Source organism: Gracilinanus agilis, chromosome 3, assembly GCF_016433145.1.
Source record: "Gracilinanus agilis isolate LMUSP501 chromosome 3, AgileGrace, whole genome shotgun sequence".
NCBI lineage: Eukaryota > Metazoa > Chordata > Mammalia > Didelphimorphia > Didelphidae > Gracilinanus > Gracilinanus agilis.
In genome coordinates this window covers 416,043,222-416,176,991 of record NC_058132.1, presented here as the reverse complement: position 1 = coordinate 416,176,991, position 133,770 = coordinate 416,043,222, and the positions used below count along the sequence as shown (strand labels likewise).

Sequence of the window (133,770 nt, the reverse complement as noted above, 5' to 3'; positions counted from 1 at the left end):
GGTGTATTGTCTCATAGGTGGAAGATTGGTAAGGGTGGGCAATGGGGGTCAAGTGACTTGCCCAGGGTCACACAGCTGGGAAGTGGCTGAGGCCGGGTTTGAACCTAGGACCTCCTGTCTCTAGGCCTGACTCTCACTCCACTGAACTACCCAGCTGCCCCCAAAAAACTTTATTCTTGATTTATAGTACGAATCATTCTTTTTAGAAATAAAGACTTAAATAAATGGAGAGGCATTCATTGCTCATTGTTGTGCTGTGCCAATATCACATATATTATGATTTGACCTAAATTGATTTATTTATCCAGTGCTAATCAAACTTCACAGAACTACACAAAATAACTAAATTCATCTGGAAGGAAAAGAGTTAATATTTTCAGAGGACATCATCATCATTATCATCAAACTGGAAGGAAGATATATATATATATATATATATATATATACAGTTTTACACACACAGGGATGTGTATATGATATGTATAAATATATCATGTATAGAGATAATAACCTAAATATATAAAAGATTATATTATAAAATTAACTAAAGATAGGAGAAGAGTTTATGACCAGAGAAGGAACAGACAGGATCATACAAAATAAAATGGGCAATTTTGTGTGAAAATTGGCTTAGGGCTAGGACCTGGTTAACAGAAGTGACTCCATATTTGATGACTGATTGACCCAATATGTACTGGGAAGATCCTTTGTATCCAATAACTGATTTGGCCAGCTACATTTAGGGTTATTAATGCAACATTAGCAAGCTCTCTGTTTATCCAACTTCATATATTCCAGGTATTTATGTGAGCAAACTTTCCTTTGCCCATGTAGGGGTAGGAGTGTAGTGCTGACCACTTGCTGATTGACTGACCCTAAGGAGCCTCTCCCATTCAATCAATCCCTGAGAATCTGCCCAGCAACAATAATTAAATATAAGAGTAGAAACTTAGAGTTCTGGACATCCTATTGTACTCCTGAGCCACCAATTATTTGTATATCATTGGGACTGGAGGGCTAGGAATCTACATGTTTTCATACCTGAGAGTTATAAATTGCCTGACTTGGGATCCTTTGAGCACTTATGTTTCCTTGTCATACCGCATCCACAAATTCTTCTCATTTTATTTATATGGAACTGAGAATTTTTTTAATATACACAAAAATGCAGTTAACATTAAAATAGAAACAATTAACTGTGGGAAAATATTTGCAAGAAATTTCTTTGATAAAAGCCCGATATTCAAGCTAAGGAACTGATTCAAATATAGATGATAGCCATTTTCCAATAGATAAAATGGTTAAAGGATCTGAATTAGCAGTTCCTTAAAGGAAGAAATAGAAGTAAGCTATAGAGAAATTTTTAAAATGGCAGCACATCAAACCTTTGTCAATTAGAGAAAATCAAATTAAAAGAACTTGAGATTCCACCTTCCACAAAGAAAGACAAAAAATGAAAATGAGTTGTTGGATGGGCCAAGGAAAACCAGGGATGTTGATGGAGTTATGGAATTAAAGATCAGCCATTAAAGAAATCTGAACCCTAATCCCCAGTTACAAAACTCTTTATAACCTTTGATCCCAATTTGAAGTCTAATACTGCAAAGACATCAAAGAAATAAGGTAAAGATAACATCATTTTTGGCTATACCAATGAAACATAAACAAAGTGAATGCTTATCAATTGGAGTAAAAATAGAGTAATATAGAGTTATAAGGAATTATGAAAGGTATGATTTTTGGAAGAACTTGAGAAGATTTGTATAAGCTCACATGGAGTGAAGTGAGCAGAACTAGAAAAACAATTTATACAATAACCAAAAATTACAAGGAAAAACAAATTTTGAAGCATTTAAGAACTCTGATCAATGCAAAGCCTGACACTTCTGAAGACCCATTCCTGATAGGGTGATTGAATCGAAAGTACATGATGAAACATACACTTTGGAGGTGTCAAATGTATGGATTTATTTTGCTCGATTATGTTAATTTGCTAAAAGGATTGTGGTTTTTTCCCTTTAAGGGGAGAGGGAGGTGTTGAAAAGAGGAACTAGCTTCAGTGTTGTAAAAAAACAAACAGAAAACAACAGGATGAAATTTGGAGAGAAATATAGACAAGGACAGCTTTGAAAGTAACATGCTAAATATGTTATACACTTTAAAAAAATCGAGGAAATAATAGAGATCCACGGTTTCCTATTTAATCTTTTTTATTATACTTTGTATACAAAAATATTCTCTTTTTTATTTTTGGTAAATTCAGATAAAAAAAATTAAGTCTCAACAAAGCACAGGTGGCATAATTTTAATGGCTCTATTAACTCAATATAGAAATTCAACTATTCCATTCAGCAGACGTTCTTAGGCAATCTTGAAATGAACAGTCTTTAGGGAGAGCCCAGGACAACCATGTAGGCCTAGAGATTATAATTATCCCCAAATACAAAATTATATCAATTTAAAAAAACATTTCATACTGTTTATCGTATATTAACTCTTTACAAGCACTTATATGGATCTGCTCTAAACCAAGCAATTACAAAACACAGAGCTCTTTAAAGATCCATAAGGCATTCCTATCTTATAGTTGCCGAATGCATGTGGACACATTGCTTTTGTTTCTTTGTTCTGGCAACCCAGCTTTTATAAAACTGTTAGCAAGAGTTAGAGAAGAATAATCATGACAATCCCTTTACTTTCCCATCAACCTCCTTAGAGACATGGTAAGCTATCCCCACAAGGTCAAGCGGCTTCCTTCCTCCCTTTGCCTCTGAAAGAATATGTTCGTAGAAACATGAGCAAAATTATTGTGACCACAAGGTTCCATGCTTCCATATTTGGCCATCAGATCAACCTCTTTCCATATTTCTTTTTCTCCATTTCAACCATAAAGTCATCCATGAGATGATTCTAAACCAATTCTGCCTGATATATATGTATATATATATGTATGTATATATATATATGTTATAGGTCAGTTAAATAGATGAGATTTGGAATTAGAATTAAATGAAACACATAGATCATCTAACATTTAACATACCACTCATAATAGTATTCAAAGACTATTCAGCAGAGATACAACATTGGTTAAGGCAAATACAGCTCTCTTCATCATCATGTTTGCTAGAGTGTATTTTGGGTAAGAAGAATGTGGTGACTCAAATGACAGCAGGGTTTATCAAAACTAGGGAGCCCTGATTCCTCATGGTGCTGTGATATTTATGCTTCAGGCAACCAGAAATCTACAACAGTGGTGGCTCTAGTCTCCTGTACCAATTAAGGCTCAAGGTCTGCTTCATTGCCTTTTTAGGGAAAAAATTAGTCTAATCTTTGTAAAGTAGATATTATCCTTATCATTCATGTCAAAATGCATATAACAACAGTATGTGCAAAGTACTTCATATAAGTATATATAATAAAACCGAACTATTATTAGTGAATCACAATACACCACTAGTAACACATTGCATCACAAAACACGTAGGTCTCATAAAAATATATTACAACCAAATACAAAGCACAGATTATATGTGCTTCGTTAAATCTATCTAGAGGAATAACCACTTGCCTCATTTGTCCTGAAACTTTATAAGCAAGCTTTGTTACTAGTTGAAAATGTCTGGCACTTTTCCCATTACTTCCTGACATTATAAATGGCTAAGACAGGCTACAGTCTGCTACAAGAACCCTCTGTTCTCTATAGGATGCCACAGCTGGACAAGTAGGTTGGAAAAGAACTGTCAGACAGAAGACAAGACAGCACTATGAACATTTAGCTTCTGTCTTTACCCTAGGGATTTTTCTAGCCGAGACAAGAGGCATGGCCTTCTTTTATTTCCCATGGAGTTCTCCAGGTGAACTACCTTGGTACAAGACCCCATCACTCACTTCTGAACTCCTGCTTTAGGTCCCAAGGACTTCTCAAGTAGGGTTCAAGAAGTCTGGTGAGGAAGCCTGTTCAGGAGCAATACCCTGTTACCCTCCTCTAGGCTTCTGGACCAGAATGAACCACACACATCCTGACTTCTATTCTAGCCCTTGGGATTTCTCTGCCAGTCTCAGGTGACCCAAAACAGTATAAAACCCTACCAATCTTGGTTTCTGTTAACTCCGGGGATTTCTGTGGACTGATCCTCTAGTGAAGGTCTTGAATAGCCTATCCAATTTCTTCCCTTTATTGGATCTTTCTCTAATTATAGTAGTGTTCCTAGAGGTTTTCCTCAATATGGTAAGACTTTGGCCCTCTTATGCTTTCTCTATCCCAATGATTCTGAAATTTTGCCCTCTAATGCATATATAAACTCTGTTTCTCATCCTCAATTTCCCAATCTCTTACTCCTATCTTCTTCAGCCCTGTTCCCCAGGCCCCTGATATCCTACCCAGATGTGCCTACTTCTTCCCTTATACCTTCTGAAATGCCAGTTGTATAATTAACAAAATTTTTATATAAAGCCTTTATCTTTTTTTTGTGCTTTTCATCTTCTGATACTCTCTGGAACCTGTATCCCTCCAGATTTCACAGATTCTCTTACTATTCTCTCCAGTACTGGCTATATTTTCTCTGATATCTCCTTCTCACTAGACCCAATGGGGGAGATGGAATATTCCTTGTTCCCCAATACCAGACCTCTAGAGAGTGGTCCCATTGTCCCCTACCCCTGAGTCAATTCTAACCCCAAGTACCTCTTTACCTTAAAAGCACTGAAAAAACACTTCCTTCAACTTCCCCATTGAGCTATAGTCAAGAAAAAGATATAAAAAAGCTCTAAAAACAAAAAGAGATAAATTCTAAACTAAAGACACAGATAGACTTTCCAATTATCATTATCATTCATCAACTTGTTCCCTGGAAAGGTTCAGGCTAAACTAATTTTATCATCCAATCCAGGTGGTCATATATAGTCACATCCAGGACAATTTCCTCCTTTACTTCTTCCCTTCTTTCCTCCCTTCCTTTCTTCTTTCCTACCTCATTGAATCCATTGTCTCACTCACAGTATTTCTCTCAACCACAACTCCTGCCCTTCAACATATATATCGATGCTCTCTTAAGTATATTAACATTCCAGTACCTCAATCTACTCAGTTTCTATGGCTTACTTCTCCATTCTACCTTAGCTATACGAAGATATGGTCATATCTTTAGTATTGTCAACTCCCCAAAGTGTTCTACTTTCATGTTCATAAACTTCAAAATTCCTTTATCTGATTTTAAAATTTAATCATTCAATTTTTCTATAGGCATGGTACTACTTCTAGAAGCTTTTTTCTAACCAAGACAAGAGGCATATCCTTCTTTTATTTCCTTAAAAAAATTCCCTTTGTTTTTGTGATTTCAACCCTATTCTTTTTCTTCATTGTAACCTCTATTTCCTCCACTTCTCAGTTCATGTCCAGGCCATCACCACTGCTGCACTGACCAGATTCTCTTCCCTTTACTATTATCCCATGGTGAAATGACAATATTACTCCCTTTTCTGCATAATTCTTTCCTCCTTTCTCTTAATACCAATGACACCTTGCCAGGAGTCATTTAATCCTTCTGGGCCTCAGTACCTCATTAGTTAAGGGAGGAGGTTGGACTAGACATCACCTATATCCCATTTGGATCTATGGTCCTAAGACAAAAGAAAAATAGCCGTTGGCCATAAAGAGCTTTTGTTGTTTGTAACCATATGCAGGATAAAGGTAGAGAGCCATCACTCCTCCCAGTTATCTTAACCTGGTTGCTGAACAAAACTGGGGAAAATTGCAAAACTATGCTGATGACTGTATCTGCTTCAGAATGTATTATCTAATCTCAGCTCAGCTGGCATACTCTTGATTCTAAGCACCTTAACTCTCTATTCTCTCACTTTTTACCCCCATCCTCTTCAATCTAGCTTTTAACATCATCATTCAAATGAAATGACCTCTCTAAAACTACTGTTGAACTCTAAATCATCAAAGCTAATGACTTTTTTCCAACCTGCAAATGTCATGACCTCTTTTTAACCTTTGGTGTTTTTGAGCACCTTTTCTTCCTGGTTATACTCTTTCTTTTCTAGGTTTCTGTGATGTTCCTCTTTTCCCATTTGCTTCCTATCTGTCTGAAAGTAAGGAATCTTTATTTACTTCTTGCATACTAACATTTGCTTTTTCTTCAAGTCTTTGTCCTGGGGCCTCTTCTCTCAGTATTCTCTCACGTGGTGACCTCATCAGCTCTCATAGTCCTCTCTGTTCAGATGACTTGCAGATCTAAATATCTACGCCTCACCTGGATAGTCCTGTATCACCCTCTCAGGAGAGTACCATTACTTGTTTCAATCTAAGGTTTTCTGAGCTGAGATCACTACAGACACATGATGAACCTCCTTGAGTTCTTCTACCAGTAGGAGGTATGTCAGGCAGCCAAGTGGGACATGTTCTCACCTAGTAAAAGTACCAGAACTAAAATGCCATAGTGTGGTTTTGAACCCACTCTTATTTTGGTCAGGGTAGATGCTGGCAGACACATCTTTTGCCATAATACATTAGGAACTATTGGAACTTTTCCAATCTCTGCATGATCCTGTAAATACTGAAGAAATGGTTAGTCACTAATAGGATATGGTGTATGTTGTTACTAACTCTTTTTTTTTAAACCCTTACCTTCTATCTTGGAGTCAATACTGTGTATTGGCTCCAAGGCAGAAGAGTGGTAAGGGTAGGCAATGGAGGTCAAGTGACTTGTCCAGGGTCACACAGCTGGGAAGTGTCTGAGGTCAGATTTGAATCTAGGACACCCCCCCTCCCGTCTCTAGGCTTGGCTCTCAATCCACTGAGCTACCCAGCTGCCCCCAACTCTTTTTAGATAAAAACAAATGTCACATACTTCACAGGCTTCTTGGTACTTTTACTCTCCTAGTATTCAGCATGAATTGGTAGTTTAAATACATGAGGCATAAGTTTCACATTTCTTATAGAGATCATCTACCGCTCTGAACCAAAAAAAATCCATTCAAAGATTTACTCTTGACCCAAATATCTAGTCATCATGTAATGCCTTCATGCCTATACAACAAAATTCCTTTGGAAATACCAAATGTTTACTGGTACATTTGTGGGATTAGTCATAGTCCAATAATATTACCCCATTCATTGCATAATCTCATTGCCATTGTTTCAACAATAAAGTACTCCTCCATGGAACTGTGAGAATTTAGCATTAGTCTGCACTCCTTTTATTTTCTTGGTACCCTAAGATCAGTCTTGAGTTTTAAGGGAGAAAATTTCATATTGAGTTTGAAAATAACCCATTCTCTGAGATTGCAATTCAACCCCACCCTTTGATTGAATTAAGAACAAGATCTGGCACTTATCTGTATTAGGAGGATGCCAGAAGCCTCATTGCTCCCTGGCATTCGGAAGATGTTTGTCTCTTGTTTTGCATAGCTACTGACATCTGGAAGAAAAGCCTCTGATTCTGACTGAGGTGAAGACCACCAAATCAGAGTGACTCAGAAAAGTGATGCCAATGAAAGATATGTCTGGGTCTGAAAAGGAAATAGTCTCTTTTGCCTGAGAATCACATTGGAGGAAATGGCTAGGTGAGCACTGGTATACTTGTAGTGGGACTGGGCAGTGAGCATGTATAAGTGCTGGCTAGGGATGGAGGCTTGTGAAGGGAATAGCTGGCCACATATGGCTGGTACCTTTTTTTTCTCTGACTCATTCTTATAATTTATTTAATAAATAATTATAAATTAAGATATATTCTCCAAAGAATTTTTAATCTTAACAGAACAAAGCTTGAGTCTACAAGGGTTAAACTTGATTCATGTCTTATATCATACTTAAAAAGGTAGGATCTTTGCCATTCATCCAAAGATAGCTGATGTGGTTTAGCTCCCTCAATGTTACCTTTGTCTCTTGGATATCACTATAGTTTTGGTGTTATATACCATCTTCCTCTATGTTACTCTTCCTTGGTTGGTAGAATACAGTGAACTTACAGTTAAAAAGTTCAGCTACTAAACTCTGGTAGATGGCATCCAACTTTGTACTTGCTAAATAAAATATGTGAGTGGATGATTGTCTCTCCTTATTCTCAAGAAACTCACATTATTCATAAATAAATAAAATACAAATTAGATAGTAATTAAAGAGGGTAGAAAGTGCTATGAAAGTTCAAAAGAAGAAGAATTCTGTTTAAAATCAAGAAATGAGATCATTTACAGTGGGAAATCTCTAGAGATATTTCCAATAAGAACAGGGACAAAGCAAAGTTGGTTATTATCAGCACAATTATCTGAGATATCTAGAAATTATAGCAATAATAATAACATAAGGAAAATGAGGGAATAAGACTAGGCAAAGAAGAAACAAAATGATCACTTTTGCAGATGACAACATATTTTACTAAAACAATTCTAGAGATTCAACTAAAATTAATTAGAAAAATTAATACCTTCCATAAAGTGTCAAGATATAAAATATAACCACCAAAAAATCATGAACCCATCAGTATGTGAACAACAAAATCCAATAAGAAAAAATTTAAAAAGAAATTTAATCTTATAGTAATCAAAGTTACTATAGAATATATGGGACACTACATTCAAAACAGAGTCAGGAATTATATGATTACGACTATAAGATATTCTTAAAACAAATAAAGGTAACTTTAAAGTAATTGAAAGGCTACTAATTGTTCACGATTGGGCTTTGCAATACATTATAAATTATATTTTGATCAGTGAAAAATGGTTTCACTGGTATGGCCCCAGACCCTCTTCTCTTACCTTTTACTGTAATATTAGTGGTAGGGTTAACTCTCTCACTTCTCGCTCTTCATTCCTTTATCTTTATTAGGTAACTTAGAAAATAGCTTCATTTTATTTCTCCTATAGATATCAGAGAAGTCACCTATTGGTATCATACTGCTTCTTTTTTCTCAAATGATACATAAGATCAGGGGCAGCTAGGTATGTATTGCGAGCCAGGCCCAGAGATAGGAAGTCCTAGGTTCAAATCAGACTTCAGACAGTTCTAGCTATGTGACCCTGGGAAAGTCATTTAACTTCCATTTCCTACATCAGACTACTCTTCTGACTTGGAATCAATATACAGTATTCCAAGACAGAAGATAACCGTTTTAAAAAATGATACATAAAGTCAAATCCTGAGGGCCTCTTTTTCTTAATTTTATTTTATTTTACCAATTACATGTATTAACAAATTTCCACATAAGTTTTCTGAAGTTATATGATTGTATTTATCTCCCTCCCTTCCTTTACTTCTACATCCGGAGTTGGCAAGAGATTCAATCTGGTAAATACATGTATTATCATGCAAAACATTTTCATATTGTTCATTTTTGTAAGTGAACAATCACATAAAACCAAAACCCCCAAACATATACCCAAATAAACCAGTGAAAAACCATATGCTTTCATCTACTTTCTGACTCCAACAGTTCTTTCTCTAGTTATGAATAGCCTTCTTTGTCTTAAGTTCTGAGGGCTTCTTTTTATTATTATTATTTAAAACCTTTTTTTCAGCCTTGGAATCAATAAGAGTAGTAAAAGCTAGGCAATGGAGATTAAGTGACTTACCCAGGTTCACAAAGCTTGGAAGTGTAAAAAATTGGATATGAACTCAGGATCTCCCATCTCTAAGCATGGCTCACAATCCACTGAGCCACCCATCTGCCCCTCTTAAAAGCTTCTGAGCCTTTGACTAGATGCTTCTCCTGTATGCTGCCCACTATAGACATGGAGGATATAGGATAGCTGCTAGTAGCTATTTTCTTCTCTTGTATACAGCAATAAAGTATATTAGATCTATCTCTTTGTGGGTTGAACTTTTCATCTGGACTCTACCATAATGCATGACAACATTACCCAAATTATTCTACATATATGCCATTCAGACTACTAGGAATTTATTTTCTCAAACTAGTCAAAATAATAAAAAAATTCTTCTGGAGAAATAAAAGGTCAAGAATGCAAAGGGACACAAAAAAAGAATGAAGGATGACTAGAATAGTAGATTCCAAAATATACTATAAAGATCTTCTAAACTATTTGGTACTGGTTAAAAAGCAGAAAAGTTGATCATTGGAAGATATTTATAAGATGCAGGAGCAACTGAATATAGTATTATAGTGCTTATAAATAGGCAGTATTGAAAAGAAGAAATAAAAACTATCAACAACCATATGAAAAAATGTTCCAAATCACCAATAATAATAAAAATGCAAATTCAAACAACTCTAAGGTTTTACCTCACACCCATCAAATTGGCAAAGAAAATGGCAATTATCATTAGGGATATGGAGGACAAGCAAGCTAGCATAAAGCTATTTAGAATTGTACCCTCAAAGTCTCTAAATTCTTATCACCTTTTGCCCAGCTACATCATTAGGAGGCAAATATATTCAAGAACTAAGACATAAGAAAAATATTCATATGCATGAAAATATTCAGAGCAGATTTTTTGTTATGCCTAAGAACTGGAAAGGAGGTATTCATCAGTTGAGGACTATATGATAACTTATAGTATATCAATGTAATGAGATATTATTACACTATGAAAGAATGGAAGAGATAGATTCAGAGAAGTCTGGGAAAGTGTATATAATCTGAGACTGAGAAAGGCGCTAACTCCAGTTGTTAGTGAGTGACCAACTTCAGAAGACCAACGATGAATCATACTTCTCATCTCTTACTAGAAGGTGGAGAATTGTAGGTGGAGAATGAGGTAAATTTTTGGACATGGCTAATATGGGGTTTTTTTTGGTTATTATTAAATCAACTTACTAGTTTCAAGGGAAAGATTTTATTCTGGACAGGATGGGGTTTGTGAGAGGGAATGAATAGATAATGATAGTGAGTTTAAAAAAGAAGGGAAAGAAAAGATTGACAATGTGAAATATTTAAAATAATCACAGAAGACAGAAGAAGGAAATTTAGAAGGGCACAGATACAAAGTAGTTTTGTTTCTATTATGCTAAATTTTATATGAATCAGTTTCTTTTATAATCCTCTTTTTCTCTTATTTGTATACTGAATTATTGGTTGATGTTCCCATTCATAATAAAAATAGAAAAAATTTAAAACCAGAGTCTGAATTCTTGAGGAGTTTATAAACTAAAGGAGATATGCAATAATCTGAATATATGCCCAACCTAAGTATATAATTTATTGTGTAGGAGAGTCTAACTTGGAGTCAATACTAGAGTTCAAGTTCAGACTATTGACACTTAACTAGCCTAACAAGTATGGGGAAGTCATTTAATCACTGAGCTTTAGTTTCTTCATATGTAAAATGGGATCAAAAGGAAACACTCACACTACTTACTTCCCAACAGTGTCATAACAAACAGAGTAATAATATGAATAATATGGACCTTTTAAGAAGGCATGATTTAAAAAAAAAAAAAAGGAAGATTTAAGTACAAATCCAATCTCATACACTTTCTAGCTGTGTGACTCTGGGCTAGTCATTTAACCTCTAACCACTCCCGCCAATATCCTTGCCCAAAAAAATCCCGCATGGAGGTCACAAAGGGCTCTCTCGGGCTCTCTCTCTCTCTCCCCCTTCCATCTTAGAATCAATACTGTTTATTGTTTGCAAGGTAAAGGCTAGGCAATAGGGTTAAGTGACTTGTTCAGGGTCATAAAGCTAGGAAGTGTCTGAGGTCATATTTGAACCCAGGACCTCCCATCTCTTGGTCTGGCTCTCAATTCACTGAGCCACTTAGTTGCTCCCTTACAATCTCTCTTCCACATGATAATCCTTTAAACAACTGAAGATGACTATATTGTTTTCTCCAAGTCTTCTTTTCTCCAAACTAAGTATATTCAGACTCTTCAACCCATTTTGATATAACTGGTACCACAAAGCTTTTCAATCATCCTAGTTACCCTCTTGTGAACCAGAATTGCTACTTTCAGTTAAATCGCAAATAGATTTCTGGAAAGCGAAAATTTGCCAAATTTTACTAATTAGGGTCAATTATAACGGACACCAAGGGCCAAAGCACTTGCATCCCGTGTCCTGTTCATACATCCCCTCCCTTCACTTTTCCAAGCTCCCTCCTCTACAGAGAGGGACCCAGAAGAGGTTGAGGGGTTGGAGGAGAAGAAGATAAGGAAAAATCTCGGCGAAGAATAGCAGGAAGGCAGACTAGTGAATCACACAGATGGGTAGGAGGAAAACAAGAGCACGTTTACCTGCAAGTAATCCCGCCCCCTCTCTTGGTTAGTCCAATCACTGGCGCCTGTTTGGAGACTGAAGCACTGAGCGGTGCATTGGGGGCAGGGAAGAGGGAGCGCTGGTAAACAATAAGCCAGAGCCCGAAAAGGTGCCTCTTTCGTCCCTCATTCCTCCTCCCTTCCTCCCTCCTCTTTCTCCTCCCTCTCTTCTAGTTCCCTCTTCTGGGGCTGCCTCCACCTTCTGCACCACCGCCTGCTGCAGGAGCCTGGCGCTGTTGTCCCTTGGCCACCGCCCCCGGGGCATGGCATATCTGATGGCAGCTTTCTCAGTGGGCACGGCTCTGGTAAGTGAAGAAATCCCCTGCAAATAGTCATTGCCTTTTTTTCTTTTATTTATTGTTTTTCTGGGGCGAGGGGGAAGGGATCAAGATATATTCTCTTCATCCCTTTCCTCTCTTGCCACAAAGTGTGGAAGCCACCGCTTTTAGGGGACAGAGGAAATGTTGGGGGAAGGAGGAGTTGAAGTGGGGGGGGCGAATGATGAAGTCAGGAATTGTGCATCACTGACACAGCCATCCTCTGATGTCCCGTTTCTGGTGTCTCAGGCAATGTCTGAAGATCAGGAAAAAGGGACGATTGTTTCAATGAATCAATGTTTTAGTCTTTGAAAGGGGGCAAGATCCTTTTGAACCTCCCTCTACCTCAACTGAGGCGTTTGTGGGACCTAGTTTAGGAAAGAGGAGTTAGGGGAAGCTGCTAGAGCCAATTTCTCTGTTTATCAATGGGAAACTTTTCCAGCAGGGATTTGGTAACTGTGACTATTGGTAGTGACTTTCCTCTGAATTGTCTTTTTGCTCTGGGAAATGTCGGACCAAAATTGAACAGAATCCTGTCCTCCCCTCTGGCTATCCTGAGAGATCCATCTTCTCCCACAGATCTAATGGAGTTAAAAGCAGTGATGACTACTGGGAAGCCGTGGTAGGGAAGCCAGGGGAAACCTTAATTCTTGCCCTAAGCCTTTTTTGCAGGTAAACTTCGGACATCCTATATTTTAAAAAGAAGGATGCTTATTTTACCTTACAAATTGTATTATCGGATAAAGATTTCGATGGGGATAGGAAGACTTTCATTTTAATGAAGAGCTAGATTATAGAAGGACAAAAAAATGAATTATACTAAATGTTTTCCAATTGCAGTGATCAAAAAGCACCCCTTCAGCTATATTCCCCTGCCCCCATTTCTTTTATATACACATATTAAGAAGAGGTGGGAGTGCATTATACTCGACAAACCTCCATAAGAAAACCTTTCTATAATTAATACATCAATATTTTCCTTTCTTATAGTCTGAATTTCAGCTCTCTAGACTATGTATAGAAATTATCCCATCTCATTAAATTACTTCTCTCTTCCCTTTCCCACCACATATTGACAAAGACTTCATAGATACAGGTTTATTAGCCAATAATGACAACACCCATCCATTTTTCCTTCTCCTCTTTTTTTTTTCATTTATAACATCCTGAATTTGAAGTCAGCTGTACTCTGCAGGATTTGACCTATAGTTACCTCTTGCTCTGAGCTCATGGGGATTTAAAAAAAAAAAGAGCTTATTTTCTGAGCATGCTCTGTTTTGCACAATTACCTCCTGTGATTCCAAACAGGTTCGCTGTGAAGTAATACCTAGTGTTGATAGCTCAGTATAGAATAGATTTGGTGTAGGGCTGTTGAAATGGAGTTCAGAGATAATTTGGTTAGAAAGTAGTAAGGCAATTGGAAGCATTAAAAAGGTGCATCTTTTCATTTTCCATCAGCTTCATTCTTTTATTATTCTCTCATACATTATCAGTACCCTCTGAATAGATGATGAAGAGGAAGAATTCCCCCCAAACTTCCATTTAAAGAGGGCATTCATATCCCACTAAGTTGCACTATTTAGCCTTTTCCTTCTGTCTTAGAATCTTAAGTATAAGTTCCAAGATAGAAGAGCTGTAAGAGCTAGGCAACTGGAGTTGTAATTTGCCTGAGTTGGAAACAACTGAGAACAAATTTGAACCCAGAAGCTCCTGGTTCCAAGTCTCACTCTTATCTACTGAGCCACCTAGCTGCCCCTACTTTGGACTTTTCATCATGTACCCTCTCTGGGTACCTTTTTTCCTCCTGCTTCCTTTTGTGTGCTGCCTTTCCTCATTCTTATAATATAAAGAGTTAATGAGGGACTGAACTAGGTGAACTAAGGTAGTGGCTATATAAGTTGAGAAAAGGGGATGTGTTGTGTGTGTGTGTGTGTGTGTGTGTGTGAGAGAGAGAGAGAGAGAGAGAGAGAGAGAGAGAGAGGAATGTATTTGTGTGTTCCTATTTTTTTTTTTTATCACCATTAGTGTCTGGTTCTTTTTCTTTGCATTATTGCTTAGAGTTTAGGACTATATTTCTATCATTAAAAAGAAAGTCAGCAAAAATACTTTCTTGTGGCCTACTATTAGAAAGTTCTTAAATTAGAGTTTAGAATTCTTTTCTTTTGTCTGTCACCGTGAAGGATTATCTCAGAGTTGAGGACTGATGAATCTGATTTTAGATGGTTCCAAAAATGTTCCAAAAGTGTCTGGAACAAAGTAGGCTTAGCTTTGACACCATTTTTTCATCTCAATTTCATATTCCTGCTATAGGTTTGCTGAATGACATTTTGTCAATTTCTGCAACACCCCCCCCCACACTTTTTTGCTTTAAAAATTAGAAAATTTTATTTGTTAGTCAAAGCTTAATTTCAGAGCAAATGTGGCTAAAAAGTTTGTGATTTCCAATTTTTGTAGCATATTAATGGGTCCTTAAAACCCCTAATTCAACAATAATTGCTAGATTTAACAGTTGCTGGAGGCTAATTATTCAAATTAAGCTGTTTGAGGTTAGATACCCTCAAATCATTCTGATTTTGTTTTTGTTTTTTTTTTCTTCCAAGCCTAAATTAAATTGGTAAATAGGAAGCAGTATGATAGTAAACTGAATTTCTATTGGTAAGTTATATATGTAGTTATCATTGTATAGGAAGAATAATTTCAACAATATGGAAAAGATATAAATGCTCATTTGAAGGTTCTATATTGACCCTAAAGTTTCAAGAAAGGTACCTTGGATAAATTATGTGTACACCTTGGGTTCCCTTTGTATTTTATAACTCCCAGGATATTATTTGTTCCCTTACAGTTGTTAATGCATTACAAAGTTATTTTTTCACTTTGCCCCAAAAATACTTTGGGTCCTTGACACCTCAATTATAATTAAGCCGACTATCAAAATAAGTTTTTAAAGCCAAAACTAGGTTAAAAAAATTAGAAAATTGAAGCACCAAAGTGGTTGTCAAAAGACATTCAATCCCTGGATCTACCAGGAAATTAATTGTGTAATCTCAGGCCTCTGTGCCTGAATTTCCTCATCTGAAAGGAGAAAGGATTGTTGTGAAGATAAAATTGGATAATAGAGGAATGCAAAGTGTAATATGATTGTGATTAAGAAATTGAATGAAAGATTGTGTGAAAGGTAAGAAAAGAACTAATTTAAAATTTCTTTAGGTTATTATTACATTTGCTGCCACTAAATGTATTTCAAAAAAATGGTTTGCTTATCATAATTATTACTTTATTTCATGATCTCTAAAATTTTGGGCAATTTACCTTTTCACATTTCAATTTCAAAAAAATATTTAATCTAAACATTTTAGAAAAAAATCAATTTATGGCCCTTTTAAAAAATAAAACCAGATATACTGTTGTTTATGATAAGGCACCATTGGAATTTTCTTGATTTTGGTAGTTAATGATGATGACTTTGCTTTCATCTGTGTAACTTACAAGACCTTATTGCCTCTTTCTTTTCTTTTTTCCCCCTAGAATGCCAGCAGTTATTCTTCAGGTGAGCCAAAGTCAGTGTGTGTCTCAGTAGATGAGGTGGTTTCAAATAACATGGACAGCACGGAGACTGACCTGCTGAATGGACACATGAACAAGGTGGACAACAATTTGACTGAAGCTCAGCGTTTCTCCTCCTTGCCTAGGAGGGCAGCAGTGAACATTGAATTTAAGGACCTTTCCTATTCTGTCCCAGAAGGACCATGGTGGAGGAAAAAAGGTGAGGCAAGCTTACTGTTAAGATTGAGGGAGAAGCATTGGGGAAGGCAGAGTATAGTGAACTCTTATTGTTCAATAAATCTGTTGACTAAAACTTTTGATATTTCCAATTTTTACTTCTCTAACTGGTAAAACAAGAAGGTGGAACTAGATAATCTCAAAGTTCTAAGAGGCCTGATTCTTTGATACATTGTTGTGAAGTGTTCCAATCTTAGGAAATTAAAGATTAAAGTATTATCAAATTTTGGTCATAGTCAAGTAAAATTAGAAAAATAGATTGAAAACAAATTGTGAATGTCCTTGCATGGCAGGTTAATGATTTTAAAATTGTATCCGATAAGCAATTGTTCTATGAATGGATGAAATGGCCAGATTGTGCATTTCAAAATGTATTTTAGCAGCAATGTGAAAAATAAATTAGAGAGGGGAGAAGAGAGGAAGCAGTTAAGAATCTTTTTCAGTATTTTAAGTGAGAAAGAATGAAGATCTGTATAGTAGAGTGGTGGCTATGTGAGTGGAGAGGAGACACAGGTGAAAGATATTGTGGATATAGAATCAACAAGACTGCAACTGAATGAGTGAAGGATTAAGAAAAGCCAGAGATATCTAAGGTTACAAATCTGGATAACTGGGAAGATGGTAATGCTATCAGAATATTTTATTTTGGTAAATAAATGAGAGGGGAGATTATTATTTCATTTTGAGCATTTTGAATTTTAGGGTTAATGAACATCCAAGTGGAATTATTTTTCAGATCTGCAATTGAGAAGAAGTTATAACTGGATATGCAAATTTAGAAATTTCCTGAGCTAGGTTAAACAATGGGCTCTACCTGTAGAGAGCACTGGACCTGGAGTCAGGAAGACCTGAGTTCAAACCCAGCCTTAGATATTTCTAGCAATGTAACCTAGCCCAGGCACTTAATTTCTATCTGCTTCAGTTTCTCAACTGTAAAATGGGGTACAATAGCATCTACCTTGCTGAGTCGTGAGGATCAAATGGAATAATATTTGTAAAATACTCAAAACAAAGCCTGCCAAGTACTATATAAATTTTCCCTTTTCCCTGCTTTCTTTCCCCTTCAAAATGATAATTAAAATTATTATAATAGGTAATATTTATTTAGTTTTATTTATCATGTTTGTTATACATTTAAGTGATGGGAGTAGATATTAGAAATTAGAGGCAGACATGAAGATAATAAAAAAGAAAATAAATAAAATAGAAAGAAAGAAATTAGAGGCAGAAGAGAAAAGGTCAGTTTCTTTGGGGAAATAGAACAAAGAACAAGCCAGCAAAAGATACTGAGGAGTGTTCATAGATAGAATAAGAACCCAGGAGACAGTAGCCTCAAAGAAATCATGAAAGTGGAATATATCAAGAAGAAAAGTTGGTAGTTTCACATATTGCAGAAAGTTTAAGAATAAACACTGAGGAAAACTCTATTGGATTTGGCAGTTAGCTTTTCTTGCTGCAACAAGTTTTCCTTTTGCATATGGGTTGGACTAGATAACTGCTAAACTCTTCAGCTTTGAAATTCTGTGATCAGGAGAAGGACTATATATTTTGAATGTCCACTACTATCTAACAATTTATACTTGTGATTAAACACACAGCCCTTTATTTTTTAAGAAAAGGATTCTTTTACATGCAAGGCTAAGGTTATGAACATTTGTTTGAATCTGTTGAAACTTTCACAATAAAGTACAGTTTTTTTCTCTTTAATTTGAGGAAAGGGTTTTATTTACTTTTACTTTTATTTTTTAAAATTAATTAAGTAATTAATTTGGAGTATTTTGCCATGGTTACATGATTCATGTTCTTTCCTTCCCCTCTTCCCTCCCCGCTCTCAGAGCTGACAAGCAATTCCACTGGGTTATATGTGTATCATTGTTCAAAACCTATTTCCATATTACTATTTGCAATAGAGCGATCATTTAAAGTCAAAATAAGGGTTTTATTTAAGAGAAAAAAGATTGAAAAGTCCGCTTAAAATGTCAAAAAGCTTTTGTTATGGTTGGGTTTCTATTGTCTTTAAACTGGAACATTAAACCTTTGCCTCAGATAATATTTCTATCAGCCTATTATTTGTATCTATAAAAACTTAGCCAGTAAAGCTGTGTGACCCTAGGCAAGTCACTTGGCTCTGACTGCCTAGCTCTTGCTCCTCTTCTTTCTTGGAACCAACACTTATTGTCTCTAAAACAGAGGTAAGAGTTTTTTAAAAAAACAAAAAACAACTTGGCTTGTTGTTTAAAAATGTTAGATCATCAACACCATATTCAAAAAACATGTATACTTTGTAAGAGAGTTTGAAAGTGTCTGTGATGCCAAAATATATTTTTGAATCAATAAATTAGAAAAAAATTAATAAATTACAGAATTAATTTATTTCCTCTAACTAAAATAAAAATAAATGTGATAGTGATCTACAACCCAGAGTTTTTAAACATTTAGAAACTGTTGGCAGAATCCCATTTTGAATATAATTTCTAACTGGCATGTACATTTTTAAAAATAATTTTAATACCAGTCATTAAAAGCACTTGCATTTTTATCTAATCAGATACTGAATGCAATTGGTGATATTGGAGAAAACAATAAGACTAGTCATTCTACACGATAAGCCTCTTTTGTTTTGACTTTTCAGGTGCCATGTGCTTGTTGTAAGATACCCAGACTACACCCAAAGCTAAAAATGAATCTTTCTTCCTCCAATTTCTTAGTTTATGCTATTAGATTCCTCCTATTCACTTAATCTTGCTCTTACTTCTACTAGAGGAGTTATAGTATAGCTAGACGGAACACTGAATTTGGATCTACCTACAGATTTGAATTTGTTATGTCACCTTATCTCCTTGGGTCTTCGAGGAATCACGGGCCCAAAGGATAAGATCTGGACATTAAAACTCTCCATTTTACAGACAATGACTTAATCAAGGTCCCACAAGGTCAGCTATGAAGAGTGAGTAGAATTTTCAGCTCCTTAATGACCTCCAAAAAGAGGAGGATGATCAAGGAAATTACCTGGCTTTCCTGAGACAGTGACAGGAACAGCTTCTCTAACCCCAAAGCCAGGGCTATTTCTATTATTTTTCTTTGCCTTTCTCCAAGAACCCTTTTGCTTCAAATCCTTTGTTCCTGATGGCTGTGTGTGTGTCACAGAATTCCTTAGTAATTAAAAACCAGAGGTTACATCAACTTGTTCACAACCCTATGTGACATCTTGGCTGAGAAGTCTTAGTAGTTATCAGAGAAGCAACACTCTTACCTTATTTTGTTGTTGTTATTGTTATTGTTGTTGTTGTTTTAGGATCCCTTAAGGTTTCAGCATCCCTTAAAGCTTTGACCTTATGTTTATTTTTTGTTAGTTTTTTTTTTGGGGGGGGTAGAGGGGGCTCTGTTAACTCACTAGGTTCTGAGGCAGGAGCAAGATAAATTTTGAGCTTTTTTCTTACTGAGTGAAAGCTTATGGTATAACGCCTCTTATTAATAGAACTTACACATTTTCATTTTCTCATTGTAGAGCTTTTTGGATTTAGAATTCTCTAAATGCATCTCAAGGTATACTCCCTGAATTAGGGACTATCTCCCCCACCTTTCCTCCATTTACAGCATTTTAAAAAGAATTTTGAGTCTTGAATTTTCCCTCCCCCACTGAAATCAATCTCTTATAGATTTTACATGTACAATTATGTAAAACATTTTTTATATTAATCTGGAAACTAGAACAAAAAAATGAGAAAGGAAGTGAAAAATGATGTTTGCTTTGGTCTGGATTCAGACTCTATCAAGTCTTTCTCTGGAAGCAGATGGCATTTTTTTATCATGAGGCCTTTTGGATTATTTTGGATCATTGTGTTGCTGAGAATAGCCACGTTTTTCACAGTTGATCATCGTACAGTATTCCTGTCCCTGTGTATAGTGTTCTTCTGGTTCTGCTTATTTCACTCTTCAGTTTGTGTAAATATTGCCAGGTTTTTCTGAGCTCTTCCTCCTTGTCATTTCTTAAGATTTATCTTTTCAAACTTTTAGCACATTAGTTATACTGCTGGTGTTCAACACTTTATATTGAAGTTTGACTATAAAATATTTTGATCATAAAGCCATGGAAAAATCATCAAATTTTATTTTGGAAGAGCCCATCAGAACCATTTAGTCACCCTTCCTTACTTTCCATATAAGATCCAAAAGCCCAGAGAAATAAAGTGACCTGCCCAAAATCTTACAGCTGGTTTCTGGCACACCTGGAACCAATATCAAACCCTTATGACTTTTATTGCCTTGGATGCTATTGAAAATATCAGAAAGATATTGCTAAACCATTTTTTTCACCTAGCACATAGATCCATGATAGTAGGCCCAGTATCAGTAAGAGAAACATAATGCCGTACCACTATAAAACTATTCAAAGAACCAAAGACCTTGAAATTTTTTGAAGAAAAAGCTATTTACCAAAGGTATTGTTCTGTGGGCTAGAGAGTCCAATATACATTAACTGTTAAACTTGAGTTCAAATACACAAAAAGCTTAGAGGCATATTGCTTTTTCAATTGCATTTATGCTTTTTTTCACATGATTAATGACCTCTTTAGAGAGAAACCTAGATCATATAATGGATTCCTAGTAGAGAACATAATTCTGAAAGGAATTATGCTCAGGAGAAAAAATAATAATCCCTGAGGACACCTTCACATACTTCTCATGTAGTAATTACTTTCCCACAAGGAATTAACTCATGCGGCAGAAACTGATGGGACAAAATCATTTGGAAGAGTATCAAACTTCGCTTTCACCACATATACTGTTATTTTAGTTCACAAACAAGACTTTATTTTTCAGACTTTGCTTTTTGAACTTTAAACTTTAAGGTTGTTTTGATATTTCCATTTATTTTAAATCATTTCCAGGATTGTAAGGATTTTACTTATTCAAAATTTAAAAGTCATGGACGTGTGGATAAGAGCTATCTTTTTTGGCAAGATTTGGCAGATTTAGGTATGTTGCCCCATAGGATAGACATATTAATAACGTGTAGATATTATGCTATGGAAAGACTCGGCATCAAATAATCAAAGCGTATTTATTAAGTACTTTCTATGTGACATTCTTTCGCCGAGCTTTTAATTATTTTTAAGTTAGCTTTTAGGTTGAGCTGTAAGGCAGCTTTTTTCATCCATTTAGGCAGGTGGACAATGCATGAGGGAGTTTTATTTTACTATGGAGAACACTTGCCCTAAGTGTCCATTCACCAATGAAATGAATCTGGTATGTATGGTTTGATATCCTTTAAGCAAGTGACATTATTCTTAGAAATAGAATATATTTGTTAAGACAACATTGTTGTAAAATTTAGGTGGAGAATCAACCTAATGAAGTAGGACAGTCTAAATAATAGCGCATGTATGTAATATGTAATTCTTCAGTCAGTTCATCATGTTAAAAGGAAAAATAAACAAGCATGCCAACCTCCTGCACTGTATTATTGCCTTCCTAAATGGAGGAATTAAATGCCAGGGCACATTTGTATTATCTTTAATAATCTGTACTTCATTTATAAAAGATGATTTTGTATATCTTTCTCAAGATTTTCACCTCCTTAACAAGACAAAAGGGGGAAAATGACCAGCTTTGTAATAACAAGCTGGTTCAAAAGATTGCAATTATTACTAACAAATATCCTTTGGGAACTCCATAAGAAGTTTGCCTCCTACCCAAATTCACAATGATCCTGTTTAACCCTTTTGAATAGGGATTTTCATTTAAAAATTCAAACTGCAGAGCTTTTGGCAAACCAAAAGAAATTGCGTTTTCACAATCTTATCCATTTCTAGCTCCTTTCTACTGATTCCTCATTTCATTTATCCTGTGCTCTTCCTTTCAAGAGCAGTCTCTAGCAGTGTACTATTTTAATTTTTAATCAATCAAAAAAATTAGGAACAAATTAGGAAGTCCCTATATACTGAGGAATCTTGATTCCAGTCTTTTCTATAGGATTTCTATAGAACTGTAGGCACAACTATCACAAGGTGTGATAGTTGTCTTTATTCATTTGCTTTTCAAATTTGATAACATTACCTGGTAGTGGGATAAAGTAATTTTTCAGAATGAAATTGCTTTTTAAACTTGAAAGGGATCATAGTTGTCTTTAACAAATGAACTATCAGAATTATTGAGAATGTAATGGTCAGATTTAGGAGAGAACAGTATTACTCAAATTACTGGTCTTTGACATTATTGGTTTTACCATTCAATGTCTTCCTGTGGGGCTGTCTCTCATATATTGGTGTAGTAACAATTTTAATGTTGTTCAGTCACTTCTGACTCTTCATGACCCCGTTTGGATTTTTTTTGGCAAAGATACTGGAGTAGTTTGCCATTTCATTCTCCAGCTCATTATACTGATGATGAAGATGAGGCAAATAGGGTTAAATGGCTTGCCCAGGGTCACACAGCTAGAAAGTATCTGAAGACAGATTTGAACCTAGGTCCTCCTGACTCCAGGCCTTGCACTATATCTGCTGTGCTGCCCTGCTGCATCTCTTCTCACTTCACTTTGCATCAGTTCATATAGGTCTCTTGCCATGTTTTTTCAAACACTTCTCCCCATCATTTCCCATAACATAATAATACTCCATCATATTCATAATGCAACTTGTTCTGCCATCCCCCAGCTGATGGGCATCCCCTTAATTCCCAATTCCTTGCCACCACAAAAAGAGCTACTATAAATATTTTTGTACATATAGATCCTTTTCCTTCTTTGCTCTCTTTGGGATACAGAGGTAAAACATAGTTACACAGTCTTTTGGACCTAGTTCCAAATTATTCTCCATAATAGTTGGACCAGTTCACTACTGTACCAGCAATTAATTAGTGTATCTATTTTTTCCTCATCACCTCCAACATTTGTCATTTCTGATAGGTAGGTTGATGGTCCCTTTGGATATTTAAAGACAGCTATCTTCTTTCAAGTAGTATTCATATGACATAGACTATCTTGATTGCCTTCTTATGGACACAATCTGAAGTTCATCTGCGTCCTTCATAAATCATGGAATCCAAAACAGAACATGAAATTCTATGCAAGGTATAATGAAGGCATAGAAAGTGTAACTGCCACCACCTAACTTCTTGAAGCTAGAACATTCAGTCCAAGGTTTCATTAGCTCTTTTTGACTGTGTAATAAGAGGATGGCTAGCTTTTTCTAAGGTCCTACCCCATTTAGGTTAGGCCACTATTTTTCTTCAAGAGGTATTGAAATTCACCTTGAGAGTTAATTGGCTCAGGAGACTAGCTTAGGTTGTTGATGTAGTTTCCTGTTTGCCTGAGTAAAAAAAGGCCACTGGGAGCTCCAAGTCCCTCTCTGAGGCTTCTGACGATGGAACCACTGCATGACTAAAACAAGGAAACTGTGTGCTTCTGCCTTAATCAATGTAGTGTCCTCACCAAATATCCTTGTGGATTATCCTTCCTTTGCTGTAGGCAAATAAACCTCTTTTGTTAACTGTGAATGACTCATTTCTTTATATTATCAGGTCTAAATTGTAAGGAACTGGACTAAGTCAGGTTTAACACATCAAGGACTACTACATTGCCCTGATATTTCATATTGACTTTGAAATCAGGAGATCTTTTTTTCAGAACATGTTCAACCATGTTTCTCCAATTTTATAACTCTGAGGTTGATTTTTTTTGGACCCAAATATTACTTTACATTTATCCCTAATAATTTCATCTTATTAGGTTCAAAACAAAACAAAACAAAAACAAAAACAAAGCCTTACCTTCTGGATTGGAAGGCAGAAGAGCAATAAGGACTAGGTATTCGGGGTCAAGAGACTTGCCCAGGGTCACACAACCAAGATGTATTTGAGACCTGATTTGAATGGAGGACCTCCCATCTCCTGCTTGGCTTTCTAGTCACATCTTATTAGATTCTTTAGATCCTTTGGATGCTAACTGTTATCCAATGTATTAGGTATCCTGTTCTAGGCATTTGCCAGCCATCCTTTTAATGATCCATTCTAAAATTTCACTCAGTAATTGAAGTTAAGCTCACTGACCTATGATTTACAGCCTTTATTCTTTCTTTTATTTTAAACCTTTATCTTTTGCATAAGTATTGATTCCAAGGCAGAAGAGTAGAAAGAGCTAGGCAATGTGGGTTAAGTGACTTGCCCAGGATCACACAGCTAGGAAATATTTGAGGCCAAACTTGAACCAAGGACCTGCCATTTCTGGGCCTGCTCTCAATTCATTGAGCCACCTAGCTGCCCCTTTACCATTTTTTTAATGGAACATTTGTTGTTGTTTTTCTGTCCTTTTAAATATCACTGAGCATACTCAGAAACCAAATCTTCCAGTTCATTCAGAACCAGATGATGATGTGCATCTAGACGAGGTGATTTCAATTCATTTATGATCCATAGATAAGTCTTCTCTTATTATCTCCTCATTTATCTTATAAGGGGTGTGTTCAGAGGAGACTAGCACCTCTAGTATGAAGACTTGCAGAACCATTTTCAGGGCTGCTTATCCACATTTGGTGTCCATTCTAATGGACCTAATTCTCACCCAAATCTCCAAGAAGCAGTAGCATGTACAGTGGCAGTTAATGAAGTTATTTATTAGCTAGCCTGCAATGGGTAGGGGAAGGAAAAAAGGGGAGTGAGGAGGAGATATAGAGATCACATCTCTCCTCTCATCACTACTGTATCATGCCTCTTTACTGGATTAATGATCTATTTTTTTAATTCATCTATTTCTTTTTTCTGTCCAAATGACCTGGAAAGAGAGAATCACTTTTTTTTCTGATTCCTTTAACCTTCACCTAAATATTCTCCATCATGCTTTCCTCCTCTGCTGGATTTTTTTACACGAGCATACCTTATTGATATACAGTTCTACCCTATCCTCCCACTTACCTATCCTATTTCTTTTAAATAAAATATATCCAACCACAACTATGGTTCAGTTACTATCTAGATGTAGATCTTAACTCCTTAACATTAGGACCTCTTATTCCTTGCCTAAACTTTGAACATTTCTATATAGACATTTGTAGCCATGGGTTTAAAAATTTGCCTCCTCTGGATTTCTGTTGCTTTAGTTTCTTTATGACTATTCTATAGTATCAAGTTTGGGAGATGTATGTATGTATGTATGTATGTATGTGTGTGGGTATGTGTGTAAATACACATATATCTGAATATTTAGAAATACATGTGTATATAATAGTAATTCTTATCCCTCCTCCATTCTTTTTCATTTAAAGCTCTTTAGATTCCAAGTCTAGGACCTTATGTTGAATACTCAGCAGTTTCATTTAATATTTTTCCAGAATGGCAGAACCAAAGTCACCAAGTTTAAGCAATAAAGAACAATGATATTTTGTTTAGTATAAATCTTTTTATTTTACTTGTAAACTGGAATAAAATTGTTTACCAAATCCTTTTCCAGGAGTCAGTAACTTCTAGAATAATGAGATTGGATTATTTTAGGAGCCTATCTGTTTTTGGCAAAAATATACTCTACCAACTCAGAGTTTATAGGTGAGTTTATAGGTGAATAGGGTGCTGGAGTTGCAGTCAAGATAAATGGAGTTCAAATTCAGCTTCATACTATTCTGTTTCTCTCATGTAAAATGAGATAATAATAGCATCTACCTCAAATGGTTATTTTGAAGATAAAATGAGATAATATTTGTAAAGAGCTTTGCAATCCTTTAAGCACTATCTAATGCTATTAGTATTATTTCCATCAATATTATTTTACTTAAATTTAAGGAATTGATAGTTTTAATAGTTTGACTGTCTTGACAGAGGATAGTTTGACCTCTAATAAGAAGGTGGTTTGAAAAAATTGAGACTCCTATTTTGACACAACATAGATACACAAGATAGATAGTTTTAGTTCTCAATTCTTACAGGGTGATAATTGGCTACTATGTCCAAGTGAATAAGCAACATGGCTTCAAAATTGTTGTTCAGTCATTTTAGATGTATCTGATACTTCATGACCCTATTTGGGGTTTTCTTGGCAAAGGTATTGGAGTAGTTTGTCATTTCCTTCTCCAACTCCTTTTACACATAAGGAAACTGAGGCAAACAAAATTAAGGGATGTTCTCGGGTTCACACAGCTAATTAGTGTCTGAGGCTGGTTTGAATTCAGGTCTTCCTGATACCAGGGACAGCTAGCTTGTGCAGTGGATAGAGAGCCAGATCTGGAGTCCAGAAGACTGACTCATTTTCTTAAGTTAAAATTTGGGCTCAGACACTTAGTACTATGTATCTCTGGACAAGTAACTTCCCCTTGTTTGACTCAGTGTCCTCATCTGTAAAATGAGCTGGAGAAGAAAGTGCCAAACCACTCCAGTATCTCTGCCAAGAAAACCCCAAATCAGGCTCACAAAGAGTCAGACATGACTGAAACAACTAAACAACAACAACAATTTCCTAACCCCAGGTGCTCTATCCATTGTGCCACCTAGCTGCTGCTTCCAAATTGATACATACCAAATGACTCAGAAGATTGTGACTTTTCAAATGAGATATGACTGCAATCATTGGCTGAGTTGGAAAGTGACTCAAAGATCAATTAGAATAACCTTCCACCCAATTCAGGAATCCCTGCAATACAAGGTTCCTGACAGATGACCCTCTGGGCTTTATTCAAAAATGGCTGAGACCCCACTGGGTCATGCTGCAACCTCTTCTGTTTTGGATCAATTTTAATTGTTAGAAAATTCTTGCTTGTATTGACCTGAAATGTAGCTCCTTGTCCCTTCCATCAACATGGCTCCAACAGGGCTACATTATATCCCTTCCCTTTAATTCATGTTCTTACTTAGGACTGGGGGAAAAAAAGAGGGACTAAATTTACTTCCACATATTAATAAAAATGTATCAGCCTCTATCCTCAAAGACCACTTCAGACTGGAATTCTTACATTAGAATCTCCAACTAAGTGAGGGTGCCCAGAACAGTCATCTTCTCATTTCATTTCATCAGGTTGCCTTTTGGACTTTTCTGTCATGTACCTACCTTTCCTCCTTCCTACCCCTCCTGGGTTTTTCAGCTTTCTTTTATGCAAAGTCTTTCCCCATTTGAAGATATAACTACTTAGAGGGCAGAGCAAGAAGTGTTTCTTTTCCCTTATATTTGTATCCTCAGTCTTTTGCATAGTGACTGACACATAGTAAATGTTTGTTAAAAACATTTTTGAAGGGGCAGCTGGGTAGCTCAGTGGATTGAGAGCCAGGCCTAGAGACGGGAGGTCCTAGGTTCAAATCTAGCCTCAGATACTTCCCAGCTGTGTGACCCTGGGCAAGTCACTTGATCCCTATTGCCTACCCTTACCACTCTTCCACCTAGGAGCCAATACACAGAAGATAAGGGCTTAAAAAAACATTTATGAAACATATAAACAAACTATTAAACAAAAAACATAAATAAAAACATTTATTAAAAACAAACATGCACATTCCTACATAGAAAATTTTCTACTTGGTGAAAGCAAAACCTAAAAAATTTTCTTTTTTACTTAAAGAAACTTCTTGTAAACTGACATATCCTCAATGGCTCCTAGGAGATCTGTATCCTTCTCTTATGTCTTTCTTTTTCTTTTTGTGACCTCTGGAGGGTTATAGCTTCATTTGCTCATATTCCTTTTCTTTTTCTCATGACCTTTTATTATTTTCTTCAAATTACCTTTTTTTCTTTTGTGATAGCTCTGCTTTCCTTTGTTTGAAAAGCCGGAATAAAATTTCTGGGACTCTTTTTTTCTTTTTGATTTGTCAGAATGTCTAAATGGATTTAAGAGATAAATATCTTCTAATTCCCTGCTAGGATATGGTTACAAATGCTTTCAAGCAACTTTCCTTTAAACAAGACGTACATTTGCTTGTGTCTCTGATGTGGACTGCCTGAAAGATTTCATTCTCTGCCAGGTTTGAATTGTGCCTAATCAGAAGCAGGATTTTCTCTTTAATTTTGTAAAGGATTTGGAGGGAGAAATTAGTTAAAAGGTCTGTTCTTTTCTGATCAGGTGCACTGCAGCAGAGAGCCTGCCCGCATGCCCAGACCCAGATATCTCGCTGCTTTAAGTAGGGTGTTACTTTCGGTCAATGCACGCTAGTAACCTCAGTGATGATGCATTACCAAGAGGAAGCTCGTTCCAATTGGCTGTTCTTTACACTGTTGCTAAGTTAGGAAAAGAAGATGCCGAGTAATAAGAATTCTCTTCTCTTCTCTCGGTTTTTTCCCCCTCTGCTCTCTCTCCCCCTCTCCCTCCCCCTCCACCCCTTTGGGCTTTTCTCTTTTCTCTAAAGCAGATGGATTACATTATCCGCAGCTTGGGCGGGAGCACAGTACTTACACATTTCTGGGATCCGTGGAGGGGTGACTGGCTCGTTTATCACAGGACCGAAGTTCAAGTCTGGATTCAGTCACTTACTGTCAATATGACCTTGAATAAGTCCCTTCTCTCCAGGGTTTCAGGTTCCTTAGCTATAAAATGAAAGGATTCGATTAGATAGATGATCTCCAAGACTGTTTCTAATTCTGCATCTGTGATCTATGTTTATGAAGAATGGGAATGTTTAGCCTCATAGAAGAAACAGGTCTGGATGCAGATTGAAAGCTACCATTTTTTTTTAAGCCTTTTCTTCTGTCTTAGAATCAATACTGTGTTGGATCCAAGGCAGAAGAACGGTAAGGATTAGGCAACAGAACCCCAGGGTTGCACTGCTAGGTTCTTCACTTTATTTCCTCCATGATTTTTTTCTCTTGTGTAAATAATAAGTATCTTGTTTCACAACATAATGAAGAGAGAAATACTGCATTATATGCCAGGTGGCAAAGTGGATAGAATGCTGGAAGACATTTTCCTGATTTCAAATCTGGCCTCAGATACTCACTGGCTGTATGATTCTGGACGAGTTGCCTAACCCTGGTTGCCTCTTTCCTCCTCTGTAAAATACGTACATATATATGCAACCTAAATCATACTATTTGCTTTCTTGGGGAGGGGAGGAAGTGAAGAGGGGGAAAATGAGACTGATTTTTGGACATAACTAATGTGAGAATTTGTTTCTCTTGAATTATTACATATAATATTTTATATATTATAATATTCTATATTATCACATAATTACATATTATAATGTATTAGATATAAAAACAGATCATATGCATTATATTGTTGTTACTTAAGTTATATATTTTTAAAATGCTAACAAAAAAAGAATGTTTAGTTTCTTTGTCAATAAAGATAGTTTACCTAGATATCTTAGGGTAACCAGATGGCAAGGTGAATAGATTGCTGGAACTGGAGTCAGGAAGATATCTTCCCAAGTTCAAATCTGGCCTCAGACACTTATTAGCTATGCGATCCTGAGCAAGTCACTTAACCCTGTTTACCTGTTTCTTCATCTATAAAATAAGCTGAGCAGCTTGGTGACACAGTGAATTGAACCCTGATCCTGGAGTCAGGAAGATCTGAGTTCAAATCTAGCCTTAGACACTTACTAGACACTGGGCAAGTCACTTAATCCTATTTGGCTCAGTTTCCTTATTTATAAAATGAGCTGGAGAAAGAAATGTTACGCCAAAATCTCTGCCAAGAAAACCCCAAATGGGTTCATGACTGAAAACAATAATCTTAAAGATAAGATTACTAGACCGAAATTACTATATCTAAGTGTGAACTTTCTTCAGTGATGGTAATCCTGATTCCGTAATAATGACTTAAATTTATGGAGCGTTTTAAGGTTTACATAGGTGTTTCCTTATAAGAACTTTATGAGAAGGTAGTAGAGAGATAGTCTTGTGGACAATGCTACATTTGTGGTCAAGAAGACCTAAGTCCACGTTTAGCTTTTGACACATACTGGTTATATGCTCCTGGGCAAGACTCTTCCCCTTCTTCCCTCTTTCAGTAACCTTTTTCTCCTTTGAGGTCCATACAATCCACATTCTCTACCCAATCAGAACCCTGGTAGCTGTTGTTTATGGACCTCTAGGTCACTTCTTTTCTTTCCATTAAGATGAGGAAACCTGGCTCACAATCTTTCTTTCTAAATTCCTACCCTGAGACTAGGAAATTTCAACATGCATCCAGTTACTCTTCAAATACCCAAATCACTCAGTTCCTCATTTTACTCCACCCCACCTCAGCCCCACACAGCGAATGATTATACCCTTAATCTAGCAATCATCTACAAATACAGTAGCTCTCAATACAAGAACTCTGAAATTCCTTTTTCTAACTAAAACCTATTAACTTTCAACCTCTCCTTCTGTCTTCCCATACCAAAGAAGAACAGTAGAGTACTCTTTATGCATACTGTGACCTATACTTCTTGACCCCTTAGTTCTCTCCCAGGCCATCACTCCTGCACTAGTCACTCTTTTCTTTATCTCCATCTTAACCCCTTGGTGAACCAGTTCAAATGGTATACTGTCCTCTTTGGTCTCTAGCTCTGTATCTTATTGCCCATGGTGCCTTGTCAAGCCTCAGCTTTGGATCACTCCCACTATTTTCTACCTTTGCTCTTACAAACATATTACTGGATGAAGGTGGGAAAAATCATGCAACTATTATAAGTCCACTGCAAATTTATGTTACACAACTGCAACCAGGACATCAGTGCTGCTAGGCAATCCTTCTACACCTCCCTAATCAGCTCATTCTCCCACTCTCCACAGCTGCTCTTCCAGACCTTTATATTCTTCCTCCCCATAGCTCTTCCTTCCTCTACTCTCTCAGCTGAGATCCTCCCCTCATATTTTACAGATAAAATTGTGGCTACTTGCTATGAACTTCCTCATCTATCACTCATGTGCCTTCTTCCCACTGTTTCCTCCTTTAGTCTCACATGAGGTAATGGCCTTTCTCCTTATCATGGCTAAACTTTCTACCTGTTCAAGTGATCTCATTATATCCCATCTCCTTCAACAGATTGCCCTTTCTGTTGTCCTTACTCTCATTTTCCCTCCATCTTATTTTCCCCTGTTTATTCTTCTCCTTCTTTCCTTTCAGTCTTTCTCATTTCATAAATGTTTTTATTTCTGACTATAGTCTCTGAGTGACCCTCTCATTTATCTGTCCCTTCCTTTACTTGTTTCCTTTTACCTTCTTACTTCTCTGTAAGAAGTCTATCTACTGTAGGATAAGATGGGTTTCTATAGCTAACTGCCAGTGGATGTTATTCCTACTTTGCACCATTTCTGATAGGAGTAAGGTTCAAGCATTGCCTGCCTCCTCTACCATCCCCTCCACTGAATTGATTTTTATGTACTTCCTCATGGAAGATAATTTACCTCCAATTTTCTCTTCCTTTTCTCTTTTCCCAGTGTATTCCTCTTTTCTTATCCCTTGATTTTTGTTTTGCATTTCCCCCCCAGAAATTATCAAAGTATATTCAACTTACTCCCTGCTCTGTCACTCTCACTCATTTTCAATTTCCCCCATTAGCCTATTTCTTACAGCCTAAAAAATATCATGTTTCCCTCATCCTCAAAGAGCCCTTACTTGGTTTTTCTATCCCCACAAACATCCTACAACTTTTCTGCCCATCATAGCTAAATTCTTTGAAAATATAATCTATAGTAGGTGTCTCAATTTAACCCTTTACAATCTGCCATCCTGCATCATTCCACTGAAACTGCTCTCTTTGAAATTACTAATGATCTGAGTTGCCAAATCCAGTGGTCTTTTCTGAGTTCATCCTTCTTTTCATCCCTGCAGTTTTTGACACTGACAATCATTCTCCTTGATAATTTCTTCTCTTCAAGTTTTTAAGATACTACTCTCTCTTCATTTTCCTCTTGCCTATCTGATTGCTTGTTCTGTCTCCTTTGCTGGATCTTCCTCCTGAATACATCTTCTAACCTTAGGTATGCCTTAAGACTCTGACCTGGGCCCTCTTATGTTAGCCACCACTTAGTGATCAGCTCCCATGAATCTCAAATTTACTTTTTCTGTCCTAATCTCTTTGCTGATCTCCAACCCTATATATCTCCAGTTGCCTTTCAGATACTTCAAACTGGATGTCCAGTAGATTATATGTCTATATATGTCAAAACAGAAATCATTATCTTTTCCCCCAAAATTTTCCCCATCTACATTCCCTGTTACTGTAGAGGGCAACACCATTTTCCCAGTCCCTCAGGCTCACAACCTAGGAGTCATCCTGTATTCCTTACTATCTCATACCCCACATATCCAAGCTGTCTCTACAGCCTGTTGATTTCATGTGTGCAATATCTTTCAAATTTCTCTTCTGACACTGCCACCACTCTAGTGTTGGCCCTCATTACTGTAATGATTAAAAATTATAAAGGCTGATATTATGAGGAAAAATAATATTTTATTTAGGCCCATGTTGATAGAATAAAATTGGACCATGTGACTGGCTAAGATCTCTTCAAACTGCCTGCTAGTCCATACCTTCTATTTCCTTTGGCTGCTTTGTAGCCCAAGCTCCACCCCTAATTTACGTCATGCTCTACGTTGGTTCCTTTTGGTGGACGTAATCATGTCAGAAACTGGAAACCCATTGGATCACGGAAAATGTAGTCTCAAAGTCCCCCACATGTCCACAGGAAGTTTGTCATATATCTACATATCTTGAGGCTTAATACTTCTAAATAGAACCCCAGAAATTCTAAATAACACATTACCCCCCTGAGATCTGGTGAAAAAGACTGGTCTTTTTCAGTGGATCTTAAACCATAGACAACTTCTAAATTACAGAAAATTGGAGATAAAAGAAAAGACAATAAAAACTAGCCACATTGACAAAAAGCCAATTTGGGGCAGTCCCCTATTGGCATAAGAGTGTACATTCAAAACAAATGCATTCAACTCATTCAACTCCCCATAGTTCAAATCAACTGCACCCCAAAGTCCAAATTTGATCTTCATGGTCCAGTGAAGGCTCTTCAAGCATCTTCATGGTGCCATCACCAAACAGGTTCGTTGTCTGGATTCTGGGAAGATGGCAAATTTCTTATCCTGAAATTATTCTCAAAAGAATTTAAACTTTACATTATAGATTATAAAACATGCATTCCCTTCTGAGAATTAATACATTACCCTCCTGAGATTACTCCTAAAGGAGTTAAAAATTAACTTGCATTATAGATTATAATTCAGACATTATGATTATAAAAACTTAACACACACCCCCTTGAGGTAAATTCTAAATAACACATTACCTTATGCCTCAATTACCACAGTAGCCAAATAGATTCGAGTCTCTTTCTTCTCATTCCATTCCTTCTCCATTCAGGTGCTAAAGTGATTTTCCCAAAACACAAATCTGAAAGAATGCTTCAGAGAAAGAACTGTTGGATTGGGAATGCAGATCAAAGCATTGATTTTTCACTTTAGTTTATTTGGATTTTTATTTTGGGGTTTTGTTTTTATAGGATTATTTTCTTACAAAAATGAACAACATGGAAATATGTTTTGCATGGTAATATGTGTATAACCCAGACTGAACTGCTTGCCAGTTCTGGGAAGAGGGAGACAATTTGGATCATATAACTTCGAAAAACTTATGTGGAAATTTGTTATTACATGTAATTGATAAAAGAAAATCTCTTTACCAAAACACAAGCCTCATTATGACATTCCCCTGCTCAATAAACTTAACTGGCTACCTTTTGCCTCCAGTAGCAATACAAAATACTGTTTGACATTCAAAGCTCTTCATAACCTAGCCCTTCCTGCCATTCCAGGGTTCTTACACTTTACTACTGCCCATCATTTTCTCTTCAATGCACTATTCTCCTGGCTTTTGTGCACATAAGATATTCCATCTCTCAGCTCCAGGCATTCTCCCTCTGCTCCTTTGTTATGATAGCTGCTAACTCCTGTGTAATCTTGACTGAGGATACATAATATTTTCTTTCTTCTGGGATTTCTGGAATTTGCCTGTGATATTCCTGAAAGTTTTCATTTTGGGATCTCTTTCATAAGGTAATTAGTGAATTCTTTTAATTTCTAGTTCACCATTTGGTTTTAAGAAATTTGGGAAATTTTCCTTTATAATTTTTTGAAATATGATATTTAGGCTCTTATTTTGATCATGGCTTTCAGGTAGTCTAATAATTCTTAAATTTCCCCCCCTCAATCTATTTTCCAGGGCAGTGGTTTTCTGAGGAGGTATTTCACATTTTCTTCTATTTTTCATTCTTTTGATTTTGTTTTATTGTTTCTTCATGTTTCATGGAGTCATTAACTTCCACTTGCCAATTCTGATTTTTAAAGAATTGTTTTCTTCAGTGAGGTTTTGTACTTTTTCCTCATTTGGCCAATTTTGCTTTTTTAATGAGTTTGTTTTCTTTAGTATTCTTTTGTGCTTCTTTAACCAATCTGTTCTCTTTTCATAATTTTCTTATATTGCTCTCATTTCTCTAACTAATTTTTCTTTCATCATACTTCTTTAATTTTTGCTCTCCCTTTAGCTTTTATTTTAATTCATTTTGCATATGTGTCTAATCTCCATTTTTCTATGAGGATTTTCTGGTAGATGCTTTATCTTTTGATGTGTCTTGAGCATTCTCTTATTCACTGTAGTAGCATTTTATGGTCAGTTTCATTTTGTTGCTGTTTTATTCATTTTCCAAACTACTTCTTGTCTTTGAACTTTATGTTAATGATGAGTTCTGCTCACCTTATAGGGTAGGAGGGAGAATCATTGTCCCAAGCTTCATGCTTTTTTGCCCTCTTATTTTCACAGCTAGCTATAGGGGGTCTGTACATTTTTGGCACTTCTAAGGTGGTGTAATTTGGGGAGAGGTATAATCATTGCTCTTCTGGTCTTTATTCTGGTCCTTATCCATGAAGGACCCTGTTTCCTTGCAAGTACAAGTACTAATTCTTCTCTCAGTCCTAGAACTGGGACCAGGAACTGAAGCTCCTCCTCTGTCTCCAGAATGGAACTGAGAATAGGATCCTTGCTCCTTTGGTACTGAAAACATTTCTCTATCCTGGAACTATGATGGAATTGCAACCTAGAACTATGTAATGGGAAGTGGAGTTACTAAGTTGCTTCTGGTTCTATTGTAAGGCCTGTATTAGGGACCTTCTATTACTTTTTCTGATTAGTTTTCTAATTCCCTTACCATCTCAGGGAGGTGAGAGCTCCTGAAACTATTGCTATTGTTCTGCTGCCTCCAAGGTCCAAAGCTGGTATTGCTCCTGACTAGCCCCCACCCAGATATCAGATTTCTTTTGACTTTCTAAGTTGTCTTGGTCTAGAAAAATGTCTTCAACCTTTTCCTGGCTATACTACTTCAGAATTCAGCTTGATACTTTATTTTAATGATAAAGTTTAGAGAGGAATGTTTAGAAACGTTTGTCTGGAATGTTCCCTCTTTTCTACCATGTAGGGTCCACCATTTCCCCTTTGAACCACTCAGGGAGAAAAAAACCCTATTTTTTGGTTTTAGTTCTTTCAGTATTCTACAAGATCCTCTTTCTCATCAATGATGGACTATTTCTCTGTTTTGCAACATATATTCATTAATTCCTGGACTCATTTAGTTCTGGAGGTCATAGAAATAAAGCATAAGTGATAACTATAGCACTCTGAAGAAAAAAAAAATTCTTCATCTAAAGTTTCCAGCACATATACTAAATTGTCAGTTTTACAAATACAGTTGAGAAACCTTGCTTAATTTAGAAAACAATTCTTATTTAAAATCATTCTGTATTATCAAAGGTAAAAACAAACCTAAACAATGGGGCTTACAGAACCAATAGCTTAGCTTTTAGTGGCCACTTCAATAAAAGCCTGAAGAAATTTGGGCTTTAAATGTGTTTTTTAATAGATCCATTCAGAAGACAATAGACTATACTTGAGAAAAAAAAATGTGGAAGAAGCACAGTAAGACAAAGAAGCAAATTGTCTGAGGTTTTTAAGTTTTATTTTATTTTTAGAAAAACTAGCAATGTCCCCTACAATTTCTTGAGAAACTAAGTGACTAGAAATTATGTTCCAATAAACAGAGATCCAGCATCTAGCAAAATGAAGTGCATGCTGTGGGTCCAGATCTCACAGGGAGACAAAAATAAGCATCACTAGTGTCTCTCCTCCAACCCCTTCTCTAAAGACTTTAATTTCTGCTATTAGAGAAAGCAAGAGATTGGGGAGAGGGGTTTCTCTCAGTACTGAGCTAGAATTATATCTAACTATTCTCTTAAATATTAGTGATCTACATATGGTTTAATGGGGATATGATTAAGGATGTAGACTTTCAACGATCACTCTATTGCAAATATTAATAATATATATATACATACACATATGTCTTGATCAGTGATACATGTAAAAAAAACCCAGATGAATTAATTGCTCATTGGCTATGGGAGGAGGGGAGAGGAGGGGAAAGAAAGAACATGAATCATGTAACCATAGAAAAATATTCTAAATAAATAAATAAATTTTAAGAAATATTCGTGATCTAGTGGATATAAGTTTAAGGTTCAAGCTAAACTTCTTTAATGGGGAAAGCTCTATACATAAGGTTTCAGTTTCTTCTCATCAAATACTAGTTCCACAATGAACCCACAGCAAATAGCAAAGAAACTAATTTATTTATGTTGGTAGCAAAACAGAAGTCAGAGAAAGTATACATATGAGAATATATGCCAGACAGTACAGACTAAAAGAGTTCCATTGGGAGTAAGGAAACTCAGCTCAGCTGAGAGAGAGTCCCAGATCTCACCCAAAGGAAATTCCCTAACGTCTCTAGTGTAGCTAGCTGGGGTTAAGAACTTAATTGAGATGACCAGCTTCTCTCATTTCAACTTCTTCCCAGAGCCTTTTTCTCCCTTCAGCAACCTGATGTGGAGTTGATGTTATCCTTCTTTCTTAAATTTGGAAGTCAGAAGAACCTAAAGAGATTAGAGAGTTCAGATAACTCTTTTTCTCTCCTCTCCAACTGCACCATCACTTAGTTACAGGGCACTGATCTCCACCAATAAGAAGAATGTCCTATATGAATGATCTTTGGGGTTCAGCTTACATAAACAAAACACATAAATCAGAAAGACAGGCTATGTAGAGACAATTTGAGGTTTATATGTCACCTAAAAGAATATGATAAGGGAAAAACCCAGATGCAAAGAGGAATATGTAATGACAAAAACATCATAATGCAAGAAGTAATATAAGAAACTTTTTTAAACTTATGAATGTAGAAAACAGTGCCAAGTTTAAGAATGCATAGATTGCCTGCAGAAAAAAATATTATGTTGGGTTACACCATATGACATATTGGTACATTTTACAAATTAGCAAAGATGACAAAAAATGGCAGTTGCCAATGTTGGAGGAGGCATGGGAAGATGGACATTTTGGTTCATTGTTTGATGGAGTTGTGAATCAGTTCTACTCTTTTGGAAAACAATTTGGAATGATGAAATTTAAATAACTATTTGACCCAGATATTCCATTACTGGCCTACACTCTAAGCAAGCCATTTCTTTTTGCTGGTTTTTGTTTTATTTTGTATCTTTTTACTTTGCCAGAATTATTGTTTCAATTGAAATTTTACTTGATCAGGGTTCTCTATGTAGACTGTCATATATATATAAAAAAAAGATTGGTTTCCTCTTTGGCTATCCTATTTCCTCAATTTATATTTCTCATCTTATTGCTATACTTAGCATTTAACATGTTAAATAATAGTGATGATGAAAATATACTTGTTTTATGTTCTGATCTTATTAAAAACTCTTCTAGTTTGTTTCAATTATGTATAATGCCAGCTCTTCTCCAGTCAAATCACCAATAAGGATTAAGTGTTTACTGTGCTCCAGACACTATGTGAAATGAGGGAATATAAATACAAGCAGAATTAAAGACAGTGACTATCCTTAAATCTTAAAATTGTTCTTTCTATTTATATTGTTAAAGATGCTGTGAATGTTTCCCTCTTCTGCTACTAGTTCAGGAGTTTATATTCTGAAGGGGAAGACAATACATAAAAAATAGCTGAAAAGTGTCAAACTAGGAATGAAGGCGCTCATAATAGGCGTGTGGTATATAGTATGAGATCTTGGTCTAAATAGGTATGTTGGGGCAAGGTAAAGAAAGTCCAGTGAATTAACAGTGCCGCTTTGGGAGGAATTAAAAGTTGGCTTGGGTTTATTCCTTAAAATGAAGGTTCTAGGAGAAACCATCCAATCTGAGAGACCTCAGGGAGAGAGGATACTTCTAGTGTAAGAAGCAGTGAGGAGGTTGAGGGCTGTAGCTCAGTGGATAGGGAGCAAGACCTGGAGATAGGAGGTCCTGGGTTCAAATCCGTCCTCAGATACTTCTTAGCTATGTGACCCTAGGCAAGTCATTTAACCCCAATTGCCATTCCTTTACCATTCTTCTATTTTAGAATCAAATCCAAGACAGAAGGTATGGGTTAAAAAGTAGTAGTAGTAGTGAGTGAATCTATCCTCCTTTATTTCCTACATCTTTTCCCATTTCCTAGTTGAATTTAATCTATTCCTATACCAAAATGAATGGATATGTTTAAGAGGAGAGCTCTATTCAGTTCATATAAAGGTGAAATCCATGCTTAGTCTATTCCCCAACCCCTTCCCAAACATTTTTATAGTCTTCTCTTGATGTGCCTTCTTAAGTAAAGTAAGGTCAACCCCCTTCCTCACACTTTCTTTTCTAATTATTTTTTCTTCTCATTTCATTAATCTCTTTATATCATTGAAGTATAACTATACTGCTCGCAGCCCCCCTGCCTAATTTACTTTCCATGACCTTCAAGACATAGTTCTGTGGAGAACTTTGTTTCTTCTTCCCCCTACTTAGGTTATAAACACTTCTTCATATCCAGTTGAATTTACCTTTCTATTGTAAGAGGGGAAATTAGGTATTTTATATATATATTTAAGGTGTGGTCGCCAAGAATCAATCAGATCTAGATTGATTCCATAATTAAAATAGACCCAAGTCAGGATGGCTTTATGGAAGTTTATTTACAATTAGGAAGGTTGAAGGTAGGGAAAGAGAGAGAGAAAAACTCTGGTCCGGACCAACAGAGGTCCAGACTGGGTGAGAGTTAAGAAATTAATTAAACTAGCTACAAGGCCTTAGCAATTAGAGAGGCAAAGAAGCCCCCTTGAGGTAGAGACTCTAGAAATACCAAGGTAGGTGAAAGTCAGCCTAACTTACCCATGTGACCATTCAGAGTGGAAGCAGCCTGAGGTCTCAACCGAGATCCTTCAGCACCAAGTTCAAAGCGGGAACTGCCCCAACAGGAAGTAACCAACCTACTTGAAGAGATCGTGTCTTTCGTCACTTCCTGTGGGTCCACCTCTAATTCAAGTGGACAAATGGCAGACTCTGCACTGATTTGGACTGCCCAAAGAGCCCTTGTTCTTGATTTGTTACTTATTGTCACGTATGAGTAACTCATCTCCCCTCCCCACTAAGGGAGGAGGGGATGACATTATCTCTGATGGCTAGAGTTTTAACTATGAATGGGCTAGAGCTAATTCTATTTACACACTATATTTCTTTTGACTTCTGTTTGAATTTCAAAGCATCCATTTAATTTTTTATCAGGACTATTTGGAAGTCCTCTATTTCATTAAAAGTTAGTTCTCCTTCCCTTGGTCAGTTTTTCTGGTTAAATTTTTCTTGGTTGTAAGTATTTATCATTGACTTTCTGGAATATCGTATTCCAAATTTTCCTTTCCTTCATGACTGCCAAGTCTTGTCTGACCTTAACACTTAAATCCTTCTTTCTGGCTAATGAAAATATTTTACTTTGACCTTAAAGCTCCAGATTTTGGCAATGATGTTCCCGGAACTTTTCGTTTTGGTGTTCCTTTTAGGGGCCTACTAGTGGGATCTTTCTATTTTCACTTTGTCCTCTGATTATAATAGGTCTGGGAAGTTTCAGATTTTATTTTTAAAAATTTGTTTAAAAATTGTTTTAAAATCCCCCCCCAAAGGAACATCTTCTATACTGTAGGATTCGAAATACACTTTATATATGAGATCGTAAATCTCCATTTCATACTAATTGTTTAAAAGCATATGCAAATTCTCGCATTACTTTAACATACTCTCTGTACTTCTTTGTGAACTTTTCTCTCTTCTCTACTGTGCATTAAAAAAGGTGTTTCAGTGACCCTCTTTTTTGTATTAATATTGCTACTCACACATGTCCCCCAATTTTGTTTCCACTTAAAAAAATAGAGGGGGAGGTGAAATCTTTGTAACAAGTAATAATAATGAAGCAAAATTAATCTACTTGATGATCATAACCAACAGTATATGATTCTTTACCTTGAGTCTACCACTTTTCTGTCAGGAGGGTGAGTGGGTGACATGCATCATCAAAATTTCTCTTTAGATATGATTGGACATTGCATTGATAAGATTTCTTAAGGCCTATGGAAATTTCATGATTTTCCCAGTATCATATTGCAGAAATCATTGGAGGTAGGTTTTGAACCCCAGTCTGTTCAGATTTAGGATCAGTAAGTTCTTTTTCTATTTTGCCTTGTGGCCCCTCTAATCAGAATGTACCTTTAAACCTGTCTGGACCAAGATTTTTTACTTGGTAATTCTTTGTTCAATTTCAATTTATTATGATTCTGAAAATGATAAATTGTTCACATGTTTTGAGACCAATGCCTTTTTGCATTTTGTGTTTTAAATTGTTAGTACATTTTAATTTCTTATTTAATGATGGATCCAAAATGTTTGGATAGTCAAAAATCTTTTAAAATATTTTCCTGAAACTATGCATCTATGATGATATTCACAGTGTATTTCCATATTGACCTGTAACTGCAAGTAACATGACTTAATATATCAACATGTAGTCTTTGGATATAGGGTTTATTCTTCTGGCTCATTGGAAGTGGCAAAGAGACCTGTCAAAAGAACCTCAGGCTAGTTAGGAAAAAGTATTGACAATAATTATGTTCTCTGGGTTAAATGTTCTGCTGATAGAACTTTCTTTCTGCAGGCACTGTATCTCATTAACTCTATAAAGCTTTGAATATAGGCTAGTATCCTACCAATAAGAAAGTAGAAACCAAGCTTAGAGTTACATTATTATATTTTAATATAAATAATAATAAGTAATTCATTTTAATAAGTAGAGGTTTGAGTTTAGTTCTTTACCACTTTATAGTGATTTTAGATTCTCTCTTATACTTTTTCCTATCTTAATGATAACAGACCTCAGTAGTTCCCCCAGGTAACACTTAGTTTCAGTAATGAGCCAGTATTACAGTAGTGGTTCTATGTCCTTTATTTCCACCCTTTATAGCATCTCTTAAACAAGACCATAGGGACTTCTGTTCAAAGTAGGACTGTGCCTAAAAAAGTTGTGGAACATAAAGAAATGGCTCTGAAATATGACTAAAGAATACTTTCTGGAATATGTAAGGACAATTATAAGGGGTTGTTAGATACTAATGGAAAGATATTTAGCTTTAGAATTAGAAGCAATCTGGGTTTAAACATGAGAACTAGTATTCGTTAGTGATGTGACTTTGTCACCTTCAGTTTCCTCATTTGCAAAATGAGGGTAATACTTATAATATCTACCTCACGGGATTATTTTGAAGAAAGTGTTTTGAGATTTTTAAAGCACTATATGAACATGTATTGTTTTTTATTATGGTTATCTTATTGTAGTAGAGTCTGTCACTATATACTTGAAAAATGATATTTTATGAGGTCTCCAAAATCCATATGTTTCTTTTATGACCATTTAGATAGACCTCATGGAGTCAAATATATTATTGTAAATCTGGGATAGTGAAGTATATTTTCTGATGAGATACTGTTCTTTGTAGGGACTCTGAACTTAAGTTTTGCCTTTAAATTCTACAGCTTTCATTTTGATCTTTGCAAACTTTTCAGATTATTTAAAAAGTCACCACAATCTTGAATGATGTGATCTCCTTCATTCCTTCTCTCCAATATTTCCTCTAAAATAGTTTTGGATTGAAATTTCATGTAATCCCAAGAGGAATTTTCTACAGATCATGATAAGTTCTTTAAAAATGGAAGAGCTTTAGAGGAAGTTGCATTCCATTGAAATTCTGATGAAAAATAATAAATGACTTTAAAGAAATCACAGGGTTCATGTTATTTCTGAAACCTTGGTGCCAGATGACATGAGAAGTATTGACTTTATGCCTGGAGTTAATTACTGGATTTGTACAATTTTATATGATATATATCAGTTTTGCTCAGTGTATGTGTTTGTGCATATGGAATTTTAAAGGAAGTATATATTATATCTTAGATAATAAAATGTTGATATACTTTTTTTAGGATACAAGACTCTTTTGAAAGGAATATCAGGGAAATTCAGCAGTGGAGAACTTGTTGCGATTATGGGTCCTTCTGGAGCTGGAAAATCAACTCTCATGAACATTCTGGCAGGATACAGGTAACTAAAAGGAAAAATAAGAGTGCAAGAGCCTAACCCAATTCATTACAATTATACAACTATTTGCCATTGATTAAGCAAAACAGATATTGTTTGAACCATCTTGATGCTACAGGGGATACTAGAGAATTCCCACTTGAATTAAGGAAATAGAACCTGTATGAATGAAAAATCCAATAACAATAAGAGATAAATATATGGTCAGTGTTAAATGATTATAAATAATTCAGAATTTAGGAGATGAATTGAGAAGGTTTTGAGAAGAAACATAGTAGAATGGAAGGAGCACTGGTTTTCACATCATGCCATTGGTACAAATTCTGTCTCTGATATTTATTATCTATTGTGGGCAATTTTCTTTTCTATAAAATGAAGGAATTAAACAAGACAGTCTTCAAGGTTCCCAGTAATCCTAGAATCTATGATACAGTAAGGAAGAATAAGTAAGATTTATTACAAAGGGTCGTGGTGCTTTTGAAGAAGAGAATTATCAATGAGAACAAAAGATCAGAAATATTAAATGCCAAGGAATATTAGGGGCAGCTAGGTAGTGTAGTAAGCATTGTATCTATATGTCAGGAAGACCCTAGTTAAAATCTGGCCTTCAGCACTTATTAAATGTCTTGACACCAGACAAATCATTTAAGTTCTGTTTGCCTTAGTTTCTTCAAGTATAAAATCTGGATAACAAATAGCTTCTATCTGCTAAAGTTGTTGTGAAGATAAAATGAGATAATATTTGTAAATCATGTAGCACTGTGGCTGGCACAGAGTGGGAACTTAATAAATGTTTATTTTCTCCCTCTCTCCTTCCTTGTATTCCTCTTTCCCTCTCTCTGTCCCTCCTTCCTCCAATATATCCTTCCCTCCCACCAAACTACCCTCCCTTTCTTCTTTCCTTCCATCTTTCCTTCCATCCATTCTTCCATCTACTCATTTCTGGAATCAGTAGATGGTTTGCTTTGTTTGAAGCTGTTGATTTATGTAGCTTTTATTTTGTAATTTTAAAAAGTAAGATCATATAAAGCATTTTGCAAATCTTAAAAAATTATCAGTATTAGTCATTATTACTTACAGTTGTGTAGAATTGAGGGAATCAAAATCATTGGTCATTTTCCAAATGGAAAATAGGCTTCAAAAGTATTGATTTATATTGTCTTATATCAAGTTTTCAATTAAATATGATAAAATCACATAATCAGTATGTTAACACTAATAAAAAAAATAAACAACGGGAATGAACTCTCTTGAACAAAATTAAAATATAAAATATTTTTTTTACAACTTTAACCCAGAATTTAAAAAACCCTGATAATTCCTTGCTCTTCAAAACTGAGATCTGAAAATATAGGAAAGACTTCTGATGAAGATAATGATATAAAAGGATAAAAAGAAGTCATGCTTTTTTAAAAATTTTATTTTTAGAAAAATTTTCCATGGTTACATGATTCATGTTCTTACTCTCCCCTTCTCCCCACCCCCCTGTAGCTGACGAGCATTTCCACTGGTTCTTACATGTGTCATCTATCAAAACCTATTTCTATATTATTGATAATTGCATTTGTGACACATCCCAAATCATATCCACACCAACCCATGTGTTCAGACAATTGTTTTTCTTCTGTGTTTCTACTGCCATAATTCTTCCTCAAATGTGGATAGCATTCTTTTTCATCCCTCGGAATTGTCCCAGATCATTTTATGGCTGCTAGTACAGGAGTCCATTACATTCCATTTTACCAGTGTATCAGTCTCTGTGTATAATGTTCTCCTGGTTCTGCTCCTTTCACTCTGCATCAATTCCTGGAGGTCATTCCAGTTCACATGGAATTCCTCCAGTTCATTATTCCTTTGAGCATAATAGTATTCCATCACCAGCAGATACCACAATTTGATCAGCCATTCCTCAGTTGAAGGGCATACCCTTATTTTCCAGTTTTTTGCCACCACAAAGAGTGTGGATATAAATATTTTTGTACATGTCTTTCTTTTTTTTTAAGACCCTTACCTTCCATCTTGGAGTCAATATTGTGTATTGGCTCCAAGATAGAAGAGTGGTAAGGGTAGGCAATAGGGGTCAAGTGACTTGCCCAGGGTCACACAGCTGGAAAGTGTCTGAGGCCAGATTTGAACCTAGTACCTCCCACCTCTAGGCCTAGAGCTCAATCCACTGAGCTACCCAGCTGCCCCCTGTACATGTCTTTCTAATGAAGAGAAAATTAAGGCAATCATTAAAAAATATTTTGCCCAATTATATGGCAATAAATATAGCAATTTAGGTGATATAAATGAATATTTACAAAAATATAAGTTGCCTAGATTAATTGCAGAAGAAATTGAATACTTAAATAATCCCATATCAGAAAAAGAAATTGAACAAACCATCAAAGAACTCCCTAAGAAAAAAACCCCAGGACCAGATACATTCACAAGTGAATTCTATCAAACATTCAAAGAACAAATAATCCCAATACTAAACAAATTATTTGATATAATAAGCAAAGAAGGAGTCCTTCCAAATTCCTTTTATGACACAAATATGGTACTGATTCCAAAGCCAGGTAGATCAAAAACAGAGAAAGAAAACTATAGACCAATCTCCCTAATGAACATAGATGCAAAAATCTTAAATAGGATACTAGCAAAGAGACTCCAGCAAGTAATCAAGAGGATCATCCACCATGATCAGGTGGGATTTATACCAGGAATGCAAGGATGATTCAACATTAGGAAAACCATCCACATAATTGACCATATCAACAAGCTAACAAACAAAAGTCATATGATTATCTCAATAGATGCTGAAAAAGCCTTTGACAAAATACAGCACCCATTCCTATTGAAAACAGTGGAAAGTATAGGAATAGAAGGAGCTTTCCTAAAAATAATAAATAGTATATACCTAAAACCATCAACAAGCATCATATGCAATGGGGATAAATGAGAAGCCTTCCCAATAAGATCAGGAGTGAAACAAGGATGCCCATTAACACCTCTATTATTTAACATTGTACTAGAAACACTGGCAGTAGCAATTAGAGAAGAAAAAGAAATTGAAGGTATTAAAATAGGCAATGAGGAGACCAAACTATCCCTCTTTGCAGATGATATGATGGTCTACTTAAAAATTCCTAGAGAATCAAGTAAAAAGCTAGTGGAAACAATCAACAACTTTAACAAGGTTGCAGGATACAAAATAAATGCACACAAATCATCAGCATTTCTATATATTTCCAACACATCTCAGCAGCAAGAGTTAGAAAGTGAAATACCATTTAAAATCACCCTAGACAATATAAAATACTTAGGAATCCATCTGCCAAGACAAACAGAGGAATTATACGAGCACAACTACAAAACACTTTCCAAACAATTAAAACTACATCTAAACAATTGGAAATTATTGATTGCTTATGGGTAGGATGACCAAACAGAATAAAAATGACCATTTTACCCAAATTAATTTACATACTTAGTGCGATACCTATCAAACTACCAAGAAAGTTTTTTACTGAATTAGAAAAAAACTATAACAAAGTTCTTTTGGGAAAACAAAAGATCAAGAATATCAAGGGAAATAATGGGGAAAAAAATGTGAAGGAAAATGGCCTAGCAGTACCAGATCTTAAACTATACTATAAAGAGTAGTCATCAAAACAATGTGGTACTGGCTAAGAGACAGAAGGGAGGATCAGTGGAATAGACTTGGGGTAAGTGATGTCAGCAAGACAGTCTATGATAAACCCAAAGAGCCCAGCTTTGGGGACAAAAATCCTCTATTTGACAAAAACTGCTGGGAAAATTATAAGTCATGCTTTGTCACAAACTCCAGGAAATGTTTTAAAACGACCCCAGTAATACCATCATTTAAGAAAACCAAGGAGAAATGGTAGTAAACTCTCCTAATTAAAAGATAGGCAGAGATAGGTAAGGAGGTCTTCTTAGAAGATCTAGCTCAAGACCAAGTAAATGACAATCATTAGAGGCATGGAAAAGACTGTAGAAGTCAGAAGAACCAAAGAGAGTTCCTCAAAATGGACCTGATGCTGGTCAGCACATTGAGCAAGGGTATTTGAAAACCATGTGCTCCAATATTTAGCAACCTGGCCTATCAGAATAGAACCAGTCCCCATAAATCATAGCTCAGGAAGATAGGACATGGCTATGCATTTCTCAGAGCACTGAAAGCTACAACAGGAGTTTGGGCTAAGCCATTATGTGCACAATTTGGAGGACTGTATTGGTAGCCAGACACCAGTGTGATCTACAACATTCTAATTGAATTTGTCAGGACTCCCACCAAGAAACTAGTTCCTAATTAGTTATACTAGAAGAAGATAAAGTCTAGCCAAGCCCAAAACCCTGAGAGGGCCAACAAAAGACTAGGCAAAATACTGGGATTGTGGTAGGATTTAGTACCTAAGTCTAGTAGTCTTATCTGGGTCATCAGCAATGGCAACAACCAATAATGGCAAGAGGAAATTGTCCCAAGCACTGTTTTTCAAACCAAGAATCGAGGCAGGAAATATGAGTTAAATAGAAGAAAATGACTGAATATAATGAAGAAATACTATGGACTAAGAAACTGAAATCACAAAAGAAGAACTACAAGTAATGGTTTGGTAGTAAAAAAAATGACTTGGAAACAGGATCATACTCAGGATCATGCAAAACTTGGGAAAAGATATTATAATAAACAAGAGAAAACTTTGGAATATGATGTTTAAAAAGTGAAAAGATGTGATGTTTGCCACCATAAATTATTTACAAAAATTTGCAAAACTGGGCATAATAATTCAGTGGAAAATGAATCTTTAATAGAATGGTATGATTTCAAGCATGTCTAATGAAAAGAAAAGAGTTGTGTAGAAACTTAAATGTAAACAGAAGATTTAGGAGAAAATTAGATAGATTAGTAGCTATGACCAATTGGAAGGGGTTATATACCATGAAATGATTACATTCTAATTGGAGGAAAAGAGACAAGGTTGCTTTCAGAATGCTGATCATCTCTCTGTGAGTTAAGACAAAAGGTGATTTTTTTTCTTTTGTTAAGAATTTAACAGAGGAAATAAAAGGGAGGGAATAAAGGAATATACTAGATAAGAAATGAGGAAGAAGAGAAAGAAACATTCCATATAAACAGAGAAAAGGAGGAATTAGGCATTTCATTACCTCTTCTATGAAATAGCTCATGCAGTGTTGAAAACATATACATGTAGAATTTGATATTGAAATACATTCATCTCAGAGATAAAAGTAAAGACAAAAGAAGGGAATGGAATAGAAAAGGGAGAATTGGGGAACCAATAGCCATAGACTAAGCAAACGTCAGTGTATGAGAGCTGATCATAAAAAATGATTATTGAGGAACAAAAAGATATAGTAACCAGAAATTGGGGTCTGTTTTTGAGAAAGGGAAAACAGAAGTAGATAAGTAGGAAGAGTCTAATTCAATTATAGCTTGATAATAGTGATCACATTTCCTCCCTGCCCCAGAAAAAGAACATGCACCCCGCCTTCTTCTTTCTTATAATGAATGGGGAAGAGTGGCAAGAAGAAAAAATATTAAGAGGCTTAGATTGAGGTTTTGCTGTTGTTCAGTCATTTTAATTGTCAGCTCTTGGTAACCTCATTTGGCAAAATCACATTGGGATGGTTTGCCATTTTCTTATACAGTTCATTTTATAGATGAAGAATTCCAGCAAACAACTTGATTTGAACTCAGGAAGTTGAGTCTTCTTAACTCTATACACATATCAACTGGTATTTAAGTATAAGAAAGAAAAATTAATTGAAATACAGAGAAAAATAGACAGCAATAGTTATTGGGTACCTCAGTGTGCCCCTTTCATACTTTTATAAATTTAACAAAAAAAGATAAATAAGAAACAAACTAAAGTCTTTATTAGGATATTAGTAAAGTTAGATATGACTATCTTTGGGTGATTTTTGAATGGGAATAAACAAATATATTGTTATGCATGGTACCTTTACAAAAATCAACCATGTGCAGGCATCAAAACTCTATAAATAAATGCAAAAAAGAAGATTCATCATATATTTTGTTGACTTAAATATAATAAATGTATAATCGATAAATGGTCACTGAAGAGAGTATTCAAACACTTAGAGCCTAAATAGTTTAATATAAAATAATTGGTAGGTTACAAAATAAAAACAATAGATGATTTAATTAAAGAAAAATGACAACAGTGAAACAACCTACCAGAACTTTTGGAATGTAGCCAAAGCAGTCCTTAGGGAAAAAATTATATTACTAAATGTTCTCATCAAATGAGGATACCATTTGGGCATACAGGTTTAAAAAAATAGAAAAATAACACATCAAAGACCCAAACCAAACAGAAAACAGAAATTTTGAAAATCAAATTGAAGGAACAAAACATCATTGAGTGGAATAAATAAAATAACTGGTTAAAAACTCAATAAAATAGATAAACCCTCACTCTGTTGATAAGGGAAAAATAAAGTTGATCAATAGTAAAAATCAACAAAGAGAAATGCAAAAGTTATAACAATTAAAGAAATAAAGAACATTTTCAGAAAATATAATTTCCAAGTTATTAGAAATTATTATACCAAATAAATAATAGCAGAACTGACAACCTAAAGCAAATGGATGAATGTTCACAAAAAAGAATTTCAAGGTTAACATAATAAGAAAGGGAATTTTGATAACCTAATTTAGAAAAAATAAATCAATGAAGCCATAAAGAAAATCCAAAAAGGAGGAAAAATCCTGATTAGATGGTTTTACAAGTGCATTTCATTAATCAAGCAAAAGAAAAAAATTTAGCAATACATGAAATTTGCAAAAATAGGAAGAGATCCTACTGACCTCATGTAAGTCAAATGTGATCTTGATACCTTAACCAAAGAAAGATACAAAGAAAGAAAACTGTACACAAATATTTCTAATGAGTATCAATGGAGAATTACTGAATAAATTATTACTGATCGGATTGCAACAATATATTAAAATATTATACTCTAAGCCAAGATTGATTTTATACCAAAAATGTAGATTTCGTTTGTTTGTTAGGATTCTATACCCTGATGCATCTGGCTGTTCTTCCCTCTCTAAGCCAATTGCAGTGCAAGTAAAATTTAGTATTCCCCATCACCACCCTTATCCTCCCCTCCTTGTAATAGTATTCTTCCTACCCACACCTCTTTATGTAATATAATTTACCCCATTTTATTTCTTCTTTCCCATTTCTCTTTATACAATTCTCTTTTTTAACCCTAGTTTTTTTTACATATGCTAAACAGCTTCCTTCTACACCCTCTATCTTCTAAGTACTATGATAATGATAAGAGTTACAGATACTGTCTTTCCATATAGTAATATGAACAATTTGACCTTGTTGAAGCCCTCAGATTTTTTCACTTTCTTATTTACTTTTTTATAATTCTCTTGAATTTTGTATTTGGATATCAGACTTTCTGTTTGTTTGGTCTTTTCTTCAGAAATGCTTGGAAATCTTCTATTTTATGAAATAACCATACTTTCCCCTGAAAGAATATAGTCATTTTTGATGGTTAGGTCATTCTTCTCACTTCTCCTGCCATCTGGAATATCATATTCCAAGGCTTCTGGTCCTTCAATGTGAAAGCTGCTAGATCCTGTATAGACCTGACTGGGGCTCTAAGATATTTGAATTGTTTCTTTCTGGCTGCTTTCAATATTTTCTCCTTGGCCTGGGAGCTCTTGAATTTGGCTATAACATTCCTGGGAGTTGTCATTTGGGGATTTATTGCAGGTGATCTGTTGATTCAATCTTTAGTTTACCCTCTTGTTCAACAATCCCTGGGCAATTTTCTTGGATAATTTCTTGTAATGTGATGTCTAGGCTTTTTTTTTTGTTCCTGATTTTCAGGTAGTCTAATAATTCTTAAATTGTCTCCTATATCTATTTTTCAGGTCAGTTGTTTTTTTAATGAGATATTTCATATTTTCTTCTTTTTTCTTCATTTAGCATTTCTTTTCTTTTCTTTTTAAACCCTTGTCTTCTGTCTTAGAATCATATTGGTTCCAAGGCAGAAGAGCAGTAAGGGTTACCAGGGTCACATGGCTAGGAAGTATCTGAGGCCAGATTTGAACCTAGGACCTCCTGTCTCTAGACCTGACTTTTAATCCACTGAGCTACACTGTTGCCCCTGTTTTATTTCTTGATGTCTCATGAAGTCATTAACTTCTGTTTGCCCAATTCTAATTTTTAAAGACTGAATTTCTTCTATGACCTTTTAATCTTCTTTTTCCATTTGGTTCATTCTAGTTTTCATGATACTCTTTTCTTGATTGATTTTTTGCCTCTTTTCCCAGTAGGTCAATTCTGTTTTTTATGAAACTATTTTCTTCACTGGACTTTTGTGTCTCTTTTTCCAGTTGACCAATTTTGCTTTTTAAGCTGTTATTTTCTTTTTGCATTAGTTTCATTTCTTTTTCTCATTTTTCTTTGACATTGATTTTTTAATTCCTTTTTGAGTTCTTCCTGTGCTTAAGACCAATTTCCATTTTACTTTGAAGTTTTGAATGTAGTTACTTGGATATCACAGTTCCAATTGGCTCTGTGTTTTATTCCTTGTATCCACAGAAATTTTCTAGAGTTAAGTATTTCTTTTGCTATTTGCTCATTTTTCTAGACTTTTTTTGCCTGTATACTGGGAAATGTGAAAGCTAATGATTCTGTTTCCTCTGCTACTGACTTGCAGGGCTCAGCACTGGGAGCTATTTTGCTCTGGGGCTAAGTCTTCACCACAGCAGTGCAAGCTTGAAAGGGCCAAGCACTACTTCTGGGCCTCACTATAGACTAGTGCCAGTACCTAGGACTTCAAGGGGGTGGGTCTTGAGGCCTCTATTGTTGGTATGGCCCAGGTTCTGGGATCCCAAAGTTGAACTATACCCAGGCTCAGAACCTGGTGCAATAGGTGGAAGTGGGAGGTGGGTGTTGGCCAGCACTCCTCTGTGTGCAGTTTTGCTTTCAGTTCCCCCTTATCCTATGAAAATCAACTCTGTCTTCATATCTTTCAAGTTGTGTTTAGCAGGAGAGCCCCCTGACTCCATCTTGCTGTTGGTTTTTGACTCCTGTCATTTTGAGGAACTTATTAAACATTCCCTTGGAAGGATTGTCAGACCAGTTTCAGCTTTTGCTGCTAAGCCATCATCCTGTCTTGTCTTTTTTTAATTAGGAAAACTGTAAGCATTTATACACACACACACAATTATAAATCACATAATTATGTCAATACTTATAAGAAAAGATTTTGACAAAATGTCTCCTTATGTTTAAAAAGGAAACTAGATGGCTTCAGACACTTAATAATTGTGTGATCCTGGGTAAGCCCTTAACCCTGTTTGCCTCAATTTCCTCATGTCTAAGAATAAGTGGGAAAAGGAAATGACAAACCACAGCAGTATCTTTTCCCAGAAAACCCTGAATGGGATCATGAAAAATCAGACACAACTGAGAAAACTTAAACACAACAAAATGTTTAAAAACATTAGCAAGCAAAAAAAATAAACAGATAATTCCTTAATGTTGTCAGTAATAGTGCATCTGTCCAAAATGAACCATTGGCATTATCTATAATGGAGAAATGCCAGAGGCACAGAAAGCAAACATGCTTATTATCATCATTACTATTTGATTTATTTCTAGAAAAGCTAGCTATAGCAATAAGAAAAAAGAATCAAAATAAGCAGAGGCAAAGAGGAAAAAATGTTTTTTTTCTCATGATATAACAATTTATTTAGGTAACCCTTAAAAGTCAGCTAAAAATTAATTGAAAATGACAAAATAATAAAAGATGAGAATAGGTTTGGAGAGGTTGTTGAAAGACAGGCCCATTAGTGTTTTATTGGTAGAGCCATGAATTCATCTAACCTTTCCAGAAATTCATAATTATGAAAAGTAACTAAATTGCCTGTATTCTTTGATACAGAGATCCTGCTACTAGGCATTTACCTGTGAGACTGACAAAAATATTGGTTCCTTGTTCACCAAAATATTTGTGGCAATACTTTTTATGGTAACAAAAACTAGGAACAATGTAAATGAACATTGATGGGGAGAAGGTCGAATAAATTGTGATAAATGAATGTACAGAAATATTACTAGGATGTAAAAAATAGGGAACATACTAAAGAAAATAGCAAGATGTATGAACTGATACAAAGAATAGTAAGTAAAACTAGGAAAACAATATACATAGCAATTACAACAATGTAAATAAAAAAGAATAACTACAACAAAATGATCCAAACTGAGTATTTTAAAATTATAAAGAATAAGTTTATTTCTAAGAAGATATTTGAGAAAATACTTTCCCCTATTCCTTTGGAGCAGGGGAATTTATGGGTGGTGGAAAATGTAAATGATGATCACATTATTTTTTTATATATTTATTGGTTTCAGCTAATTTTTTTTCAAATAATATTTCTTGTTATAAGAAAAGACAGTGGGACAGAACCAATTATGAAAGGGGATTTAGGTGACCCAAAGAAAAATATATTAATAAAATCTATTTTAAAAATTAATCAAAACTATTAATTTTAATAAAGTAGCATAATATAAAATAAATCTACAGAAATCATTGGACTTTTTATGTTTTCTCAACTTACAACATATTAAATCCTTGTGAATTTTTTCTGAAATCACCTCCCCTATCATTCTAATAGTATTCTGTCACAATCATATAATATAACTTGTTCAGCCTTCATCCAATTGATAAGCATCCCCTCAATTTTTAATTCTTTGCCACCACAAAAAAGAATTGCTATAAATATCTTTGTACATGTGAAAACTTTTCCTTTTATCATATTAAGATACAGACCTAGTAGTAGTATTATTGGGTCAAAGATTGATAGCCCTTTGAGCCTAATTCCAAATTTTCCTCCAGAAAAGTTAGATTGGTTCATAACTCCAACAACAGTACCTTAGTGTGCCTATTTTTCTATATCTGCCTGTCAATGAAGCATACATTTTCACAATAAATAATTGTGAATTTGAGTGACTTTTTCATTGTTATTTGTAAAGACAATGATAGTGATTCTCAATGAAGGAAGAAAAAAGCATTGACGAATCATTAAAAAGTAATCAAAAGAGAGCAGAAGGAACTTCAAAAAGGACAGACAAATAGGGCAGTGTTGGGATGCCAGCTAGCCTGCTTTTGGACTTATTGAAACCTATTCATCATGCCTTGCTTTTACCTATAAAAGTCATTTAATGAAATCCCATTTTTCTGTAAGATTGAATCTGCTGGGTAATCATGTCATTAGTATTCTATAACTTTCTGACTGGAACCTAATTGGAAGTCAAGGCAATGGACTCCAGGACCCCATTTAAGAAGAGGGCTTGGCAGAGTCTCTTCTCCCCATTTTCTTCCAGCTATGGGGGCAGCTGGGTAGCTCAATGGATTGAGAGCCAGGCCTAGTGATGGGAGATCCTAGGTTCAAATCTGGCCAGAGACACTTCCCAGCTGTGTGACCCAGGGCAAGTCACTTGACCAACATTGCCTACCCTTACCACTCTTCTGCCTTGGACCCAATACACAGTACTGGCTCCAAGACAGAAGGTAAGGGTTTTAAGGGAAAAAAAAAGGGCAGCTGGGTAGCTCAGTTAATTGAGAGTCAGGCCTAGAGATGGGAGGTTCTAGGTTCAAATCCAGCCTCAGACACTTCCCAGCTGTGTGACCCTGGGCAAGTCACTTGACCCCCCTTGCCCACCCTTACCACTCTTCCACCTATGAGCCAATACACAGAAGTTAAGAGTTTAAAAAAAAAAGAATATATAGTGTGGGAGAAAAGTCAAACAGAACTTTACAATTCCATATAATGCTTTCCCCTTTTTTCCCCTTTGTATATTTATTATTTATTAAGTTCATATTTATTTATTAAGTTTATACTCATTTATGACATTTTTCTGTATGTAGCATGCACAGTTCAATGTTAAAGTGAAGTTAACATTATATAATATACAATGCCTCAAAAGTGCAGTTTTTAAGTTATTTAAGCTTTAAGAGTTTATATAATATGATTACATATCATATGTTAAATTTTAATTATACATAGTTATGATGTGTTTTAATTTTAGCTTTTATTTATTTATAGCATGTATAAGATTATTATATACTGTAAAGGTGAGGCACCAGGGATGTTAACTATTGTTATTAAAATGTAACTAAATGGTTTGTGGGTTCACAGTGGGTTGAAAGAAGGACAGGATCAAACAGGATAGGGAGACCAGGGTTTACTGCCAAGCTTTTAACTGTCACAGGAATGACAGTTAGGCCCAACAGTCATTCAGCCCACCTAGGCTAGGGTCTATGGAACCAGCAGGCAAAAAGGTAAAATTTTATGACAGTTTAATTGAGGGAAATAATAATGAGGGATGGGAATAAGGGATTCTATACTTACAACCTAAGGGCAAACCACAGGGGCAAGGGAAGGACTTGACTACACTATTCTATTGACCTAAGCCAGGCAGGGCCCAAAGGAAGCAGTACTGAAGTCACAGGGAAAGCTCCTCCAAACCTGGTTCCAGCCAGGTTTGGTCAGTTCAGCTAAAGGGCCTGAGGTTGGCTTTCAATTGGGGTCTCACGGTAAATCCAACGATGGTCACAGGATGCCAAGAGCCAACTCTACCAGGTGATCCAAGGTACCCAGGTAGGGAGAGTGAGTTTGAAATGCTGTCCACCGGATCACAAACCACTTCCCCACTTGGTACTCCTCTGCAGGTCTGTTGTCCACTGCTGAAAGCCTCCACCTCTCAGGATCCCAGGGAATCTGGATGCAGTTTTTCCCTAACTCTGAGTTCTCCCAGGGTTAGCAACAGTTATGTCCCCAACCACTAATGGAGTCTCTCTCAGAGCACAAGCCCCACTTCCTGCTCCTTCATTCCATCTTGGAATCCTCCAGCCCTTCCTGCTAGGTCCAACACTAATACTATAAATTAATCTTCCTCACAACAATATATATTTTACACATAATTATAATAAGCTTTTAATAAGTTAAACTATTAAAACTTAAATAGCTTTAAACTGCACTAAGGCTTCTGAGACACCACATTTCACTTATTACCCTATATAATATCTCACCTTTTAGTAAAATATTCCTTTTACTAAGGGGAGAAAATAAAATGACCATGTGTAGAGTTATGGGTCTTTTATTAATTATCATTTTGATACTTATTGTATAAACATTCATAGTATCCTTAGATCAGAGATTGAGAGCTGGAAGGAAATCTTGAAATTATCTATCTAGTCTCTTCATTTTACACATGAGGAAATTGAGGTCTGGAAAGGTGACTTGCCCAAGATTACCCAGATAGCAAATACAACCAGTGAACCTTGGTCAATTAACCTCAATAAACTATTGAGAAAGAAGTTGGTTTAAATTCATTTCCTGATGCAAAGGACTCCTTACTCTAAATAATACCTACTGTTACAACAAAACTATTTGAAAAAGGGCTTAGAAGATTATACTTTTTAAGCTTCCAGGGACCTTAGAAGTCATCTAGGCTTTCTGCTAATGAACTAAGACTTAGAAAGATTAAATTCCATATTCACAGTCATAAAGGTAAGAAGCAGTTAAAATTTGGTCCTCTGACTCTCAATCCAAGGATAAATTAAGAGATTGAATGATGTAAGATTTAAAAGCATATAGTATAAGGAAAGAAATGGATTAGGAAAAGTTGGTATAATAAACATCTCAGAAAATTCTGGCATCCTATAATTTGGCATTCTTCAGAAGATAAATGGTTAAATGATGTAAATAAGAAATTCCTGAAGAGAAGAAATATAACATATCAGCGATTACATAAAAATCCTTTCTAATAATCAGAGAAATGAACATTTAAATCAAATACTGAATAGAAATGAAAATTAGAATTAGGTTGGTTTCATGGAATCTCAGATTCCATATTGTGTATAGAATTTAGGAGATGAGACAAACTATTCATTTCCTAGCTGACTTACTATGGAAGTCACTACTTTCCTTCTTTTTTGAATGTGCCAGAGAAGCTTATTCCATCTTTTGCTTTCAGAGCAGGACCCAACTAGGTTCAGTTCAATCATATTCACCATATCTTCACATGCTGACTTGAACTTGCTGCTCTTTAGAAGTCTTTGCTTCTAACTTTTGACAAGAGCACAGAATTATACAATTCAGTCATTCTCAGAAAGTATTGTAAAAATCAGAGGACATCTATTTAGTCCTCTTGGGATACATTTAAAGCCATGCACATGCATCATTTTTATTTGTTTATTTAATAAGAAAAGAAGAATTCATCATGACTGACTATATCTTCTAGTGAGTCAGTGGTTGGTTTTTCTTTCCTCTACTATCCATTTTCATGGTTTACTAAAGAATGGTTATTTGTTTTAATTTGTTTTTTTTAAACCCTTACTTTCTGTCAGTATCAATTCTAAGATAGAAGAGTGGCAAGGGCTAGGCAATTGGGGTTAGGTGACATGTCCAGGGTCACACAGCTAGGAAATAATCTGAATGGTTATTGGATTGTTTCAGTTGTTACTTAAAACCACCTTTGTATGATTCAGCTAGCAAAAAAATTAAAAGGATCCTCTAACCTCACCTTCTTTATCTAGTGTTAGATGACATAAAGAAAAATGGTTGAATATTTCTTATTTTACTTTATAGCTGACTGGTTTCTTTTCTTGTTGGCATTTTAGAGAAACAGGAATGAAAGGGTCAGTTCTCATCAATGGATTGCCTCGGGACCTCCGCTGTTTCCGTAAGGTATCATGTTATATTATGCAAGATGATATGCTGCTTCCTCATATTACCGTTCAAGAAGCCATGATGGTAAGATTCCTCAATCTGGAATTCTTTTGATATTCTCACTGTTTTTTTTTTAATTTTCATCACCAAAAAGTATTTTCCTGGAATACAACAGTAAGGGCATCTAGGTGGCTCAGTGGATAGAGAGCCAGAGCTGGAGTGGGAGGACATGGAGTCAAATCTGACCTCAGACACTTCCTAACCTGTGACCCTGCCCAAGACACTGAACTTGGATTGCCTAGCCCTTACCACTTTTCTGCCCTAAAGCTGTTACTAAGGCAGAAAGAAGGAGTTTAAAAAAAGAAAAAGAACAGTATATGCTTATATAAAAAATTATAGAATCTGCTTGCCTATTTTCCTCATCTGTTTAGGCTAACTTTCAACCAACTTTATTTTTTCAAACAAACCCTCTCACTTTTTAGATAAGCAAACAGGCACAGAATAAGGGAGCAATCTGTCCAAAGCCATATCACTAGTGATAGAACTAAACCTGAATCCTGATCTCCTGATTCTGGTCCAGTGATCTTTCTATTTTGGCCCATATCTTTAGGGATATTAGGGATTATATATATATATATATATATATATATATATATATATATATATATATATATATAAATTGTCTGCAACTGTTTAACAATGACTGACATTGAGAGGGGAAGATCATTGTACTCCTAGGACAAAATTATAATTGTTGTTGCTGGGATGATGGGACTATATCATAGAATGTTTACTTTTCCATATATGGTATACCATATCCAATACATGTATATATACATATATACATATATATACTGGATTTATATTATTCCCAGAAACATTCAATAGCAAGCTGAGCATTCCTATCATTTTGAGATTATTTCTCTGCTGCTCTTAATTTTTGGTGGGATGCTAACACTGTAATTTGTGTCACTATACCAGGATTCAATTGTATTCAGTAGAGGAATGGGTCCCTAGGGTATCCCTTTTAGTCTTCAGAAGACTAATAGTCTCTTCGTCCTACTGAAATCTGCTTACCCATTTTTATTCATCTATTTAGGCTAACTTTTGACCAACTTTTTTTTCAAACATCTTTGAAAAAATTTGACTTCCCAGTCACTTGTTCCTCTTTGCAATTCTCATTTTTATTCGAGTCTTCTATGAAAGGACCCAAGATTTTTAATCCCTTATAATCTTTTAGATTAAACAGCTTCATGTATATTGTCTATATTTCTTGAGAAACCTCTGCCTCAGAGTGAACAAATTCTTACAAATGCTCAGATTACAACCTAAACATGCATGTGTACATAGCCAATACAGAACTCATTATTTTCCCCCTTAAACCCTCTCCTCCTTCTACCTTCCTTATTACTAAAGAAAGCAATGCCACCCTCCTAACCCCTTAGATTGCAATCTGAAAGTCACACTAGTCCCCTCACAATTTCTTACCCTTTCCCATATGCAATCTGTTGACAAGATCAATAGAATTCACATTCACCATTTCTTCACCATCTCTCAAATATGTTCCCTTCTCTCCTCCAACACCCCCACCACTCTGGTGCAGGCTTTCATCATCTCACACCTGGACCACTGTAATAGCTTGCTGGTGGATCTACCTGCCTTGAGTCTTACTCCACTCCAATTAATCCTCCGTTCTGCCACCAAAATGGTTTTCCTAAGCACAAGTCTGAGCATGTCACTCCTCTACTCAATAAACTCCAATGACTCCCTGTTCCCTCCAGGATCAAATCCAAAAAGCTCTGTCATTTGTTTTTTATGACCTAGTCCCTTCTTGCCTTTCCAAATCTTCTTAAACTTAAACTTTACCACATTCTCTTCAATATAGCAACACTGAGCTCCTGGCTGTTCCACTAAAATGAAATACCCTCTTTCAAGTTCCAGGCATTCTCCCTGGCTGTCTCCCATGCCTGGAATGCTCTTCCTCCTTTGCTCTCACTAGTGATCTCCCTGGCTACCTTTAAAATCCAACTAAAATCCCACCTTCTACAGGAAGCTTTCACTAATTTCTCCTAATTTTTGTACCTTCCTATTCTAATTATTTCCTATTTATTGGGTATGTAATTTGCTGTGTATATATTTGTCATTATGTTTACTTTCCCATTAATTTGCAAGGTCCTTAAAGGCAAGGATTATCTTTTGCTTCTTTTTGAATCCCCAATGCTTAGTACAGTGCCCACCACATAGTAGGTACTTAAATTAACTCACCTTGTGTTTAACTGACACTGAATTGTGGATATTGGAAAACTTTTTAAATATCTTCTATGTGAGATCAGTCAGCAGTTCTTGGTACACATACATAGCTTATTTCATTGTGGTCAATACTTTCCCCCCCCCCCCGATTAATACAAAGTATTCTATTTATCTATTGCAACATTCTACTAATATACTATATAGAACTATAATAATCCAGGATTTTTAGTTAGCTTTGTTTAAAGGAGTAGGCACCATCATTATCATCATCATCATCATCATCATCATCATCTTTATCATATCCAACATTAAAAAACACTTTGTTTGCAAAACATTAGTATATATTAACTCAATGAATCTTAACAAAAACCCTGTGCGGTAGGTGCTATTGTTTTCCCAATTTTGCAGAAGAAGAAACTGAGGCTGAAAAAAAGTTAAATGATTTCCCCAAAGTTTCTTATCTAGGAACTGTCAAATTCAGAATTTGAATTCACATCTTCCTGATTCAGTCCATTATTCTTTGTCCTTGGCCACCATAGTAAATCCTCTGTTCTCAGAATACTTGGGTTCATTTGAGTCCTTCCTCTGACGATTATTATCTATTTGACCTTGGAGAAGTCACTTGGTTTTTTTTTAACAATAAAAGGTGGAGGCTGAACTAAATAATTTCAGAGATCTCTGCAACTCTAGTTCTGATTTATCTTTATAATTTAGATTTTGCCACATTCCTGCTAGTATCATGCAGGTATGTATGTATATATTCAGATATACATGCAAATAGAATAGACTAGAAGATATTGAAGAATCCTAGTTCATTAAAGTGAAGGAATTTATTTCAAGTTTTTCTGCTAAGTGTTGTTCCCATATTATTGTTATTGTTGTCATTTTCCCCATAGCATCCTTAAAGAGCTCTTCTTCAAGAACTCTTTTCATTTCACTTGATTATAAATGTGAAGTTTTGTTTTGTAATCACTACAACTATCTGATGTAAATGACTAATCTGCATTGTCAGAAGATTCAATTGGGTCTAAAGTAGATGAATGGGAACTGGGGCATGTGGCCCTTAAATGAAATTTGGAAAAGAAATAGTATCCTTTTGGTAAAAGTGAATTTAACAATCCATTCCATTAAATGCTTATGAACTTATGCAAGACCTTGCTGCAAAGCATAGGATATACAAAGAATATGCTGCCTTTAAGGAGTTAAAATATAACACATGAAAAGAAAAATATAAATGTTTGTTTGAGGAAGAGGGAGAGGGAGAGAGGAGAACACTAATAGTTAGGGAGAAAAAGTGAAATGATTCCTTTTTCCATTGTATCTATGACCAAAGTACCTAGTGTGTTCATATTAGGAATAGACAGGAATATAGATACTTTTTCAATAATCTTTCAGAGCTCAGAGCTATAGGTCATAATTGAATCAAATACATATTGAAGTTTCTGGGAGACAAAAAGCTTTCAGTTTGATTCCCAATATTATGAATAACATTTTATTGTGATTTTAATTGCATTGGTTAGGATCTTTTATAATTGTTATCCTATCATTTCACTTGAAATTGTAATATATCCTATCTTCCCTTAAGATAAGTATAAAAATAATCTTACTTTAGCATTTGGACATTTTTTTCAACCTCCAGAGACTTTCAGTGACATCTCATCTAATTATAGCAAATGAGCAAACTGAGGTTTGCTCAAAAAGGTTAGTCAGAATTTATTAATTGCTTAATAGGTGCCAGGCATTGTGCTAAGCACTGGGCATACAAAAATAGTCAAAAGACAATCCTTGCACTCAAGGAACTCACAATCTAATGGGGGAGACAGAAAGCAAATAAATATATGCAAAAATATATATATAGGATAAATAGAAAATAGCTAAAAGAGGGCAGGCAATAGAATTAAAGGAAGTTGGGAAATATATCCTGTAGAAGGGATTTTAGTTGGGCTTTGAGGGAGTTCAGGGAAGCCAGGAGGTAGAGAGGAAGAAGAGCATTCCAGCCAGCAAAAGTAGCCAGAGGTGGGAAATGGAGTGTGATCTTCATAGAAAAACAAGGAAGCCAATGTCACTGGATCAGAATATGTGGCAGAGAGTAAGGTGTAAGAAAGGTAGGAGTAAGAGGCTAGCACTCGAACAGGATTTTATATTTGATCCTAAAGTCATGAGACTATCGTGCAGGAGAGTAACATGGTTAATTCTGTATTTTAAGAAAAACACTTTAGCAGCTGAATGTATTAGAATGGAGAGAGGCTTGAAGCAGGCAGACCTGTCAGTGATTGTTTCAATGATCTAGGCATGAGATGATGAGGGAGCACAACAGAGTGGTGGTAGTGTCAGAGGAGAGAAGGGGGTTGTATTGGAGAGCTGTTACAAAGGTGGAATTCATGGGTCTTGGCAAAAGATTGGATATAGGGGGTGAGAGATAGGAGTCAAGAATTACTTCCAGGTTGTAAGCAGGAGAGCCTGGAAAGGTGATGTTGTCCAATACAATAGTAGAGAAGATGGGAAAGGGAAGGGTTTGGAGAGAAGATAATGAGTTCAGTTTTGGATGTGTTGAGTTTAAGATGTCTATTGGACATCCAATTTGAGATGTCTAAAAGGCAGTTAGGGATGTGAGATTGGAAGTAAGCAGAGAGATTAAGGCAGGATACATAGATTTGAGAATCATCATCAGAGAGATAGTAATTAAACCCACGGGAACTGATGAGATCACAAGGAGTATACAGGGAGAAAAGATGAGAGCCCAGGACAGAACTGGAGAGAATGATACAGTTAAAAGGCAAGATCTGAAAAAGGATCAAGTAAAGGAGACAGAGGAGTGGTCAGATAGATAGCAGGAGAGAGTAGTAGTGAGAAAACCTGGAGAGAAGAGAGTTTCAAGGCAGAGAGAATTATTAATGGTGTCAAAAGCTGCAAAAAGGTCAAGTGAATGAGGATTGAGAAAAAGTTAAACTTGCCAAGGTCATACAAGATAGTGGCAAAACTGGGACTGGAATTCAGGTTTCCTAAATGTTGATATATCCTTGGATTTGCAAAATGTATTTAGTTGAAACAAGCAAACTGCCTGTAGTTTCTTTTCCCCCTTCCAATCATCCAATCACAACAGTTGAATAGATCTGACCAATGACACTTTTGTTGTCCTTTAAATCATGTGTGAACCTTCTGTGAGGCCTTTAAGATAACCTCAGGATTGCTATTTTCTCATTTCAGGTTTCTGCTCACCTAAAACTTCAAGAGAAGGATGAAGGCAGAAAGGAGATGGTATGTATAAATCTAGCAGATTATTTTAAAATATTCTAGGATTTCTTAACCTCCCAGCAAAGCTGGGTGTTATTAAGAGTGATACAAAGAGTTTAAAAAGAGTTTTCACAGGAAGGGGGAGAGGGGTGGGAAAGGACAGGTCTGAATGAGGGAGGGAAAGTGGGAAGGAAGGAGAGGATTTGAAACTGAAAACTTTAAAAAAGAATGTTACATATTGTAATGGGGGGGGAATATTATTAAAAAATAAATTCAGTTGGAATAGAATGATAGTCATTTTCACAAGAAACAAAGCTAGTCTTATTTTGGCAGAAAATATTTCCCTTTGTAGTGCCTGTAATCTGGGCTTGAGTTACAGTTTTAATGAAACAAGAACAATAAATGTGCAAAATTTGCAAGTTACTTCAAAGTTGTTTTCCTTATTTGTAAAATGAAGATCTTAGATTAGATGATTTCTGACATTTCCTTTAACGATCCATCTTCAAAATGATATACTAACCCTTGACTAGGAGACTATTGAATATAAGTAAAATCTGGCTCCAGTTTATATTTTCAAAGAACAACATGATCATGTCTTTCATGTTTCTGTTTTTCTATTCATCCTCTGGAGGTGAACATTCACAATTTCACAATTCAAAAATAACATTATTTTTCAGATATTAAATCAGTAACCATTGTCAATCTAAAAAACCACAGAACTACCAAAGTAGGCATAATAAGGGTCTTTAATGGAGGTAGGAAGATTAATTTGGGAAGATGCACAGAAGTTGGATTTCCAATACACTGCAAAATGCAATGCAATGTGCTTATATAGATTTTTGGAGAGGAGGAGGGACATAAGCCTTGTCACCCTCTTTGCAACAAAACACTAGTCATAACTTAAAGTTTAGGAGAGGCTTAGATGCACCAGCCAGAAGCCAGGGTGATTGAACAAGTAATTAAGTTTTTGTCTTGAACTGAATTCTGGCTTGAGTGATTAAAAGGTTCTTGAGGGTTTATTGTTCAGTCTGGGACAAAGGTCAGTCTGAGAGTTACTGAAAACAAGATTGTCCCAGTGTACATTATGTTCTACCTTTTTTCACTCTTCATTATCTTATGTAGTTCTTTCCAAGTTTTAAAAAAATTAATTTGCCCAATATTTCTTATAGCACAGTAATATTACATCATAATCATATACTATAATTTGTTTAGCTGTTCCCCAATTGATGGACATCCCCTCCATTTCCAGTTCTTTGCCAACACAAAGAGAACTCCTGTAAATATTTTGAAACATATAGATGCTTTTCCTTTTTCTGTAATCTCCTTGGGAGACAGATGCAGCAACGGTATACACAGTTTTATAACTGGGTATAATTCCAGATTGTTCTCCAAAATGGTTGATCATTTCATAGCTCCACCAACAGTATATTTGTGTCCCCATTTTTCCACATCTCCAACATTTGTCACTTTGCCCCTTTGTCATTTGAGTCAATCCAATGGGTTTGAGTGGATATCTCAGAATTGTTTTGGTTTTCATTTCTCTAATCAGTAGTGATTTGGAGCATTTTTTCATATACCTACATATGTATGACTTTGATTTCTTCATCTGAAAACTGTAGGACCATTTGTTGTTATCTTTTTTCCTCAGCACCTAGTAGTATGGATTGCATCATAGGTACTTAGCATATGTTTCTTGAAAGAATACAAAATAAATTAAATATCTCCTTAATTATTAGATAAGGCACTATGGATCCAAAAAGTTGGTTTTGAAACCAGGAATATCTGAGTTCAGGTCTTACCTCTGACATATGCTGGCATTGTGACCTCAGGCAATTTACTTAAGTTCTCAAGATTCTAGACAGCTCTCTAAGATTATAAATTGGGCACTGGTCTGTATTGGTAGAGGGAATTTCCTCATCTGAGAGTTCCTTATACCAGTGAAATCACGTCCACTCCTTTTCCCTATCCTATACAGTGTTTTTGGTCTTCCCAATAATCAAAGTCTTGTAATTAATATTACAGTTTAAGCATTTCTATAAATGCTGTTCCATAGTTATATTTGTTGTTTCATATGTTGATTATACATTTTTCTTAAAGGGAGGCAGAAATTTTTGATAAGGAATCATCCCATCTCTTATGAAGATAACCTAATAAACTAATTAGATAACAAACACATTTAGCTATGATATACTTATGAAATAAATCCTTTCCCAGATGAACCTAATGAAGAGAATTTAATAATTTAATTCATCTAAAAGTAATAAATTCTAGAAAGACCAAGTGTAAATAAGAAACTTCCCATCACCATCTTCACAGGAAAAAGTCTCAACAATAAGATGTTTGGTTTATGAGGTTGAAATGTACTATTATTATAGGAGCAAGCAGTGATGCTTTTAAGTGATATTGGTCCATGGCTTTTTTTTGCCATATTCATGTTTTTTGCATGAGTGATCAAATTATAAGCATTAATCTGAATCAAGATGTGTGTACAATTTACAAGTGAGCATCAGTATTACATAGTATACAGATTCTACAGCTCATTTCAGGAGCTTTCCACACTTTGCCTGTATTTAAGAGGATTATACAGACTAAATGAATGTCAACTTGAAGGTTTTGCAATAGAGGAGGCTTTGTGGCTTTATGTGTAAAATAACTTGGGCAATTTAATCATGCTTCCCTTGATTGGAGTAAAACAAATATTGTAGTTTGAATGTAGTAACTTAGAACTCATGTTATTGAATTAATCTCCTAGGTAAAGGAGATCCTGACAGCATTGGGTCTGTTGTCCTGTGCTAACACAAGAACAGGAAGTCTTTCTGGGGGCCAGAGAAAGCGCCTTGCCATTGCCTTGGAATTGGTGAATAATCCACCTGTCATGTTCTTTGATGAACCCACCAGGTAAAATAGAAAAATGTTATAATAAGGATACTTTTTTATAAGAGAAATACCATTAAAATAAAATAAAATAAAACACCATTAAAGTTAAACAATTACTAGTTCATTTTGCTATGTTACATTAAGATGTTCAAAGTACTCCTTATTTTCTAAATTAATGATGACAGAAGGGAAAAGAGAAAGAGAATAGACATTTATATAATACATACCATGTTCCAGTCATTCTGCTTAGTGCTGCACAGATAAGTATTTGATCCCCACAACAACTCTGTAAGGCATATGCTATTATTATCCCTGTTTTACAGTTGAGAAAACTGAAGTAAATGATGGTTAAGTGAACTGTCCAAGGTCACACAACTAGAAAATGTCCGAAACTGGTTTTGAATTCAATGCTCAATCCACTGTGCCAAGTCACAACCATAAAGAGACTAGATCAAAGCCAGCATAAATCCCAGGTGCAGTTGCCACAACGATCTCTGCTTGATGCTCCCCTGATTAATATTATTATAAATTACTTGGTTAAAGGTATATATATTTAATGCTTAGCAGATTTACAGGTGAACACAAAACTGGGAGCGAGAACTAAGATTCTGAATCTTAGCATAGGACTGAATATTATAGGAAAAATTAAACAGGATAAATGTTAATCTTACATTTGGATTCAAAAAAGAAAGCCCACAAATACAACATAGAAGAAGCAGAGTGGTTGATCATCCAGGCCATTTGGTTGAAGAAACAAAGGAAATTAGTTAAGATATCTTTCTCAAAAGGTTCAGCCTTGAAGGGGGAGGAGATATAGGGAATTATAGCTCCAGCTATAAAGAATGGTAGAATCAAGAGAGGACTTTTCTTAAAGCAAGAGAGACCTGAATGTGCTTGTAAGTGGCAAGGAAGAAAACAGTAGATAATGAGAGATCAAAGATATGGGAAATAGGGATGATAGGAGGGTCAATCTGTTAGAGAAGATGGGAAGGTCTGGAACCAATGTTGAACAAAAAAAAGGGGATCTTTACCTTTATTGGGTCATGAACCCTTTAGTAGTCTACTGAAATCTGTAGACCCCTGCTCAGAATAATGCCTTTAAGTTTAAAAAGTAAGATTCAGAGGATTATAGAGTAAAATGATTGAATGAAATGCTGTTATCAAAATATTTTTTTAAATTCATGGACCCCAAATTAAGAACTGAATAAAAGTATTGGCCTTGGGAAAGAAAAGAGCCACCTTTTCTTTGGATACAGGTTTGAAAGAGAAGATAATGTATGGTGAAGAAGAGGGGAAAAGAGGAAGGTAAGGATCAGGCAACTGAGGATGCACGCCAGTAGTTAGGGTGGGAAGAGTATAAGGGAGTGGAAGTATCCTAACCAATGAGAAATGAGTCCATGTAGAGTAAGAGTGGTTGGAAAGAAGTCCATTGAGGGATAAATAAATTGTCTTTCCACAAGAACCAATTTCATAGCAGGGACTAAAATGCCATATGGGACCCTAGAAGGTCAACCACACCAGTATAGGAGTAGATATGAGAATCTGGACAGGATTAGAGGAACTAGACATATAGTGGAAATGATTCTAGAGACCAAAGATTCTAGGACCATGTAACAGGTCTTGTCCAAAAGTAGAGGAGAGGTCTTACCCTGGACTATACCCAGTATAAGTTTGTTGGTACCACCTCCAAGCCAAATAACTCTTTACCTATCATTCTAATGCTATCTAAATATGTACTATCTAAATATAGAAATAAAGATGTTTGGAAGGGAGGGAACAGTTGTTAGCCTGAGGCTGGAACTGAAAAAATGGCTCCCTCACTTCTCCTCTTCCCATCAGTAAACAACAAGCTTTGTATGTTGTGATCCTTTGCCATCAAATGCGTCTGATGAACTCTTTATCTATGTGTAGCCCACTGCTAAATGCTATACTAGCAGTTAAACTCAGTGTTACCCTCCTACACTGACTACAACTGAAATTATTTTATGATATACTTTTGGGAACACATCTGCCTGACCAACAAGTTATCAAAGAACTTCCCTACTTTCCCATGCTAGGATTGCTTCAAATTTTCTCTGCCCTTGATTAGATAGGAATGTTTCTTAAATCATTAGGTATTTTACCAATAAAGATATCAGAAAGAGAAATTGGAGATATAATAGGCACTCAGAAGAGAGTGGATATATCTATCAGCATACAAAAAGCAAGGCAAAAAATGGTTCTTCTAACATAAAATCATAGTACTCAAGGCTACTGACTTTTTGATAGATAGGAGAATGGAAGAATTCACCTCTCAATAAATATCCAACTCAGTCTTCTGCTTCTCTGGTCAATGATACTCACAGTTTTCTTTTTTTTTTTAATTTTATTTAATTGATTAAGAAAAATTTTCCATGGTTACATGATTCATGCTCTTTCCCTCCCCACTCCTGTAGGCAATGAACAATTCCACTGGGTTTTACATGTATCATTGATCAAGAGCTATTTTCATATTATTGATATTTATACTAGGGTTATCATTTAGAGCAGGGGTCGGCAACCTTTTTGGCCATGAGAGCCATAAACGCCACATTTTTTAAAATGTAATTTCGTGAGAGCCATACAGTGCTCACCGGGTGCGCTCCTGTAACAGCACCTGAAAAAAAAATTGACTTTATGGCTCCTGCAGAAAGAGCCATATCTGGCCCTCAAAAAAACTAGATATGGCTCGAGAGCCATACGTTGCTGTTCTCTGATTTAGAGTCTATATCCCCGATCATATCCCCATCAACCCATGTGATGAAGCAGTTGGGTTTTTTTCTGTGTTTCTACTCCCACAGTTCTTTCTCTGGATGTGGGTAGCGTTCTTTCTCATAAGTCCCTCAGAAATGTCTTGGATCATTGCAATGATGCTAGTAGAGAAGTCCGTTACATTCAATTGTGCCATAGTGTATCCATCTCTGTGTATATGGTTCTCTTGGTTCTTCTTTTTTTTTAATAATTTTTAGTTTTTAGAAAAGTTATCCATGGTTACATGATTCATGTTCTTACTTTCCCCTTTACCCCCCAACCTCCTCCCCCCCACCATAGCCGATGTGCATTTCCACTGGTTTTAACATGTGTCATCGATGAAGACCTATTTCCAAATTGATGTATTGGTATGGTCGTTTAGAGTCTACATCCCCAATCATGTCCGCCTCAACCCATGTGTTCAAGCAGTTGTTTTTCTTCTGTGTTTCCTCTCCTGCAGTCCTTCCTCTGAATGTGGGTAGTGTTCTTTTCCATAAATCCCTCAAAATTGTCCTGGATCATTGTATTGCTGCTAGTACAGAAGTCCATTACATTCTATTTTACCACAGTGTATCAGTCTCTGTGTACAATGTTCTCCTGGTTCTGCTCCTTTCACTCTGCATCAATTCCTAGAGGTCGTTTCAGTTCACATGGAATTCCTCCAGTTCAATATTCCTTTTAGCACAAGGTCACACAACTAGAAAATGTCTGAAACTGGTTTTGAATTCAATGCTCAATCCACTGTGCTAAGTCAGAGACTGGATCAAAGCCATTAAAGTGTTCCATCACCCACTGTTTTCTTGACCTTTCTCCTCTTCTCTTTCAGTGGTTTGGATAGTGCTTCCTGTTTCCAGGTTGTCTCATTGATGAAAGGTTTGGCCCAAGGTGGCAGATCCATCATTTGTACAATCCACCAACCCAGTGCTAAACTATTTGAGCTATTCGATCAGGTATATACTTCATTTTACACAATAGATATATTTCCCAAAGATACATTCATATTTATTGTTTTATTGACATTCAGAGATACTTTGTCTTTGTTTTTGTTTATAACTGTTTAGTTTTAATTTTATCACCCCTTTATTTTCTTTAAGACAGTGTAATTTGAAAAAAAATACTTGTTGAGCTCCTGGAGAGGGAATGGAAGAACGGAGGGAGACAATATGGATGATATAATTTTGGAAAACTTATGTGGAAATTTATTATTAAAATAAGAAAATCCAAATAATTTAGTGTTAAGAAATAGCATGAGGTAATGGGTAGAAGGCCACTTTAAAAATCAAGAAAATGTATGTCCCAAGTAAAATCTATATCAGATTGCTTACTGTCAAGGTGAGAAGAGAGAAAGTAAAGTGGGGAGAGGTTGGGAAAGAGAGGAAATAATTTAAAAATCAAAAAAATTTTTAATAAGACCATGAATGTTAAGAAATTGTTTTTATGTGTAATTGGGGGAAATAAAATATTTAAAAAAGTATTTAAAAAAGAAAAAAGAAATACTTGTTGATTTTAAATGTTGAATCAAATTGAAATGTAAAATCACAGAAAATTGTGTGGGGTGAAAAAATTTAATATCTCTACTTTAAAAAAAATACAAAGCTATATTAAAGTGATAAAAAAAACTGAGTTGATCTTTCCAGTCATCTGGTTTGAAGCATTTATCTCTTTAGATTTTTACTAATACCTTTTATGGGAAATTTAGAGTCTATATAAAGATGAGGAGCTATGCAAAGACCTTTTAATCTCTCTTTGTACATAGAGAAAAGGAGCATCATACGACCATTTCTTCTCTTTTGTCATATATCTTCATTTTTTTTCTCTCTCAGCTTTATGTCCTAAGTCAAGGCCAATGTGTATACCGAGGGAGAGTTTCAAATCTTGTACCTTACTTGAGAGATTTAGGTCTAAACTGTCCAACCTACCACAACCCAGCAGATTTTGGTAAGTATGAAAATTAATACTCTCATTTGAAATTTTTTAATGTTTACCAGTGAGAGGGAACAGGAGTAGTTTCTACTTTTTGGTGTTTTTTTTTCCTTGAAGCTTTACCCTCTCTAGCTACATAAACTCTTCTAATGGAACAGAAGAGATGGAAGCAGTGAGCTGGGAGCTATAGTACATGTGGAAGGACTGAAGAGCTCCTTCTTTTCTGCTTAATGATTTTTTCTGCTTCATAAGACCTACTGTGCTCCCAAAGAGGTGGTACCTCAGTGTCCCCTTTTACTCAACAGGCTAAATTTCAACATTAAGACTGAAAAGTCTATTTCTTGCCTCTATAAAAATGCTAAGTTAGACAAGGTGTACTTTAAGCTCCTTATTGGACCAACAAGATAATTTGAGGGGTTTTAGCTGGGGGGAAGACAATGTCTTCAATTCCTCAAAGCATCTATCTGTTGGCTAAAGGATTATCCTTCCATTCTTAACTCCAAATATTTAAGTTTTTTTTTGAATACCAAGTGAAGAAACACCTGACATTATTACTTAATTATCAAGAATAATTAGTTTACTTCCCTATATAAGTGTTCTCTCAACAAACCCAAAGCCACTGGTAGTCAATTCAGGCTTCTATTTATGAGATGGCTAAAGACTTTTCTGAGTCTGTTGCCTCTAGTTCCTACAAAGGAGGCCTTGGGGACAATACTAAGTTAAAAAGAGACCACTCACTTTAGGTCCTTTATTGTTTATCTGTTCATTATAAACAGACTAATACAGATCAATGTTGACTGTAGATAACAGTGAGGACATAATTTTCCAAGTGAGTTTGCAGAAGCAAAGATTTACGTTAAGAAGATGGCAGAAGTCCAAAGAGAGATTGAAGAGTTCAAATAAAACAAAATTTTTAAAAGGACACTCAAAAGGTCATGATAGCCAAAATTCATAGAGCAAAGAAGAAATATGGAGCAAGTGTATGGAAATTCAAAATTGAACCTAAAAGAAACACAAAGGTTTTGAATTTTTTCTCACAAAGTCTCTTTTGGTGCTTCATGTGCAGGGGAGGATAAAATCATCATTCACTGATACTTTACAAATGATATTATTAGTAATTCAGGAGAAATAACAGGAGATAGATGACAACACCATTGAGAACACGAGAAGTAAAGAAGTAATTTTAAAAATTTATCTGTAGAGGGAGAGCCAAGATGTCAGAGCACCTAGAAGGCTTACATCCAAGATGTCCATCAAAACACTTACCTATAACACATATCTAGAAACATATCTAGAAAATGCACCAAATGAAACCTGATTGAGAAATTCAAGGGGGAAAAAAATCACAGTGAGTTGGTTTTTTTTCTTTGAGTATACTTAGCATAGGGAGACAGAGGTCTATGGACACTGGAGGTAAGTGTCTACCCAGGAACTGCTGCACAGAGCATATTGGTGCAGAAAGAAGCTATACAGGTGAAGAAGTTCCAAATTCAGTAAAGAGGGACTCGATTTTGTATAGGAATAGAAGGCAATTGGCAGCTTTGTTTCTCCCTATTCAGTTTTAGGGTCATAGATCCAGAGATAACCTGTGATTAGGAGTAATGATTCAGGGGGAAGAATAGTTCTGAGCAAGAGGTTCAAAAGCAAACAAGCAGCAACTGGGTGTTTTTGACCTGTAGAATAGATCCAGTTCTGAAATCTAGCTCCTATCCCTGTCTGAAGCATGCAGCAGAATATCCAGGGCAGAAAATTCAGACCAAAAAGAAACCTGCAGTTCTATCACTCTAAATCATCGGAACTTTCCAGCTAGCTGTTAGTAGTTGAGTAGTCTACTGGAAATCCAACTAGGAGAAAATCCACAGTTTTGGGGGGGATTTGGTTTTTTTTTTTTTGCTCAGACACAAACTGAGATCAGGAACTTACAGAGTTCAGATGAGGAGGATAAAAAATAGATTTTGCTCTGGATCAGACTACTTTAGGAACATTGAAAGCTTATAAATTCAAAGGTTGAACTGTCCCTCAAATCCTAGAATAATTCAGCCCTCAGTACACCAAGGGAACAGTGGCTCATCCTTTTCTCCAGAAATGTACAGAACAGAGCCCTAAATTCAAGCCCAAAGTCAGTGAATAGGATGAAAGAATGGGAAAACAAATAAAAATGAATTCCACCATAATGGAGATATGCCCAAGATATACACCCAGGAAAAGAGAACGCCTCTGAAATACCTCCAAGCAAAGTATCAATAAAAATACAGAGCCTGTGAACAAATTCAACTAGAATTCTTGGAAAAAATTAATCAAAATCTTTTTATAAATGAAATGAGAGAATTAGAGGGAAAAAATAGAAAAGATAAGCTATAGAGGAAAGTAGAAATGGAATTTACATCATGGCACAAGAATTGCAAACCCTTATCTAAGCAACAAACTCTCTGAAAATGAAAATGGAGCAACTAGAAATTAATGACTCCAGGAGACAAGAAGAAATAATAAAACAAAGTCAAAGGACTAAAAAAAATTGGAAAAAATCAGGTATTTCAAAAAAAAAGACCATTGGCCTGGAAAACAGATTGAAGAGAATAATTTAAAAATCGTAGACTTCCTTTAAAAAAAGACTTCCTTAAATACATGCCCCAAAATAAACATATTATCTCTTATTTCAAGAAATAATAAAAGAAAATTGCTTAGATCTGTTAGAATCAGAAAGCAAAATAGAAATAGAATGCACTGCTCACTTAATGAAAGAAATCTAAAATTTAAACACCCTAGAACAAATCCAAATCTTCCAGGTAACAAGGGGAAAAAATATTGCAAGTAGCCAGAAAGAATTCAAGTACAAAATAGCCATAGTCAATCAAAATCACATGATTCAGCAGTTGTCAGTCTAAAAGAGTAGAGAGCTTGGAATACCATATTCTAGAAAACAAAGTCTAGACTTACAATCAAGAATAACATCCAGAAAACTTGAGTATGATCCTACTTAGAGAAAAATGGATCTTTAATGAAATAGAGGATTCTAATAATTTATGATAGAAAGATTAGAGCCTCATAGAAAGTTAGAAGTTCAAACAATATGAGTCAAGACCAACACAAAAGGGTAAACATGATTGATCAATTATAAAGGACTAAGCAAGAATAAACTGTTTATAAAGTATAAAATCAGGACATCATACATGTATCACACTATAATTCTATTATCAGGAGTAAAAGAGGGGATGGCTTTTGTTTTGATGATCTTAAAAGACAATTGGGATGTAAAGAAAGAAGATTTGGGGTATACCAATCTATACAAACAAGGAAGAAATGTTGGGGGAGCAGTTGATATTTGAACCTTTTTCTTGTCTGCACAGGTCAAAGGAGATAAAAATACACATACACAGTTAAATACAGAAATAACATTTCATTTAACAGGGAAATAGGCAGAGAATAAGAAGGAGAGTAGATTAAGGGAAAAGTAGCCCTGGGATGTACAAAAAATATTTAGGTGAAAAAAGGGAAGGTAATAAGTATTTATTTGTGCTTATTATGTGCTAGGCACTGTGCTAAGTGCTTTATAAATATCATCTCATTTGATCTTCACAACAGCCCTGAGAAATAGGTGATATTATTGTCCCTATTTTACAGTTGAGGAAACTGAGACAAAGAGATCAAATGACTTGCCTATAGCTAGTACATCTCTGAGACCAGATTTGAACACAGGTATTCCTGACTCTGGGCCCAGCAGTCTATATTCATTCTGCCACCTAGCTTTTTCGGTCTTTTATTGCAGCTCTTTTTGTGGTAGTAAATTAGAAATTGAGGGAGTGCCATTCACCAAGTGATATAGCCAAATTTCAAGTGATTGTTTATAATTGTGATGGAATATTATTGTCATATAAGAAATGATGAAATGATTGTTTCTGGAAAGTCTGGGGAAAATTATATGAACAGATGCAGAATTAGGTGAGTAGAACCAAAATAATTTATAATGTGAGAATAGTGTTATAAAGATAGACAACTTTGGAAGACTTAGGAATTCTGAGCTGACTAATAACCAACCTCAATTTCAGAGGGCTCATGATAAAACATACTACCCACTTTAGCTAGAGGTGATGGACTTAGCATGCAGAATGAAACTTTTCTTTTGGACGTGGCTAATGAAAGAATTTATCTTACCTAAATATACATGATTATAACTAGAGTCTTGTTTTTCTTAATGAGTGATAGAGTACGGTGGTGGTGAGATGGGAGGGAGATAAGGCAGCTTTTTGTGAATTTTTAGAAAATTCATTAAAAATTTTTTCCTTGTATTTAATTACCTGAAGTTTAGTTGATATAGCCAAAAGGGACACAGGGGGTGGGGGGGACATATGTAGAGAGGTTGAAAGTTCTTTCTAATGTCTACAAATAAAACATGAATAAAATTATCACAGACCTTAATAATTGTTTATGCATTTGTTTTTATTTATAACAAAAACATATAAATCTTTGAAAGAGCAATTGCAATTATTTTTTCTTTGATATGAACTGTTAGCAATAAATTAATTTATAAAGTCAGTCAAATTTAAGTTATTTTTATAAAGATCCTAAGCCAAGCAGCACACACTGAAAAAGAAGCAAGGCATATTTTAAGTCACTATTAGCAAATTTGGTACCAATAAAATAATCATTTATTGTATTTTTTTCATACAAAGAGATATCCTGAATGACTTGATTTTTTAAGATGAAGATATTGAGAGTAATATGTAATAAGGATGAAAATTAAGAAAATAAATGATTTAGAATTTATATCAGGATGATAGTAATAACTATAACCAGCATTTAAATGGCCTTTTAAGGCTTACAGGATAATTTTAAAACATTATCTGATTTTACTTTCACAATAGCCTTGGAGATAGGCTTAATTACTATCCACATTTTATAGATGAATAAACTTGAGGCAATATTTGTACAAGGTCATTTATTTAGCAATTATATGAGGCAAGATTTGAACTCAGGTTTTCCTGACTATATGTCCAACACATTATCCACTGTGCCCCCTAGCTGCCTCAATTTTTTAATTTAAACTAAGTCAAATTTTTGCTGAAAGATAAATATTCTTGTGACTACTAAAATTTGTATTATGGGTTTTGTGAAATCCTATACTTTAAAATCAGGATACGTGATATCTTTCACTGATGTGCCTATATGTTACTTATATTTCAAAACAATAGTAAGTCATTTGATTAGAAATTAGTATAATATCAAAGGATGTGATTACTATCACTTTGAAATATATGTGACTTTTCACCCCCTTCCTCTACAGTAGCAACCTCATTATTTGTAGTAGTAGAATGTCCATACAAATGATGTTAAAACATCTATGAATATTCCTTGACATCATGTACCTGACCTTCATTTCTTAATTTTTCATCTAGTAATGGAGGTTGCATCTGGTGAATATGGTGATCAGAACAGTCGCCTTGTCAGAGCCGTGCGGGAGGGTATGTGTGACACAGAATTCAAGAGAGAATTTGGGGGCGATGCTGACTTGAACCCTTTCCTTTGGCACCGGCCCTCTGAAGAGGTAAAGCAGACAAAATGATTAAAGGGGTTGCAAAAGGTAATGCCAGTTTTTAAAAGCAGGAACAAGAGGGAAAACTGCATGCTGAATTAAGTGCTCTATTGCATATGGCAGTGTTTCTTAAACAAAAAAAAACAAAAATACTTCATTTTGAAGTTTCATTTGTTCCCTCTGTTCTCTTTTATTTCTTCAGAACTCCATCTCTACTGAAGGCTGTCACAGCTTCTCAGCCAGCTGCCTCACTCAGTTCTGTATCCTCTTCAAAAGAACATTTCTCAGCATCATGCGGGATTCAGTAAGACTAATTTCTATTGCTCTTGCACAAAAGGATGCTATTTGGATCCTTTTTTATAACAGAATTGTCAAAAATATTCCTATACTTTGAATAGGCATACTAGTACTATAGTTAATAGTAATTGTGTTCTTAAACTAGGACAACAGAGAGCTTCAAGAGGCTCAAGGAGACCTATTCCTAAGTTTATTAACTGTGATTCATTAGGACAGCCTCCTTCCTTCCCTCCCTCTGCTTCACCTAGGCAAATCCTATCCATCTTGGGAAGTAGCAAGACTTTTGGAGGCAGAAGCAGAAGGAAAGCATTGGGCAACCAAGTCAAACCACAACTACCACTATCATCTTGACCACCATCTTACATCTTGAAGGAGGTAGTCTAGGAACTCTTGTTATAAAGAGGGTGTATTGACTACTATTCTCCTAGTTATCATAGAGTATATTAATCACGGAAGCTGTGCTTTGGATTCCCTTGATGGCTGGTGCAGGGACACCCAAGTCCTGTCACTCAGCTGGATGCTATAATAACTTCCTCTTCTCAATAACAGCACCAAGGGAGGATCCCTAAAGGTCAGGTGGATGGGTAACCCTTTCAGGTCCTACCTGGGGTTGGATTGATTATTATTATTGGGCTCTATTAGCCTTGGATAACGTTTTCATCTGACTGCATTGCTCCCTCCCCAAGAGTTGTGATGTAATACCTACTCAGGAAGGTACTTAATAATCTTTATCTATATTTATCAATAAGGGAAAGAATACAGGAACGGATTGGGGTTAGGAGACCCTGTCTTTAATGGCTATGATCACTAATCCCTCAGGACTGTAGGCTGCTTCAGTAATGCTGTAGTTTGTTCTTCACCTCCTCTGGCTCAGCTTGACCACAGCCAAACCAGAGAAAGCAGTCTGCTTGGTTGATACAGATACTGATGATCCCTCTCAGCTTCTTATTGCCAGTTGTTATGTCAGTCCTACAGCTATCAGGAAATACCTCCCTTACCTCCCTCTGCTTCTTCTGCTTCCCTCTTCCTGGTTCCCACCCAAGCCCAGATACCTAAATATCTAATGATGGTTCAGATACCTAAATATCTAGGGGGGATTCAGAGAGAACCAGAGGATCCACAGTCAGATCCACAGGTCAATCTTCCAAGAACAAATCAATGTCCAAAGTCAAGGATTTCAGGCCAAGGCTCCCAAAAACCCAAACCCAAAAGCCCCTCTCAGAAGGCTGTAAGGGTATTTATATCCTCTGGCCAACTGCCTTTCCTCTTGTCCTCACGGCATCTGGGAACATTCCGATGTCTCCAACTGTCTTTGCCTGTCAATCAAGGTGAGACTCACAACTCCCAGAGTTAAATATGACACTCTTGAGTCCAAGAACCTTGTGAATAGCCATGTCCCTCCCAAAGCATCAAATTTATTTCAAGCCCTGAAGTCATTAAAGATGGGAGAAATCAATTTAGAGAGGGAACCCGGCAACAACAATTGCTGACCAAAGGCCATTAAAAACCAGATGAGCAAAGAAACTCTAGGAGTTGCATCCTTTTTTCATGTTCCCCCAGTCTTGCTTCTAGTCCAAGGCTCCCCAACCATTATCTAGGGAGGCAACTCAGCCATCTTCAATAATTCCTAACCAACTGCTGCATACAGGGAAAGCAAGCTCTAGGCTAGATGCCTAGCTGTATCAACAGACACCCTGAATGTAGCTATTCATAGGATGCCCTAGAAATCTTCCATAATGATGTAGCACATGAACTATTTTTCTGTTATCCTTCACTCCCTCTATATGACAAGACTGCCTTTTCTAGTTATACTGATTTTGGATGATTTAAAAATTCTGTTTATTTGTACCTAAATATGGATCTCTCCAATTGCCCTTTTTTTTTTAACCCTTAATTTTTGGTGTATTGTCTTATAGGTGGAAGAGTGGTAAGGGTGGGCAATGGGGGTCAAGTGACTTGCCCAGGGTCACAGAGCTGGGAAGTGGCTGAGGCCGGGTCTGAACCTAGGACCTCCTGTCTCTAGGCCTGACTCTTACTCCACTGAGCTACCCAGCTGCCCCTCCAATTGCCCTTTTAACGATTCACAAATTTGATTCTTCAAACATTGTACTACTCTATGAATTTGAAGCCACATAGATCAGTGGAAATATATTGATAATAAAAGGATAGAGTTTTGTTTCAGTGAGAAAGTTAGAGTCATTCAGTATAGCACAATGAGAGTACTACATAATTTGTCAAAGGCAGTAATGATTATGATAATAATAATAAAAATAATAATGACCCCTTCGATGAACCCAGACTTCTTGATCAAAATAGATTATTCAAGGAAACAATCAAAACTGCTACACGTTAGTTTAGGTTGCAAACATTTAACACCTAGCATAAAATAATTTGATGGCTAAAATTTTTATTCAGGAAATAAAAATTGTATTCTGAAAATTTTATTCATTGTCTTTTAGAAACTACCAGGTAACAAATCTTCATGTGATGAATACAGACTTTATGATATACTTTTAAGTTCAATAAATAAACTGTAAAGAACTGTAACATCACAGACAAAACTATTGACCATAAGCACCAACAAACATTGATCCATAAAATATTAATAGCAGCATTTTAGAAGATTTCACTAAGCCAAATACTCATTCTCTAAGCTCCACGGAATAAAAAGTTTATAAGGTTGAGAGCATTAGTGGAACAAATCAAAACAGTGTGGGGACTTACATGAAGAATATATCCTTCCCATTATCCTGAATGAATCTTATTATATAGGTAGTTCCAGTGAGCCTACAGAAGATGTTCTTAGATTTCAATGTTTTTTTCAAACTCTTATCTTCTGTCTTAGAATCAATACTAGAATGAAGGAAAAGTAAGGGCTAGGCACTCTGCTAAAATCTGGGGATACCAAAAGAGGCAAAAAACAATCCCTGCTTTCAAAGCACCTGGGTTCAACCTGGCCTCAGATACTATGACCTTGGGCAAGTCACTTAATTCTCAGTGCCCAACCCTTATCATTCTTCTGCCTTGGAACCAATATTGATTCCAAGACAGAAGGTATCAGTTTTTTACAAACAAAAACAAATAAATGTAATAGAAGCAACAATAGTGAAACATATACGATATATACAAAGCAAGTTGTATACAGGATAAATTGGAAATAATTTTAAAATACATTTTTAAAAATAGGAATAAAATAGTTTTCCCCCTTTAATGCTGTCTATATCAGTCTTGAATATCAGAAGTCAAGTTTAGCCACTTAGAGCTTTACAGTCAGTTCTAAGTAATGGAAGATGCTCTAGAACAGTGGTGTCAAACTCAAAAAAAGAGACATCTAAACCATATGTAAGGACCTTTGCACACCACTTATTGACTTAGAAAAGTACACATTAACATGATCTTTGTTTTACTGTATTTTTATTTATTTTTTTAAACATTCACCTTTTAAATTTTAATCTGGCTCAGGCCCAACTCTAGGGAGTGCTGCAGGACACATGACATGGGCCATGTGTTTGACACCTCTGCTCAACAATGGTTAGAAAGCAAAAATTTATTAAGTGCTTCTTATACAAAAATATAATACAAAATTATACATAAAGGGGCAAAAATATAGTCCTACTCTCCAGGAGTAATCAAATAGCAGCACTGATGGCTCAGTTGAAGTTGTATAAACATAAATTTATAGTGGACTCAGTCAGAATGGATGCATGATTTTCTCCACCTGTTTTCAGCACCACATATGTAGGAGCAAAAGTGGCATGTAGCAGGAGTCATCCAAGGCTGAGGCTTGGCAGAGTACAATTAGTGGAATGAAAAAGGGGCTAGAAACTCAAAAGAAAAGGACACATAGAGTTGAATTGGTTGAATGGACCAAGATGTAGAAAAAACAAGAGAGATGGGGAGATGGCCTAGGAGAGAACTGAGGTTTAAAGGGACTAGAGGTCACTATGTGGACAGAGAATAGAGATAGGAAAGGGAAGGGAAGACAGGTGGAGAGGTAGAAAGCCAGTATGGTCAGAGAAGGGAATGTAACACTTCCATCTTCCAGAATTCAGAAATTCTGACTGGATCCTCTCCAAGTTTATTTACCTTCATGCAAGTTAGGCTAGTTTTTCCTTAAAAGGTATTGAGAGAGTTGGTTGACTCAGGGCTGAAGCCTCAGCCTTTTGACATCCTTTTCTGTTTGCTGAATGTAAAGTAGCCACAAGGAGTTCCAAACACTCTATCATGATTGGTGAATGACAGTGACAAAGGTACCTTTGCTTAGCTGAATCACCTTGAAGTATCCTTAAGGCTAAGTAACCAAGTTAATGTTTTATAACCTGTTAAATAACCTAGAGTGCATCATTTTGTTTCAGTAGTAAATGTAAAGTACCAGGATACTGGCCTGAGACAACAGAAAAGATCTATCCCAGAAAAGATAATATCAGAGAAGAAATAGTACCTAAACTGAATGTTAAAGGCAAATAAATATCAATGATAATTTAAGGAGTAAATATGTTATATGACATAGTATATTACTGATGAATGTTCATTGTTGCCTCTTTGTTTTTTATTGTACAATTAATTAAATATGAAATTAAGCAAAAATAGCTTGAGTAAAATGTGTTTTCCCTTAGGTATTGACACATTTAAGGATCACATCACATATTGGAATTGGACTTCTTATTGGCTTGCTATATTTAGGAATTGGGAATGAAGCAAAGAAAGTCTTGAGCAACTCTGGTTTCCTCTTCTTTTCCATGCTGTTTCTCATGTTTGCTGCACTGATGCCTACTGTCCTCACATGTGAGTAACAACAGCAGAAACATCTTTATTTTATATATGGGAGATGAAAGAAACAATATGCCTATTGGGTAAATGTGGTTTCAGCCTAAATTTTCACCAAATCCAGGAGCTGTTATTGGAAAACATTATATTCTTGGGAATAGTCCTTTTCATAAACTGGAGTATTTGCATTTTATAAAAGTAATGCATGAATGGTGAGTGTAGTGCTTAATTTAACCAAAAGAAATATTTCATGAATGGAATTTTGAGCACCAGTTATCACTGAGGGTAGTGATACTTCTCAGAATCCTTCAAATCGTAGTTTTAAGAGTAGTGTTACAACTACCTCATCTAGACCTATTGAAGTTTCTACTGACTAATTCTTTAAATTCATGGTGCTTTTGGCAGGCTAGTTTTACCCTAATCTTATAGAGATAATTCTTAAAATAAAGAATTAGAAGAACATAACCTTCCTTTGAAAATGATACTTTTTTTAGTTTTGAGAAGTCAACATTATGCAGTTGATCTTGTTCATATTAGATCATTATATGAAGGAGAGGGAAAAGAAAAAGTTCAGTTAGTTTTGAAAGAATTGAAGCCATGAGAAAATAAGACTTATAAAATTAAAATATAGGATGACTCAACATTAGTATATGACTCTCATTGCATCTGGCTTACTGTTTAGTTCACTACAAATTTTTTTGGCAATTTGACTTGGTCACAAAGATCATATCATAAAATAAATTTGTAAAGAATGGAATTAAGTATGTTACAATTATACCTAGGGAAACCATTCATGACCAAATGAGAAATAGAAGATATAACAAGAAATAGAATAAATCATTTAAATTATGTACAGTTGAAAAACTAATAGCATACCCAATAAAATCTAATCATAAATAATAAATTTTATACATTTATTATATTATACTATATTAATATATAATAAGCATTATATATTAATATTTTATGAATATCTAATATAATAAATTAAGTAAAATAAACACAGGATAAGAAAGGAATCTTCAGATGGGAAAATTTATTTTATCAAATGTCTCTGATAGGCTTTTATATCCAAGTTATCTATCTATCTGTCTATCTATCTATCTATCTATCTATGGAATTAACACAAATATAGAAGACCAAAAACCATTCCATACTCAAGTAGTCATAACAGGATATAAAAAGATAGTTCTCAAAAAAAGAACTAGAAATAATTAATAATCATATCAAAGACTGCCTCAAATCATTAATAAATAAAAAAGAAATATAAATCAAAACAACTGTGAGATTTTTATCACACATGCATCAAATTGGCAATGATAATGAAAAATCAAAACAGCTGATATTGTAGGGCTGTGGGACAGATTGTGAAGTCACCCAAACATTCTGGAACTAAATTTAGAATTATTTTTTTAAAAGTGACTAAAATGTCCCTAGCATTCTCTAAGTATTGCCCAAGAAGGTCAAATATATAAAGTCATATATATACACACACACAACACAAAGCCATTCATAATAGCACTTTTTTTTACAAATAATGAACTAGAAATAAAGTAGATGCCTATTGATTAGAGAAAGGCTAAACAGGTTATAATACATACTTGTGATGGAATACTTAGTATAATAAGCAAATACAAAATTTTCAGAGAAACCTCAGAAGGTTTTAAAAAAATTATGCCAAGTGAAATAAACAGAACAAGGAAAGCTATATATGCAGCAAAATAGCAATATTAATAGAAAATAAAATGACAGCTGTACGTAATTATCTTGACAAAATTTCGACCCACAGATGAGCTTTAAGAAGGTATCTTCCTCTTTTCAATGCATTTAGAATAAGGAATATTGCATCATTAGTTATGACCATTAGGTTGGTAAATTTTGATGAATTACCTTTTCTTCCCCTCTTGTTAATTTGTTATTAAAAGCAAAGGGAAGCTAGGTGGCTCAGTGGATAGAGCTCCATGCTTGGAGGTGGCAGGACTTGTTTCAAATCTGGCCTCAGACATTTCTTAGCTGTGTGACACCCTGGGAAAGTCACTTAACCCCAATTGTTAAATCCTTACTGGCCTTCTACGTTAGAACCAATAATTAGTATCAATTCTAAGACAGAACCTAAGGGTTATTTTAAAAATTATTTTAAAAGATGACCTATAAACTTGGGACAGAGAAAGGGTATACCTTCAGAAATAAATGAGAGATTTTTTAAAAAGAAATCAAAATAAAAATAAGATAATTTTAAAAAGGAAAACAGACTTATTGACAATTTTTTTCAAACGAGGGATATGTTTTGTATTGTGAATTTTTTTCTAAGCTGACAAGCTTAAGATACAAAAGAATATAAGCACTCAACTAACATTTTTTCTACATTAACTATACTGAGTCCTAGGACAGAATGAGATTAGAAACCATAAGCTCATCATATTTTATGTGTCATATAGTATTAACTGCTAATTTTCTTTCTTTCTTTTTTAACATTCTATGTAGTTCCTCTTGAGATGGGAGTTTTTCTTAGAGAACATTTGAATTATTGGTACAGTCTGAAGGCCTACTATCTAGCCAAGACGATGGCTGATGTTCCCTTTCAGGTAAACTAATATCATGGTATTATTTGAGAAGGGAAATTTTTCTGTTTTCTATAGAAAAGGGGTGGCACACTTTTAGTCTCTTAGATTGTGGTTTTCTAGAGAAAAAGACAGGATGAGAATAGAGCAAGTTTTCACATTGGAGTGCTGTTTCCTGTCTTAATTTCCTGTCTGAGTAGAAAGTATGAGTTGCCTCCTAATTTCCAAGCAGCAAAAAAGATGTTATTTGATAAAATGCTACTGATTGAATGATTCTGCTATTAAAGATCATTTCCAAGATTCCAAGTATAGGAGGAAGAGAAGTGTAATTAAATCATATTGCTAGAATGAGCATTTTTCACCTTATTCATAAAGCTACTCCATTTGAATAATTTATGCCTTTTCTCTGTCAGATCATGTTTCCAGTGGCCTATTGCAGTATTGTGTACTGGATGACTTCTCAGCCCTCTGATGCTCTCAGATTTGTCCTTTTTGCAGCCTTAGGGACAATGACATCACTAGTGGCTCAGTCTCTGGGTCTCCTGATTGGTGCAGCTTCTACATCATTACAGGTATAAAATAAAAAACTATAGACTTTTATTTGATATTTTAAATAGGTATTCGAGATAACTATCATTTCAATAGTTTCTAATATTGACTTTTTTCCCTAAGCTTTTAGTGAAATCCTAAGATTGAGCTCATGAGATCATTCTTGGTAAATATTCTGTGTTTATTACAAATTGATACAGAATTTTAGAATGGGTTTCCTTATGGTATGTACCCTGAATGAGCTTCACTAAAACGTTTTTGGATCTATTCATTTCCATTTTGATATGGTGCTAGAAAATCATTACCTCATCCTCAGAACTACTCTGCCACACATGTACATACTATTTTTCTTCCATTAGGGAGAGCCCTAAGACTCAATTCAGTCTACCTTACTAGTTTCTTACTTTTTTTAAAACCTTACTTTCCATTTTAAAATCAATATTGTGAATGGGTTCTAAGGCAAAAGAGCAGTAAGGGATGGCCAGTGGACGTTCAGGGTCACACAGTTGGGAAGTGTCTGAGGTGAAATTTGAACCCACAATGTTCCATCTCCAGTCCTCACTCTCTCCATTGAGCCATCTAGCTGTCCTAACTTGCTAATTTCTAATTGCAAACAATCTTTTCTCTTCTGGGTTTCTCTTACTCAATTTTTTCTGGAAAGATCACATTGTTTTTATTTGTTTGGTTTTGTTTCCTTACCTTCTTTCTTACAGTCAGTACTAAGTATCCATTCCAAGGCAGAAGAACAGTAACAACTAGGCAATGAGGGTTAAATGACTTGTCGAGGACACATAGCTAAGAAGTGTCTGAGGTCATATTTGAACCCATGACCTCCCATCCCTATGCTTGGCTTTCTATCCACTGAGACACATAGCTGCCCCATGGTTTTTATCAGTAAATCAACAAGTACTGATTAAATATCTATCCTGCACTAGGTGCTGTGCTAGGTGCTGGAGATACAAAAACCAACAAAAATTGGTTTCTCAGGTACCTTCAGGGAATTTATATTTTATGTGTACATAATAATGCAACAATAAAAACAGAAGCTAATTGAGGGGAGATGAGGTATTGGAGGTATGAAAAAAGACTTTAAAAAAAAGGTGATTGTTAACCTGAGTTTTGGAAAAAGAACACAAAAGATATTTTAAGAGGTTGAAGAAAAGAGGGAGTACATTCCAGGCTTGGGCACCAGCCAGGACAGAGGCGTAGAAACAAACACTGCAGTGTTGTGTGTGATGAACAGCTGTCAGGTCTGTTTTGTTGGACTGGGAGGAATGTATAATAATAGCAGATCCAGTGTCTGGGCTCAGGAGAAAAAATTCACCATCTCCCTCTCAATGCAGGGCCCCAGCCCTCTGAGGCCCAGACCCAGGCATGCACATGAAGTGAGCTAAAAAGTTGAGGAACCTGAACTCTAAATAGGCATTATCAGTGATTCCAAGTTTGAGGGAAAATATGCTTGAGGGAGCAACAGCATAAATGTTGAAGTCTTCTGTCATTAGGGAAGAGGATGATAGTTATCTCAATGTTTTTGAATTTTATAAGAAAGAAGGGAGAGGCAGCTGGATGGCTCCAGGTATAGAGAGCCAGGACTGGATACTGAAAGTCCTGGGTTCAAATCTGGTCTCAAGCACTTCCTAGCTGTATGATGCTGGACAGGTCACTTAACCCTCATTGCCTACCTCTTCTGCCTTGAAACCTATACATAATATTGATTCTAAGAAGAAAGGGAGGGAATGAAGGGAGGGAGGGATTGAGGGAAGGAGGGAAAAAGGCAGAGAGGAAGAAAAAGGAAGGATGGATGGATCTGGAATCTGGCACACAACCACTGGACAAAACACTTAACCCCAACTACCTACCTCTTCTGCCTTGAAACCTATACATAATATTGATTCTAAGAAGACAGAAAGGGAAGGAAGGGAGGGAGGGAGGGAGGAAGGCAAAGAGGGAGAAAAAGGAAGCTTGGATGGATCTGGAATCTGGAATCTGGTACACAACCACTGAACAAGATGCTTAACCCCAACTACCTACCTCTTCTGCCTTGAAACCAATACATACTATTGATTCTAAGAGGGAATGGAAGGATTTTTTAAAAAGAAAGAAATTGGGGAGAATAATCTGGAATCTGGTACACAACAACCGTCATGAACTAAATAGGCTGAAAGATTTTAATAGTATGAATTTTATGGCACAGGTGGCTGAGTAATAGTGCCACCAGTGTTTAGAACTAGCAGCTAGAACAACTTCCTTCATTCTGCTTCAGCCACAAACAGGGATGGTCACACCTGGCTCTCACCATTATCTATAAGTATTTTACTTCCTTAGTAAAAATATCTGACATTCTTCTATCTGACCATAACTTCCTACTTTTCCAGAGGCAGCTGGTGGCACAGTAGATAGAGAACTGGGAGGATCTTAGAGTCAGGAAGACCTGTGTTCAAATCTGGATTCAGACACTGATTAGCTGTGTGACCTTAGGCAAGCCACTTATCTTCTGCCTGCATCAGTTTCCTCAAGTGTAAAATGGGGATAATTACAGGATTATTGTGAAGATCAAATGAGATAATATTTGTAAAAAGCACTTAGCATAGGATCTAGTATTTAGTGAATGATATATAAATGCTGTTCCTTTCTCCTTCACTTTCTGTCTCTTCCTATGACTTACCCTCCTCAATCTATTCTTTACCTATATTGCAACCTCAAATCCCTCCACTCCTCAATATTTTTTCATGTTCTGCATTTTGCTAAAGAAGATAGAAGGGGATGGATTTTAAAGAGCACATATAAAAAGGTTGGTCTTGGTAAGGAGAATGAGTTCATCATTATCAGAGATAGAAGAATAAGTTTGGACAATGTTAAGGAGTTTTGAGATGAAGAGAAGAGAGAAGAATAATCCAGCAAAAAAGAGTCTTATTCTTTTTAATATCTGATTATGCTGCTCCCTCTACTCAGTAAAAATCAATAGTTCCCTATTATTTCTAGGATATAAGGACTGCCTGCCTGGCTTTTAAAGCTTTTTAAAGGGGACAGCTAGGTGACTTAGTGGATTGAGAACCAAGCCCAGAGATGGGAAGTCCTGGGTTCAAATTTCATTCCACAGTCCTATTACCCACCCCAAGTGGTTGATGTTCTAAAATTCCCTTCGCAGTAGAAAACAAAATACTTTGGATTTATAGTAATTACTAGAAATTTCTTCCCCTCCAATACCAAGATCATGGTGCTACATGTACTTTTGGAGATCTCCATAAAGATTGTACACAGACCTTAGGCTAAATTTAACCTTCTTATAGTTGATAAAGTAATTTGGTTATATAGAGGCAAGTGCTTTTGATGTACCTATTTTTAATGCTGAATGGGAATTTGATGATATGATTAACATCGAATGAGTAGTTAGAGACAAAGGAATGGATGTAATTTGAGTTCTAGAGGAAAGTTCATTATCTCACTAGCCTCTTTTTAAGCAAAGAGGCTATTCAAGCCTCAGCCTTTAGGTGTATAATCATTTATATCAGAAAGCCCATCTCTTTTCTATTTAATTTCTTGTTTTTGTACCTTGTGAATGCACTTCCTCTGTTAGTGAGAGCTAGATATATCATATTATTACAATGACATTTAAAACAGACTAATTTGTCCTAGGCTGTAAATTAGCTTTGGTTCTTGGACAGCTAAGAGGTTTAATATAATCAGGAAGATGCATCTTCTAGATTTCAAATCTTGCCTTAGTCATTTACTAGCTGTGTGACCCTGGGCAAGTCACTTAACCCTGTTTGTCTTCCTTTCCTTATCTGTAAAATGTACTGAAGAAGAAAATGGCAAGCCACTTCAATCTTTGTCAGGAAAGCCCCAAATGGGATCACAAAGAATTGGAAATGACTGAAATGGCAACAACAAAATAAATTAGAAGGTCTAGTGGGTAACTTGTTAAAAGAATACTAACATCTTCACCATGGTTTGACCTCTTGAAAACTGTAAGATAAGGTATAAAAATTGATTCCTAGATGAAAACTTCTGTGTGGATCTGACCACTGAAAGAATCGGGTTCCCAAGAAAAGACACAAACACTTTTTTATAAGAAAGACTGAGGGAAGTTCTGAAAAATTTGTAATGAACTCATAAGACTCAACATTGAAATACTTCAGTTTGGGTCTGGCATTTTAAATCTTCCAGCTATCATTTCTAGAAGAGGGTAGATAAACCTCTGCACATAAAAGCAATGTGGTTACTTACTTCTCTTCCTTTAAAATGTGAGAAAGTAACACTGAGGAACTGCTTTCTCAGCTCTCCAACCAACAATAATTAAAACTTGAAGTCCTAATTTTGCCACATCCCCTCCAACATTCATTACTCTCCCCTTCTTTCATTTTAGCCAATCTGCTAGGTGTGAGGTGATACCTCAGAGTTGTTTTGATTTGCATTTCTCTAATTATTAGAGATTTNCACCTCTCTATCTAATTTCCAAATCTTAATCATTCCACCTCTACAATATCTCTCACATCCATTCTCTTTACTCAGATCACAGTTACCACCCTATTTTTGGCCTATCTCATTGTTCACCTGAAATTAATTGAGTCTCCTCCCTTTCCAATTCATGCTCTACAGATCTGCCGAAATAATTTTCCAGACATGTCTTTTCTTTTCTTTTTCTTTTTCTTCTCTTTTCTTTTAAGATTTTTTCCATAGCTCCATGATTCATGTTTTCTCCCTTTCCTCATCCTTAGCCCCTCCTGGAGTTGACAAGCGCTCGCGCTCTCTCTCTCTCTCTCTCTCTCTCTCTCTCTCTCTCTCTCTCTCTCTCTCTCTCTCTCTCTGTATATATATATATATATATCACTCAAACCCATATTATTCATTTTTATAAAAGAGCAATCCTTTAAAACCAAAACCCCAAATCACCAACCCATAAAAATAAGTGATAAATCACATGTTTTCTTCTGGATTTCAACTTCTGCAGTTCTTCAGAGACATCAATCTTGAGAGAGTTAATCAACTCAGTTTTTTAACTCATTCCTTGTGGTTAAAAGGCCTTGATTAATGATTCACAGCAAATTCACCTAATTTCTAGTTAGTTCCTCCTAGATGAGTCATATCTTATCAGTTTGATTCCCTATAAAGATTCACCCTTTGCTATCTTTTTATTTTTTCTGCCACCATGTATATCACACCTCATTTTCCACCCATGGAGATAGTAATACCCGCATAAATAGCAGAATAATCACCATGTGCAGCTTCATTAACCCTGTTAACATTATAGACAAAATATCTATCCCTGACCACCACTCCCCTAATATGTGAGGTCTTCACCTGCAGAATGTAATCTATGAGGGCAAAGACTGTCTCACTTTTGTATTTATATCTCTAGAACTTAGCATAATACTTAGCATATAGAGGAAACGTTAAATGCCTTCATACTCATTAATTTTTATTCCATTCATGTTACTTCCCAGCTCAAAAAAAATGACTCCCCATTGCCTCAAAGATAAAATATGTGCCACTCAGTTTTGATTATTTTTTAGATCCTCAATAATCTGATTCTAATTTAAATGTACATATTGGAGTTGAGTCAGTCATTAAAGTTGGAGTTACCACTCCCACACACACACATAAACACACACACTTTTAAAGTAAACTAGCCTTAATGCCTTTATCAGATGACAAAACAATTAAATCATTCAATCAGTCCAAGGCTAAAGATGAATGAATGGCCACTCCAAATTCTTGTGGATTTTGTATAAAATAGTAAGCTCAGAACCAGGCAGTCAAGTGCTAGCAGAGAGCCGTTCTTGCAGAGCTCCTGAGATGAAAAGTTAGGACTGAAGAGAGCGTCCTATCCTCCATTCCCTGCTTAGAGCATCCTTTCCTTCTACCTCCCCTGTTTAGAGCATCCTATCTTCCTCTCTCCCCTTCTTAAAACATCTTTCCCTGCTTTTGCCCAGGATGACCCTGTGAGCTTCAGAGGGTGGGAAGAATAGGGCTCCTCATCAGTGCCCTGGCAGCTAGGTCTGCATTAGAAGCTAAGAACTATCTTAAAACCCTAAGAAAAAGCACTCTGGGGACCTGGACTTCCAATGCAAGTAGGGTGTGGGGAGAGTAAGTCCAGAATATTGTTATATAATGGTACCTGTCCCAGATAAATATTGGGCCCTTTGCACCTGCATGGCCCACTAGATTGTTCAACTGGGATTCTTTTTTTATTGGTTACTCTAGTTTTCAGGATTCACTAGGAAGAAAATAGTATTTTTCCTCTTTTGTTTAGACTACAAATGTATACTAATTATAGAGTATGTTTCTGGTATGTTTCCTTACAAGTCAAACTAGTTTTTTTAAATAACTTTCAAATGTTTCAATATTTACTTACCAACACATTTTATTAATCTGTTCAGTATAAGTATTGTATTATGAGAAGCATTTTTAACATTCCTAAAATACCAGTACCCAATAATTTACCCAAAGTACACTATATCAGCTCAAAAATGTTCATATACTTTGTTTTATTTTATAAGGTCTTAAAATTTTTTGTCTTACTTATGATTCTAGACAGTTTGCCTGATTTACTTGGTTGGTAAGATGTCCTTGGTGGCTCAATATCAGTAGTCAATGTGAATCACACTAGTCAGTGTTCATGAGCATGTGCTTATCTATAGTTTTAGTCATTTCATATTACTCTCTTTCACATAATCTATAGTTTAGCTAAATCAGATTTCTCAATATTCTCCCAATTCAGAAGTTTATCTGCCCCTGTACTTTTATACAAGATCGATCCTTTTCCTAGAATGTATTTTCTCTTATTTTTTCATAGCTCAGAATCCTTATTTTCTTTCAGGGTACAGCTCAAGTTTCATATCTCTTATGAAGCCTTCCCTAAAGTCCTTTAAACCACTTATATTTTCTCAATTGTATCATCCAAATAGTATGTAATTCTCTCTGAGAAATGAAACTATTTCATTCTTCTCCCTTAAATAACTAGTGTTTTGCATAGTGTCTTCTGTGGATAACATGTAATTCATAAATGTTTGTTGAATTGAATCCTCGAGAAGAAAGTTAACACATTCTGATTCTCATCTAAGTGCATTTGAAGTCAGCTTTCTTTATTCTCTTTTGTATAGGTGGCAACATTTGTAGGACCTGTGACAGCTATCCCAGTGCTCCTTTTTTCGGGATTCTTTGTCAGTTTTGATACAATTCCAGCATATCTGCAGTGGATGTCCTATATTTCCTATGTCAGGTAATGTATGGGAAGCGAGTTAAGTTGTTTTTATTTTTAACTTGTAACTAACAAGAATTGCTGTTACTCTTTAATTAATACATTTAGCATTTGCTACTCAAAACTAGCAAAATGCTTTTTGTTATCAGACAGAAATACTTTTTCCCAAATAAATATCTGGAATGAAAAATGAAAACTGTCACACCTCAAATAAATTAATAAACATACAAAAATATTTGATATACACTTGTAATGTCTTTATCACATAAAATAAGGAAGATAAAATAGATTGGTACATAGCTTTGCCATAACTTTGTCTTAGAGTTGTAGGATGCTGGCACTTGAAGGGCATTTATATCAATTAATTTTGGAGTTCTCAACCTTTTTTTGCATAAACTCCTGTGACTGTTACAGCCTCTGGACCCTTTTGCAGGATGTTTTTAAATTCATAAAATAAAATGTACAAAATTACACATGAAATGAATTATATTGAAATAAAGATTTTTTCTTCCTATTCAAGTTCACAAACTCCATGAAGTCTATCTGTGGATTCCTAAGAATCCCTGTTCTAGTTCATTATCTTCATTTTAGAGATTGAGGAAATTGTAAGATTCTCCAAAATCACATAGCTAGAAGTGCTAAGACTCAATCATATTCATTAGAAAATGTTCCAAATTCACCAAATTAAAAATTAATTCTTTGTCCTCCACAAAAAAATCCAGTAAGAAAGGATCCAAGTAAAGTAGCCATAGTCTAAGAAGAATAAAGAGAAAATTCCAGCAAGCTAACTAATTTCATGAAAACTGAAGAGAAAAAAAACAGAAAAGATTCTGTTATTTTTTCTCATATTTTGCCTGTTCACTTCTCAAATCCCACAATGCACACACCTCCCCCACCTCAGGTTTTGTTTACAGTGGCTACTGAGACAAATAAATCTTGAAACAGCAGGTGGAGAGGACAGTCACCTAAAGCATCACTACTTATTGCAGATACATCATAGCTGTTCTCTAAGGCCATGAATTCCTACCTTAGAGAGGTGGCTATGATGACTTCTGAATGGAGAAAATCTTTAGAAGCAACTAACTAGGTGGCACAGTGCCACAGGGCCTAGAGTCAATAAGACCTAAGTTCAAATCAAGTTTCAGACTCTTACTAGCTATGTGACCCTGGGTAAATGACTTAATTTCTATTCACCCCAGTTTCCTTTTCTGTAAAATGAGGATAACAATAACTCCTACCAAGGTTATTGTGTGGATCAAATGAGAAAAACTTATAAAGCATTTTGCACAGTGCCTGACACTATGCTTACCGAATAAATGATTGCTTTTATTATTATTTTAATCTAAATTATTATCTTGAATGTCCAAGTAGTGTGCTCATTTCACACCTAGTATGGACTACCCTCAATAGTATTTCAATTAGTCATTACCCCTTAATGGGGGCACATTTAGGAGTTTAAAGCTGATGGGATATCTAACAATCATCAAAGAAAGGAAAACATCTAATAAGATAAGGAACTATTATGGGATTAGAGATTTCAAGGATAAAATTAAGAAATATTTACAATATACCCAGAAAAATCACAGCAAAGGGGAAAAATCATAGCAAGGTTGCATACTTCCAATACCAAATCAGATTTTTTTTCAAAATGTGCATTATATAGCATAGAATTATGTTAAATTTAAAAAAAGCTTTGACTTTTTTGCAAGTTGCTTAATCAGTATGTTACTTGATATCAAGAAAATGATTTGGAGAATATTTTAAGGTGCATTTTATTGATACCTTTTGTCTTTTAATCACAGACACTTTAAAAAAAAGTAAAACGCTCCTCATCTCTAGACTGAACCCTCCCTTATGAGAAAAACAATTAAACTAAAGCACAATGACTACATTTTATAACATACACAATATTTTGCTCTATTAGTCCCCAATCACTTTTCCTTCAAGAGAGCTCTAATATGTCTCATGATCAAAGAATATGTCTTTATTAAAGCAGAATTTTGGGTTTTTTTTCTTGCTGATCAGTTATGGTTATTCTGAGGGTTTATTTTCTTTAAAAGAAAGAAAAGCAACAGAAGAATAAGGAGAAAGACACAAAAATAATGATAATACAGGCAAATTATGTAAAAGAATAGAATATATTGGTATGTTAAATGTACTTGTGATTGGAGAAAAGAGCATTCAATCTATCCAGAAGACAAAATATCTAGATTGTATTATCCTTCCAAGAGGCAGCTAGCAGGTTCAGTGAATAGAGTACCAGGACTGGAATCAGGAAGATCTGAGTTCCTAGCTGGCCTCAGACAATTAGATGTATGTCTCTGGGCAAATCACTTAATCCTATTTGCCTCAGTTTCCTCATCTATTAAATGATCTAGAGAAGAAAATAGCAAACCACTTGAGTATCTTTGCAAGGAGTCTGAAGAGTCTAGCAAAATGAAAACAACAAATTATCCTTCCAATAAATGAGAATATATGAATGATCAGGTAAACTAACGTAACAGAAATAGTGCTAGATTACACATCAGAAAAACAAGGTTCTAGTATAGGTTAAAGACACTAAAGCTATACAAGCATTTTGGTTAAGTTACCTGTAACAAGTTACTTTTAACCTTTTGCTTCAATTTTCTCATAAAATGAGAGAGTTAGAGTAAGGGATTTTTTGCATCATTCCAGCTTTAAAAATTATGAAATTAAGGGGAAGCTGGGTGTCTCAGAGGATTGAGAGTCAGGCCCAGAGATGGGAGGTCTTGTGTTCAAATCTAGCCTCAGACACTTCCTAGCTGTGTGACCCTGGGCAAGTCACTTAACCCCCATTGCCTGCCCTTCCCATTCTTCTGCCTTGGAACCAATGCACAATATTGATTCTAAGATAGGAAGTAAGGGTTTCAAAAAATAAAATAAAATTCTAGAATTCTAGTTGAGTTTAATGAAGAAAGTGACCATTTTTAAATTAGTATGATGGTAAGATTCTTAGGCTATAATTATTGCTTTCCTTCTTAGGTATGGATTTGAGGGAGTCATTCTCTCCATCTATGGGTTGGATAGAGAAGATCTTCATTGTGACGTTGAAGAGACTTGCCACTTTCAGAAATCAGAAGCCATACTGAAAGAATTGGATGTGGAAAATGCCAAACTTTACTTGGATTTTATTGTTCTTGGAATTTTCTTCATCTCTCTTCGCCTCATCGCTTATTTTGTCCTCCGATATAAAATCCGAGCAGAGAGGTAAAACATTTCAGCAGGGGAAAAATGTAGAAATTGCAATTAAAGGCACTTGTTGTCTTGTGTTTTCAGGTCAGTATCCTACCCAACTCTTAAAAACAATACATTTCTGGATGTCAAGTGTTCAGCTTCTCAGTCCAGTTGGGTTGGGTCACCTCTCCATTGTCCTTCATAATTTTAACTAGGAAGAAGATATAGAAGAGGTGTTTTTAAAAAACAAACAATTTAATTCTCAAGGATGACATACCAAAATATTACTGGTGACTGGATGTTTCCTTTGTAAAATCCTTCTCTATGACAAGATGACTTGAAGTCCTGGACATGAAATGATAAAGCAACTTATTCGCGGAGGACTTTTTCAGGAACTGATTACTATGTATATCAAGGTGGGGAGAGAGGAAGCTGAAACACAGGATTATCTTTCTCTTCTTTTATATTAAAAAATCAGTTTTGATTTTCTAAGGTTTGTCTCCCTAAGACTGTTTTCCTTAAAAAGTAATTTTCCATGCCAAAAATGTACAAATCTCATTAATGTTCAAGAAAAATGTATTTTTCAATATTATTTGTGGAAAATAATTTTGATTAAGCAATTGTAAACAATGGTTTTTAATTTATTTTATTTTTTTAAAAACCCTTACCTTCCATCTTAGAATCAATACTAACTATTGGTTCCAAGGCAGAAGAGTGGTAAGGGCTAGGCATTGGAGTCAAGTGACTTGCCCAAGTTCACAAAACAAGGAAGTGTCTGAGGCCAGATTTGAACCTAGGACCTCCTGTCTCTGTGTCTGGCTCATAATCCACTGAGCCACTCAGCTGCCCCTCCCCTTTTTTTTTGAAATGACAGTTTTAAGGATGTCTCAGGGTAACAAATAGGTCTTACATAAGGTTTAGAATTTGTGAAAGAATAAAAAAAGATGTTTTGGTCACATTTAAAATTAACATAATATATTGAAGATAAACTTTTTTTAAAAAACCAGGGAAACAAAAATGAAACTTGACCAATTTTGGGGGGAAATTTGTCTTCCAAATACTTCATGTTTCAAGTAATAAATATTTGTGATCCCGTTACTTCTGTGGATGGTATGCATATTAAGTGAATCTGACCACTACAAAGGAAAAAAATATTTTAAAAGACAGTGAATGTAAAACTGACATCCTACAGAGTAGAACTACATGTTAACTATATAGTATAAGCAATTACTGTAGTTTGTGTGGAAGAGGTTGAGACATTTACAAAGGTATTTCCTTGAAAACTATCTTTACTAATCAATTTTGTTTTTTACTGAATCTCATAAGGGAAGATACATAACACTTGACTGTGGCATTAACAATGCCATTCACTTTAGAAATTTTGAACTAAGTTTGGCCCATGGTGGTCCAACCCCTGCCCCATCCCCATTTGCGTTATGAGAAAATGATATAAAATTTCTTTGGAATAGTTATTATTTTGTCTGCAGATTTAGTTCTTGGGGGTAGAAAATGAGTTCCTGTGTGTCTCACACTCAAAACAGTATGTCTTGCAGGAATACCTAGGAATATTTGATAAATTAGATTTCAGTAATTCAGGACTTTCCATAGTGTACACATATTTCCTGACCACCAAAAAGGTGATAAGCAATTCCAGTGGAAAGCAAGATCTTTTTAGTGAAATATTCTGTCTTAGTGGAAATGTCTCTTTATCTCTTTCAAAAGTCTCCCTATATACTCGTTTGTAAAATATGGGATTTGAGCTTGATTATTTCCAAGGTTACTTCCAGTGTTGCTTTTTTTAAAAATTCAATGAAGCATTTTCATTTAGCTATTTTGTATATTAGCATTAACAGTGTGTTGCTCAGTTAGGCAAACTACATTGTTGATTGAATGGAAATTAGTAAATAGTGCCTCTGGCTCTTCTGAAGTCAGATAATAGCTTATAATGCTTTTATAAATTAATATGCTCAGGTTGTTAGTTACTTCTTAGTGACACCTTCACATATTCTAGAAATATCAAAATACCATTAATGCTAACCATATTTTGTGATCTTGGTAGTGTTAGAAACTTTTCCCTTCCCTAAAAGGCTTAGAAAGGGGAAAAACATTGGAATTTTACTGAAAACACAAGTTTAATGATTTTGTTGACAAATACATGGAAATCTTTTTTTGCATTTATGAATTGGATTCCATTAATGTGTCTTAGCTAATAAGAAAGTATTTGCAAATAGTAAGGATTGAATTTATTTTTTGAAAACTCCCTGAAATTTCATAATTATAATAGTGTCCTAATTGGCTTTATAGTCTCTGTTTAATTGCAGAATAGATTTAACTTAGAAATTAGGAGAAATAACGCTGTAACAAATCCTCAGTATAGAGATCTCATGAACAATCTGACCCAAAGCAAAATTAGAGAAAGGAAAAACTGCCCCTTCTTTTCCCATAATAACTTGCTTGAGAATAATGTATTTAAAGATTCCTTTTAAAGGTCCTTTATTGACAAGGCTGTTCGTTCGTGAATTAGTGTTCAGCATCAAGCTGGAAACTTTAATTTGGTTGCAGATTTGTGTGTGTGTGTGTGTGTGTGTGTGTGTGTGTGTGTGTGTGTGTGTGATAGGTAAGTGTGGTGTATATATGTGTGTATGTACAGGTATGTATTATATGTGTATATACACATATACACATGTACTTTTCATTTAGCTATTTGTATGGTATCATTAATAGTGTGTTGCTCAATTAGGCAAACTACATTGTTAATTGAATGGAAATTAGTAACTAGTACCTCTGGCTTATCACTATATATATAGTAGGAGTGTGCCATGCAGACATTATGACATTTCTAGTTTCATTGGTGGTACAACTTCCATCTCTCAAAGCCAACCTTATCTTGTTGATGGGATCCAATGTTCTATCTCTCATTGTACCAAGTTTCTGAAGACAGTTTTCTTTTATTCAGGATTTGATTTACTTGTTTTTCAAAGGTGAGGAAGTTTTACCAAATAATTTCTCTAAAGTTTTGTTTTTCCTGTCTTTTAATTTCCTTTGTAAATTCAGACACTGAGGGCATTGAGAAGTAGATTCCCAAGATAACTACAAAAGGTAAAGAGACTAAGTAATCAGAAAAAAAATCATAGAGGGAATTAGTATGGGGAAAGAATGATTAAGAGGATAGTAATAATTACCATTTCTCATACTACTTAATCACTTCTACAAAATATCTATGAAAATGATCTATACATGTATGAAGGAAATATGAGGTAGAAACTAACTTTCATCTTTTTTTCATATTTTACAGCAGACTACATTTTTATAGTCACACAATGGACTGAAGGGTACAGAGACTATAGAATCCCACCTTGCTTATCTATCCTTCTTTATTTTACATATGTTTAAGAATGTATGTGCACTAGTGTAGCATTTGGTTGAATATAGCAAAATGCAGCCCTACAGGTACCCTTGGTTAAATTTGGGACTATAAAATTAGAGGTAAGAAGTGATCTAGTCTAACCCCTTCGTTTTACTATTTTACATCATTGTTGAAAATATAGGTTTTGCTTCAGATAGAAAAAAAAATTGGAGTTGTTGAATGTATCCATTTTCCAAATGCTATCTAACCTTGTCTTTTCCTGCTTAATTTTCAGCTTAGCTTATTATCTTCCATGTTTATTCAAAATGTGTGTGCTAATGACCAGGTTAAAGGTCTAAATAGCCAATTGCATTTAATTTTCATTAGTAGGTATTCTTCATTTGAAATGTCTTGATTCTTGATTCAATCAGCAAAATATCAACATAGGAATGAAATCCCTCTTCCCAAACAGGCAACTTGGCCTCATTTTTTGAAAACTGGAAGATAAATCATTTGGAGGTCTGTTTTCTTCTTTAATAGCTGTAGTCACTATTCCATATATTTCCCAAAGTACTACTTTTTCTTGAAATCAAAACCCTTTTCAAAAATGTAATTCTTATATGACACTTTTTCTCAGAAGTGCAGTGAAAGGGAATCATTATTTCTGTCTGAGTATTTATGTGTCTAAGTTGACCTGTATAACTAAGACAGTTAGGAAGAAAGAATAAAAAATGTAGTTTCAGCCTACTTCAGTTTTTATGCTAATCCCAATCTGTCCTCTTCCAGGGGTCTTTTACTGTGAACAGGGGTGAAATGAAAGTACATAATTAATTTGAATAGGTCTTGTCAACTTAAAAATTTATAAATTATAAATTTTTATAAGCTACAGGCCTTGAAATTTGACTTACTCCATCATATTGGTGAACTTTTAAATTTATCTTTATTCAAAAACTTCCAAGACCTTTTCCAGTATCTGCTAAGTATGTTTAAGGACATTATGGTCCTCAAAAATTTCTTTGTTGGCTAGGAAATTAATGAGAAATTAATCTCAGAAGTAAGTTACAATTATAAGTGTATACATGATAAATATATTAACTAAAGCAGGGGTTTGGTGAATTACTGGCTGTTTTTTTTTTAAATTGGAAGTAACCTAAGAATTTAATTTACATCTTTATATAAAGTACAGTAGTACCTCAATACACCTTAAGTCACAAGCAATTTGAGATATGAGTAGTCAGGATTTGGATTTTTTACTTTTAGACACAAGGGGATATTTGAATCACGAGCTCCTGCCACGTTTCAAACGTTTGGTTTCACGAGTTATATGAGGCTATCTTATTTAGTTCAATGTTTATCTGGCCATGCAAGCATCTGGATTGAATTGCTTTTGCTTGATGTTGATGACCTCATCAAGAAGCACAGTGAGGAACTGAAGATGGAGGAATTGAAGGAGTTACAGCAGCAGTAGCATAAGGAGTTTTTTTAGGAAATTGCATGGTGGGGAGGAGTGCAAGGTGGATGAGGAAATCAATACAAACAAGATTAAGGAAATGTTGAGGATTTGGGAAAAAATTAAACAGTTTATTAAAAAGACACACCCAGAAAAAGTTGAAACAAGTCATGCATTGGAGCTGTATAATGACACTTGTTTCACACATTATCAAAATATTCTGAAAGAGGGAAGAAACAAAGTTCTATGGAAAGGTTTTTTGGGACTGGGACAGATTAATTGCATTTCCATTAATTTAAAAATGGGGAACTTCAATTTGACAAATGAGTAAATTGAGTTACAAGCTTGACCATGGAACAAATTAAACTTGTGCATCAAGGTACCACTGTATTATATATATATCACGTATATATACATATATATATATATATATATTATTGTGCTGAAAAAATGTAAAAATTATTCTTAGCTTGGGGGCAATTAAAAAACAGACAACTGATAGATTAGACCCTGGGGGCATAGTTTGATAACTTCCCTCCAATGGAATTCAGTCGCAGTAGCTGACCCTTTGGAAGTATTCCAGGATATCAGAGGACAGGGCTTAATTACTTAATCCAAAAAAAGCATCTCAAATCAGAGCAAAGGGGAAATACAAATGTCAGGTGGGTTAGTTTAGACTAATCTCTCAGCTCCTTTCCAGCTCTAAACTAAGGCTCCATGATTTTATATAAGATAGTAGGTCTTTCTGGTCTCGTACAGTTACTAAGTATAATGGTGACCTTGGAAAATGTATATCGTATAGAATTCTGTTATGCTTACTTACTTCTACCATGATAGTGGAGCCAGTTAATCTATTTAGGACAAGTCCCTAAGTAGAAAAGTTTTATTCAATTCCATGAGTTCTATGTTCAAGGTACTATAAGGCAGAGATGTCAAAGTCAAGACTCAATGGTCAAAAGAAGACTACAAAACTCCCAAGTATGACTTGAACCAGATTGAGAAATGTTTTAAAAAAATTTTTAAAATACAAATAATATTAACATATGGTTTTCTAAGTCAATATGTGGCCTGTAGGGGTTAATTTCTACTTGAGTTTAATACCACTGTCCAAAAGTACAAAATGAAATAAATAGTCCCTGCCCTCAATGAGCTTACATCCTACTGGAAGTTCATTCTAAACCTCTTGCCTTAGACTCTGGCTCCTTCATAGAGCTTTGCTCTAAATTGAATAAAAAGGATTCACATGATTTCTACTGGTATTAGAATAGCATGGTGACTTCTCAGTCAAATCTTAAAACTAATCTTTAAAACTACAAAGACCTCTCCTACCAAAAGAAAAATATTTCTAATTTCATGCCAATGATATGAGAAAATGGAACATTTAGAGGCCTCTAGAACTTCTTGGATTGCTTGTTCATTAGGTCTATGCTCCCCTACCTTCCCAAGAGCAGCATGAATTAGAGAATGTTTCAAAATATAGTGTTTATAGGAATAGAATTTTTTTTAACAAATGAGAAATTCAACATGGTTTATTTTTAAAACTTTATTTTTTTTTGTATTTAGGCTTAAACTCTTCTGTTTTAAGTTCCCTAAAGAAAATTCTTTTTGTAGCATGTTTCTAATACCTTTATGATCTTTAAGGAGAGCACTTAATGTTTACTTAATAGTCATGTAAATTAATATTTTTCCTCCTAATCCCTACTTTCACCATTCTTGTTCTACTTCCCTATGAGCTTCTTTTGGTGACCTTGAAAAAAAACAATGGCCCCGGTCACACTATTTTCTTCTTCCACATTACTCCACAGTTGCAGTTATTTCAACTACCTCACTGACTACCATAAACTTAGTGCCTATTCTTATCTTTTGTTCTAGTGATGTAGCAACATCATTTTTTTAGTTCTCTAGTATTTGCAGATTCAACTGCTTTGTGGTCAGGAAGCTATCCCTTTTCTACTATTTGTAAAGGCATTTCACTGACTGATACAAGAATTATCTTAGAGTTGCTTTATATTTTTATGTAAGTGATCCCAATCAATCAGAAGAAAATCTGCCTATTGTTAATCAAAAGCCCAAAATGCTAACAGAAATCACAAGATAGGAATTGATAGTATATATGTTTAAAAAGAATATTGTGTTTATTTCATCACTACCTATTTTTTCTATATCTTCAAAAGCAGAATTTTTATGTGAAATTATCATGAAAATGAATTCATTCTTTTAACAACTCTATACTTCTCACTCTGCTACCTTCTGTGGTTGGGTTTCTATCTTAGGTTAAAAGTTCTAATTTTTCTCATTTACTGTACTTGCACTGGTTAGGAGGCAAAGTTTAGTGAGATTAATTTGACTTAATAGAAACAATGCCCATTGCCCATCTCTACCTAGTTTTGTTTTCTTCTAATCAAGTCTGAGCTGACCTACTTTGAAATCTCTCTGTCATCAGAAACAAAGGGCTAGGCCTCATCATATTGTTCAACTCAAAATTTCTTGACTCTTACTTCTCATTTAAAATCAATACCCTGTAGGGGTGGGGGGATGCAAATATTGGGTATGTGTTGTTTTTTTTTTTTCAGGAAGATATTAGTATAATGGGAATTTTTTTTTTATTTTTCAGGTTATTTTATTTTATTATTTTTTATTATTTGAAGTTCAGGGCCATTCCTTCTGCAAATTTTGGTTAACTGATAGCCTTTCTTTCCTTAGTATTAGCCTCATCTTTCTACTATCTATATATTTTAATTATACCTGTGTGTAATTAACCTGATTCATGGAATAATAATAGTATTAAAGAAAGGCTGTTGATATTCCTGAGATAAGAAATCAAATGAGAAGAAGAAAACATCAATTTATGTTTAAAAACCATCCAAAATTTTTATTTGTGGAAGAATTTCCCTTCAGAGGAGGCAAAGTGCTCATGACATGTAAATCCCTTCCTCTATTAAGCCCATTGCAACTTAAAATTTGGGCTTCTAGTTTTGTAAGTATAGAATTTTAAAAACTTAGTGTTTCATTTGTCATTGTCCTTCTTATTCAAAGGATCAGAATGACATCATGATGTTGAGCTCAATGTATAGTAACCTGATTTAGTTTACCTATAGAACCTGATTAGTTTTCTTTAGGGGATTTTTGAGATAATGACTACTTAGCTAAGTATGTTCAACTTTTAAGACATTGAGGGGAGGATGGGAATCCATCTTTTCTTTTAACTTTCATGAACTAAAAGGAATGTACAAGATTGCAGCATATAAAACAATTACTTCCCTTTCACTCTGACATACTTTGGTCTAAAAGAGGCCTTGTTAGAATTCTAATTGAAATTCAGGTTTATTTTTTTCCTCTGAGATCTAAACCTATGCTTAAGCATAATAAAGTTTAGGTTCGTCTTACTTCCATAATTTCTGCTTTGTAGTAGCTTTATTTCAGTAGTAATTACCTACTACATTGAACTAAAAGGGGCAATATTTCTCCCCAAACTCTACCAAGTATGATGTCACCTATTTCATTTTCCTTCTCTTCTCACTCCCTCTGCCTTCCCACTCACCAATTCCTTGTGCCTAAACTAGGTTATATATGGGATTGACTAATGTCCTCTTAGTAAATTGCTCTCTCATACCAAAGAAATTAATGTCTGAAGTAGCAGTCAGAAAAGTTCACTAGAATGAATTCATTTCAAGTTTTTTAAGTATGGATTCCATAGGCAAGTTGAGGTGATCTATTTGATTTATGAAAGTGAGTCTAAGAAGTGACTCGTACCCATTTGCGGGGGAGAGGGTTCTGACTTAATATTTCAAGAAAAAAAGATTTCCATACATTAAAAAAATACAAATGGCTATTAAATTATAATGTAGGTAAATTATCATATGTTAAGCAGAGGAAAGGCACTGAAATTCTTTAATTATATAGGAACTATAATAATATGAAAAAAATGAAGTTAAAACCCAAAAGAAGCTCATTTTGTTAGAAATCTGCACTAAAACTCAATCCTTTTAGTCATTAGATTTTGCTTCAATTAATTATTCACTATGAGTGAACATAAGGATTCTTCTGGGTTATGTAGCACTGAATCTAACCTGTCTGCTTCCTTTTAATATAACTACAACTTTAGGTAGTATAGCATTCCTGTTCTTGCTCATTTCATGACAAGTTTTGTTTTTTTTTTTAAAAGTTCATTTATTGAATACCTATTTATCATTTTTCAGCCAAATCTTGAGGAAACACACAATCTTTCATATCTTTCATTCCACCAAAGCACTGTTACATTTCACTGGTTGGTAAAGCTACTATCTTTTCTTTAGTATATATGTAATGAAAAATTATAATGTGGCTGATTATCTTTTTTAAAAGAAGTTTGAAGGTGTCACTAAGCTTTGCATGTGAATTTCAATATATCACTAATGTGCACATTTTATTTTATATTTCATTAGAAACACCAAGTTAATTAATTTTGCTAGCAATTGATGTTATTGGTTTGTTTGTTTGTTTGTTTTACATGACTTGATTCTTTAAATGTAACAATGTTTAAGGCATAGCATTGAACAGCATTAAGAATTGAATGGTATATGTTAGCTACAAAGTGTACCATTTCTTTGGTAGTTTGTTTCATGCTCTCTGTCATCACCTAAGACCAGTCCCCTTAATTTTAAAGGGGACACCACTAGGCATACACTACCTGTACTAGTACCCTTATTTTTAATTTTTTTAGATGTACTGCACAATATTTGAATCTAAGACAAATAATCTTTATAATATAGAGCTGTATACTCTTATCTGGCTGCATTCTTCACTACAAAAGATAAGAACTTGGTTCAAATATTGAACACCTTTTGAATCCCATTTCTTGTGTAGTCTAAACATATGTATACACACATATTACACATGTATATGTACATGTTTATGTGCACATGTGTGTATTAGTATGGATGTCTGCACATAAGAACCCTAAACCCTTGGATCTTAGAGATTAGAATGTGTTTCTGAAAGAGATTTATTTTTAGTGAACTTCACAATGCCAAATTTTCTCTTTATTTTCAATCTTTACATTTTCTCATTAAAGGGATCTATTACTGTACACTATGATGGTCTCTAGCTTCAAGAAGTCAGTCTGTTTTGAATCTTAATTTTTTTCACTTTATGGCTTTGTCCACAAAAACTTTTGGAATTAAAGTCTCTATTATATTTATTGGTGATAAAAAAAAATACCACAAAAGGATTGCGGTATGATTCCCACATAAAAGGGAAGGACTATATCACTTTTTTAAAGGAGCGTGTGTGTTGAAAAACAATGTATCTGACATTTTACCTATGCTATTAAAAATGATTGGTATGACAGGAAAGGAAAGAGACCTATACATTGCTATAGGGAACTCCTAGGTAAGAAAACCCCTTCTACCAATGCAGATTGGTACCTTCACTGTATCTTATAGTATTAGAGAATTGTCTAGAACAGTGGTGTCAAATTCAGTTTAAGACTGTGCCCTGTTAAAATAGAAACCATACATAAAGATCCCTGCTGGGTGCATGTTGACTTAGAAAATCAGATAGTGTCTGCGTCCTATTGTATTTTTATTTATTTTGTTAAATATTACCCAATTACATTTTAATCAGGTTCAAGCCACAGTGGGGAATGTTGCTGGCTGGAATGTACTGTGTGTTTGATGCCCCTGGCTTAGAGCACCCACAGGAAAAATGACTCAGGCAGTCACACAATGATTAAGTGCCAGAGGGAGGACTTGATCCTTGGTCTTCTTGGATTCAAGGCCAGAACTCTGTCCCCTGTGCCTCTCATAGCTAATTTTATTTAAGCTTAGTGTAGAAGGTAATCCTTCACTTGGTTAGGAATTATTTAATATTTTTTCTTTCCCTCCCTCCCTAAAGCAAGAGTCAATGCAAGTAATATTTTAAAATCAGTGTCCAAAGGTGTGAATAGTCTGTATTTTGGTGTAATGCCTATTTTTATGATACTGTATACATAATGTTGATTCATTTCTTTAGAAGCTACTGCTTGCATGCTGTGATATATTTGCACTACTGTAGATAAGGCATAGATAAAATATATAAATTAACATTTATAAAATATATTTTCTCTCAGTTCCTTGCTTCTTTGCAGTTCACTTGAACTTGAACAATGTACTTCACTTGAACAATGTACCTGAGCAAAACTATAGAATGTGGGGCATTCTAACTAGTTCGTAAAACAATGATTAATGCTTTGTATATTTCTGTATAGTTCCTGTAGAAGATTTGTATGTGAATTTTTCCACATTTCCAAAATGTGAAATTTTGACTTTGTTTTCTGAAAATAGCTGACATTTATGATATAACAAAAAAATCAAATAAAACATTATTTTCAGATTGTTTTTTTTATTTCTGTATATTCTAATAAATGTGTTTTATAAAACCTCCTTATAGAAATTTGGTTAGGAATTGGGGTAGAGTGACATAATTATTTTGCTTCCTACTTTTGGCTTTCTTTTTCTTTTTTGTTTCCACCTGACTCTCTGTGTTGAACATCTAGGCTTTTTTTTTTTAAAGGGAAAAAACTGGGTTCAGAATACAATTTGTTTTATTTTAGCTGGGGAAAAAAGCTGATATTTCAAATGTAGTGTTTATCATAAAATCTTTTGAAGAACAAACTGTCCAAATGCCCAAAGAATTTCAGTTCGATAAAGCAAAACAAAACCAAAACCTTTGCTATTAATTGAGGCTATTCATAATCAGAATGGATTTCCCCAGAAGATATTGAGATCTCTTTCACTGGAGGTTTTCAAGTAGAATCTAATGATAAATTTTTTTCAGGAATATTGGAATGATAATTTCTTTTAATATGGCTCACTGGATAAAGTGAGCTAAAAGACCTAAAAGGTCCAACTGCCTCATTTTATAGATAGAGAAACTAAGGCCAAGCAGAAAATGAGGTTTAATTGCTCAAGTTCATATGGGAAGCAATATGCACATGGGATCTTATATATATATATATATGATATAGATAGACAGATAATATTCTTATATATATTATGTTCTCTACATCTTTCAGTAAGTTGTGAAATAATGAAGATGTGGTCCATTGCTGCCTATCATTTGTGAGACCCTGCCTGTTTACTAGTAATGCCCTCAATGAGGATGCCCTTGATCATTTATAGATCACTTAAATAGTTTGTGTAGGTGGGAACTGTAGTTCTTGATGTCTTCTCAATTGCCTTTTGGAGGGTATTAATAAGTTCCAAAATAGTTTCCATGTTTTTGGTATCTTTCCATTCTTCACATACTTTTTGTATATATCAATTTTATAGTTTTCTTGAAATTCTGTCTTATTCATCATGGATCACATCTACTTGGTCTACCTCCAGCTGATTTTCCATATTTGTTTTCCTTGGTGCCATATCTAACTTGCATAAAAGCTATTCAAGACATATAAGACTATGATGCAAGGACAGCCCTTGAAAATGAATATAGTTTCTTACTGTTATCTTTACAGATATTTCTCATTTTTCTTCTACTTGTTGCCTTCCTTTATTTTCTTATCTTAAATGTCATTAGCTTAGTTGGTCTCTTCACAAAACTTTCTTTAAATTGGTTTTATCTTGTACTGTTTCGTTCTGCTTTATGAAGACCATTGCTTATAATTATCTTTCATCCTTCTTTGTAAGATTTTACAAATAAAATTTATATTCTAAACAGGCATTGCTTTTTTTCTCACCTCTTTTCATGTGATAAGAAAATCAAATGTTTACTAAGGCAATTTCTTGACTCTTTGGCCTTATGAAAGTATTAGATTTTAAAAGTTTAAGTTGTGTATTATTATAGTTGCTATTGATGTATTTTCTGATGCCTATTTCCCATTATTTGTTACTGATTACTTGATGTTCAGGCTAGAGCTGTTTCATATCCCAATATCCTTTTCTTGTTCTTGCTTTTTACTAATTCTTATCTTTACACTGATAAGTGTAAAGGTTATCTGACTATATACAGACAGTTGATTCAGGTATAACTCCCATGTCAATCATAAAATTTTACCATCCAAAAAGACTCTACTTTGTTTTTTATACTATTTACTGTTCTCCAATGGCCTGTGTCATTTCTCTTGAAGAAATTATTCATGACATAAAAGCTAGGAAGTTTCTTTTTAGCCTATAAGTGTTTGGCCTCTCATTCATTTTTCCTAAACTATGCTTTCCTGTATTCATTCACACCTTTTCCTAACTTTGTAGAAACCACCAACTATTAGATTGTACATTAGCTAAATTTAGAGATTTTTCGTAAAATTCCCCACTCCTTCATTCTTTGTAACTGATGTCATTGTACTTGCAATTATATCTGAGGTAGAGTTTTTACAGATATTTTATCTTCAGTACTGCCATAGAAGAGAGCTAGAAATTCTATGAAATAAGGTTCCTTGTGGCCTTTTGATATTACCAACTTTGCCAATTCCTTTACTTTGGAATATCTGTGACTCATCCTTCCATTTACCTTCAGCTTCCTGCAAAGATTGCTAGAATTCAGTTCCTCCACCAGAATGCCACCCCCCACCCCAACACTAATCATTGAATTAGGACATTCCATGGAGACTGCCAACATTCAGACAATGAAAGCTTATAGATGATCTAAACATTGTATTGTTGTGTTGTTGGCCCTATGGTTGAGGCCAATTGCTGTCTTAAAAGAGCTATAAGAACACCATCTGGTTTGTTATTTTCATGGGCTTAGTAGAATCCAATTTTCTCATAAGGAACAGAAGCCAAGGAATTGAGTCAAGTCCAGGAGTTGGAAGCAGAAAGACACATGCCCAGTAGGGTGTGCCATGTAGTGTCCAAAAGGATACCCCAGGTCTAGCCAAGCAGCATCCAATTCATGAATGTTTAAAAAAAAAAAACACCATGGAAACAATCATAGCTTATGTATCTATGTCAGTTGCCTAGGTTGAAGAGGTAGAGCAATTCTACGAAAAAAAAAAAAAACACACACACAACTTGGTAAGACCCTATACTTATTTATACACTTTGAAACTTGGTGGCATCATTGCAAAATGTGGAATTAGTGGGAGCATGTTGATAAATACATTAAATATCATGGATTATAATAAAGAAGGAAGGAGACAAAAAGATGGAGACAACACCAAAACCAAAGATGCAGACAACACCAAAACCTTGCACTTTTACACTGAGTCTGTTTCCTTGATGAATCAGTGACATAGCAAACACCAAGTACCCCCACCCTCCAAAATGAAATTAATTATATTTCAACAAACAGGAAGAGAATTCATTATTGTTGTGTCAGTCATCAAATTTTGACATACTGACAGATGATTCCATCCTTATTTGGAGTGGTCTGTACCAGTGAAATTAGTAATATAATCCCTATGTTTGTACACACATACACACCTCTATGTAGGCATAAAAATATATATGTGTGTGTGTATACATGTGTATACAGTATATACCCAGAATATTCCCCAAAACCTAACAACTTAAATCTGCACTAAGATTTCTGGGATGCCCTGCACAGAATCAGACTTCAATGGAGGCTATTTCAATATATATTTTTGGCAGGGGCAGCTGGGGAGCCTAGTGGATTAAGAACCAGGCACAGAGATGAGAGGTCCTAGATTCAAATCTGACCTCAGATGCTTGCTAGCTGTGTAACCTTTGGCAAATCACTTAACTCCCATTGTCTAAATTGGTCCTAAGACGGATTTTGCATGTATATATTTTATAGTAATCTATGGTAAATATATATTTTTCTTCCACCAAAATATTCTTTAAATATGACAACAGTGTATGGAAATGAACCTGGGTTTGCAAAACTTATGGCAAATGTGTACTCTGGCAGTGTCTGCTAAGCTGGAAAGATCATTCAATCAATAAACATTTATTAAGTGCCTTTTGCTAAGTGCTGGGGATACAAAAAAAAGAGGCAAATACAGTCTCAACCTTCAAGGAGTCTGTTCAACTTAACTGTTCTTTTTGTCAACTTTTTGTTGTAAACACAGGTTACGTAGTTTCTCCATGCACCCCACACCAAAGGGTCTTTTCAAGTGGTTGTGGAGACATTGAACTATTTAAGACAATCTGTCTTCTATTCCTCCTCTGGTCATGAATCAGTTCCTTTTGCTTCCTTCCTTCTCTGCTATCTAGAAGGTATGACTTTCCCTAATGCCAGCACTTCCCAATCAGGTTTAGGATTTAGGGAAAAGCTTGCGCTCTCTTGGATCATGTATCTATTTTCCATTGTCCTCCAAGGCAGCTGTACTGGGTTTTGTAAACTCGCCTGTTCTTTCCCTTGAAATAGCTATAAAAGGGAAGATGGCAGCAACGAGTAGGTTTCCTAGACAAAAACAAACAAATCTCATCACTCCATGGCCAATCTGATAATGGAGTTTTCTGAATTTCACTGAGTCCTTAGATGATAGCCACACAGTCAGTTGCCAGATACTTAAATGGTGTTGATGTATACAGACAATATATGCACAGACACGTACATACATCATCCATTAAAGTTTTCTTTTGATAGCTTATCATTATAGGTATGAGATCATAAGCCAGCTAGCTGAATAGAGTACTGCCAAGCTCTAACAAGTCCTTCCATAATAGAATGGCTTCAGGAAGGGGACTACTGATGAACTGCCCAACTATTACTAAGGCACAACAAATTAACCTAACTAAATTCAGAGAGACTTATTATTATGTTGGCTATAAGCTGTTAAAGTACACTAATTTGGAAAAAAGGTCATGATCTGCATTGTTGAAGGGAATACTAACAAAATTTCATACACAGGACACAAATAATGGTGTGGGTAAGAGCTGAAGAAATATGACATTATAGAATGAGTACTGAGCTTAGAATCATGAAGAGATGGGTTCAAATTCTATGTCTGATATTAGTTGTGTAACCCTAGAAAAATTGTTTCATCTCTCCTAGCTCTTCAAAAGCTCCCTACAACTTATCTACAAATCAAAGACAGATTTCCATATCAGATTTTTAGAGGAAATTTTCCACACTTGTAGTTCCCTGTGCTGACAAAATCACACATCCTTTTTTTAAAAATTAGATTTATTTGTGTTTGTTTGTTACATTAAAGTTCCTAGTTATCTCTTCCCTTTCCCTCCTCTCATGAGAGAAGGCTTCATTTGACATATTTACATAGATAGATATATTGATATAGGTATATTAATATATCTATTTTAAACACATATATATACATGTATGTGTATGTGTGTGTATGTATGTATATATATATATATATGTATATATATATATATATATATAACTATGTCTTGCTTGTTTCTATTTATCAGTTCTTTTTCCGGAGGTAGACATACATATACAAGTCATTCTTCAAACAATATTTCTGTTGCTCCATATAATGTTCTCTTTGTTCTGCTCATTTTATTTTATTCTTCATAATTTCATGTAAATTTTTCCATGAAAAAATTAACCTGTTTGTCTTTTCTGTTCACCTGGTAATATTCCTATATGCCACAACTTGTTTGGTCATTCCCCAATTGATGAACATCTCTTCAATTTCTAGTTCTTTGCCATCACAAAGAAAGCTGCTATAAATACTTTAGAACATCTAGGTTCTTTTCCTTTTTCCTTGATCACCTTAGGAAATAAACCTGCTAGTGCTATTGCTGAATCAAGGGGTTTATAGAGTTTTATTAGGCATAATTCCAGATTGCTCTCCAAAATGGGTGGATCAGTTCACAGTTCGCCCATCCCCTCCAACATTTGTCATTTTGCCCTTTTATCATTTTAGTTAATCTAATAGGTGTGAGATGATATCTCAGAATTGTTTTGCTTTTCATTTCTCTAATCAATAATGATTTAGAAATTTTTCATATGGTTATATATAGCTTTGATTTCTTCATCCAAAACTTGCCTGCTTATATCTTTTGACCATTTATCTGTTGAGGAATGACTCACAGTCTTATAAATTTGACAAGGTTCTCTATATGTTTTAGATATGAGACCTCTATCCAAGAAATTGTTTATAAATTTTCCCCCCATCCCATTTTCTGCTAGTCTTGGTTACATTAGTTTTAGTTGTGCAATTTTTTTAATTCAATGTAATCCAAATTATCCATTTTATATCTCACAATGCTTTCTATGAATTGTTTATTCGTAACTTCTTCTCGTATCCTTAAATCTGATAATAACATGTTCCCTGCTTTAATTGGCTTATATCACTTTATATCTAGGTCATGAATCCATTTTGGTCTTATCTTGGTAATTGGCATAAGATATTGGTCTGTATCAAGTTTCGGCCAGGCTGCTTTTTAGGTTTTCTAACTACTTTTTTTTTTTTTTACTATATAGTGAATTACTGTCTCCACAAGTTGGATTTTTTACTTTCATCAAACTCAGCTACAATTATCTTTTATTGCTTTTTGTTGTATGTCTGTTCTCTTCTGCTGATCTACTTTTCTATTTCTTAGCCAGTATCAGATAGTTCTGATAATTACTGTTTTATAATACAGTTATTAGTACTGCTAGACCTATTCATATTCACATGTGAGAAAAAGTTTTTTTTAAAAATTAGAGCTATTCCAAAGTGAAATGGACTGCTTCACAGGGAAGTGAATTTTCAATCGCTCCATTACTCACTTGTCAAGTGTTATAAAGTATTCCCTTTTATGTTCAACTAGAAAACTGTACAACTGTGCAAACCAAAAGAATCCAATGATTGCCTCTGAGAAACAAAACAAAGCAAATCATAAAAAAAAATACTGTGCTGCAAATTCCCAAGATTTAATCAAACAGTTAAATTCAACAATTCCACCAATACACAATGAATTCTACCAGAATCTAGGAGAAAGACCTTCAAATATAAAGGAAAGAACATTTGAATAACATGAGACTGTGCTGCACACACCATAAACCACAACAGGCATTAGGATAATATGTTCAGAAAAGCAAAGAAGCTCAAACTACAACTCAAGGTTACCTGCCCTGCAATATGACCAGAACCAATAAGTTATAAAAGATGAATATTAACTTTTTACAGGTATTTGAAGCATTCCTAGAAAGAAAACCACACCTGAAGCAATTATTTGCTCCTCAAATATCCCAGACAACAGAAATAAAAGAAACAATTTAAAAGTACCATTACTAAGGAAAGCTAAAACAACAAAATAACAAGAAATAGACCATGAACAGATATCTTTCTAAATGCACACGAGGAAACAAGGGTAAAAGTATAACTTAAATAAAAGTGATAATAGAGACATAGGACTCATATTCACATCATAGACTAACATGGCACTCTACCCAGATGTGAATTAACATTTTAAAAAATAAATTAAAGAATAGAAATGTGCATAAAAGGGGAATGAGGAGGAAAGTAGTGGGGAGCATATGATGTACCCTGGTTAAGTCAAAGTTTTGACAATGAAGAGGAAAAATATCTTCTGTAATCTCTCTGAAAGAAGGGAGCCTATAGAAGAATAGGTGAGAAAGCAAAGGCAGGGATTGAAAAAAGAGAAAGAAATGGGGAAATTTTGTTTAATTGTGGAGGGGATGCAAGTGATCAAAAGAGGAGAGAAATATGAGAGAAGAAAAATATTTGATAAAGGGACATTGAGTATAATCTGTATGGATATGATTCTTGGTGAGATCATTAATCCTGTGTCAAGAGAAGGAAATTCAGAGCTCCTGGAGAAAAAGGACACCCAGATATTTGGAAGGACATAGAACCAGGGAGGAGAATTCAAGGCAAATGTGGGGAAATGACCATGGAGCGGATAAAGGTCAGTAATGAATTCCACAATCAAGGAAATGGGAAAATTCCTACTAAGGGGCACAACAGAAAAAAGTGGGTGAAGGTCCAAATAACACAGCACTATATAACAGAAATTGTTTAGAAAAAGGAACTTCAACTAGATATCTTTGAAGTTTTAATTCCATGAGGCATACAGAAACTAAAGAAATTCTAAATAAGTAATAAAGGCAATTAATTAAAAGGAAAAAACTTCATAATAGACAAAAAATAAATAATGATGAGAATGGTGGAACTTTTTCTAAAAGGCACAGAAAATGAATTTTAAAAGCTAACAAAATAATTTGGAGAGGAGTGGATATAAGATTTTACTCGACTCAGAAGAAAAAAGACAAATTACTAGATAGAAGCAAAAGATGAAAAGAACTAAAAACTAAAAAGGTAATAAAAATTCCTAATCTAGGAGGTAGGGGAAGTAAGAAGCAACAGTGGGAGAAAGGAGGGTTTCAGAATGAGGGCAAGAGAACAGTGGGAATAGGATGGTCTTCATAAATTGAGTTGAAAATAAATGACAGGAAAAATATTATGTTTTTAAAAGAAGGAGAAGAAATTCTAATTTGGGAGGGGAACTATATTATAAAAAAGCCCAACAATATTATCCATTTCATCACCTAGCTGCCCCCTTATTTTTACTATACTGTAATCTATCAAGTTTGCAACTGTATTATGTCTAAAAATTATTGTATGTACCTTAATTTAACACTTCATTGCTAAAAAGTGTTAACCACCATCTGAGTCTTCAGCCAGTCATAATCTTTTTTGCTGATGGGGATCGCTGCAAGTTGGGGTGGCTATGACAATTTCTTAAAATAAGACAACAATGAAGTTTGCTTCAATTGACTCTTCCTTTCATTTGAGCACTCAGAAGTCATTGGAGGGTTATTAATTGGCCTAATTTCAATATAATTGTGTCTCATGGAATAGGAGCAGTAAGAACATACAGACCATTTGCCCACTAAGTTCACCATCTTATATGGGAATGGTTTGTAGTGCCCCAAAACAATTATAATAGTAGCATCTGTGATCATTTACACAGATCACTACTATAACAGTAATGAAAAAAATTTAAATATTGTGAGAATTACCAGAATGTGATACAGAGACACAATATGAGCATGTGTTGTTTGATAAATGGTGGATTTGCTTGACATAGGAAAAAATGTGCAATATTGAAGAAAAACTGAACACAGCAACAAAAAGACCAATGTCAGATGAAAATGTTTCTAATAATTATCCAAAAGTGAAATGGCTAATTTGAGAGTTAGTAGATTTGCCCTTAATTGAGGTCCTTGAGCAAAATGAACAAAAAAATTTAGTAGGTTCCAGACTCAACTATATTTCCCCCTATGTTCATCTTGCCATCTGCCAGGATGCTGTTGAATCCTCTGAACTGGACCGGGCCCTGGAGGAATGAGATCAATCAGTTTTGAAATTATTGGAGGTGAAGGAGGGAGGTGGAACGTCCTGACTGGTGGGAAGCTATTATAGTTAGCTGTTCTAGGACTCAAATTAGAGATCTAAAAAGTCAAAAGGAAATAAGAAATTAAAAGAGAAAAATGAAAAGAATACAAAATTCAGATGAAAAAGTATCTTTCTCCATTCCTCCAGAATCACCACAGTTGTTAAGTAGATCAGAAAGACATCAGGAATCAAGGTGGACTTTACAGGAGAAGGTGTGTGGCCAGGGTGTGGGGCTGGGGGTGCCGTTCTAAGGCAGTAAAAGTTTCAGCAGGCATCAAGGTTATAAGCCAGGTTGGCATTCAAGCAATAAAAGGTTAATAGTCCCCATGAATTCCACTGAGTCACTGAGGGTTTTGCTGAAGGCAATAAAGCACTCACCAATCTTCTTAAGTAATTTTCCTAGGGCTAAACCTGTTATACTTGCAGCAGGAAGACTTTTTCCACTTTAAGAGGCCAGCTTAGTGCAAAGGAAGAAAATGGGCACAGAGGTGACAGCCATAAAAAGGAAGAGGTTCCACCAGCAGGACCCAACTCTAACTTCTAAGTAAGCAGACAGTTTTGTTGCTCCTTCTCAGGCAACCTACTCTCTTGGAAGCTCCGCTTACCCCAAACCAGTCCAGCTCCCCCCACTCTCTGAGAATAATAATTGAATCAGTTACCAACTGCCCTATTGCTCCACTTAGCCGGAAGTACTTCCCTATATGTGTTGTCTTCCCCTATTAGAATGTAATCTCTACTATCAGGACCTTGTGTCACTTTTGAATTTGTATCTCCAGCACTAAGCAAAGTGTCTAGCATAAAGCACTTAGACTGGAGCGTACTGTAACAAAGTAATCAAAGTCTCTCCTTGTCAAGTCCCTCCATTTTGTATTAATTCTAAGACAGAACGTAAGGGTTTAAAAAACAAACAAACAAAAAACTATTTCTGATGTTAAAATTTTAATGCTTTCACCCTCTACTACTTTTGGAAGGGAACTGAGGTCGACAATTTTACTTCTATGGGCTCTGGGAGCCCAATGATGGGCTCTTCTAGTCTTCTGGATTAGTTAAAAGAAAATGTCAAATTATCTCACTATTATCCACTGGGTGGCAATATTTCTTTACTAAATATTACTTCAAGAATTTTTTTTTAATTCTAGGTTTTTAAAAGTATGGATTATGTGAATTTGTTGCTAAATACTGATGGTATTAACATATACCCACTCTGCTAGCCTTGAGTATATTCTCTTCTTAACTGCATCTGACTCTCATTGGTGGAAAGCATTTCTAAGCATTTGAATAGATTCCAGCACACATTACTCTGGCTCAGTATCCTCTAAATTTTCATGTCATAAATCAGACTGCTTAATGCATAAAAATAGAAAAGATCATTAACCTGATGAAATTTAAGGGATAAAAGTATGAATTCATTAAGATCTTTTTTGTTGTTGAAACTTTGGGATCATCATACATAAGGTTGAGGAATTTAGTAAAAGCAGACATAGTAAACAGAAAAAGGAAGTGGTTATAGAGTGTTAGGGAGAATAGAAAATAGGAAAAAGACAGGAATAAAACAATTGTGTTGATTGTTGTGTAGAGAGATTCTGGGATGCTTGGACATGATGCTTGTATGGATAGAGAATTCGGGAAGGGCCTTTTGGAGAGTTTCATCTTTGGAGTTAAGAGTAGTCTAGAATTTGGACATATCCTAGTGAACACTATCTCAATACTTCCAAGTTCCTCACAGGACATAATCTGCTTTTTATTTGTAGCATCCATTCAACATATAGTTCTTGATAGTCCCTGATGTTACAAGGTTCTTTTGTTTGTAGGTAGCAAGAATAAATTGGCACAAGTTTTAAAAATGAAAGAAACATCAGCTTATGTTAAAACCTATTTTTTGTCAACAATGGCAATAGCCTGTCTATTGAAGAGGACATAATGCATTGAGCCTTTGTTGAAGGAAGTACACACACATAAACCTACATATATAGAGAGACAGAAAGATAGAGAGATGGAGACAGAGACAGAGAGAGTGAAAGAGGGCTATCCCCCATCTTGTGAGAGCCAAACAGAAATAAAAGTAAATATATATGTGAGTGTACATATGTGGGGGAGGTTGTATAGTACACATATATGTACACATACAGACAATCTAGAGTGAAGGAGCTCTTCTATTAGGAGTAATGTAATTCAGTTCAACCAAAAGAAATCTCACCCAAGAGGAAATTTCCCAAAGTCTCTCTAGTATAGCAAGCTAGGGACTAATGCAAACTACCAACTTCTGTCATGTTGGCTTCTTCCCAGATTTTTTTTCCTTCAGAAAACTGAACTGGGTTGGTTTCTCTCTTTTCTCTTGAAAATGGAAGCCAAAAGCACCTGAAGAAACTATAATCTTGAAGAGACTCGAGTAACTCAAAAAATCTGAAAAGATCTCTTCTCCATACTCTTAGCAATTCCACCCCACCCCTCATTCAGGAGCACAGTACTGATGCAGAGAGAGTCCTATGCCAATGGGTTTTGGATTGCATATATTATAGATTCTGTCTACCTGTTTGTCTCTCTCAAGACACACATATGCTATGCAGACAAATATTACATAAATATAATACATTATATACAATATATTCTATCAGATTAAATATATATTTTTCTATCAGGTTAACTATAACCTTAGCTTCTCAGGGTATGCCCAGTTTTAACATGGAGAGGGACCAAGCCTTTGGGACACTATCAGTTTGCTCAACATGAAAGATGCACTCTACAAAATGAGCAGGATAGCTTCCTTCAATTGAATGTCTATATCTTTAAAATTAACAAGACTGTACCCTTTGCTCTTTTTTTGCTAATTTTTCAGCTATATTCTGCGACTTTCAGCCTGGATTCCATGAAATGGCCCAATAAGAGGGGAAGGATTTGCCTTCCCCTGCTCCTATTTATTTATTATTATATTCTATATTATTTATTATATTAGATATTTCATATAAATGTTTATTTATCATTATACTTATCTATATGTTTGTTATATATTAATTATTCATATTTATTATATGCATCTAAGAAATGTGTTGGAGATATTTATTTCTCTCATGTGTTGTTTGTTTTCCTGTTTCAGATTCCAGAGGTGAGCCTCATGGGACTGGGAGTTTGAGTCATGGAGATCTTGGAGCAAGGTTTGCAGACAGGGTGGTGAAGCTAGCCAGCCCAGTACCTTGTGAGGTCAGGATACCTGGAACTTGAGCCCAAGGAAGATTTTGGTAACCATTCTCTATAAGAACTGAGTTAATCTATTAAACTATTCAACTTTTCCCTCCCAAGAAACTGAGGTGGTGCAAAGCAAGGAGGATTGTGCTTCCCATTTTTTGGTGGGAAATAAGTTTATATATTTTTGATACCTTTTAAAATAAATATTCCATTGTATTTCATTTCTTTTGTTATATATAGGGCCTTGTTTGGAGTAAAATTGGATCCTTTGTTTTTGCAGGTACCCTTAGGGAATTCCTCTACCTCAGACTTTTGATTTTGGGGATGCCTCTGACTGTAAGATACTAGAGAAATCTGGGAAATTTCCTTTTAGGCTGTAAATGTACAGTTGTTTTTGTTTTGCTGTTGTTTTCTGGTGTTTCATCCTGTCAGTTCCATTGTTTTAATAAAGTTTTCATTTGTTGATCATGTGACTTTTGTATCATTGAATTATTAATAAGTATTGGTATACTGATTTATTCTATATTATTGTGTCCAGTAAAAGTACTTATATTTAGTTTGCTTGTGAAAAATTTGAAATCACTAGATTGCTTTTCAAGTAGAAATGCTCATATTATTTTTCTTAGATATTAATCTCCTGTTTGTCTTCTGTGAAAGCAAAATGTCCTATAGCTTCTTATAGTGAGAATGCCAAAACTAAAAACCAACAAGTAGCTGATGCTCTGCTACTTCTCTAACTGAACTGTCTTACCCTGATGAAAGAGTTCACAGTTGCATTTGGTTTGCCCGAACAGTTGCAAGGATCCATTGGTAAATTTGAGGTGTACTTTGGGAAGGGGACCTGGAGAAGATTTCCCCGATTAACGTGAATTTCCTATGCTTGAGAGACTAGAAGAGAATTTTAGAGTGCCCCAAGTAGAAAGATAAAATTTCTGTTTTGGTGTGCCCTGTTTGGAAAGATATTCTTTTTCTATAGACTCTAGTTGGATGGTTTTATGCATTGAGGAAATCACTGGAAATGATTCTACCTAGGATAGATTTCTCATTTCAGAAATGGGGAATGCCAAGTTGACTCCAGGTCACAAATCCTTGTGGAAGAGCTCCATGTAGATTAGAAAGCTCAGTATGGACCAGGTTGCTATATGAGAGAGAAGCCAGTTTTGTCTTTTCCCTTTTTTTTTCCTTGTTGATTGAGAAAGGTCCTATCAGGCTAATAAGGCTAAGTTAGCAAGGATATTTGGTAAATTTTGTAAAATGCTTGGTCTCCCTCTTCTCCCCTCTTCTTCATCTCTGGCATATGCTTTTTGCTACTATTTCCTTATTCACTCCAGTTTCACAATAAAACTAACCTTGAGCAATTTCATTTTGCTGCATCTCCTCCAGCAGATTTCCCCTTGTCTTTCCTACCCTATAACTGATTTTTCATCTACCTGTCTATTGGCCTATTCCCTACTGTTTAAAAATATTCCCATATCTCCTATATCCTTAAAAAATCTTCATTTGATCCTTCCACCTCTGCTATCATCCTGTCTCTTTTGCCTTTTCTAGCTAACCTCCCTGAAAATACAGGCTATAATAAATGCCTACTCTTTGCTTTCATTCTCTTCATAATCCCTTACAATCTCTTTACAATCTGTCTTTTGACCTATTATTCCACTGAAACTACTCTCTCTAATGATCTAATAATCTCTCAGTTACCAAATCTAATGACATTTTTCTCATTCCTCTTCTCCTTGACTACTCTGCAGTCTCTGACACTGTTGATCATTCTTTCTTCCTTGATAATCTCTTCTTTCTAGGTTTTCAGGACAACACTGTCCTCTTACCTATCTGACTTCTCTTTCTCTGTCTCCTTTGCTCCAGATAAAGCCCTCTAACTCTAGTTTTCTTTCTATCCTCCTCAGGGGGGAATGTGTTTTTATTTCATATGGAGAGTTTAGATTGTTTTAGGAAAAGAAGTTTACTGCCTCCTGGAATCCAAATGGAGATACCTGTGGAGGCCACATGGAGAACACATGCTGATCCAGGAGCCTAAGAGAGCAACCAGATGTGCAAAAATTTTGAACTTTGGGATTTTTTTTAATTCATTTGTCTGGTTTTAAATTCATTTGTCTTTCAAAATTCATTTGTTTTGTTAAATTCATCTGTTTTGTTTAAATGAATTTTATGTTTGTATCTATTTTATTGTGAAAAAAGGGGCCTGCCCCTTGAATATTTTTGTAAAAGAAGTGCCATTTGATTTTTTATATTGTAAAAATCATTACCATTCTCCCCTTGTATTGATGCATATACCCTTTATTTATTGTAAGTATAAATTTATTTATGTTTGTTATGATCCATTGGGGAGATTGGTCCTCCAAAGGATCACAAGGAGGAATGTGTCATTTGGAATTAATGTAAAGCCCTGGAAGACATCTCCCAGGGATCCCTGCTACAACTTCCCCTCATACCTCCCACTTACTTTATGGGAGGTGTCAGAGAAAGTATAAAAGGGAAAGTTTGATGTCTTTTCGCTCAACCCTGGAAGCTTAGCTCTCTCTATGCTGAAAGTTCCACTCTCTACCCTGAGACCCTGATCTCTCTCAGTGCCTTTTTTCCTTTCTTCCTACCTCCTAGTTTCCCCTAGACCTTCCCTTTCCTAATCTAAATAAAACCTAGCTATTCAAAACCCTAAAGTTGCTCTCTGATAATTTATTTGAGCCCCTGAAGAGCTCTGATCAATTTCCCCCTACTGGGTCTGGGGACCTACTACCTTCCTTTCCCTTCTTCTACCTTCCTCTCTCCTTTCTCCCATCCATCCTACCCTCCTACCTTCCTACCTTCACTTTCACCTCACAAATGAAAAGATAAAGTGTATACTAAGTATAGTACTTTACTTCCAAAGTTTATTCTTTTCTGTGTTTTTCTCTAATTTTGTTCCCTTCTCTTCAGCTCAAGTTTTATTTGCAGAACCATTACCCTTTCATCCTTACCCCAAATGAAAATCCTCCTCTTACTGAGTTATTACATTCACACACAAAAAACAGGTACACAGCGGCCATAACCAAAAACTATATGATTTATTATGAATGATTCTTTTTTGGTCTTTGAGTTTTGGTTGTTCAATGCATCAATAAGAGTTGTTATGTCCCTCAAAGTTGTTCTTCTTTACTATTGTCATTGTATAAATCATTCTCCTGGCCTTGCTCATATGATATATATCAGTGCATAAAAGTCTTCCCAGGTTTCTCTCAAGTGACTTTTTTCATCATTTCTTATAGTGTAAATCTATTACATTTGTAAATGAGCTTAAGAAGGAAATCGCAAACCACTCCAGTATCTTGGCCAAGAAAACCTCAAATGGGTTCAAAAGAGTTGGGCATAAATGCAAACCAATTTAACTACAATCATCTCAATTACTACTTCCTTGCTACAACTAAAAGTACTGCCACAATATTTTTGTAAATATGAATCTGTCACTTAGTTTAGTGAATTTTGAGGTATATTTACAAATTTCTCTTTAGAATTGCTCTATCAATTCATAGCTCTATCAACATTTTGTTAATCTTGTACCTGTTCTCCTTTCACTTCCTTGACAATTGCCATTTTCCAGTTTTGCCAAATTTATCAATGTAATTAATGTGAAATAGCACTTCAGAATATTCTTAATGTACATCTATCTAATCATTAGTAACTTGGACAACTGTTTCATATGGTTGTTGATATCTTACTTTTCTTCCTTTGAGAGACATGGCACTTTTTCTTATCTATGTGAATCAATCTCTTTATGTCCTAAATATTAGAGAAACTTGCTGATAAGATTTTTTCCCCAGGAAAATATCTTCATTCTGATTTTAAATCCATGGTTTTATTTATGCAAAATCTTTCTGGTTCTGTGCAATTAAAATTTATTTAATCTCTTACTTGAGATAGTTAGATGCCTGAGTGGATAGAGCACTGGGCCTGGAGTCAAGAAGTACTGAGTTTGGATCTAACCTCTGATACTAACTAGCTGTCTGATATTAACTACCTTGGGCAAGTCACTTAACCTGTTTGCCTTAATCCACTGGAGAAGAAAATGGTAAATCACTCTAGTACCTTTGCCAAGAAAAAAACATTGAGCAAAATGGCTCAAGGGAATCACAAAAAGTCATACACAACTGAACAACTAGCCTTTTGCTTGGATAGAACTCATCCCTATGCATAGTTATGAAAGGTCTCCCTGAAAGAGGTTTGACATTTTCCAATGGTTCAACATACAAAATGAATATCACTTTCGTATCTGAAATAATATTTTAAAATATACATTGCCATCTTGTTTTTTATTTCATCATAAGGACCCTTTGATTTTGCTTCCTTTGTATCTGTCTTATGGCATAAGTTGTGAGTCTAAGTATGAGGGACTGAGATGATGGCATTACTCTCTCTACAGTAATATAGAGAAATTAGGAAGATAGGAGAGTTTAGGGAGAAAGATAATATGAAAGAGTTTTGAGATTAAAAAATGGGAGAAGATGCATAGAGTTGCATAGAAGTAAATACAAAGAAACGTAATTTTTTCAGTAAAGGGAGAGTTAAGGTCCTTATCTCAGAGAAAGGAATACAACAGTTTCAACTAGGACAGACTACACTTCTTTGGAACACCATCTCATTCGTTCTTTATTCATTGTTTTTCCTTTGTTTTCTAAGAGCATCAATGACATCACAGGATGATGTCTTGATTTGCTTATGAAGTGGATTTAAGTGAGGTAGAGTGGGTCAAAGTCATTGGCCCTATTCTTTCCTCCATAGTCACTGAAGTCCAGTGGCAAGGCAAAAATTGTGATGACTGACAATGCCCCAGGATGCAGTGGATGACCTTGGTATTTTTTATGTTTTGATGTCTGCCCAAGCTCCAAGCACACCACAGCATCTGCTTCACCTGCCTTCATGACTGTTGGAACAAATTGTTAGCATTCACCCATTTTAGAAGTTTTCACACACTTGGGCCAGACATCCCTCTAATACTGATGGGTTTAAAGCCTAGATTTATTAACCTTGTTCTGTGTGAAACAGAAGAATAAAGAGGATATGTGTCAGTTGATCATAGGGTATGTGGAGGGAAGTAAGATATGAGGAGATTGGAAAGATGGGAAGGGATCTGGTTATATAAGACTTTGAATGATAAAAAGAGAATTTTATATTTGATGTTGGAAGTAACAAGAAGCCCCTGGGTTTATTGAACAGGGAAAGAAGTAGGAGATGGCCAAACTTGAGCTTTGGAAAGATCAATTTGATAGTCAAGGAGAGAATGGATTGTAGTGGATGACATTCAAGACAGAGAGACCAACCAGTAGTCTATTGAAATAGTGAAGGCATTTTTCCTCCATGAATTTTTCTTTAGTATAAGCAATGTCTTCTTTCACAACATTATGAACATGGGAATATCTCTGGTATAATAACAGATGTACAACCTATATCGTATTATCTACTGTTGTGGAGAAGGGGGAGGAGTGGGAAGGAGGGAGAGAACATGTATCACAAAATGTAAGAAAATGATAATTGAAAATTGTATGAACAAGTAGTCTGGAAAAAAATTAAAACCTTATTAAAAGAAAATAAGGTGAAAGCAAGAGGTGATAAGAGCCTGTACTTGGAAGGAGAGAAAGAGGTGTATAAGGAAAATATTATAAAGATAGAAATGATAGTACTTGACAACTGATTAGATCTGGGAGGTGAGAAAAAGAACGAAGAGTCTAAGATGATACCTAGGTTGTGAGTCTGGATGACTGTTACTTTACAGCAAAAGGAAAGCTAAAAAGAGGAATTAAGGGGTAAGATTGTGAATTCAGTTGTAGAAATTATGAATATAATATGTTTATGTAACATTCAATTTGAAAGCTCTAATAGAGGCAGGAAACTGAAGACTGGGAGAGAGGTTATGGCTAGATAAGTAAATCTGAGGGTCATAGATCTAGATGATAATTGAAATCATGTAAACTTGAGATATAGAATAGCGATATAATATAGAGGGAGAAGAGGACCTAGGGCATAGCCTTGGGGGAAACCTACAGTTAGTCACAGTGATATAGTTTGAAGATCCAGCAAAGGAGAAAGAGGAGTAGTCAAGGAGCTAAGAGAGATCCAGGAAAGATCAGTCATGAAAACTTAGAGGGGAAAGAGAATCTTTAAAAAAGAGGGCAATCAAGAGTGTCAAAATCAACACAAAATAAAAAAAGTGGTCCAGAAGAATGAAGATTGATTAAAGACCATACATTTTGCAATTAAGAGACTACTATTAGTACCTTGGTGAGAGAAGTTTTAGTTTAATGATGAGGTCAGAAGACAGTCTGCAAAGAGTTAGGAAATAAGTGAAAGAAAAGGAGTGGAGGCATCCAGTGTAGACAACTTTCTTAAGAACTTTAGCCTCAAAAAGGAGAAGAGATATTTGACAATAAATATCAAGAATGAATGGATCAAGTGACTTTTTTTTGAGGAGATTGAAAACATGGGCATGTTTGTAGGCAAAAGGAAAGTAGCCAGTAGACAGGAAGTGATTACAGGTTGTTGTGATAGTGGGGATGAAAGATGAGTAAAACTACTGGAGAAGATATAGTGGAATGAGATGAATCTTGCATGTAGAGAAATTTGCACTGGATTAGGGTGAGGTCAAAAAAGGGAGTTCATGGTGAATAGACTCAATTTTTTGGTAAAATATGAGACATTTTCTGCCAAGAGGGTGGGGTTAAATGGGAGCTATGGAAGATTTGAAGAAGGATGAAAAGGTTTGGAAAAGAAGCAATGGTAAGTGGAATAGTCAATTGATTAGGGAGGTAAAAAGGAATTTCCTTACCATATTGAGATCCCAGTTTATATTATGCAACATAAATTTGTAATGAATTCAGTCAGCATATTTTCATGATTTTCTACAGCTTCATTTAGCAGCACGTGAGCAAAAATGAAGGCAAGAGATAGGCACGATTTAATATTAGGGTTTATGAGGGCAAGAACTTTGATAATATAATGGTACAAGAGACTAGATTAAAAAAAAAAAGATAGTTGTAGAGTTGAACTATTTCATCAAGGGGTCTAAATGGGGAAGAGAAAAGAATGCAGACCCAATGTATAGCCTGGGAAAGAACTGCAGAGTGAAGGGATTAGAAATCACAATGAGGATAAAGAACAAGCTTTGCAAGGGAGAGGGAGAGGTAGAACAACCACGGATTGTATCATGAGATGAAGGAATTTTAGTTTACAAAAATGGATATGAAACATTTGTGGGCAAGATCAAGGGTGTGACCATTTCTATGTGCAGCTGTAGCGAATACTTTGAGGAATTGGAAAATTATAATATATAATATACTTATGATGAAGTCTCCTAGAGCAGAGATGTTAACCACAGCACTTGACCTCCAATATTCCTGACTGGGCCTTGAATTTGGGAAATATTTACAAAATAAATTGGAAAATACAATAAAGCATAGATAAGATTACAGTTTAAAATTAAATCAATATGTAACCAGCAAGAATCCTTATGTATAGTTTATTATTTATATTTAAGTTTGAAGCCACTGCCCTAGAGAACAGGAATTGAGGAAAAGATTGTGAGCCAGGTACTAAATTGACCAGTCTTGGAGGTTTGTAAACATTAGAACTAGCAGCATCTTGATTGGGTAATAAATATGGATACAATAAACCTAAAAGGAAGACAAGTCACTGAATGATTGTAGAGGGAAAGTGATAATGGAAAACAAAAAGAAACTCACCTCCTCCATCAAGATTAAGGTGTGCATGTAAGGGGAGTTTGTTAATAAGTGTAACATGCATAATAAGTAAAAGTGCAACTCATGCTGGAAAGGTTAATAAAGGAAACTGCACAACCAGGAGGGAGCCAGGTCTTAATGAGCTCAGAAAAATGGAGGGAGTGATAAAGAAGAAGGTTTGAGATGAAATCCAATTTGTTACCATGGAGCAGGGATTTCAGAGGGCATAATGGAAGAATTCAGTACCTTTAGGGTGAGAGGTTGAATTGAAGGGAATAGGAGTAAGGGAAAAGTCAATGGAGGGTGGCAAACAAGGATTCAGAATCATGGAATAGTGTGAGTATAACTGGTTATGTTAATCCTTTAAGAATTAGTTTAGGTAGATTATTATGGTCATTCCCCTTGCCTTAATAAGCATCTAACCTTAGCCCAGCTTAGAACCACTTACACCCATGAAAGTTCCTGAGAAGACTTGTCTCTTTCAGAAATGTGTTTTTTCCTTTGTCCTCTCTTCTCTTCTCCCCTCCCTTAGATGCTTTTGGAAGCATATCAGAGAGCTATTCTTGCCCTGGGCTAAAGTAGACTTGGGCTTGTGACCACTTGGCAAGAGATTACATTCTAGTCCTTGCTCTTCCCCTTACACCATTTAGCAACTGCACTTCCAAAGAGTGAAGCTTCTGCTTCAACCTCGTTCAGTATCCCACCTCATTCTCACCTCCATCCTTGCACCTTGTATAATGCCTAAGCCCTTGCTTTTTCATGAAGAAGAAGAAGAAGAAGAAGAAGAAGAAGAAGAAGAAGAAGAAGAAGATGATGATGATGATGATGATGATGATGATGATGATGATGATGATGATATTCCAGGGCATCTGGCATCTCCATGAATGGATGGGAAGGTAAGGAAGGTCAGGGTATGTGTGAAGGGGAAGACAAAGCAAGCCTGGTGGAGTTAGTTGGTCAGAGAAAATGCCACTTTGGAACACTCTGTAACCAGGATGTTAATCCAATCAGCAGTATCACCAAAGCCATATTTGTAGGGTTTAGGCTGGGATTTCACAGTCACTGTAGCGATCTCAGAGCACTGAAATCCCCATCATATATTAAAGTTGGCTAGAATTCCTCTGCTTTGCATAAAATCTCCAAACCATCTAATGGAGGATGCATTCAATTTTGAGGGAGATATTAAAGTTATTTACATCATTGAGTTCAAAAATGATAAAAGGTACTTGGTACCATACAAATATACCAGTTTTTATGAGTGGTATATAAACTTGTTTAAGTGAAATATATTTAATATGAATTTGCCATGAGAATCTTATTTTTTATTTTAAAAAGCAACTCTTAGAAAGTAGTATCTGGAATGAAAATAATCAAATATACATTTATTTCCCTGAATTCTAATAATTTCTTTGAATGATTGAAAGCTGAAAAATAGGTAAATCTAAGAAGTTATTCAGACTTCATGGAGTATACAACATAATATCTGCTTATTCAATTAGTGTTATATAATTTTATATTTTTTTTACTCTAATTGAGCAACATCTCAAAATATTTCACAATACTTAATTAACTTGGCAAAAAAAAAATCAGCCAGGTTACTAGTTCAGGAGGATACTCTGTTTTCTTGTCCTCTTCCATATGTATTACATGTGTGACATTGCATATTTATGAAACCAATAGGTGTGAATATATAAGTATATACTATATAGGAGGATACATACATGTATGTATGGACAAATATTTGTAATGGTAATTCTGAAAACTAAAACTTTAAATATAACTTCTTTATGGTTTTCCTTACTGAAGTGTAAACAATTATCTTAGGGCAATGTGAAAGGTCTATCTTCAGAATATTTTGATATTTAGTATCTTATGTCATTATTATGGTTAATGTATTATTTATTTTCCCTTATACTTCCAAAAAGAGAATTTTTGTCTATTCATGAAGTTAAAATCTGTATTATTATCCAATTAGGCATAAAACAAGAATTAGTTTAAAGGAGCAAAAAGAAAAAAATCCTAAGCAGACTGAATCTTTTTCATTAAGTTTCAGTGTTAGCATTTTGTTAAAAAAAAAAATACAACAGTATAATCCCTACAACTTCTTTTTAAAAATTGGAGTGAAAGACTACAGTTGCTTTTTAAAAGAGGAAGTCTTTAAGGAATACACAATTGTCTGTATACTAAGCATGTCATCTTAATTCTTTAAGACAATTCCCACAAATTAATCATGAATCTTTAAAACTAAAGTTCTCTGGATCCAAAAGCAGATATTAGATTAGATAATATAGTAATCATCTGAGAACATTGTGCAAGGTACAAGATTGGTTTACTAGTTTGTCTGACGATATCCAGAAGAAGACATCTTCACACTAGAATGTGCATTCTAAAAATAAAAAAAAATTAAAGAAGTAAAATCAGTGGTGTTATCACTATCTTCTTACCAGGCATCAAACTTATCAGAAATCAAAGCAAACTTTCAGAGACATGTTCAATGATCAGCACAGTAATAGTTTTTTCCATTTTTGCATGTTATTTGAGAACTATTTTATTCACTACCATTCAGAAATGCTCATTAGCAAGATAAGATAAGCAAGGAAACAGATGGTAGATGGCTAGTTATAATAATGATGATGAACATGATGATGTAATAATAATAATGAATCTTGGATGAGATAAGTAGTACCCAAAATACAAATGTGTCCATTGAATGAGGGTCAAAGGAGTTCTTCAAGAAGGGCTAGAAATAAAAAAGAATCAATGAAATAGAAGACGTTCCCCCAAATCCCTCCAATTATCCCATATCATACCCTTTATCATTAAGCTTTGTTGGCTTGACAGCTTGGTTAACTATCAATCCATTTATACTGAAGGAGGCAAGAAGTAGCTGTAATTCAAACTTATCATTTTTGATAGGAAAGGAATAGAGACAAAGAATACATTGAGTATTAATGGTTATCATTAAAGGTTGATCATTTGCTTGACTTATCAAATGATACTGTAATATATCAACCATCTGGCTTAAACTGTATTTGGGTGTGGGGGCAGTTTAGAAGGTAGGAAAATGCGTCCTGGCACTTTGGGCTGATCCAGAAGCAATAAAGCTACATTTGCAAGGACATTTGCAATAAAGCTACATTTGCAATATACTAATTCCCAGGACACAACTACTTTTGTGCAGTTTAAGAGAAGGAATGACAATGGCTTGTTGAGGGTTTGGATACTTTGAGAAAATAACTGACCTACTTCAGGTTATGAAAGATAATATTGTGTAGTGCCAAGAGCTGTAGAGTTTTAATTTCTGTTTTAGCATTTAGTAGCTATTTAACCTTCAGTCAAGTTTATTGATTTCTCTGAGGTTCAATTTCCTCATCTGGAGAATAGAATAATAATACTTGTAGTTTCTGTTTTCCAAGGTTGTTTTAAACTTAGATAAGACATGCAGCAGCAGCACTTTGTAAGTATAAAGTGGTATATTAATTTATGCTATTATTATATTTGCAGAAAAATGTTAAACTATAGAATCCATTAACAATATCAAGGTTCTTCTCAAGATCAAGTTTATAAATAAATAAGGAAATTAATTAGGGATCTGATTCAATGAGATGAGAATATTCCAAACTTTCCAATGAAATGAGTACCTTACATATAAATTCCTGAGTTTTCTAGGACTTGTCATTGTTGTTGACCAAGCTGGGAAAAATCACTCAACTTTTCTAAGCCTTTCTTTTTCACATTTGTAAAAATGGGAGCATTTGACTAGATGATCACTAAGGTATTATACACATTTAGAAATCTTCGAATCTTTTGCTTCCAATGTAGAGCATCTAATAAGGCTCTTCTACATCTAACTGTGACTTGAAGAATTTTGAAAAAGATAAAATTTTTTAAAGCACAAAGTACTTATAAAAGAGAAAGAAAGACAAATGTTTGATTTAAAACTTCCTAAGATGAAGCATATGGGATGTGATTAGGTTAATGAAAAGGTGTGACATTTTATCCCAAGTTTCAATTAGGAGAAAATTCCAACTAGAACTTCCCCAATTCAGAATGTACTACCTCAGGCTATAGTATATTCTTTACTTATGGAAGTTTTCAAGGGAAGGCTAGAAGACTATTTATTAGAGATACAATAGAAAAGATTCTCATTCAGGAATGAGTACTTTTATTTCCCTTCCAAATTCACAAATCTATACTGTCACAGTGGAACGTTAATAGGTAATACCCTTTCTCCCATCCTACAGACACCAGACCAAACTGTTGATGCCTCTACTTCTCATTCCCAGTTCACTTCAATCCATAGACCAACGACCACAATCCCAACAGTCATTGGTCAGAGACTGGACTGACCAGCATCCTTTTATTCTCCAAGGTCTTTGAAGTCTTAGTATCTGCCCTACTACTTTCCTTCTGCATCCTAAGTACTTCTTGGCCTTTCCATCTCCCATGAATCTGAACTGTTTCCTGTGTTTCTTTGCTAATTGGAGAATGAGCTTTTTGAAAGCAAGGTGTCTCTAGATTTTATATTTGCATTCTCATTATTTAACATAATGTTTCCAATCCATATAATAAATTGTTTGCATGAATAATTTCCTACTAAGAGTTACCTGTATCTTGGAGAGGTTTGAAGCACCAGGGTACTTCAGGGATGCTGGAATCAAAGCAACACCCTCTTTTATTGCATTGTTCTGCAGTGACTTCAGGGTAGCCACAGTCTACTCTGTCATTGGCTGGGATGGCACATTGGTTAGCAGCTGTTTCAAACAGAAATTTGAGTTAAATTTCCTGAGAAGTATTTTCTCTTTTTGTGGGGAATTTTGTATCCAACGCAATCCTAAATTCAAATTGTGATGATGCATTACAGCCATTAAACAGATCTTTAAAATACTATCCTTTTTTTCAAGTAAATAGTTAAAGAGAATCAAAAAAAATAATCTGTAAGGATCATGAGTGCTTAAAAGTTAGTGATCAAAAGTATTCCATGTAATAGTCTTAACTATTAAGTTTTTAGACAAAGATGTTATTTATCCTTTCTTTTTCTCATATGATGTTGTTAAACATCATACATGTAAAATACCTTTTTGTATATTAATCTGCCCAGCCATCTATAGCAATCTGATTTGCTTTTTTATAAGCTTAACAATTGAAATCTCACTCTAAAGTGTTTTGCTGAGAAATTTTCAGTCATTCCTTTGTTCCTTCATAATTTTTGTGGATAAAGGAAATATGAACCTCTTATCAGCATCCAAATATTTAGTCTCCTAGATTCTTTCATTTAAAATAGGCGGAAATGTTTAATGCACTGTTTTTTTGACACCGTTTCCCCTCATTTCACTGATTCAGAGTCTTCTCAGGGGAAAAACAAAGTCTGTCATTTAAAAATAGTTCTCTTGAATCCTCTTCTACCTAACTTACTTTCAAAATTAAGAATTTTCTTACTGTACTTAAAAAGAGAACACATCATCTTCCTGCATACCTCCTTTGTTTTGAGTCCCAACCTGCTTTGTTCCTTAGTACTCCTCCCAATAGATTACTGTCTTCACTATACTGTAAGAAGATGAGAGGATATACTCACATAAGCCAACATATTCACCAACTGCACTGGAGAACCCTAACATCAGGATAAATGTCACAACACAGAAACCTTTGAGCTCCATTGCAACCTGCAAACTTCTAAAGCTTGAAATCTTTAGAAATATGAAAAAAATTGCATAACAGTTTCATTTATACTTCTAGGTTTACACAGTAATTCAGGATGTTTATCTTAGGAGGAGTTTTTTTTTCTGTATGTTCTAGCCCCACCTCTTTATTATATGTGAATCCAAAAAGACCTCCAAATCAATTGTCTTGAGTAAAAATATGCTGTATTAAAGGACATGGAGAAGGAAATGGCAAACCACTCCAATATCCTTGCCAAAAAAGAAATCCAAATGGGTTCCTAAAAGGTCTGACACAACTGAGAATAACTGAATAAAAAATGAAGAAGAGATGGTATAAATAAAATTTTAGTGAATATTCTATTATATCAAAAGAGGGCATTGTCTCACAATCCATTCTTGATAATTTAATTATCACCTTTCAGGCAGCCCATTTGGAGTGATTATATTATCATGTAGGAATGAGGAAATGGCTTAGGGTATCAAGTCACCATAATTTTAGAGATGCTTTTTATGAACCAGGATTGTGGTCCTAGAGGCATTCTATTACATGTTGAGCATGCATTTTAATAGTCTTCTAGATCTGAAACTATATTAATGTGATCAAGCGGAGGACCCAATATTGAGTAATGCCTCCTGGTGTTATATGATGTTGAATTATTATATAATAATGGGGAAGGCAAAATAAACATTTTTATTAATGGAGAGGAGGTGAGTTTATTCCTCCCCAAATATAGAATACTAGTTAACTTGAATTTCTTTCATTTTTTTTAAATTATGCCACACAGTACACCTTCTCCTTATATTTCCTATAAAAAAATTCTATCTGGAACAAATTCCTTTGTACGATACCCATTATTTCTATGACTTGAACTGAAGGACAGTAAAAATTACTTTGGTTGGAGACAGGTTGGAGACAGTGTTGTAGAAAAGAGTAATAGACTAGGAGACAGGTGACCTGAGAACTAATTCCTGATATGTCACTAGACAACATGACCTGAGGCAACTTACTGCAACTCCCTAGATCTCAGTTTTCTCACCTTTATCTTTAAGGTGTTGCAACTTCTCTCCATCAGGCATCAGCTCCATAATTCCCTCCTCTTTTGTTTAGCTCTTTTGTTTAGCAGTCCTATAGTTAATTGAATAACTTTATCTAGAGGAAGTGCAAGGAGTAGAAATACATAAATACTGTCAGGGAAGATTTTAACTTGATCAAGAAATACATTATCCATGTACTTGGAGGAAAAAAGGATTCAAGTAGTAGCAAGACACCTGAGATCTTCCACTGAAGACATTTGCAATCTATTATTCTTTGAATTGGAAAGAAAAGAACTATTGCAAGATACAAGAAGCAATATTTCCTTCCAGTATCCTCTGAAACTCTTATTTGAGTACTGGAGCTAAGGGGATCGAAAAATTAAAAAAAAAAAATACAAAAACAGGCTTTTGAATACCATGGGCAGTGTTGGCCTAGAAATGTGATTTGGAGACAGAATTACACTTGAGGTGCTCTTTCCTGACAAGCCAGTTATTAGAATTGTTTCCCTGAGAAAGACTTGAAAAGAATAGGAGAAATGGAGGATTATAGATAGTTGCGGGGAACAGAATGGCAGCACAAATCTATAGAAAGTGCTAGATTTGGAATTCCGAGATCTTATTTGGATGAGGTGAATCATCTTGGAAAACTTAATGACCTTGGAAAAGACACACAAACTCTTGGAAACTTGGTTTCCCCATCTACTAAATTGGTGGAGTTGGACTAGATGATTTCCCAAGTCATACCAAGAAGTCAATAGAGCCTGCCATTTCATATGGCATGATAGTATTCCATTACAATCATATGTCAAAATGTACCCAGCCATTCTCAAATTAGGGAATGTCCCTTCAACTTCCAGATCTTTGCCATCACAAAAAGAACTGCTGTCAATAGCTTAAAACATAAATTTCTGCTTTCCTTGATCACATTAGTTTTGATTCTTAATTGACTAAATGTACATAAACATTTATAATCGTCAAACTCTAAAACTTAAATTTTATAGTGAAGTTGTCTTCAAAAAAGGAAATTGTATCAAAGACTACAAAAGATGAAGAAATATTATAAATGAAAGGGCCACTGGTTTTGGTGATAAGAAAGAAGGTCATTAATGACTTTGGAGAAAACTCCAAGAAGAGTTGTGGTAACAACCAGACTATAATGTCTTAGCAGTGAGCAGATTGTGTAGAAGTGGAAACAGCCAAATGTAGACTCTTTCAGAGTTTATGAATATAGGTAATAGAAAATCATGAATTATCTGCTAATCAGGGTTGGGTCATTTCCCTGCCAGTAAGCTGTTATGCTCTTCAGCTGTTTTGAGGTCACTGCCATACCTAGTAACATAATTTTCTACAGCACAGTGACTGTATCCCAGCTGCTGCATGGCTTCCAAAACCTTTGCAGATGATAAGGATTTAAATATATGTAATTTGCCTTGGCACAGCAATATACAGTGAGTTGGCAGAGTGCCTGTC

General features: G+C 35.1%; 2 protein-coding genes across 2 annotated transcripts; one reads left to right on the top strand and one right to left on the bottom strand.

Annotated features, from left to right (window-relative positions):
• Positions 1-12,485: 12,485 nt before the first annotated feature.
• On the top strand, positions 12,486-94,710 carry ABCG1 (ATP binding cassette subfamily G member 1). Its single transcript, XM_044666892.1, has 15 exons — positions 12,486-12,527; positions 16,068-16,305; positions 42,639-42,756; positions 57,472-57,604; positions 62,978-63,028; positions 65,757-65,902; positions 69,477-69,600; positions 70,474-70,588; positions 75,967-76,115; positions 76,306-76,407; positions 81,017-81,185; positions 83,652-83,752; positions 84,142-84,300; positions 91,381-91,499; positions 94,482-94,710. Exons 1-15 carry the CDS (start codon positions 12,486-12,488, stop codon positions 94,708-94,710), a joined length of 1,995 nt encoding a protein of 664 aa, XP_044522827.1.
• A 27,892-nt stretch (positions 94,711-122,602) lies between these two features.
• TFF3 (trefoil factor 3) lies at positions 122,603-131,262 on the bottom strand. The gene is made up of 3 exons (XM_044669237.1): positions 131,181-131,262; positions 130,213-130,359; positions 122,603-122,796 (listed from the first exon to the last, which is right to left on the bottom strand). The coding sequence occupies exons 1-3, from the start codon at positions 131,260-131,262 to the stop codon at positions 122,603-122,605; spliced, it is 423 nt and encodes a 140-aa protein (XP_044525172.1).
• Between the last annotated feature and the right edge of the window lie 2,508 nt (positions 131,263-133,770).

Excerpts from the sequence above, each read along its gene's own strand:
- ABCG1 (XM_044666892.1), top strand. The coding sequence starts at position 12,486 with ATGGCATATCTGATGGCAGCTTTCTCAGTGGGCACGGCTCTG. Across the intron at positions 16,306-42,638 it reads ACCATGGTGGAGGAAAAAAG|GATACAAGACTCTTTTGAAA; the intron begins GTGAGGCAAGCT and ends TACTTTTTTTAG. Across the intron at positions 91,500-94,481 it reads TCCTATATTTCCTATGTCAG|GTATGGATTTGAGGGAGTCA; the intron begins GTAATGTATGGG and ends TTTCCTTCTTAG.
- TFF3 (XM_044669237.1), bottom strand. The coding sequence starts at position 131,262 with ATGGAGCTCAAAGGTTTCTGTGTTGTGACATTTATCCTGATGTTAGGG. Across the intron at positions 130,360-131,180 it reads TGGTGAATATGTTGGCTTAT|CTGCTAACCAATGTGCCATC; the intron begins GTGAGTATATCC and ends TGTTTGAAACAG. Across the intron at positions 122,797-130,212 it reads CAAACCTCTCCAAGATACAG|TCATGAAGGCAGGTGAAGCA; the intron begins GTAACTCTTAGT and ends TTGTTCCAACAG.